At 38.4% G+C, this 144,179-nt stretch overlaps 2 protein-coding genes across 3 annotated transcripts; one reads left to right on the top strand and one right to left on the bottom strand.

Annotated features, from left to right (window-relative positions):
• Positions 1-9,777: 9,777 nt before the first annotated feature.
• On the top strand, positions 9,778-12,183 carry LOC149811977 (tubulin alpha chain). The gene is made up of 4 exons (XM_089993404.1): positions 9,778-9,870; positions 10,298-10,532; positions 10,642-11,012; positions 11,122-12,183. Exons 1-4 carry the CDS (start codon positions 9,778-9,780, stop codon positions 11,773-11,775), a joined length of 1,353 nt encoding a protein of 450 aa, XP_089849530.1. The 3' UTR covers positions 11,776-12,183.
• Positions 12,184-25,571: 13,388 nt separating this feature from the next.
• On the bottom strand, positions 25,572-124,321 carry LOC149811976 (Cyclophilin-like peptidyl-prolyl cis-trans isomerase family protein). 2 transcript variants are annotated; one of them, XM_089992556.1, is made up of 8 exons: positions 124,130-124,321; positions 101,222-101,335; positions 100,981-101,129; positions 64,139-64,211; positions 63,978-64,067; positions 63,822-63,861; positions 26,076-26,164; positions 25,572-25,980 (listed from the first exon to the last, which is right to left on the bottom strand). In XM_089992556.1, the coding sequence occupies exons 1-8, from the start codon at positions 124,238-124,240 to the stop codon at positions 25,960-25,962; spliced, it is 687 nt and encodes a 228-aa protein (XP_089848682.1). In that variant the 5' UTR covers positions 124,241-124,321; the 3' UTR covers positions 25,572-25,959. The 2 variants fall into 2 exon arrangements, with proteins under 2 accessions (XP_089848682.1, XP_089848681.1); XM_089992555.1 differs by lacking the exon at positions 124,130-124,321 and adding an exon at positions 103,036-103,185.
• Between the last annotated feature and the right edge of the window lie 19,858 nt (positions 124,322-144,179).

The raw sequence follows: 144,179 nt of genomic DNA, 5'->3' as shown, positions 1-144,179 counted from the left end.
CTATTTGGACTCTTCATAATCCGAATCCAAAGTTAAATCTTAAATCTCAACTTGGATCCTGATTTCCAAGTATGAATCCAACTTCCCCTTTGGATCTCAGACCTTAGATCCACATTTTATTTTGGATCTCAGACTTAGATCCAAATTCACCTTAGGATCCAGAACCCAATTCTACTTTGGATCTCAGACTTCATATCCAAAGCTATTTTAGGATCCAGAACCCAATTCTACTTTGGATCTCAGACTTCAGATCCAAATCCACCTTAGGATTCAGATTCTCATTCTACCATTGGATCTCAGATTCATATCCAAATTCCAATTCTTAGGGTCCAGAAACCAATTCTACATTGGATCTCAGACTTTAGATCCAAATCTATTCTAGGATCCAGAACCCAATCCTACATTGGATCTCAGACTTCAGATCCAATTCCATCTTGGGATCCAGAGTCCAACCTTATCTTGGATCTCAGATTTCGGATCCAAATATCATCTTGGATTCCAAATCTTGAATCTGATTCCATTCAAAATTCCAAAATCCAAATTTCACTTTAAATTCCAATTCTTAAAACCAATTCCATTTCATTTCAGATTTCAGATCAAGTTCCCATTTCAGATACTAAATCCAAAAATCAAATCAAAACTCTATTCAGAATCCAGAACTTGGATTCGGATTTCATCTTAAAAATCCAACTTTCAAATCAATTCTATTTCTCAAATTTTATTCAAAATTTCTATCTTTCCTTCTGATTCAATTCCATTTTCATTTCTATTCTGATTCAAAGTCCATTTATGACTTTGAAAATTCTTTTCTTCTTCTTTTATCTCAAAACTTCAAAACCATTTTCCAAATTCCAGATTCATTTTTTCCAAGCTCCTGATCATTCTAAAAACTTAGAACTTTAATCTTAAGTTCTAAGTTAGAAAACATTTCTTCACTTTATCAGATCCATCTCAGATTCACTTGGAAATTCTTCAAAATATTTTCAAAAGAGCATACATCTTTGCATTTGCACAAGCATGATTCGTTGTGCATTTAGACTTAGGATAAAAACTTAGATAAATTCTTTGCAAAACAAAAGGCATAGATTCGACCCTTGGTTCGATTACCCCTGGTAAAGGTGCCAGGAACGGTCGAACCTCGTACCGACGAGCGGATCCCGTCTCCCAGTTTTCCCGCAAATATTTCAAAAACGGAGGCGAGTTATTTCAAATATTTTTAAAATTAAGGTCAAGTGAGACCCGCAAAAGAGTTCCTCTTCTCTTCTCTTCTTTCTCCTCTCTTCTCTCTTTTCTTTCCGTTCTTTTATCTTTTCTCCCCTCAAAAAGGAGGACATAGAGGTAGGAAAGGAAAAGAGAAGGAAGAGAGAGAATATTACGAGAGGAAAAATTTTGCGATGATCACAGGCCTCATTAATTGGGTTGGGTCTGAATCCCTATATCATTTTAAATGAGACCCTTGGGTCTTGGATCCAAATAGAATATATATACTCTTTCAAATACATACATATACTTACACACATATTTATATATATCCATTGATTTTCACTTTAAAGTGGATTGGGTCCATTCAATAGATCCAATCCAATTACGAGATCCTTAGTAAGGATTCACAACTAGTTATATATATATATATATATATATATATATATATATATATATATATATATTATTTTTATATTTTAGTATGGTTAGAATTGGTCTGTATATGTAGATCCAATTCTATATATATATATATATTATTTCTATATTTTTGTATGTTTAGAATTGGTCAGTCTATATAGATCAAATTCTAGACTCGATATGTTTAGCAATTTGGATCTTTTTTAGATCGAACTTGTTTTGTGATTAGATTCACCTAATTGATCCAAATCTAAGTCTTAAGGTTTGAGTAAATCGGATACTCTCTTGAGATTCAACTTGAAACTATTCTGAACTTGGATCGGGTCCATCGAATGGATCCGAGTCATTATTATGGTGTTTTTACAAATCCGGATTCATTCTATAGATTCAAACTCATTTAACTAGGGGTTCCGGTGGATCCAAGGGTTCTCAAATGCATGAATTGAACTGGGTGTCGATCGTGGTAGATTCCCTAATGAGATCCAAATCCAAAGGTGTTTAAAAAGCAATAACTTGATAAACATCCAAAAGTTCATCATTCATTAATAGTCAATGAATCTCTCATAAAAATACTGAAAATAATCCCTTATCATTTTTGAAAACCTCAAAAAAATTATGGACTTTACACCAGAAGTAAGAGCCACCCATTGATGCTCTGGTCACTTATAACCTGGACCAGATTCCAACCCAAGACCCGGCGAGGACCCACCTTTTGTTTTTTTGCATGAATTAAGGTGAGGTCTGGCAAAATTTATGCTATAAACATAGATTTGCGAGAGAACCCAAATCTGGACATTCGCAACCCTAGATGTCTAGATCTGGTACTCTTTCTTCAACATGTGAGAACCAAGGACGGGGTCTAGAGATCCAGGATCCAGCTGGATATAAGCCAATTCCACCTTTGTCGGGTAACATCCTTATTTTCTAGAAAAGTTGCAGTTCATAACCAAGAATTTGGTTGAACGTTTGTGGGTCTGAACAGGTATGTGACTACCTCATAATGGGACATACATAAAATCGGAACTTATGTAACAAATATCTGCAAAAAAAAAATTCCAAAATATCACAATTTTATCACAATATTTTTATAAGCATATATAATTGAAAAAATATCACATTTTCAAACCTTCGTCTATTCTGAAAATATTGGGATATTAACTTGATAAAAAACACTTTCTAAATTTTCTTTTATTTTTGTATATTTTTATTTTTATTTGATTTTAATACATTTTACATATTTTATTTTTATATTTGCTGATATTTATTCAAGGTTTGTCTAAAAAATTAATTTATCCTAAGGTTTTCTCTTGCTAAGAAAGTCCAGATATTGGGATTTGTGAGACTGATGGGAGATCAAATGGATCCTTTGTCGTCGAATATTAGTATGGGGTAGGAAGACCTCAAACTCAGCCAAGGCCCACTAACTACTAACCATGCTACCCTTTAGAAATCATTGAAAAGACATTCATGACTGAGTCTGGATCTCAGGATCCAGACCCAATTCATCTTGTTTATTAAAACACATGCTCATTAATGGCATGTAATTTTAGTATATTATGTAATGGATATTTTTGTACCCTAATTATTGTACCTGTGCATATTTAATGAGAAGCAAAACCGCAGACCCTTATTGGGTTTTCTCTGCAGCCATTAAAGCCTCTCTCTCGTCGTTTTCTCACATGGTATCAAAGCTGAGATCCCCTCTACAACGTCTTCTTCCAAGGTATTCCTTTTCTAATTCTTCTTGAATCTATTGAATCTCTCAGCCAAAGTATTATGTAGAATATTTCTTTCCAGTTAACGTATTCTATTTTCCTATTTCTAAAATCTGCATCTAATCTCTCTCTTTTCATTTAATCGTCACCCACCATTAATCGTCATCCTTCTCAATCTAAAATTTGCACTTTCTAAAATCTGCATCTCACGTCTGTTTGTATTTTCTTTTTCTTCTCACACTGTTTGACGTGATTCCATACGGTCACGCAAGAGCAAATCCTTTGCGTGATTTCATAAGTTGTTCCTCATTTTCTTCAGAAAAGTAATGACAAATTCTTATCTGGGTAAAATATTAGATTCCTTTTCTTTAGATTCTAGAATAATGTTACATCCAAAAATTAGATTCAGCTCTTTGCATTTTTTTGGAAAGGAAAAACATGTTACATTCAAATAATGTGTTTATGTTTTGCATTTCATTGACTGATCTTTATTCAGATCAGTTTACTACATAACTTCGTTTTTTGTCTCAGGTCTGCTGTAAAAAAAAAAGGCAGTCGAGTCTCGAGTTCTCTGAAATTACGTATTGGTTTTGACTTTTATTTTTGAGTTTTATTTCTGACTTCTTTTGTTCCACTCCAGTATTGCTTCTAATTCTATCTTGCTTCCGCCTTCAATCACCTATGAATTCTTTTTCTCCTTCTTAATATGTCCTTTCTTTCAACTTTCTTAGCCAACTTGTATCGGAAAAACTGAACAACTTCAATTTTCTTACCTGAAAAAGACAAATCATCTCATTCATAAGAAGTCAAGATCTTTCTAGACACCTAGATGGCTCTATTTCTGTTCCTCCAGAGTTCATATCACAAGATGACAAGACTGGGGAGGTTGACGCTTCCATTACCTTTGTCAGAAATCCAAAATATATATCATGGATGAAGTGAGACTAGGCTTTGGTTGCCTACATCACTTCCACCCTGTCACAGGAGGTGCTTGTGGCAATCTTCGATGACTGCACAGCTATGCAGTTATGGCATCGTCTTGTTCAGACGTATTCTTAAGTTTCTCAGGCTAGCATTTTATTTTTAAAGAAAGAATTTCAAATACTAAGAAAGAACTCCATGTCTGTCATAGAGTACTTAAACAAAATAAAAACCATCACAGATTAATTGGCCATTGTGGGTTGCGCGGTCAGTGACAAAGATATGGTGCAACAAACCTTGAGAGGGTTGGGACCCGATTATCATATGATGGTTACTTCCTTGCTGTGTTTGTCAGACTTACCTGTATTTGAAGATCTTCGTGCTAAGCTCATACAGTATGAGATGACTTTAAAAGGATTCTCTGAAGGTAATCACAATCCCATTGGAGCCCATGACATTCTTGCCACAGGAGTCACCTATGGTCGAGGATATGGCAGGTATGAATCTCGAGAAAGAGGAGATCAAGAGAGGAATGGAAAAGGAGCTCATGGAATATTACCTACTCCCAGTATGCCTCCTAATCTGCAAAGGCAAAGGACAATACCTACCTGCTTTCTCTACAACAAAAGAGGACACATAAAGGCAAATTGTTGGTTTAACCCGCAAAATAGAGGAAAGCAATTGGAGACAAGAAAGGGAACATATACATTGAAAAATAGTGGAGAAGTCAAAGAACTGCTATTATCTGCTTTGGCTGAATTAAATATCAAACAGAATGATCAAGGCACTTAGTATGTTGATTCTGGTGCAACCACTCATGTCACTGGTGATGTTGGTAAGCTCCTAAAACTTGTTTCTTATGTTGGTAAAAATAGTATAGTCACTAGAGATGGGTCTCACCACCATATTTCGCACATTGGAAATTCTGTAATTCCTATGTCCAACTCTTCTCTTGCTCTTTCAAATGTCATCTGTGCTCCTAATATCAAGAAAAATATTGTTTTTGTCGGTAAGCTTGTAGATGACATTAATGCTTCAGTTGAGTTTACTCCTTCCTCTGTTTGTGTTAAGGACCTTCACACGAGGGAAACGTTCACTGAAAGAAAATGACAATAGAATATGTATGTGTTCCAAGAGAATCCTTCCTCTCATGTTCAGTCTGTTGATTCAACATTGAAGCTCACATCATCATCCTCAGTTCCTCCTGACAGTGTTTTTAATCTTTCTGAATGTATTGAGCTGAATCTTTGGCATGGTCGTCTGGGTCATTGTAGTAGTCATTTTATTGATAAACTTGTTTCAAGTAGTCTTATTCCCAAGTTCAGTCTAAATCTAGACAATAAAAAATATTCTAGTTGTCTTCAGTGTAAGAGTCATGTTCTTCCTTTTTATTCCATTAATAAAAGAGCTTTAAGACCATTTGCGATTATATGTTTTGATGTTTGGGGTTCGACTCCAGTTTCTTCCATATCCGGCACTAGATATTATCTCATCTTTGTTGATAGCTATTCTCGATATACATGGATCTTCTTTATGAAAAGTAAATATGAAACCTTTAAGTTATTTCAGAACTTTCATTCCTTTGTTCAAAATCAATTCTCTGAGAATATCATTTGTTTCCAATATGATGGAAGGGGTGATTTCAAATGACTTTATTAGTTTCCTCCAAACAAATAAGATAAGTAGGCAGGTGTCTTGCCCTCATACACCTCAACAGAATGGGATTGTTGAACAAAAGCAGTCATATTGTCGAGAGTGCAATGAGCATGATGCATGATAGTAATCTTCCAGTTACCTTATGGACAGAAGTCTTTTATATAACAGTCTATGCCATAAATCGATTGCCCATGAACATCTTGGAGAACAAATCACCCTATTTCTCTTTGCATGGTATGCATCCAAATTATCATGTTTTGCGTGTATTCGGGTGTATATGTTATGTTCATGTTGACAGTTCAATGCGGCGTAAGTTTCATGATAAGGCCTTAAAGTGCAGATTCGTTGGGTACGCTGATGATTACAAAGGCTACAGATGTTATGATCCCGTAAGCAAGCGCATCAAAATATCCAGAAATATTGTGTTTGATGAATCAAATTTTGGTCATAATGCTATCACTCCTTAAATTAAAGTTTATCGCCCTTGGTTGAACTCAAATATCTTTTTTAATATTGATTATGTTTGTTCCTCTAAATGACATCAAAGAGATAAGGGAAGCATATCTACTGTTGAGCAAAGAACTTAGGAAAGTGTGGTTTCTGAGTCACTCCCGGCCACAGAAAGGTATAAAGGCATTGTTTACTCTCGACGTGAGAAGGAGATACCCCTCAGCTCTAATCAGGAGCAAAATTATCCTTCTGTTTTCATTCAATCACCTGTTCATAGAAGGTCTACCCAATCTTGACATCCAATTGATAGGTGGGTTAGTTATGAGAATTTTACTATGGATTTTCAACTCTTCTTAGCCTCTTTGGGCAAGAAAGATCAACCCACAACTTTTTATCAAGCAATAAATTCTAGGAGATGGATTGTAGCTATGAATGAAAAAATGGAGGCTCTTCATGAATGTGGCACTTGGGATATTGTTCCCAAACCACGCGATCGAAATGTGGTTGGGTCAAAGTGGGTGTATAAGATAAAGTATAAGGCAAATGGTACTATCGAGCGATACAAGGCTAGGCTGGTTGCTAGAGGCTTCACACAGGAGCAAGGACAAGACTATGATGAGACTTTCAGTCCGATCATGAAAATGGGCACTATCTGCATCATATTATCATTCGTTGTTCAGCACCAGTGGACTCTTAACCAACTGGATGTGAAAAATGTATTTTTACATGGAACTCTAAAGGAGGAAGTATACATGGAGCAACCCATTGGGTATGCAGAAGGAAACTCTAAAGAATATGTGTGCAGGTTAAAGAGAGTTATATATGGTCTGAAGTAAGCATCTTGATCTTGGTTTGACAATTTTTTGCTTGAAGTAGAAAAATATGGCTTTATTCGGTCTCTTCTTGACCATTCTCTTTTCATATTCAAATGCAAAGATGTAGTTACCCTGTTATTGATATATGTTGATGACATTATCATTACAGGTAACTCTAGTGAACATATTGAACAAGTTAAAGAACTTCTTAATCATAGATTCTAGATGAAGGATCTTGGTAAACTGCGATACTTTCTTAGAGTAGAAGTTGACATGACTACTGAAGGTATGGCACTTACTCAACATAAGTATACCATTGATGTTCTCAACAAGGCATGTATAACTGATTGCAAGTCTCTAAGCACACCCAGTGTACTTCATCAGAAACTCAGTTCTCAAGATGGAGATTTGTATGAGGACCCTACAGGATATCGTAGGATCGTAGGAATGCTTCAATATCTTACCTTCACTCAGCCTGATATTGTTTATTCTGTCAATCAGGTATCTCAATTCATGCATGAACCACATATTGGGCATATGGAAGTTGTTAAACGCATTCTTCGATATTTGAAGGAAACTATTAGAGATGGTCTTCTGTACAGAAAGAGTATGCATGGCCATCACATGCATGAACGTCTTACTTACACAGATACAGATTGGGCAAGAGATCCAAATGAGTGTAGGTCAATTTCAGGACACTGTATTTTTATTGGCCTAAATCTTGTCTCCTGGAGCAGTAGGAAACAAAAGGCCATAGCCAAGTCGAGCACAGAAGCTGAATATCGATCAATGGTAGCGGCTACAGCTGAAGTAACATGGATCAGACATCTGTTGACGGAAGTAGGAGAATCGATTTCTAAAAGTGTTCTCTTGTGTGACAATCAAAGTGCTAATCTCATCTACCACAGTCGTGCCAAGCATATTGAAATTGATCAACATTCTATAAGACAAAAGGTCAAAGAAAAGGAAATTGAACCAGAATACGTTCGGACTGCTGATCAAGTTCCTGACTTGTTTACAAAAGGACTTATCAAGGATAGATTTTGGATGTTAAAAGGCAAGTTGTTCATGGTTCAAAACCATGTACAACTTGAGGGAGGGTGAAAAAGCGTCATTCATGATTGGGTCTGGATCTCAGGATCCAGACCCAATTCATCTTATTTATTAAAACACATACTCATTAATGACATGTAATTTTAGTATATTATGTAATGGGTATTTTCGTACACTAATTATTGTACCTGTGTATATTTAATGAGAAGCAAAATCGCAGACCCGTATTGGGTTTTCTCTGCAACCATCAGAGCCTCTCTCTCCTCTCTCGTTGCTTTCTCACAATCATTGTCATAAAATATTGATAATATGTAATTTTGAAAATGTAGCCATTTTATCATGATATTTACACAATATTAAAACTTCCAAATTTGATGTTTCAGTAATTCCTCTATAAATTCACGTTTTCTATTTTTTGAATATTTGTTTGTGCTGAAATTTAATCAAAATTTCTCCCACAAGCAATTCTTTTTTTTTGTTGGTTTATTGCATGATTTTCCTTCACCTTGAAAAATCTTGAGAACCAGACTTGTGACAATGTCAAAAAACGATGCTATAAATCATGACAGCCTGATCATCAAATTAACCAAACGGCTAGGTTCCCTTTGCGGTAGAGACGCCAAGCGGGTGGAGTTTTAGCTCGGGCCTGCTCCATATCCAATCCATATACTTGGATTTGAGTAATGCATATATCCAGATCCAGATTGGATTTGCAGAATATGATAGGTCTAGTCTGATCCAGGTTGCTGGGACAAGCATGACCCAACCCATATCCAACCGTTCACGTCCTTCCTCTATGGATGCAATGATCTTTGATATGAATCCAACACATTATTCTATGATATGATTCATATGAATCTTAAATTAAGGCTTCAGTGTGTAATCAAGTCAGATTTAGATTCATTTATTATTATTATTATTATTATTTGGATTCAATAGGATTTGAAGTGCAATTTCTCTTAGGACTTTTCTAAATTTAGATTCAAGTATCAGATTTGAATTGCAATCATTTTCATTTTCCTGGGGTCCAGTATTACTGTATGGAGTTTGTTTCCTGGATAAAATTTACCTCATTGGATCTTATTCAATCTAGATCCATATTCAGATCGATTGCCTTACAAACCTAATCTGGATTTGAAATCGGACTACCCATGATCCAACCCGTACCCGGTCTGTTTGGCGTCTTTTGCAGCGTGTGGCTGTTCAAATTTCAAAAAGAACAAAAAACAAAACCCTAAACGGGCAGTCGCCGTCACTGCACCCCGTAACGATTCAAAATTCAAAAAAAGCAGAGCTTTTATTGGCAAGAGGGAAATGACCGTTGCCATCTAACCGCTAGATCCCACATCCCTCTTTATAATAAGAAGTCTCCGCCCTTACCATTGTAGCAATCTTTCTCCGTTTTCTTTGTTTCGCGTAGGCGTCTTTGCATACGTCTCCGTGATAACCTCTCTCTCTCTCTCTCTCTCTTTCTCTCTCTCTCTCTCTCTCTCTCTCTCTCTCTCTCTCTCTCTTTCTCTCTCTCTCATCTTTGAAAAGGAGAAAAAATGAGGGAGTGCATCTCGATCCACATTGGTCAGGCTGGTATTCAGGTCGGCAATGCCTGTTGGGAACTCTACTGCCTTGAACATGGCATTCAGGTGAGCTTTCTCTCACTCTCTGCGTGATGTTGCCTACGGTGTCAGTCCAAAGTCATAAAACTCTGAGGCTAGGACCTTCACCCCCAGGGCATACGCAGGATGTCGGTGTGTGTTGATGGTTGTGACAATCTTGAAGTGTTTTTTGTGCCATTGTCGCTTGCTATTGATACACGGAGAAGCCACCCCCAAGATCAGAGACCTACCCTGGCTTTGCCTGCAGTACTTAAAGCCTTGTCCTAGCAGTGTAAAACTCTGTGGGCTTTACCCTTGCCCCAGGGAGTCACCACGCTTCAGCTTGGGCATGGGAGTCGTCACTCCCATGGAATTGAACCTAGACTGCCAAACCCCTTTGGAGATGGTTTGCTCTGTAGGTTAGTCCTTAGATTGTGATTTTTGGGTATCTCTTAATTTTCTTCATCTGCTTTAGCCTGATGGTCAAATGCCGAGCGACAAAACCGTTGGTGGTGGTGATGATGCTTTCAACACCTTCTTCAGCGAGACTGGAGCCGGAAAACATGTTCCCCGTGCTGTCTTCGTGGACCTCGAACCAACCGTGATAGACGAGGTCCGCACCGGGACTTACCGCCAGTTGTTTCATCCTGAGCAACTGATCAGTGGCAAGGAGGATGCCGCAAACAATTTCGCAAGAGGCCACTATACAAGTACATCACATTAGACCCTCCTCTCCCCTGTTTTTTCCTTCATTCCATGGTGTTCATAATTATGAACCATTCTAGTGTTTACATTTTTGCGGTTTTCTGGTATAATCAGTTGGGAAAGAGATCGTTGATTTGTGCTTGGATCGAATCCGAAAGCTGGCAGACAATTGCACAGGCCTTCAGGGGTTCCTTGTTTTCCATGCTGTTGGTGGTGGCACTGGTTCAGGTCTAGGGTCCCTGCTGCTTGAAAGGCTGTCGGTCGACTACGGCAAGAAATCAAAGCTGGGGTTCACGGTTTATCCTTCCCCCCAAGTATCAACCTCTGTCGTTGAGCCTTACAACAGTGTCCTCTCAACACATTCGCTTCTTGAGCACACTGATGTTGCTGTTCTTCTTGATAACGAGGCCATTTACGACATCTGTAGGCGATCTCTGGACATTGAGAGACCCACTTACACCAATCTCAACAGACTTGTTTCACAGGTATAGATAGGTCTTCAGTCCTTCAATTGCAATACAGTACTAATCTTCTGCTCATAGCATTGAATGCTTCCATGCTAACATGAAAACAACTCTCCGTTTGTTCTTTTAGGTGATTTCTTCATTGACGGCATCATTGCGGTTCGATGGAGCACTGAACGTGGATGTAACAGAATTCCAGACCAATCTGGTACCATACCCGAGAATTCATTTCATGCTTTCTTCATATGCCCCTGTGATCTCGGCAGAGAAGGCATACCATGAACAGTTGTCGGTGGCCGAGATCACGAACAGCGCATTCGAGCCATCGTCCATGATGGCGAAATGCGATCCCCGGCATGGAAAGTACATGGCATGCTGCTTGATGTACAGAGGAGATGTGGTTCCCAAAGATGTCAATGCTGCTGTGGCCACCATCAAGACCAAAAGAACCATCCAATTCGTCGACTGGTGCCCGACGGGATTCAAATGTGGGATCAACTACCAACCACCAACCGTGGTTCCCGGAGGTGACTTGGCTAAAGTGCAGAGGGCAGTCTGTATGATTTCAAACTCTACCAGTGTTGCTGAGGTATTCTCGAGGATCGATCACAAATTTGATCTCATGTATGCCAAGAGAGCTTTCGTCCACTGGTATGTCGGGGAGGGTATGGAGGAAGGAGAGTTTTCAGAAGCTCGTGAGGACTTGGCAGCACTTGAGAAGGATTATGAGGAGGTTGGGGCAGAGTCTGCAGAAGGAGAAGAGGATGAGGGGGATGAATACTGATAGAGTGAAAAAGGGGCTAAATGAGAGGGTGAGGTTGGAGCTTTCGTTTAATAGGTTAGTTAGTGTGGTAGTCTTCTAGGTTCTCTTTTTAGTATATTTGGTAGTTGGTAGCGAGTTTATATCTCTAGTCCGAGCTTATTGTTGCCTCCTTTTGTATGCTTTCTCCATAAATGAGAAAACCAATAGTCTCATTGGTGTTCTTGAATGGGAAAAATTCTGCCTTAGTATATTATTAGGTTAGTTAGTGTGGTAGTCTTCTAGGTTCTCTTTTAGTATATTTGATAGTTAGTATATTTTATAGCTTATTGTTGCCTCCTTTGTAGTGTGGTAGTCTTCAATTAGGGTGGTTCACAAGTAGTCTTCTTATTGTTTCCACCTTTAAGCTATAAAATACCCTCTCTCTCTCTCTCTCTCTCCATATTGTGCTTCAATTAGGTTGGTTCACAAGTAGCCACGATTACGGTAAACTAACATTTCACAGCGATGTTCGGTTCTTCTGTATCTCTGCTACCACCATGCCCGAGTTCCACCAGATGTACACTAGGGCTGAGAAACGAGAGGAGCCCATGGTCCGATGACTAATGTATTTGGTTCATAAAAGACGTCAAAGAGGAAGCAAAGATTACTAACAACTTGTAAGATAGGCTCAAAAGTCAGAGAGGAACAACAGATGTTTGGTTTGGGCACATATGGCATGTTGAATAGATATAGTTTACATCAATGTTGCCAGTATCGATGTCTGCCCTGAATCGTTTGGCCACCAATTCAGTTGTATCGGCCCCCGATACGCCACTCAAGCCAATCATTCAGATTGGCCCAAAAATAATAAAAAATGATTATCAATCATAACGTCTGTAAACCATTAAAATAATTTTAAAATATTAGTAGCCGATTCAATGGACGGCAAGCAATGTGGCTTAAATTTGAATTCTTGCTTCAGCTTTAAACGCGGGCCAGTTCAGGCTCAGCGACCATAGGATTGCCTATTTGGTTGAAAAAGAATTAATATAACCTGGACCATAGGATTTAACCTGGATGACTAATGGATTCAGGAAACTAGATTTTTTAAATATGAAAAATGATTAGTAAGGATAATTTGACTCTATCTAAAAACCTATAATTTTGGATACTTTTTTTATGTCCAAAAACACTATCTGAGCATCATCAACACCTTTTTAAATATGTGTTTGTGTTTCCAAATTTTTGGTGAACTGAAACCACAAAAATCACAAATATTATAGGTTTTTGGGCATATCTTTCATGAAATCACATAAACTTCACTCACCACTAAATTTGTAAATATCATACTTTTTTGCATATACTTGTAGAAATCACATAAATTTTTCTTAAAAACTTATTACTAAATTCACAAATATCCTTTTTTGCATATACTTCAAGTAATCACATAAATTTATCTACAAAACTCCACTTACCACCACTACAATCGCGAATATCATACTTATTTGCATAAATATGACAAATTTTTATAAAATATTTTCGTGAATCATATATAAAATCCATTGCCATCCTGATTATTTTTGCATAATCTAGGATTTTTTTTGTCTTTTGTCGTTAACCAGAACTACTTTCATTCTGTTTCAGCAACTATTTTTCAGTAAATTATTTTTGACAACTATTATATAATTGAGGCAAAAGATGCTGAAAATAGCTTGAAAAAAGGGTTATTAGCAAAACAGAAATTGAGTTTCATGTTTCTGCCTAATAGCATCGTTGTACATCAAGTCAAATACCATAATCAATTACGATCATATTAAGTTTAAACACGTGTAGAGTAATTATTCGTTGTCTTATTGAGGAATATCATTCACAGGATCTTAGAGCAAGTGTCGTAGCCAAAGCACTTTCCAAAAAATTTAACCTTCAACTTAATAAAAGAAAAAAATGAAGATATTAATAAATAAGTAATAAATTTGATGTCTAACTTCATATATGGTCCCCGTGGAAACTTCTTTTATTTCATGACTTTCTCTCACAGAACACATTGTTGATTGCCTGCGAGAGTAATTAAGATATGCAACATAAATCGAGTTCAAGATAAGCACATATCATATTGGTGTAAACTTAAATAGTATGCAATGTTGTTCAATGCATAGTTTGTTCCTCAAAAGGTTACAACACATTTTGGTTCTTCAAGAAAGAACAAACTCTTTTCGTATTAGGACATTCAAGCATTTGTTAAATTAGTTTCTCTTAATTTGGTAGAAAAATATGAGAACTGTACACTTTAAAACTCATCGAAAAATAAAAGGTAAGGTAAATGGTATTTGTTTGTTCATTTTCTACTATCTTGATTATGATTCTGAATAAGTTTTTTTATGAATCTACTATACAATTGTCATATATGATATGTTCATGTTGTTGGGCGATACCCTGTGAAAACAATTGGACAGGGAGCGTACCTGGATTCGCCATTGATCGTGTAGGTGATTCGGCGTTCTCCTCAGCCAGTCAACACCCACAATGAGCCCAGGCCTTATGTCGACGGTGAGTAGGCCTGTTCTGCTTAAGCTTGAATGCAGAAGTGAATTTGGGCATGATATGGCTATGAACTCTCATCAACTTCGTAGCCCCTAACCCCATATATAGAGGAATTTGGGCAGTTACGTGAATGTGGTCACATTCACGTAACTCCCACCCACTATCTCCATTAACCAGCCACTTATGTGACCCACTAATAGGGTGTCAAACCGGGTCAGACTGCGGGTTGGACCCGTAACCCATAATGTCCAACATTCTCCCACTTGACCTAATGATACCAAAAGTGTACTAAATCGAGGTGTATACCGTTATCTCGATTTAATTCTTCATGTGGGTTCACATGCCACCCTTTATCACAAGGATGAATCGTATGAGTCAAGGATATGAACACCCCTTTATGAAATGTCATATTTCCTTGTACTACATTACAATTCACCTTCAGTGCTTAGGCATGTAAAGAAATTACCTTTATGAATAGGTTGGTCTCTCACCTATTCTTGGTCCTTTAATATTGTTATTCTGCTATTCTCTCTAACCCATATGAGAAATCATTTATGCAAAATCAACAATAACTCAAAACCTTAGAGAATCAAAACATAAACACAAATGTGATTACATAATGTATTGTCATACATTAGAAGGAATAAAAAAGACTCATCCCCTTTACATGTTGGGAATACAATCCCGGTGCTAGCCCTTTAGTAAGGGGATCCGCAGTCATTTCCTTCGTCCCAATTGTATCAATACATACTAGATGATTCTCAGTCCTTTCTTTAACAACAAAATATTTTAACTCCATGTGTCGACACGATGTTGAGCTCTTGTTGTTATTTGAAAAGGACACGGCTGCTTCATTATCACAAAAGATCTTTAGTGGTCTCTCAATAGAGTCCACTATACCAAGACCCATAATGAAGTTCCTTATCCAAATGGCCTGTGACAAAGTCTCGTATAGAGCAATAAATTCCGCCTCCATGGTATGAGCAGCAGTGGTAGACTGCTTTTCGCTTCTCCATGAGACATCACCACCTGCTAGAAGGAAAATGTATCCAGTAGTGAATTTTCTACTGTCAATACATCCTCCTAAGTCCGCATCAGAGAATCCAACGACCTCTAGATGGTCAGCTTTCCTGTAGGTCAACATATAGTCTTTTGTTCCTTGTAAATAGCGCATGACCTTTTTCGCTGCCTTCCAGTGCGCAATGCCTGGATTTGACTGATATCTACCAAGGTCGAGTGCAGGTCTGCGCGTACTGTAAACTCCCAACTGCCGAAGCATATGGAACAACATCCATCTGAGCCTTCGCAATATCATCCTGAGGACAGTCCTTCAAACTCAATTTATCCCCTTTCACTATAAGTGCCGAACTAGGAGAACAATTCTCCATCCCATATCTTTTAAGAACCTTAAGGATATAGGATTTCTGAGATAGGCCAAGGACACCCTTAGTTCTGTTACAACGGATCTCGATTCCAAGGACATAAGTGGCCTCACCCATGTCTTTCATATCGAAATGAGAGGAAAGAAAGTCTTTTGTTTCATGTAAAAGACTCAAATCATTAGTTGCAAGAAGAATATCGTCAACATATAAAACCAAAATTATGAACTTACTCCCACTAGTCTTAATGTAAATACACTGATCAACAATGTTTTCAGTGAATCCAAAGTTCATTATTACCTGATTGAACTTCTTATACCACTGGCGGGAGGCCTGTTTAAGTCCATAAATTGACTTATTCAATTTGCAAACTAAGTTATTTGAGTCATCTATACTGAAACCAGGAGGTTGTTGCATGTATACCTCCTCATCCAGATCTCCATTCAGGAAGGCGGTTTTCACATCCATCTGATGCAACTCTAAATCAAAATGAGCTACGAGGGCCATGATTATCTTAATGAATCTTTAGTTGAGACAGGAGAAAAAGTCTCATTATAATCAATGCCCTCTATCTGTGTGAAACCTTTTGCAACAACCTTGTACCTTTCCACATGACCTTTAGAGTCTGTTTTGGTTTTGTAAACCCATTTACAACCAACAAGTCTAACTCCATCAGGTCTAGGTACAAGATCCCATACTTGGTTCTTTGCCATAGAGTCAAGCTCTTCTTTCATGGCATTGATCCAATGTGTTGATCTTTCACTTTCAATGGCTTCTGCAAATGTGAAGGGATCTTCATCAATGTCTATGAAATCATTTGACTCTTGTAAATACACCACATAGTCCGGATGGATAGCAGATTTCTTAATTCTGATGGACCTCCATACAGGTCCTACAGGTGGTTCAAAATGAGCCTCTGTATCCTGTTGTTGTTGTATATCCTCATCAACAACCGGATCTAGTTGGGATTGATGTTCATTGACTGAACTTTCTCTTACATTACTCGAAGGAACAATGATAGAGAAAGTCGGGTCATTATCCTTAGCAGGTGAGAAACCTGAATCCTGCATTTCCTCAAAATTAATATTTTGAGATGCATCTATCCCAACAGAACCATTTTCAAGAAATCTTGCTTTATCTGTTTCCACTATCTGTGGTGTATGAGATAGACAATAAAACCTAAAGCCTTTCGATATTTCTGGATAACCAATGAAGAAACCACTAGTTGTCCTAGGATCAAAAGCTTTTATATGTGGGTTATACAATTTAGCTTCTGCTGGGCATCCCCATATGTACATATATGACAAAGAAGGTTTTCTACCTGTCCATAACTCGTAAGGAGTCTTTTGAACAGCCTTCGTAGGAACCTTATTCAAAATATGCACTGCAGTCCTAAGAGCTTCACCCCACAAGGTTAAAGGAAGGTTTGAGTGATTCAACATCGCTCGAACCATTTCTTTAAGCGTACGGTTTCTCCTCTCAGCTACACCATTATGATAAGCACTACCGGGCATGGTATACTAAGGTACAATGCTTTCCTCTTTTAGAAACCGCGCTAATGGACCTTCCTTTTGTCCGTGAAACAACCATAATATTCGCCACCTCTATCTGACCTGACAACCTTAATAACTTCACCGATTTGTTTCTCTACTTCTTTCTTGAAGTCCTTAAAAACCTGAAAGACTTCTGATTTTTCAGATAATAAGTAGAGATACATATACCGTGAGTAATCGTCTATAAAGGTGACAAAATACTTTTCACCCGTATAACACGGTGAAAAAGGGTCGCAGACATCCGTATGCACTATTTCTAACTTTCCATTGCTGCGTTTGACATCTTTCTTGTATGTGTTAGACTGCTTAGCCTTTATGCAGTCAACACATGACCCTATATTCGTAAAATCAAGGTATCCAAGGATTCCCTCTTTTACGAGTCTTTGGACTCTCTCTTTCGAGATATGTCCTAACCTCCGATGCCAAAGCAAATAGGATTGATCATCCTTTAGACCACGTTTATTGCCAATCATTGTGTTCTCAATGGAGTGAGATTCCTGAATTTGGAGTTTGGTTCTTAATCGATACAAACCATCACACATATATGCAGAACCTATATTCATTGAATTTTTTATAATAATAAGTTCAGATTTTTCAAATTTAAACACAAAATCAAACTTATCAAGTTTTGAAATTGAAATTAGGCTCCGACTATAAGATGAAACATAAAATGTATCGACCAAATCCAATATGAATCCCGACTCCAACACAATTCTGCAGGTCCCAACGCTCTTGGCATGCGAACGCATCTTATTTCCTGAGAAGATGCTTCTTTCATGCTCCGTTGGTTCCCTTTTGTTCAGAAATGCCTGCAAAGAGTTGACAATGTGCACCGTGGCACCAGAATCAATCCACCAACTATGCAATGGAACATGAATTAGATTGCACTCATGAGAAACGAATGACTTATTACCTTTATTTTCAAGCCATTTCTTGAACTTCAAACAGTCCACCTTCTTATGCCCTTTCTTTTTGCAGAAGAAACACTTTATAGAAGGGCCACCAAACTGGGATTTGGCTTTCGCCTGAGAGTTTGAACTCTCCCCAGTGGCTCTCTTCTGATTCTTCTTTTTGAAGGAGCTTTTCTTTGGCCTCGACCTCTGTTTATCCTTATGAGAGGCCATATGTGCACTTGGCACCCTCTCACCCTTCAACCTCTCCTCTTCCTCGACACACTTATCAAGAGGTCATTAAAAGACCACTCATCATTATGTGTGTTGTAGGAGATTTTAAAGGGTCCATACTCAGTAGGTAATGAGGTTAAGATTAGATGGACTAAAAACGAGTCAGAGATGGCGAACTTCATGTCATTCAGTTGAGTCACAATATTCCTCATTTCCAAAATGTGTTGTCGGATGTGACTGTCACCAACATATTTCATAGACACTAATTTGGACATGAGGACACTGGCCCTTGCCTTATTAGAAGTGACAAACTGAGCCTCAATGGCTCCCAGAAATTCCTTCACAGTCCTACAGTGAGGAATTGCGCCTCGAATGTTCTTAGCCACCCGAGATTGCAAAAGCAACAGGCTAAGTTTGTTCGAGCGCTCCCACTTCTCAGAGACAGCCTTCTGATCAGTTGTACTCTGCTCTGTAAGAGTGGGAGGTTCGTCAATTCTAAGGGCCAGATCTAAATCCATATAACCCAAAGTGAATAACACAATTTCTTTCCAATCAGAAAAATTCGACCTATCTAAGATAGGGATACTACTAGAACCGTCGATATGGAAGGAACCTGATAAATCAAAGGAACGAAAAATGGAAAGATGTTACTATTATTGCTCAAACGAGACTTGTGTTGAAAAGGTAAAAGTGAGACCCTTTATTTTCACCTTTTCTGAGACAAGCATAGTTGAGCCATTATCGTTTCACTTTGGTGAAAACGATAATACTCATAATTGCTCCGTCTCTTCAATTCCCAAAGAATTGACTTCAGTTGGTGAAACTAGTAGATCATGAATCCAGAGGCAATTCAGCACTGTACCTTTGAGTACGAACATGTTTCATGGGCTGAAATGCACATCTACTATCACACCCTATGTAAATTTGGAACACAACGACCTACCTTTGGGTAGAATCGATGTTTTATAAATTCACACACAATCATAATTACGAATTTTAATACGGTCCAAAGAATCTTTAATTAACACGACTCAGATCACTTTGGTGATTACATGAATCGGTTAATCAAAATCTTTTACCAAAAAATTTATTCGTATTATGGAGCACACCCATGCACACATTTTAATGCATGTATATTCATGACATAATGCATAAACTAATTGTCATAAATTTAGTCATAATTCATGCTTAAAATCATCATGCATAACTTAACCAACGCTAAATACATGAATTAATATGCATAAGTCATGCATTATTCAAAATAAATACTTTATAAAGCATGAAAAATAACAAAAGCATGCTTATATGGGTAAAACCCAGGGTCCACATGTAGGAACCGGTCTAAAAACACTCCGAACCGGTCTGAAACCGCCCCGAACCGGTTTTGAACCTTATAAACCAATACATAATATGAACAAAAGTTCATAAAACCCTATAACCGTATGCCAAAATCCCTGTATTTCTTTATATTTATGAAAACAGGATATCAGCATCCCGGAACCGGTAAAAAACTGGAAAGAACCGGTCAAAAACGGCTCCGAACCGGTTCCGGAAGGGGTTGGATCAGGTTCCTGATCCGATTCAGTCTCAATAGTGTTTGGATCCTGTTTTTATGGATCCAACCCAGTTTTAAATAGGATCCGGGTATGACCCGGTCCTACATGGACCCGGGTATGAACCGGTCCTACATGGATCCGGGTATGACCCGGTCCTACATGAATCCAGGTATGACCCAGTCCAAACCGGATACCGGGTTCTACCCGGTACAACATGGACCCGAGTATGACCCGGTCCAACATGGATCCGGGTATGACCCAGTCCTACATGAATCCGGGTATGACTCGATCCAAACCGGATACCGGGTTCTACCCGGTACAACATGGACCCGGGTATGACCCGGTCCAACATGGATCCGGGTATGACCCGGTCCTACATGAATCCGGGTATGACCCGGTCCAAACCGGATACCGGGTTCTACCCAGTACAACATGGACCCGGGTATGACCCGGTCCAACATGGATTCGGGTATGACCCGGTCCAAACCGGATACCGGGTACGACCCGGATTAAACCAGACCCCGGGTACGACCCGATCCCTTATGGACCCGGGGTCGACCCGGTTCTTAATGGGTCTGGATCGGACCCGATCCAAAATGGATCTGGACCGGACCCGATCAAAATGGAGACCCGATCCTTTTCGGATCAGACCCAGACCCGGTCCCATTATGGGTCCGGGTCAGATCCAAAAAATAATAGCATGCCCGATCTATTTCGGGTTTGGATCGGGCCTGATATCGGGTCTTCACACGGGACCCGATCCGGTCCCCAGATTGAAATTAAACAGAAACCTGATGGGTTTCTGTTTGAAATTTCAGGGAAACCGAAAAGGGTTTCCGCCCTTTTCGGTTCCACGGCGACCCACATCGCCGTAACGGTGACTGACGCCGGACCCCGGCGACCTACGTCACCCCACGGTGACGCCGGTCCGGCGACAGCCCCAGGCCCCGACTTCAAAAGTTCCAGACAGCGGTAGCCATATCTGGATGCCCTAAAATCCGCCGGCGTCATCCCAGCGGTGCCAGCAAGGTCACCGGCGACTGACGGCGCCCTACGACGACGTCCTACTGCCGGCACCGGCTGGAATCGCCGGCAGACACCCCAGCGACGGCATCTTTATGGCGGCCTGAAGGAACTCCGAGCAGAGAAAAAAGGTTTTTTTTTTAAACCCCAAACGCCAGCCATCCGACGTTTAACTCCGGCAACACCTCCGCCGTATGCCGACCACCCTGCAACCCGATGGTGCAGGGGATTTCTGGTGACTGCTCCGGCGATACTCCCGGCGACGGCAAAACTGGCCACAGGTATAAAAACTTACATTTTTTTTATGAGTTTTGCCTGAAAACGGGAAAGTAATGTCGCCCTTTTTCCGGTGACATTTGCCGGTGATGACTGTCGCCTCATAGCGACAGTCTTCGGCTAATCGGTGGTTGTCGCCCCACGGCGACTCCACCGACACCAAAATGTCGTTACAGCCTACACGGCCACGCACAGCGAAAATGCGTGGCACAGTGGGCCCATAACCCATTGTTGGGCGACACCCCTGTGAAAACAATTGGACAGGGAGCGTACCTGGATTCGCCATTGATCGTGTAGGTGATTCGGCGTTCTCCTCAGCCGGTCGACGCCCACAATGAGCCCAGGCCTTATGTCGACGGTGAGCAGGACCCTGTTCTGCTTAAGCTTGAATGCAGAAGTGAATTTGGGCAGGATATGGCTATGAACTCTCATCAACTTCGTAGCCCCTAACCCCATATATAATGGAGGAATTTGGGCAGTTACGTGAATGTGGTTTCTCCACATTCACGTAACTCCCACCCACTATCTCCATTAACCAGCCACTTACGTGACCCACTAATAGGGTGTCAAACTGGGTCAGACTGCGGGTTGGACCCGTAACCCATAATGCCCAACACATGTTAGATTCAAATGAGTCTATATACAAATGTAACAAATAAACAAATTAATATGCAAAACTAACACTTACATCACTGACCAACGAAGTGTCTACGAAGAAATCATGCATGGGCAACTCTGCTTCACGTCTATGTGATTGTCATCAACTTATTTTTATGGCCAATTTAAATTAAATATAAACATGTAGTATCATCAATTATATACACACATAACTTATTTCATTATATGTCTTACCATAATTGGATCCTTGTTTCGGGTTGGGGGGTTTTGTCTCCTTACTGCTGCCATGTTTCTCTTTAGGTGACATATCGTGAAAGGCCAAAGATACACATAGAAGACATAAGACATTATGGCATTTCTTTAAAAAACTCTCAATAAATACATAAAAGTAAATAATTCTTAACAAACATATTTGCATGGAATCTCACTCACTTGCCACTCTTCACATGAACATTGCATCTTCCCAAGATCAACACTGTAACCATGAGATCGGTCGCAAGCCTCGTACATATGTCAATGATAATGTACGAAAATCACACATAGTTGTGCATCACTATTGAACTATCAACATTGTGTTATTCTGGTAAGCACAATATTCACTTTTGTTTAATGGCAGAATCAAACGTTGCTTTTTTTATTTAACAACTGAATCAAACAATGTTTCTTTTTTTTTTCAAATAAAATATTTTTTGCAATATTTTTGGTAAGCAGAGTGTTCTATTCTTTTTTAAATGCTTTTTAAAACACAAGTAGTTTATTGATTTTTTTGCAATGCTTGATCAATATTTCACGTCTTGTTATTATAAAAATTTTGAATATATTTATTAATACAATATGACCAATAAGAAAAAGACAACGAAGGGTATCATCTTCTATTGTTGTAATACAACAAAAGCCAACGAAGGGAACATTTAATCATTGATTAGTTTAATATTGTTACTATTCATTTAAATTGAATTTATTACTATACATGTATACATTCAATGATTGATTAGTTTAATGTTGTTACTATTTATTAAAATTAACTGATTTCAGTAAAATTAATTTGGATTGCAGGATTCTAAGCCAATTGATTCAGAAGAGCCAATATCTTGTATGCACAGGTTCTACTAGAACCAAGCATACCAATGGTTTTTAACACTATCGGAGAAAGCAAAGGAATTGTTGGATTAAATGCATTTTCATAAATTCTTGAAGATCATACCATGAAACATCAATTACTCCGTCATAGAGGTCGTTAAATTTTAAAATCTGACAACCAACACATTCCAATTTAGAGATCTTAAGATGACTATCATGTTGGAGGATGTGACACGAATCACCAGACCGAAATGCCATGAGAGGCCAGTTAGTAGATAGCGGTGTTGAAGGTAATAAGATCAATTTTTCATATCTTAGGAGCTACTATGACTCCAGCAAGTTGAGAAAGATAAGGCAAAACTACCATGTTGGAGAGAAGAGTGGTAGTAGGGTGGACAAGATGGTGAGAACATTCTTGCTATACTTTTTTGGCTTAAATCACATCAATCAATACGCATGGAGAGCAACCAAACTTGCACACCTATATGCAAGTTTGAGTAGCACGAGGAGCATGTCGAGATGTTTGTGTTTTTTAAAGTATTTATTTTTTCATTGTACCTAAACTTTTGATTTATAGTTATTTTTATACTTACGTATTGTGTTTTGATATATATTGTGTATCAATCCTTGTTAATCACTGTTATGCAGGTTTAGATATGGAAGCACATATCTATTGAAAACCAGCAGATACATGATATTGCCTATGAATTTTCATGTGCCACAACATAGAGTCGGTCATACAACAAAGAGGGTTGTGATCGAAGATTGGTGGATCCTCACATGTCAAATGCTTTACATCACTTCGTAGGATGACTAGAACAAACATAAGTATTGTTGTTGATATTTTGTATTTTTTTAGTAAATGCATGTCTATAAGCCTAACTATAAAAAAAATATAGGTAAACCGGCGCCCCTATGAAGGTGTGTTGGAGGAGAAGAATGCCAATGTAGTTGTAGGAGCAAAAGACATCGCAAGAAAAGATATTTGGTTGCACAACATGAATAAAGTTGAACCCCAAATAATCAGTGTTCGACAGTTTGGGTTTGTTCAACAACCAACCAATTGTCCTCACACAACAAATTTCTATCGCATACTACAAAGGATTACTCAATGATTCCTCTCTGAACTTAAAGATTGACGCAAAGGCAGTAAAGACATTGACTTTTCGTCAATTGCACATGCCACCAATAATGATTTTGTAGTCGCCTAATAGGTTGCATGTTTTTCAACGATAAAGAGGGCATTTTAACTAGCGAAAAGAGTTGGAGAAAAGCACAAAAAAATCATAAGTGAATCGGAGAGAGTAGATTCTTACACTTGAAGAAATCTGTAAGGATGAAGAATATGATACATAAGAAGATATGATACGTACTCAAGCTGGCCTTCTAGAGAAAGCAAATAAGGTCATCAAGGAGCTACGATCGCAACAACCACAACATCCTCAACTGTACAAATTCATTTGATTGTTTTTTGTATGTAATGTCATTTGAATGTTTTCTATGAATAAATTTTATAAAGTCATTTGAATGCCATTTATTTGTATATAATGTCATTAATTGAATGTTTCTATAAATAAATTTTTATATAGTCTTGAATGCCATTATATGATTTGAATGTTTAAACTGAAAGCACAGTTAAATGATTTTTATATAATGGCATTATTTATATGTTTTGAAATCATTAAAATATTTACATGATTTAAATGTTTATTGGATTGCATTCACTGATATTTGAGTTATATGCAAAACTCTATTTAAAAATCTAAAACCATTAAAATCGTAAATACTTCATAAATTCGCTTTAAACATATGTCCACTTAAACTGAAACCACTAAAATTACATATATCATACTTTTTTGCATATAATTTATAATTTCACATAAACATATTTACAATAATCCTACTAATTTGCAAAAATCCGATTGTTTCACAAAAAAAACTTATTGGTCTGTTAAAACAACTAAAATTGCAAACACCGAATTCATTTGCAAAACAAAGAGATTTTTGCAAACCAATAGGATTGTCGCAAACATATTTATGCAAAATCATGAATTATATGCAAAAATGCAATTTTAATGGTTTTAGTTGAAATAAAGTTTCATAAATATATTTATGCAAAATATTAACGTATATGTGAAAACGTTGAATATTTATGATTTTGATTTCATCAAAAATTCGCAAATAAATTTATACAAGTTCAGATGAAAAAAAAACCTACGATTTTGGATTTAAGTGAGAGTTTGACGTAACCGATGGGCAATACAATTTTATCGCAATAAGGCCTCAATTCATAGTTGTGAAGGATAAAAAAGTCCTAACAATGTCGTATATATGCGATTTTTGACATTGAAAGAATATAAAAAACTGTAAGAATTTTAAGAAATTGGGTCAAATTAGCCATATATACAATCATTTTTCATTTTAAATAAGCATATATTTCATTTGCTTCTCTTTTAATGATTGGTTTAGTTTTTCAGAATGACTAGTCTTTTTTATTCTCATGGTCGGATGCCTCATCCTCTGGTGAGAAAGTTACACCTTGGTTATATATTTGATCTTGTTACAATGAAGGGTACAATTCTCGCTTACTTGGGAAAGTTTTAAGTTAACATAATTTGGAAGTTTCACCAATTCATGTCATCAATAAGAAGGAACATAAATGAAAGACGAGATTGATCAGAAGAGATGTTGTTCTTTGCCACAAAGGCAATGCCTTAGATATTATTGCCAGAACTAAAAAACAGGTAAAATGAGGCTTTGTTGCTGTCCATCCTTCAACCTAGCCTGGATGCTGTCCCCAGTGGAATTCATCCAATAAATCCTTTCATCTCTATGGACCCAATGTAGGCACCCCTTGACTTTTAGGAGGAACATGACAGGGAATGTGGTGATAATTTTGACAAAAGAATGGCTAATTTTGACAATAGAGGATCGTATGATTACTTAAACAATTTGTGTTATGTTTTCAGTTCAATCATCTCCATTTCATTTCCAACTTTGAGAAACCAACTACAAATGCGTGTATACATCTGAAACATAGGGCTTATCACCACCAAGTTGCAGCATGATTGCTGAATCATGGAAGGCATTTCATTCTCTGCAGCAAAAGGATACAAATGTTACTTCTGGTGTCAATTTGTTGGGAAAGGTATGAGAAGAATAAAGAAAGCTAAGACATGTTCAAATATGGACCTGTCGTTCAATCTCTATGATCGACTCGGATAGCTTTCTCTTTAGTTTGGACCTCTCTTGCTCACAGTCTAGGCTTGATTTGTTGGTGTCTACCACATCAGTTTAACGGAATGAGTAGAAAGATAGACATAAGCTGATTTTTGGCAATAACGAATAAAACTAGAAAAGCTATATAGACACAACATAATGCCATAAACACACCAACAATTCAAAACTAGGACAACATCGTTTAGATTGGAGTAAGCATTATTAGCATTGAGAAATAATGAAGTAACTAATTTTTGGCAACAGATTTATAAAACTAGGAAAAGCTATACAGAAACAGAAACATAATGCCGTAAACAGATCTACATCTACAATCCAAAACTAGGACCACATGGACAAAGAAAAGTAGAGTAAATATGCACGCATATACATGCCCACACCACACTCATGCAACAAGCAACCAGAAATCAATAAAAACATGTAAGCTAGTTGCAGTCTTATAAAGGCCCTTGTCACATCTTTTTAGGGGAATAACCACTAATAGCTATGTTGTTAGTTGTCCCTAGGAGCTACAACTACATTTGTCTTAGCTTCACAGCAATACAACTGTGTGTGTGTGTGTGTGTCACAACAGAAATGGGTCAAAGAAAGTTTTGGCACAAGTGGAGTAAAGAGGTCCAGCCAGAACCTAATGATGGACATGCTCTTGCAGTGGTGTATGGGGGTGTCTGAATCACATGAATTCTCAGACGGATCTCCGCATAGGCCCACCCATAGATCCAAGGAATTCAAATTTCAAACACAATAGCTCAGATACCTCTTTTTTAAGAAGTCAGATGATTTTATAAAGGGAGATATGAGGTACACTTTTCTGACCCCCTCGCACTTGGATGAGAGATCCCTGGCTATCACATATGATTCAAGCAAATCAAATGGCCCTTAGCGGGTTCAACCCCAGTAAGGTAAAACACCATCCACAGCAGCCATCTCACCCTATTTACAAGAGAAAAGCTGCATAATTTAAGTGGTTACTAACGTGTGGAGGAATGATACTGATTGCCATCAATGCTGAGAAATAGAAGGGAAAAAAAAGAAAGATATGGTGGTTCAGTTCCCTCCCTACTGACCTGGCTTTCCATCCAAAGCAAGAAATGAATGATTTTTTTTATCCAGTCATCATCCGTCTCTCTCAATCATCCCTAATAGATCTTCCCCGTTAGTGAAAGGCTTCTCTATGGACTTGGGAAGTGCATCTGCTCATTTGAAACTCGTTTTTCTCTTTCCCCAACCCAAGAGAAATCGGACTTCGGCATCTTCCCAGACCTACTGACACACCCAATTACGGTTTTTCTAGTTCATGGAGTGGATCAATCCTCCCTTAATCTTAATAGTTGTGTGCTTTCTACTTAGAGAAAGCAAAGATGGTTTCAGCGGGAAACAAAGCCCATCCCAAGAATTAAGGTGGGTTGTTGCCTTCAGCAAGTTCTATTCTCAACCGAATCCCACATAAAAAAGCTCGACATTACTCCATACTAGGTATGGAATAGCAAATGTTGTTCAGACTTCAGACAATTAATGACAATAACTATTAGTATCATCATAATCATGATCATTATCACTGATATTCTCCATTGAAACTCAGGATAGAAAAAGCTTCCTTGTATATTTTTGTACCTTCAAATGCCCAACTCCCAAGAAATATACAAATCATGACATATGATTGACATTTTTACTTGAGACTCTAGTAGCTGGCCAAAAGACAGCTGATACCCTTGCCAACCTTAAAGTCTATGAGCTAGACTTACAGAACACATCTACTATGTTTGATCAGTCAAGAAGGTCTGAGAGATTGTATTATTAAGTATCCGTTCTTTGGTATAAAACCCAGACAATTGTTACAGATCTATGCAATGAATCTTTCTACCATGCTAAATTTTTTGACAGACTTTTTGAAAGGAAAAATTACAGGAGTCTAGCTTGATGGAAGCTGTGGTGTAAAATATTAGGAGCCAAAGTGTGAGATGGTGGACAATGACTAAAAAGAATAATACTGGAAGCAGGAAAATAGATAATTGGAGCTGGAATTTGACAAAAGCCAAAACAGAGAGAACAGGAAAAAAGTAAAAAACAATGAAAGCAAATGATTTTTAGTCCAAGTAATTAAAGAATGTAGGTAAAATGCTTTATTGTTTAATGTAAAAAGATACTTCAGGGGGCGTTTGATTCGCTGACAGACCTGGAAAAGGATACCATGTCCTATTCTGTTCGTGTGTCCTTGTCCAAGGCTGGACTGTTAAGGAAAGTGTTGAAAACGTGAACAAGGAAACCATGGACAAGGTCAATCTCCAAAAGATGGAGCTGGAATTGAGGGGGTGTGATAAGGAAGGTGGTGTCAATGGTTGTGCTCAGAAAGGCAACAGGGTGGAGCTGGAGCTCGGACTTGAAGAGGCATGATAAGGAAGGTGTTGACAATGTATATGAGATGATGGAAAGGAAAGCTCATCAAGGCAACAATGCTCCAAGGCAATCTCTCCAAGGTGGCACGTTGAAGATGGCAAGTCATAAGAATGAGGAATCTCAGCACAAAATAGAAAATGTAAGCCTACCTTGTGAGAAAATTCTATTCCTGAGCCTCCCAATCTTGTAAAGGCTGGCAATCTGGTCTCACCTACCCTAACAAGAGTCTCATCAAATTGTAAAGATTCTTGTATATATGATGTATGTAGCTAACTCACCAAAAAACGTGTGAGTTAAGAGAGGTTAAGAAAAAAGAAAAGAAAATAGATGACTCCTTTTGTCGCGGATGTAGGCATCATTGGCCGAACCACAAAAAATCATGTTTGGTGTTTGGTTGTGTGTGAGCTTTCTTCATTTTCAAATTCTTTCATGGTATCAAAGCGGGCACAATCTCCATAGTTGTCGTCCTCCTGGGAGTGCTCTTGACGTGTGTTCATGGCTGGTTCAAATTCATCTTCAGCATCAAGCATGTCTTCAAGCCTTACGTTGTTCCCCGATCCTCTTGTGCAATGAAACACTTTCTCAAGTCTTGTATTGGTCAAATTGAATCGCACCAGCTATCTTCTATGGCGTTCACAGATAGAATCGGTAATGTATAGACAAGACTTAATTAAATATGTTGATGGCTCCTTCCTCCAAATCAGTTAATTATGCAAGGTGAGCAGGCTTCTTCCAATCCAGAGTTTTTTTATGTAAAAAATAATCGATCCATTGACTCTCAGTTGGATAAAGACTACTCTCTCTGAGCCTGTGCTTGGACAAATAATAAGGTTCTCTACTGCTCGTGATACTTGTCTTGCTCTGGAGAGTTCTTATTCGTCCAAATCGAAACTAAGAATTCTCCAATTGAAAAGAGAACTCCAAAATGTTAAGAAAGATGACAAATCTATGATTAATTATCTCAATCATGTTAAATTTATTGCTGATTCACTAAGGGATATTAGTGAGGAAGTTAAGGATGGGGATCTTGTCTTGGTCTCCCCGCCGAATATGAGAGTTTCATCACCATCGTTTCTGCCTTTCAAGACAAATTACCGATGTTTGTTGAAATGTTTGACATGCTTCTCACTCAAGAGAAGAGACCGAAACTGTTCATGCCAAAGCAACATCATCAAATTGAATCCTCTTTAACCACCTTCTTTTATCAAAGAGATCGAGCTCACAAAAACAACTTTTGAGGCTGTGGAGGAAGAGGACATGGCCTTGGGAGAAATTTTCAAAACAATTATGAAGCTCAGAAATCAGGATTCAACTAAGCTTCCAACTCAAATCAAGATGGGGATGTGGTGTGTCAATTTTGTGGGTGCAAAAACCACATTGCTCAATGCTATGATATACTTAAGGCCTTTGCTGTTATGGCCTTAAACTCTTCTCAAGATAATGTTTGGTACCCAGCTACTGGAGTAACAAATCATGACTTTCAATGATCAAGGTATGGTTGATAAGAAAGAATACCAAAGAAATGACTCCATTACTGTTAGGAATGGTGCAAGTTTACCTATCACTAACACCGGTAATGTAATCCTCAACTCCAACTAAAACTCTTTTCTTTTAAAGAATGTCCTACAGGTTCCCAACATTAAGAAAAACTTATTATTTGCAGCCAATGTTACCCATGATAACAATTGTATTTTTGAGTTCTCCTCTCATAGATTAACTGTGAAAGATATGCAGAAAGAAACCATTCTCAAAAGAGGATCAAGTAGGGACGGTTTATACGTATAGGCAAGAGCTTCTCAGAATAATGACAGAATGGAAAAAGAGGTTTAGGCCATCCTAGAAAAAAGGTGTTTGAGACACTTGAGAAAAACAATATTTTATGTTTTGAAAAGAAACCAGTTATCAAATTTTTGCTCTACATGCATGATTGCTAAGATGCATAAATTACCTTTTGATCATGCTAAATTTCATGCTTCTCATCCTCTTGAATTTATTCATGCTTATTTATGGGGACCTTCTCCTTGTTTATCTAAAGAAGGTTTTAGATATTATTTTAGCTTGGTTGATGACTATTCAAGATTTTCTTGGAATTTTCCCTTGACCAAAAAATCTGAAACTCAAAGATAGTTTAAAATTTTTAAAGGCATAGTGGAAAAACAACTTGGAGATGAGATTAAATTTTTTTATAGTGATGGTGGTGGTGAATTTTTAAGTACAAGTTTTTCTCAATTTTTGATGAAAAATGGCATTAAGAGATGATTGTCATGCCCACATATACAGCAGAAAAACAGAGTTATTGAAAGAAAGCATCAACATGCGGTTGAGGCAGGTATGAGCTTAATGACATATGCTTCCATGAAAACTAGTTTTTGGGTTGATGCTTTTCGTATGGCCATTCATATTATCAACAGATTGCCAAGTGTCAATTTAAACAACAAATCCCCATTTGAGTTGATTTTCAAAAGACCGCCTCATGATTATTTTAAAGTTTTTGGGTGCATGTGCTACACTCATCTCATTCCTTTCAATCAGACAAAGTTGTCCCCCAAGTCTAGGCCATGCGTTTTTATTGGATATGGGTCCTGTCATAAAGGATTTATTTGCTATGATCCCATATCAAAAAGAGTTTTTATCTCCCAGCATATTATCTTTGAAGAACATAATTTTTTGTATGCCGGAACCAAAGAACCCACTACTTCCATAGAGGTGAATGAGTGGCTTCATAATCAAAACCTCAAAAACAATGTCTCATGTTCTAAACTTGTCTAAGATCCATCAATCCCAACCTGTTTTTGTCTATCGTCAAGTGTATGAATCTGAAAATCAGATCCAAAACCGTCCCAATCAGGTTGAACCTTGCTTTGAAACATAATCCCATAATCATCCTATTGAACCTGAGTTAAATGTTGAATCCAAGCCTGCTGAACCCATCAGTCCAACCGATTCCCATGAAGCTCCTACTAATCCTGAATTGGATGTTCAAAACTCCAATGATGGTATGAACATTGTAGTCGACCTCACCTCCCAGTTTTCTGTTCGAACTCATCATATGATCACTTGATCACAGGACGACACACGCAAACTTAAAACCTTTGTTGCTAGTCTTTATCCTATTCTTGAAACCAGTGAATTAACCCAAGAAGAGAAAGAACCTTGTAACCTTAAACAAGCTCTTCAAGATCCCAAATGGGTTCAAGCCATGAGAGATGAAATGGATGCACTTCATAGAAACCATACCTGGGTTTTGGTTCCCCCAAGTAATCATCATAACATTGTTGGATGCAAATAGATATATCGTGTGAAACAACATGCTGATGGTAGCATTGCCCGTTACAAGGCCATACTTGTGGTCAAAGTATATAGTCAACAAGAGGGATTAGACTACTTTGAAACCTTTAGCCCTGCGATCAAGCCTACCACTATTAGAACTGTTTTGTCTATTGCTTCAAATCAGGGTTGAAAATTTTGCAACTGGATGTAAATAATGCCTTTCTGCACGAGTTTTTGAAAGAGGTCTACGTGACTCAACTTCCTAGATTTGAAAATAAGGAGTTTCCAAATCATATATGTAAACTTACTAAAGCCCTTTATGAGCTAAAGCAAGATCCTCGGGCTTGGTTCGAAAGGCTTCATAATTATCTGATTGGTTTTGGTTTTGTTGAATCTAAAGTTGATTCATCTATATTTACCAAATGATCTTAAGTAACTTATGTATGTTATTGTGTATTAGGATGACAACATTGTTATCGGGAGCTCTCAAAGGCAAGTCCAAATTCTTATAGATAATTTTGGATGTGAGTTTTCCATAAAAGATCTTGGGGAGTTGCATTTCCTCTTGACAATTGAAGTTCATAAGATTGCAAACGATCTCCTGATGTCCCAAAGGAAATATATTTATGATCTTTTGACTAAAACACAAATGACAGAGTCCAAACCTATGGCCATCCTTGCTGCTCCTAGTGTGACTTTGTCTAAATTCAGTGGAGAACCCATGCTTAATGCTACTCAATATCGTAGTGTAGTTGGAGCACTTCAATATGTTACTCTAACTATGCCTGATGTTGCATTCTCTATTAATAAGGCATTTCAACCCATGACCACTGAAATCATGTAAAGAGAATTTTGTGATACTTAAAGGGACGATTGACTTTGGCCTTAAAATTGTTAAATCTAGTTCGTTGGAACTGACTGTCTTTTTTTATGCATAAGCAACATACTGTGGCCAAATCTAGTACCAAAGTGAAATACAAGGCTTTGGCAAGAGCCGTATCTAAGATAATGTGGTTGAAAAATCTCTTGAATTGGGTATCAATCATATTGCTATTCATACACTATGGTGCAATGATCTTGGAGTTACCTACTTGTTGCTAATCCTGTTTTTCATGCGAGGACAAAACACATTGAAATTGATTATCACTTTATTTGAGAAAAAAGTTGCCAAACAAGAAATCAATGTGAAGTTCCTTCCCTCTGAAGATCAACCTGCAAATATTTTTACTAAAGCTCTTGCAGGGCCTAGGTTCTACAAATTGAGAGACAAGCTCAATCTTCAAGGCTGGTGATTGGCTTGAGGGGAATGTGTTAAGGAAAGTGTTGAAAACGTGGACAAGGAAAAGGAAACATGGACAAGATCAATCTCCAAAAGGTGGAGCTGGACATGAGGGGGTGTGATAAGGAAGGTGTTGTCAAGGGTTGTGCTCAGAAAGGCAACAGGGTGGAGCTGGAGCTGGAGCTGGACTTGAGGAGGCATGATAAGGAAGGTGTTGACAATGGATATGAGATTATGGAAAGGAAGGCTCATCAAGGCAACGTGGTAGAAGGCAACAGTGCTTAAAGGCAATCTCTCCAAGGTGGCACGTTGAAGATGACAAGTCATAAGAATGAGGAATCTCAGCACAAAATAGAAAATGTAGTCAACCTACCTTGTGAGAGAAAATTCTATTCTTGTGCCTCCCAATCTTGTAAAGGCTGGCAATCTGGTCTCACCTACCTTAACAAAAGTCTCATCAAATTGTAAAGACTCTTGTATATATGATGTATGCAGCCAACTCACCAGAAGATGTGTGAGTAAAGAGAGGTTAAGAAAAAGAAAAGAAAAGAGAGGACTCCTTTTGTCGTGGACTATGTCACAAGGATTCGGCTAGCAGGGTGCCGCACCCACGTCGACGCGATGCGGGTGCGGTCAACCTGACCCTGGGTGCGGTCAACGCACCCACGGTCATTTTGGTCAAATTTTCGGACTTAAAAAAAAATTGCCAAGAAATTTGTTTTGCCCTATATGTCACAGGGATTCTCCAACTAGGTGCCGCACCCGCACCCGATGCGGTCAACCTGACCCTGGGTGCAATCAACGCACCCAGGGTCATTTATGTCCAACTTTTGGACTTTATATATATATATATATATATATATATATATATATATATATATATATATATATATATATATATATAATTTTTTATATTTTTGCCGCACCCAGGTTTTTTGAAAGTGCCGCACCCCCGCACCCGCACCCGCGTGACATAGGTCGTGGATGTAGGCATCATTTGCCGAACCACGTAAAATCGTGTTTGGTGCTTGGTTGTGTGTGTGAGTTTTCTTCATTTTGTAAGATATCTGTTAAAAGAGAAAAAAGAAATATTGTTTCAGTTTGGGTAGCAGTATGTAATTAGTGAAAAATAGATGGATTCTTTTTGTAACCTATTATTAACTAATTTCTTTAAGAAGGGATTAGGGCCTAATGCAGAATAATGATTTTCTTCCTCTCTCTCTCTCTCTCTCTCTCTCTCTCTCTCTCTCTCTCTCTCTCTCTCTCTCTTTCTGTTTTTTCAGAAACCCCAGCCGACTTCAACATGGTATCAGAGCCACTCATCCTGGGTGACTAACATCGCCGACAACGACGTTGCTGCAACCGCCGCCTTAGGACGTCGTTGCGCGAAGACGTCTCTGCAGTCGCCACCGCAATCACCTCTGTGTGCAGGTGCCGACGTTGCCTCGACAGTCATCGTTGTTGTTGCAACTGTGACGCTGACGCAACTGCTGTGAAAGTCATTGTTGTTGTCGCGTCTGTGCAAGGGTTGGTGCTTCTGGTGTCGTTGTCGCCGCTGCTACTGCTGGGGCCGCCGCTGCGTCTGCCGTGACTGAACCATCTTGTGGAAGACAAATCTGGGTTTCAGATCTGTGTCGAGATCACCATCGAAGTCTGAATGCAACAGGTCGACGGGTGATGCAGCCAGGTCTGAATATGGTTGAAGTTGAAATTGATGTAGCAGGTTTGCAACCTCCAACATGATGCAGTCGTGATGATCGTGGAGTGCGGAGTGCGGAGTGTGGATCGTGGAGAAGACCAGATCGAGTGGAGATCTGATGCTGAGAAGTTGTGAAATCAGATCTGTTTTTTTTTGTGTCAGACGCTGATCTGGAATCAGATCTGACGTCAGATCTGGTTGTGGATTTATCGTGGTGGGGGCCTGGCCAATATCAGATCTGACGAGTCCCTAAGTCAGATCTGACGTGATTTCCTGTTTCTTCGTGTCGCAGATCAGATCTGGACTGATCAGATCTAGGTCAAGTCTGGTGGTTGTTTGAGCCTAAGTCAAGATGTCTAAAGATGGTGATAAAAAAAGGGAGCTGATTGGAGAATATAAAGCCTTTACGAATCCTTTTTCGTATGGGTCCTCTGTCAAGCTAGATGACTCTAACTATACGAGGTGGTCTCAGACTTTTATGATGTTCGTTTTTTGTCATCGAAAAAAACATATTCTTTTAGATCCGAAACCACCCGATAAATCTGGGAAATACAGCACATGGGATGAAGATAACGATATCGTTATGTCGTGGATGATGAACAACGTATTGCCTCATATCGCTGATGGACTTATTTTTACTACACCACTGCTAAAGAGATGTAGGGCAACCTTCGAGATACGTACTCTCAAGAGACCAATGTAAGTCGCATCTTACAAGTCGAGCAGAAGATTTATCAACTGCAACAAGGAGATCAGACGCTGACCCAATATTATGCTTCTGTCAAATCTATATTTAAAAGACTGAATGCACACAGGCCTCTATGTTGTACCACGCAGAAGTTCCATCAGGAGCAAACCATGGTTGCAAGATTCCTAACTGGACTATCATCTGAATTTGCGGTTGCCAAGGTTCAAATGTTGACAGGATCAGATGTCCCAACTCTTGCCGAAGCCTACAACCGCCTGAGTAGACTGGCTATCACTCTTCCACAAACTCATTCTGATTCTCAAACATTGGCGCTTGTAGTCATCCCAGTTCGGGGAAGAGGAAATTTCCTAAATACGCATGGCAGAGGTACAGGAGGAAGAGGTAGATTTTAGTGTACCTACTGTGGCAAATTGGGACATCTTGAGGACAGGTGTTGGGATAAAAATGGTAGACCCCCCACTTCTAGTCAGACATCAAATGTGTCCAAGGCTTAAATTGCAAAGCTTGACATGGAGATTCCCACTGGCTCCTGCAATGACTCGGACACTCTTAGTCGTGCAGATTACGAAGAATTGATGTCTCACCGTCCTTCTAGTTCGAACGCAGCTACTCCCATTGCTGATGTTGCTTACTCAGCAGGTGAAGGATTGAATCACCAAGGTAGTAGATGGATTATTGATTTGGTGCCTCTAGACCCCATGTGTGATCATCACAAGGTTGTCCTTGCCGATGGGAGTTCATCTCCCATTATGGGACAAGGAAATGTTTTCATCTCTCTGACAGATGTGCTTCATGCTCCTTCCTTTCCTCAAAATTTATTGTCAGTTAGTCGTATTGCAAAAGAGCTCAATTGTAGAGTGATTTTTTATCCTTTGTGTTGTATGTTTCAGGATTTGCTGACGGTTAAGTCACAGGGACTCGGCAAAACAGGTGCCGCACCCGCGTCGACGCGACGCGATGCAGGTGCGTGTGCGGCACCGGGTGCGGTCAACACGACCCTGGGTGCGGTCAACGCACCCAGGGTCATTTTTGTCCACTGTTTTGGCGTTAAAAAAAAAATCCCCGATGAAAAGGAGGATTAGGGCAAATAAAAAAAATTGCCCTAATCTCTCCTCTCCTCCTGAGCTCGAGCTCTCTCCTATCGACGCCCCATCTCCGCCTCCCAGGCTCCTCCTTTCGGCTCCTCCTCTCCTTTCGCAGGTAAGTATCCTCTCTCACTCTCTTCTTGGGTCGGCAGGGGAGGGGCCGAGCACCCCCTTCCCTTCTCACTCTCTTGTTGGGTCGACAGGGAAGGGGCCATGTAAAACCCACGTAAAAAAAAATATCGGACCCGAGCCGGATCGGGTCAGGACCCGATCCGAGCCCGTTATCGGCAGGGTTTTAAAACCCGACACAGAGGGAGGATTTGTTTAAACAAATCCTCTCCCCTGTGTGCCGCAGCTCACCCGCGTCGCTCCACCCCCTCGGCAGATAAGGGAAACCCTTGAGGGTTTCCCTGAATTTCGCCCCCCCCCCCCCCCCCACGAGCTCTTTAAACGCATCACAGGAGGGCAGAGGGGGCATGCCTCCCTCTCGAGCCTCCTTCTCCTCGCACTGACGCCCCTGTGAACCGCGTCGCCACCTCCGTCTCTCATCTCTCCCCCTCTGCATCTCTTCTCTCCCCGACATCCATCTCTCTCTCGTTGCCGACGCCGACGCCGACGTTGGCGAGCTCCTCTCTGTCGAGGCAGCCCGACGACTTCCCTCCTCTTCGGCAGCCCCAGGTAAGCCCTCCCACCTCTTCTCTTCCTCCCATTTTGTTTTTTTTCCTCTTCTTCTACCTTCTCCTCTCCCGACAGCCGTAGGCAGGGGCCAAAGTCCCCTGCGACTCTCTCTCTCTGCTTACCTTCCGGCAGGGGCCATCGGCCCCTGCCCCTCTTCTTTTAAAAGCCAGCAGGGGCCGATGGCCCCTGCCATTTTCTCTCTCAAGCCCGACAGGGGCCTTTGGCCCCTGCCCCCCTCCTTTTTTTAAAGACCAGTAGGGGCCGATGGCCCCTGCCCTTTTTCTCCATGAACGACAGGGACCATTGGCCCTTGCCTCCTCTTTTGGAAGCCGCAGGGGGCCTTTGCCCCTGCGCTCCCCTCTCTCTGCTCATTTTTTCGGCAAGGGCCATCGGCCCCTGCCTCCCTTTTCGGAAACCCAGCAGGGGCCGATGGCCCCTGCCCTTCTTTAAACATCCGGCAGGGGCCGATGGCCCCTGCACTTGTTTCCTTTGGCGGCATGGGTCATTGGACCCTACCCCGTTCTGTTTCAAGTCGGCAGGGACCGTTGATCCCCCTGCCTTGTTTTGCAGAGAAGTCGAAACCCCAATCCTTTATTGCCGTTTTCCCTATTCATTTAAATGCATACTAATAATGTACCTTTGCAGCTTACGCAACAGGCCCCGTTCGTGCTCCGCGGCCCGACCCTCGTATTATCCTCACGCATAGGCGTACGCAGCTACACAATATTCTGAGGTAGGGTAAAGTCGCATAAAGGGCAATAAATGAACCTATTTAAGTTAAAATAATTAAGATGCCCATGCTAGATATGCTCAGAGTTATATTGCTTCTGCATTTCGCATTATCTTGTTTGTATGTTCATGGGTCGAGGTACAATTTCATTCTTCGATCATTATTTTGCATAGTTGTTTATGAGTTTGAGGTGTGGTTTCGTACTTCTTGAAATACATATGCCCTTGTTTGCTTGCATACATTTTTGCCTGCACGTTTCTTTTGAGTGAGGTACCACTTCGTGTCTCGTGTATTACTTATGACCTTATGTGTTTGCCTATCTAAGTGGTCAAGGTATGGTTTTGGTACCTCGTGTGTTACTTATTTGCTTTTCGCTCGATGTGCGGCATTGCAAGTCGAGAGTTGTTTATTGTCATGTTATAATCTGCATATGCTCACACTTATGGTAAATATGTACTTACATAAATGTAGTCTTGTGCCTAACCTGATTTCAGTTGTTTTCAAAACACTAGAAGTTGCGCTTGTGCGCTATAGTTCTTTTAAAGAGGATTTTCTTCTGCAAACCCAGTGCTCTTCAAAATGCACAACTTTTGCAAAGATAAGTTTTAAGTCTTGTCGGATTGCGAAGTCACATTTGGGCCCTCCCAGGTCCACACACTTGGGAGAAATATTTTATAACCCAGATTCGAGTTGCGACCCAATTCGAATAACCCCGATCAGGGGCATGAGCCTATGAATGAGTGGGGTTCTGTTGAAGGACCCATTCTTCATTTATCAATCTAGTGTCGCATGTCGATACTAAGATAAATTTTGGATGCAAGATTGATAGTGTTGTGCCTTGTGTGAATGACTTAATGTGGCATTGTGGCTTTTAAGGATGAATCGTGTCAAATGAGCACTCCTATATTCTTTGGATCGTTATGAAGTTGTGTGTTGGGTGTTCCTTTTGAGAAGCCTACGCACCTCCCTTTTTCAGTGTTGCGTACTTTTAGACATGCACGACATGTTAAGTACTTTGTTGATCGGACAAGAGATCCGAGACGACCTTGTATCATGAAATATGCAAAATATTATTGAAATGAATTCAAGACTTATCTTGTCAAATTGTGTCGTGTTACTTCTTATGCAGATAATATCTGTTGGGGTTTCTTTGGTGAAACCATATCCCTTTTATCGTAGTCGTACTTTTGACAAGTACGTCCGTACTTTTTGACAAGTATGTCTTCTTACGTTGCGATGATTGGATGAGTAGGTTGTGGCAACCTTGATGAGTGCAAATAACAAAATGCTGAGATCACCTAAAGAAGTGATGATTTCCGCCTTCACCGGCAAGATACTCGAGTTGGGTCAAAAGACCAGAGTATGTAGAATGGGTCTTCAGTTAACTACCCCTGATGTACTCATTCGAACCGCTGACTCCTGTCAGGAGAGAGGACGGCAAGGTACAAAAACTTCGATGGACAAACCATTAATGGCAGTTACGAGCAAAAGACTCGGCTTCCCCAATCATCGGAGTTAGGGGAAAGGGACTACCATAATTATCCTAAGTGGTAGCTCTCCATGTTCGGGATGCATCCATTGTTTATTCTCTCTTGGTCACTGACTGTCCCCTTAGGTGTGGACTCAGTCAGCTATCCGGGTTATCTTAAAATACATAGCATAATAAACCCTCGGATCAGTCTAGGCTGTTTCTAGAGTCGTGCCTTGTGCGTACCCACTTGGCCAGTTAATATCGAAACATAATTTAAATCTGATCACACAATTTGTTGAGTTATGCACGTATGAAAGCTATAGCATGCAACGGGTTTCAATACTTATGAAATTGTGTGTGTGGTTAATGTAGCATCGTATTTTGCTTGCTTATGCAGTGCTTTGCTTATAATAATTAGCCTACTTGAGCCAGTGAAATGCTTGTAATAGTTTTAGTATTTTACTCACGATAGTTACTTCATGAATCTGTTGAAATTAAATTGCTATAAAATTGTCTGTCTACTTGACATATTAAATTATTCTGCTTAATTATGTTTGTTGAGAATAGGTGGTTTTAAGTTAAGTCTTTTTATATTTTCTTTTTATATTAGAGGCTATTTGAAATTATTTTGTCATAAAGGGCTTAGATGTAATTAGTCTTTTTAGCCTCTCTCTATTTAACATAGAGAGAAGCCCTAATGAAGGTATGAAGTGTTTTCTCTGTGCAGCCGTCTCTCCCTCTCACTCACTCTCTCTCTTCTATCTTTCCCTCTCTCTCTCTCTACCTAGGGTTTGGTGCTTCTTTCAATATGGTATCAGAGCCACGTGCGATCTTGGGTGCCTGAACTCCAATCTCAGTTTCCTTCAAGCAATATCAGCATCTGCATAAAACCTCTTGGTGGATATCACTCCTCTGCTGATCAACGATCAGCGCCTCTTGGTGAAGATCAGATCTGGCGACAGATTTGTAGTCAGACCTAGTCACGACAATGAAGATCTGACTGGAGGTCATGACTCACATCTGAAGCCAGATCTGGAAGGTGGATGAAGACCCAATGGTCGAGGGTGCCAGAACTCGTCGTGTACAGGGTGAAGATCTGAAAAAAGGGGGGAGGAATCAGATCTTACTCAGATTTGGGTATGTTTGTTGTGATCAAGGAAGACTTGTTGTCATGGTTGAAGTCGCCAGCTGCTACCCATCAAGTGGAGATCGGGTCTGCTGAAGATTGACGTGGAAGTTGACTGTGGCGGGTGGATCGTGGTTTTCTGCCCTGATTTTCTGCTGTGATGCCGTGATCCCCTGCCGTGAGTCCTTGTTGTGTTTATCTCTGCCGTGATGATGTAATTTCCTGCACTGTATTGTTGCCGAGTTCGTTTATTGTCGTGGTTTCTGTGAGTATATGGCTGGGAGTATCGTGGTTCATGCACTGTATTGTTGCCGAGTTCTTTGAAGGCTTATGTTTCTGCGTGCTCAAGTTATCGCTAGTTGTGAATCTGGATGGTAAGTTTATCTCAGATTCTATTCTGTTGTTAGATTTCAGAAGATGAATATTAGCAGTCGTGTTCCCTGCTGTGTCGTGATCTGTTTGGCTGGAAAGTGTGTGATGTGAAAGCAGCATGTTAACTTATTGCAGAATTTTTTTTTAAGCAGCAGGCGTGATTCCCTGCAGTGTGGGAAAATTATTTTGTTTGTGGGAATTGGTTTTTGTCGAGGGATTCTATGTTGAGTTCTGCTACTGGTTGTCTTAGTGGCTGATGCGCGATGATAACACACGCTATTCCTTGTGTTACTTGAAGCCTGTCCAGATTTTATCTCTGGTGTGGAAAACTGTGTAGTCGCGAAAAACTGATGTGTGATAGTCTGAAAACCAGACACATCTTTATCGTGTTGGATGTGTGATCTTGATTTGCAACCAATAGCCATCCGCGGTTGAGGTGGAAGGTGTTGGTCAAGTTTCTTTAAATTTGTTTTAAGTTTGGATCTGAATAGTAGCAAGTCGCTTTTCTCAGATTTCATTGGTGAAATCAAAACTTGATATAGTCGGGTTCGTAGTTGATTGTGGGTGTGCGCGTGTGGTTGCTCCTTGATTTGGTGAATCTAGCCAATTAGTTTATATTATGGCTCCAGTGGTTAAATCAGATGCAGATTCCTCCAAGGATTATGTAACTTTTAGCAGGGCCGAATATGACGAGCTCCTTGCTTTACGATCATCCACTTCGAAGTCTTCTGTTGCGGAGGTTGTGTGCTCGGCAGGTGATGGCCTATCTGGTCAAGGTGATAGGTGGATCATTGATTCTGGAGCCTCTGGTCACTTGTGCGGAAATTCGAGTAATTTTTGGGGTTTAAAACCTGTGACTGGTCAAAAAGGGGTACTTCTTGCTGATGGTAGTTCTTCCCTAATTGTAGGGCAGGGAAGCATGTCTATTACTCCTCCTCTTCAATTGTCGCATGTTCTTCATGCTCCTTCGTTTCCACAGAATTTACTATCTGTCAGTCGAATGACAAAAGATTTGAATTGTAGAGTGATTTTTTATCCTATGGGGTGCACCTTTCAGGACTTGTTGACGGGGAGAAAGATCGGTGGCGGCTATGAGGAAGGTGGTCTGTATTACCTACTCCAACCAGAAGTTTCGGCCTATTCAGCTGGTACATCATCCTCAAGTCATCTATTGTGGCATCATCGTTTGGGTCACCTTCCAGTGACAAAACTTCGTCGTGTCATTCCTCATATACCTCCCTCAGTTTCTTTTCAGTGTGAAACATGTCAATTGGGAAAACATTGTCGAAGCTCTTTCCCTACTAGTCAGAGTCCGTCAAGTCAAGGATTGTTTGATCTTCTTCATGTCGATGTGTGGGGTCCGAGTAGGATTCCGAATAGGTCTCAGTGTCGTTATTATCTAGTTATTGTTGATGACTTCTCAAGGTTATCGTGGGTGTTCCTGTTAAAAGATCGGTCTCAAGGTCCTGTCATTCTTAAATCTTTAATTGCCGAGATAAAAACTCAATTTGATGTATGTGTTAAAATTGTTCGCACTGATAATGCTCTTGAGTTCAAATCCAAAGACTTACTTCAATTCTATTCGGGTAATGGGATTCAACCTCAATTTACATGCCCCAATACCTCCCAGCAAAATGGAGTGGCTGAGAGGAAACATAGACAAATCCTTAATGTTTCTCGGTGCCTTATGATTCAATCCAATATGCCTACTTCATACTGGGGCGATGCAGTTCTGACAGCTGGTTTTCTGATAAATCGCATGCCGTAAAGCTATGTAGAAGACCGGATCCCTATTCAAATTCTCCATCCAGAGGCTCCTCTCTTCCCTATCCCTCCTAAAGTTTTTGTATGTGTGTGTTTTGTGCATAAGCTGGGTCCGGATCGAGACAAACTTGCTGCGCAGTCTATTAAATGTGTTTTCCTTGGGTATCCTAAGAACCAAAAAGGATATCGTTGCTACGACCCTATATCTCATAAAGAGTATGTTAGTGCGGACGTTACCTTCTTTGAGTCTATCCCTTATTTTTCAAGTACTACTCCCAGACTACAGGAGAGCCTTGGTGATATCCTTCCTTTGCCGATTCCTCCCTTTCCGTTAGAGTCGCTTCCTCCTCAGTCCTTGGTTCCAGTGTCAGGTGCGTCTCGCTTCCAAAACCCTCCCATAGTATACATGCACAGGGTGCCTCCATGCCGCCATCACCTCCTTCTCCTCAGGTAAGTAATTCTGAGCAAAATGTTGCCCCTACATCTGATGTTGATCTTCCCATTGCTCTGTGCAAGGGAAAGAGACAGTGCACTCTTTACCCCATCACGCAATTTGTATCAGAAGCTAATCTTGGGGCATCTATGAAGAATTTTATTTCTGCTCTGTCTGCCTCTTCTGTTCCGCTTCATCACAGTCAAGCTCTAGTCGACTCCAACTGGATGCAGGCTATGCGTGATGAGATGGATGCCTTATGGTCTCGAGACACTTGGGACTTGGTTGATCCTCCCACAGATGCAGATATTGTAGGCTGCAAATGGGTATATAGCATTAAGTATAACTCGGATGGGTCGATTGAACGGTACAAAGCCCGGTTGGTTGCAAAAGGCTACACTCAGACTTATGGGGTTGACTTTTTTGAAACTTTCTCCCCAGTTGCTCGTCTTGGCACTATTCGTCTTGTTCTTTCTGTTGTTGTGCATCATGGATGGCCCTTGTTTCAGTTGGATGTCAAGAATGCCTTTTTGTATAGAGATTTGCATGAAACTGTCTACATGCAACAACCTCCAGGGTTCGAGGTTCAGGGGGAGTGTCAGAAGGTGTGCAAGTTGAAGAAGGCTATTTATGGCCTGAAGCAGAGTCCGCGGGCATGGTTTCACAAATTATTTGAGGTAATGTCGAGCTTTGGATTTGTCAGGTCAGCTTCAGATCATTCTTTGTTTATCAAGAAAACCAGTACTGGAATTGTTGTTATGGTGGTATACGTCGATGACATCATATTAACAGGAAGCAGTGCCCAAGATATTTCTGCAACAAAAGATCATCTTCAGAAGCACTTTGTTACTAAAGATCTTGGTCACCTTCGATATTTTCTGGGTATCGAGGTTGCAAGAAACAAAGAGGGCTTAGTGTTGTCTCAAAGAAAGTATGTGTTGGACTTATTAAAAGAGACTGGAATGCTAGGAGCTAAGCCAGCTAATATTCCAATGGATCCCAAAACTCACATGTTCGATGAGAAATCTGACTATGTGGATAGTGCCAGCTTTAGATCCTTGGTGGGTAAGCTGCTATATGTGACTGTTACTAGACCTGACATTTCATTAGCCGTGAGTAAAATCAGTCAGTTCATGGACAAACCCACAAAAGTTCACTGGGATGCAGCTATGATAGTTCTTCGGTATTTAAAGTCATCTCCTGGTAAAGGTCTGTTGTTTAAACGAAATCCATCGTTGGATGTGGTTGCCTACACTGACGCAGATTACGCAGGATCTGTCGAAGATAGGAAGTCAACATCTGGATTTTGTGTGTTTGTGGGAGGAAATCTTGTTACCTGGAGGAGTAAGAAACAAACCGTTGTAGCCAGGTCGAGTGCTGAATCTGAATACCGGGCAATGGCCCAGACAGCAGCTGAGATTATGTGGGTAAAATCAGTCTTGACCGAGCTTCAGGAGAAAGTATCCCTGCCTATGTTGATGATGTGTGACAATAGGGCTGCTACATATATTGCCAACAACCCAGTGTTTCATGAAAGGACTAAACATATTGAAGTTGACTGTCACTATGTTCGTGACCTGGTTCAAGCTGGGTTTATCTGCACCGATCATGTATCTTCCGAAGATCAAGTAGCGGATGTTTTTACCAAAGCTCTGGCGAGACCTAATTTCTCTAAATGTTGTGACAAGCTGAGCATGATTGATATCTATGCTCTAGCTTGAGGGGGAGTGTTGAGAATAGGTGGTTTTAAGTTAAGTCTTTTTATATTATCTTTTTATATTAGAGGCTATTTGAAATTATTTTGTCATAAAGGGCTTAGATGTAATTAGTCTTTTTAGACTCTCTCTATTTAACATAGAGAGAAGCCCTAATGAAGGTACAAAGTGTTTTCTCTGTGCAGCCATCTCTCCCTCTCACTCTCTCTCTCTCTTCTATCTTTCCCTCTATCTCTCTCTCTACCTAGGGTTTGGTGCTTCTTTCAATAATGTTCAATATTGTCCTGTCTGTGCACCTACCAGTTTTTAGTAGATTTGATCCATTTTATGGGCAGGTAATGGATAGGTAATACAGTCTGCGATGGCACGATGGCGTGATGAGATCAAGATAGAGCTCTTTCCCTGACGTTTCGGTCCTGAGGACATGTTGGTAAATTTGGTATAAAGTGTATTTCAAAATTTCTCTTTTTATTAAACCTTGAGTTACTAAAACTTTTTAGTAAACTTCTTCTTGGTTTCAACAAACAAATTCTCAATCATTGAAATTGCATTTTAAAACCATTTGATTTCAATAGTTGTGCGGAATTCGGTAAAGGAAAGTTTACGTTGTAATGCGCTCAAGGTCCATCGACTTGTTGTTTTAAAAAATATCATTTTTCCGCTGATGTACTATTTAGACTCTGATAGTTGTATGATTTCAAAGCTTTCTAAACTATTCTAAAAGTTACAAGTCCTGGATTTTTGGGGCGTTACAGGCCAAGCCCCCACCCCTCTGGCTCTCTTTTTGGGTCGGCAGGGGAGGGACCGAGCCCCTCCCCCCTCTGGCTCTCTTTTTAGGTCGACAGAGGAGGGGCCAAGCCCCTCTCCCCTCTGGCTCTCTTTTTGGGTCGACAGGGGAGGGGTCGAGCCCCTCCCCCCTCTGGCTCTCTTTTTAGGTCGACAGGGGAGGGGTCGAGCCCCTCCCCCCTCTGGCTCTCTTTTTAGGTCGACAGGGGAGGGGTCGATCCCCTCCCCACTCTGGCTCTCTTTTTGGGTCGGCAGGGGAGGGGTTGACCCCCCCCCCTGCTCCCTCTGTTTTCGGCAGGGGAGGGGCCAAGCCCCCCCTCTCACTCTCTTGTTGGGACGACAGGGGAGGGGTTATGCACCCCCTGCTCCCTCTTTTTTCAATAGGGAAGGGGTTGAGCCCCTCCCTGTTTTTGGCAGGGGAGGCGCCGAGCCCCCACCCTACTCCCTTTGATTTCAGGGGAGGGGCCGAGCCCCCCTCGCTCTCTTGTTTTGTTGGCATGGGAGGGGCTGAGCCCCCCCTTCTCCCTGTGTTTTCGACAGAGGGAGGGGGTCGAGTATAATTGATTTGAAAAATTTAATGTATTTTTTTTTTCAGGATAAAAATAATGGATAAAGGGAAAGGACTTGCGTCATCCTCATCCCAACATATGAATTCTGTTGCTAGTTTTGCTGATAGCTGTAGTGGGATTGATGATGTGGGGTCACTATGGGTACATGTAGATAAACTTGCAAAAACTGGAGAAAGAGGTGGTAGAAACAAGAGATTTCGATGCAAGCTTTACGAAAGAGATTTTGTTGGGTCTTACACAAGAGTGAAGGCTCATTTGTTGAAGATACCAGGACATGGCATTTCAGCTTGCAGAAAAGTTGACGATGCAATGCGAAGACAATACAAGAAAATACAAGAAGAATATGAGAAGAGAAAGGCAATGGCCGATTCTTCTGCCGTCAGTGTGCCATATGCAAGCCACCAAGAAGATGCTGAAAAAAAAAAGAAAAGTCAATGTAGGAGGTAGAGGAACGATACAAGCAACATTTAATACATATGGAAGAGAAAAATTGGATAGAAAAGTTGGGAGGTATTTTTATTCTGGTTCACACCCATTTAATGCGGCTAGAAATCCTTATTGGAAGGATTTAGTAATATCCTTGGCAAATTGTAATTTGAGTGGTTATGTGCCTCCAAGTTCAGAAAAAATATGAACCATACTTCTTGCAGAAGAGAGAGCAAATGTGGAGAGGTTGCTAGAGATTAAAAAATATTCATGGGAGCAAAATGGAGTTTCTATTGTGTCCGATGGATGGACAGATATTCAAAGGCGTCTATTAATCAATTTCATTGCTTGTTCGCTTAGTGACCCAATATTCTTGAAAGCAGTTGATGCATCTAGGGAATATAAAAATGCAGAGTATTTGAAGAGATTGTTTATAAAAGTGATAAAAGAAGTGGGTGATCAGAAAGTGGTACAAATCATTACAGACAACACTCCAGTTTGTAAAAGTGCAGCGTTGAATTTGGAAAGTGAGTACCCTCATATTTTTTGGACTCCCTGTGTAACACACAGCTTAAATCTAGCCCCAAAGAGCATCTGCAACCCCAAAAAAGAAGAAAATTCACAAGCATATGCTTTATGTTCATGGATTGAAGATTTAGAAAGAAATGTCAAAAACATTAGGAATTTTGTTGTTAATCACCATCGTGCTAATGCTATATTTAATAGGCATTCTGATTTGAAATTGTTGAAGGACGTTGAAATACGTTTTGCGACCATCATTGTGATGATGAAGAGGATTAAAAGAGTGAAGAATGCTTTGATTAACATGGTGACTTATGAAAATTGGACATTCTATCGTGCTGATGATGATATCAAGGCTCAAGAAATTAAAAAAATCCATTCTTGATGATGAGTTTTGGGACAGAGTGGTAAACTTCCTTCAATTTACGCAACCTATTTGGGAAATGTTAAGAGAAGTTAATAAGGATGAACCCATACTTCACAGAGTTTATGAAATGTGGGATAATATGATTGAAAAAATACAAGCTATAGTTTTCGACCATGAAGAAAAAAATCCTGCATTGGATGACTCAGATTTTTTTAATCATATTTATTCAATTTTAGTCAGAAGATAGGATAAGAGTAACACCCCTTTGCATTGCATGACACATTCTCTTAATCCAAAATATTATGCAAATAAGTGGCGGGCTGGTGGTATTGGTCGTGTCCCTCCAAATTTAGACCCAGAGCTATCAAGACATAAAAATATGTTTATGATAAGACTTTTTCCAGAAGCATATCTTCTACATCAAGTCACACAAGAGTTTGGTAAATTTTCATCTTCGAGATTAAATGGACCGGCATTATTCACGAGAGAAGAAGATAATATAGATCCTATCACATGGTGGTCAACATTTGAATCAGAAACACCTCTTCTCCAACGTCTTGCATTAAGATTGCTATCACAGCCTGCTAGTTCATCTTGTTGTGAAAGAAATTGGAGCATATATTTTCAAATCCACAACATGAAGAAAAACAAACTCACCGGTAAACGTGCAGAGGATTTAGTATATATTCATTCAAATCTCCGATTACTTTCGCGAAGCAATGATGAATACAGGTACTAATTTGCTCTCTTAGTTATTTGATTATTTCTTAGTTTTCATTTAAATATACTTGTATTGTATTTATTATTTTCAAATTAGGTTTGTAACGCAGACAAGGAACATCCAAATTTTGGGATGTAAACCCAGAAGAGTGTGACTTCGAGGGAGAACATGATTTCAACATAACTATGATATTTCGATTTCGTATGTGTGGTTCAGCCTGCACAGGAAAGTAAAGAGAGAGAGAAAGAGAGGAGATGCACAATCGGCTGGGGCGACACTCGTTTTTGCTCGACCTCCAAACCCTAACCTTTATAAAATAAAACAAGTATACAACGAGCCTTGTAATATTAGAGATATTACAAGGATGTCATTAATGAAGTTATATTGAGCATGTGTTTCATTTAACATGCCATGCGTATGGATCTGGATCCAGATCCGTATCCAGATCCGTACGCAAACTATATTTTAACACCCTCCCTCAAGTTGTACGTGATTTTGGAGCATGTACAACTTGTTCTTCAATAGCCAAAATTGACGTCTTGTTAACCCCTTGGTAAATAGGTCTGCCACTTGATCTTTTGTTCGAACATGACGTAGTTCTATCTCCTTCATCTCGACTTTCTACCATATGAAATGTTGATCAATCTCAATGTGCTTCGTTCTGCTATGCTGGATAGGATTACATGCAATGTTTATTGCGCTTTGATTGTCACATAGAAGAAATAATCGAATAATTGTCTCCCCAAGATCACTCAATAAGTGCCTAATCCATGTGGCTTCTGTCGTGCCTGCAGCCATCGATCTGTATTCAGCCTCTGTACTCGATCGTGCCACTGCCTTTTGTTTTCTGCTGCTCCAGGACACTAAATTGTGTCCAATATATACACAATATCCAGAGACAGATCATCTCTCATCTGGATCCCCTGCCCAATCTGCGTCTGTATAAGTGATGAGTTCATGTCCTCTATGCAGATTATCGTTCTTGCGATAAACAAGTCTGTCTCCTATAGTTCCTTTTAAATAGCGTAGAATGCGCTTCACAGCTTCCATATGACTCTCTATTGGAGCATGCATAAACTGGGATACCTGATTGACAGCATAAACTATATCAGGTCTGGTGAAGGTCAAGTACTGTAACATCCCCACGAGACTTCTATACGTTGTAGGGTTGACACAAAGATGACCATCTTCAAAGCTCAGCCTTTGATGTAATACACTAGGAGTACTGACTGGTTTGCAATTCGTCATCCCGGCTCTTTCCAGAAGGTCAAGAGTGTATTTTTGTTGCATGAGTGTCAATGTGTCTTGTTGTCTATCAACTTCCACACCAAGAAAGTACCTCAACTCCCCTAAATCTTTCATCTTGAAAGTTTTCATTAAAAACTGCTTCACGTCTTGCACATGATTATCTGAACTCCCAGTGATCACAATGTCATCAACATATATAAGAAGTATAACAATGTCTGCCTTTTGGTAAATAAAGAGTGAGTGATCCAGAGGGCATCTTCTAAAACCATAACTCTGAATTTGCATAGAGAAACTTTCAAACCAGGAACGAGACGCCTGTTTCAACCCATACAGAGATTTCCTTAGTTTGCACACCCAGGCAGTAGGATCCTTCTCGGCATAACCAGGAGGTTGCTCCATATACACTTCTTCCTTTAAAGTTTCATGCAAAAATGCATTTTTAACATCCATCTGGCTAAGGCTCCAACCTCGATCGACTGCTAGGGATATGATGACACGAATAATACCCATTTTGACTACCGGACTAAAAGTTTCATCGTAGTCTTCACCATATTGTTGTGTGAATCCTCGAGCAACAAGTTGTGCCTTATATCTGTCAATGCTTCCTTCAGGCTTATACTTTGTTTTATAAACCCATTTGGAGCCAACTACATTCTTTCCTTCTGGCCGATGGACTATTTTCCAAGTCTGGCATTCATGAAGAGCTTTCATTTCTTCATTCATAGCTTCAGTCCAATGACGGGATTGAAGAGCTTGATTAAAACAAGTGGGTTCATCCTGTTTTGTGAGCTGAGACATAAACAACTGGAAATCAAGGGAGAAGGTCTCATAACTCACCCATCGTTGAATAGGATGCTTAATGCGTGACGACCTTTGAGCCGGATCATTGGCGATGCTTTCCACATTCCTCGGCTCTGTATTTTTGTCCCGTCTAGTGTATATCTGCCCAGAGAAGTGTTCTACTGGGGGTGGTTCAACTGGAGACTCAACTGGAGATAATTCAACATGCATCTGTGAGTCATTCAACTCCCTACTCAAGCCAAAGGAAGGACAATTTGTCTGACATGTTTCTCTTATATCAGCAAAAAGATCTGCGCTCATCCATGGATCATATACTTCTGATTCTCGAGATGGCAACGTTGCAAAGTCATTGACCTGAAAATTTCGTTCGTCAAAAACATTTCTGGAGGTCCTAATACGTTTTGTAGTAGGATCATAGCATCGATAACCTTTGTATTCATCTGCATACCCAACAAATCTGCACTTGACAGCCTTGTCCTGAAACTTATTTCGCAGAGATGAATCAACATGTACATAACATACACAACCAAAAACACGCAGCTCATTGTAAGAGGGATGTTGCCCGAATAAAGTATAATAGGGAGATTTCTGATCCAAAAGTGCCATAGGAAGACGATTTATGATATGAACAGATGTGTGAAAAACTTCTGTCTAGAGGCTAACGGGCACATTGCTATCATGTAACATGCTCATCGCGCTCTCTACAATATGCATGTGTTTCCTCTCTGCAACCCCATTTTGTTGAGGAGTATGAGGGCAAGAAACCTGTCGACTTATTCCTTTATCCCGAAGAAAGGCAATAAACTCGTTCGATGAATACTATCCTCCACCATCACATTGTAAATGCACAATATCACAAGCAAACTTTGTTTTGACCATCGAATGGAATTCTCGAAATATTTGAAAAACTTCATGCTTGTGTTTTAAGAAATATATCCAAGTATAACGGGAATAAGAATCAATAAAGATAACATAGTAACGACTGCCACAAAGAGAAGGAATAGGTGTGGGTCCCCAAACATCAGAACAAATAATCTCAAATGGCTTTGAAGCTCTTTTATTTATAATATGAAAAGGAAGAACATGACTTTTGCAGAGTTCGCATAAAGAACATTTATTATTATTATCAAAAAATGAACATAAACTAGACTCTAGAAGGAGACCATCATATACAAGATTTTCAACGAAACCCCGACTACAATGTCCCAAACGATTATGCCAAATATCTGACTTATTACAATGAGATGAATTAAAAACTTCCAATGAAGGGAAAAACAAAGACTCTGAAGGTGAAGACACTGAAAAATGCTTGGACGACTTCAACTGGAGAACTGGGACTGAAGACGAAGACATTGAAGGAATCTCCTTTAAGACGTACATGTTTCCTTGTCGCTCCCCCTTAGTGAACGTCTCCTTCGTTCGTAGATCCTTAACATAAACAGAAGAGGGAGTAAATTCGACGAAAGAATTTATATCGTCAACAAGTTTAGCTACAGAAACAATGTTCTTTTTAATATTAGGAGCAAGGACATTGGACAAGTGAAGTGAGGACTTTGACATAGGGATATGTGCACTGCCAGTATGACTAATGAAGTGATAAGTTCCATCTCCCGTAACTATACTACCTTTTTCAAAATAAGGCAATAAGTGAGATAACTTACCCGCATTACCCGTAACATGTGTGGTGGCACCTGAATCAACATACCATTCGCCTTGTTCATTTTGCTTGATCGTCAACTGTGACAATGCTGATAACAAAAGTTGTTGCACATCTGTGGATGGCCCTTTTGTGTCCACAGTAGTAGCTGATTTATTCTCAAATTTGTTTATTTTTCCTCTATTCTGTAGATTAAACCAACAATCAGCTTTCACATGTCCTCTTTTGTTACATAAGAAACAAGTGGGCACTCTCCTCTGATTCCCTGTATTAAAAACCCCTGAAATATTAGGTGTAGGCAAGATACCATGTCCTCCCTGCCCAAAACGTCTGCGGCCTCTGCCTTCTTGATGCCCTCCATTCCCTCGTCCAAAACCTACGGAAGTGTCCATGGCCAAAACTGAATAAGGACGAGCTGATTCATTTCCTTCTGCCCTTTGTTTCATAATCATCTCATGCTGAAGAAGTTTCGCTTGAAGGTCGTCAAAACTAGGCAATTGCGGAAGGCATGATAAAGCCGTGGTAAGCATGTCAAAATCAGGACCCAATCCATTGAGAAGTTGAACTTTATCTTTATCTGCAATAGCACTTCCAATAACCGCCAATTGATCAGTAATACTCTTCAAGCGGCCTATGTATTTCATGACTGTCATGGAGCCTTTCTTCAAACTTTGAAATTCATTTTTTAAGTACATAACTCGGGCTTCTGATATCTGAGAATATGTCTGAGACAGCTTACTCCACAGAGCCGCCGCAGTGCAATCATCTGAAAGAGTAACCAACACTTCTTGAGAGAGTGTTGAAATAATATAAGCAACCAAAAACTAATCCCGCTTCCTCCAAGTTGTATACTCTGGATTCTTAATAAAAATGGTAATTGTGTCACCCTTCTCATCCTCGGTTTCCTACAAAATAAGTCATGATGGTATAGGAACTAAACCATCCAGATGTTCATTAAGATCCTGACTCCGTATAAAAGGAAGGATTTGCCTCTTCCAAGTCAAAAAATTAGAATGAGTAAGTTTTTCTGTAACGAGCTGACTCAAGAAATTTGTAGAGGGACTGGATGACGATGAGTAATCCATATCAATGGGACAATGAATAAGCAAACAAAACGAATGGAAAGAAACAAACAGGTTTGAGATCACTTAATCAATCAGGAGAACTTCAACAAGACATGTACATGTGCTACCGATATCTCGAAATAACCCTTTTCTTTTCTTTTCTTTTCTTTTCTTTTCTTTTCTTTTCTTTTCTTTTCTTTTTTGCAGTTCAGAATCGAGATTGTAAACAGTTACAATCTGCCTGTAGGCATTGCACAAGGGACACTAAAATAGCAATAAAGGAAAATTTTCTGGAATCAAAGAATTTCTGGAATCAAAGAATGAATGAAACTGACAGACGTTAAAAGTTCTGGAAATCAAAGAATGAATAAAAAAAAATTCTGGAATCAAAGATGTTAAAGAGTGGAAATCAAAGAGATTGTTTTCTAGGGGACACACATTGAGATTGGAATCAGTCGTTGATGAACGAGAATAAAAAATGAGTAGCAGGTTTGGAATCAGTCGTTGATGAACGAGAATAAAAAATGAGTAGCAGACGAAGGGATTGATATCACGTTAAGAATCGAGAACTAGCAGAAAAAAAATGGTGACTACAACCAAAAAATGAATCAAACAGGCTGCAATCAGTCGTTTATGGCTGCAGTCAGAGAGAAGAATAAAAAGGGGAAAAGATGAGTTGCATAGAAAGATTGGGAGAGGAGAATATAAAAAAAAAACTTGTGATCTCGCTGAACACGCTTCTAATAGAATTCTGCAACCCCAAGCTTTGATACCATAGGAGATTTCGATTTCGTATGTGTGGTTCAACCTGCACAGGAAAGTAGAGAGAGAGAGAGAGGAGATGCACAATCGGCTGGGGCGGCAATCGTTTTTGCTTGACCTCCAAACCCTAACCTTTATAAAATAAAACAAGTATACAACGAGCCTTGTAATATCAGAGATATTACAAGGATGCCATTAATGAAGTTGTATTGAGCATTTGTTTCATTTAACATGTCATACGTATGGATTTAGATCCAGATCCATACGCAAACTATATTTTAACTGTAGAATGAGATGGGGTTGTACAGCCACCTGTGAGTGTAGAGAGAGAGAGAGAGAGACGGTTGCACAATAGAACTCGTTAATTGAGATTAGGGCTTCTCTCTATATTAAATAGAGAGAGGCAAAACGGAAAAATTACATCTAAGTCCTTATGAAAATAATATTTCAGAAAACCTCTAATATATGAGAACTTAACCAAAAACCACTTATTCTCAACACTCCCCCCCTCAAGCTGGAGCATAGATATCTATCATGCTCAGCTTGTCACAACATCTGGAGAAATTTGGCCTAGCAAGAGGCTTTGTAAACATATCTGCAACTTGGTCTTCAGACTTTAGGTATTTTGTAGTGATATGACCAGCTTGAATCATATCTCTTACATAGTGGCAATCAACCTCAATGTGCTTTGTTCTCTCATGAAAGACAGGATTGTTTGCTATATATGTTGCCGCTTTGTTATCGCGCATCATGGTCATTGGAGAGGAAACCTTCACCTAGAGATCATTAAGAACAGTGCGAACCCATATCAATTCAGCAGCTGTTTGGGCCATAGCCCGATATTCTGATTCTGCACTCGACCTGGAAACCACATTTTGTTTCTTACTTCTCCATGAGATCAAGTTGTCTCCCAAAAACACACAGAATCCTGTGGTAGACTTTCTATCTACTACAGATCCAGCATAGTCAGCATCAGAATAGGCTACTATCTCCAGAGTTCCACCTTTCCTGAACAGTAACCCCTTTCCAGGAGAGGATTTTAGATATCTGAGAATCATTATGGTTGCATTCCAGTGTACCTCAGTTGGTTTGTCCATGAACTGGCTAACTTTGCTTACTGCTAAAGCAATATCTGGTCTGGTCACAGTTACATATAATAACTTCCCTACTAGGGAGCGATAGCTTTTGCTATCAACAGGTTTTGACCCTTCTTCAAACAACTGAACTTTATGGTCCATGGGAATATTTGGTGGTTTAGCTCCCAACATGCCCGTTTCCTTTAATAAGTCAAGAACATACTTCCGCTGAGACAAAACCATCCCTTCATGGCTTCTAGCAACTTCTATACCCAGAAAATACCTGAGTGAACCAAGGTCTTTTGTAACAAAGTGTTTTTGAAGATGAGCCTTTGTGGCTTCAATAGCTTTCACATCATCTCCTGTAAGAATGATGCCATCCACATATACCACCATAACAACTATGTCAGAGCTAGTTTTCTTTATAAAAAGTGTATGATCTGCTGTCGATCTATTAAAGCCAAAGCTTGACATCACTTCAAACAACTTTTGAAACCATGCACGAGGACTTTGTTTCAAGCCATAAATCGCCTTTCTCAATCTGCACACCTTCTGACACTCCCCCTCAACCTCAAAACCTGGAGGTTGTTGCATGTAAACGGTCTCAGATAGATCCCCATAAAGAAATGCATTTTTCACATCTAATTGACACAAGCTCCAACCATGCTGAACAGCTACTGAGAGAACAAGACGGATGGTACCCATCCGTGCCACAGGAGAAAAAATTTCAAAGAAGTCAATTCCATATGTCTGAGTATACCCTTTCGCGACTAATCTGGCCTTGTACCTGTCAATAGAACCATCAGATTTGTACTTTATTGTATATACCCATTTACATCCAACAATGTCAGCATCTGCTGGAGAATCAACTAGATCCCAGGTATGCTGAGAGACCAAAGCTGTCATTTCTTCTTGCATAGCCAGCTTCCAGCGATTATCGAGTGCTGCCTGGTGATAGTTCAGAGGAATGGTTTCAACAGACAAGGCTGAAATAAACGACTTCATTTGATGTCCAATTCTGGCATGGGAGACATAATGAGATATGGGATATAAGGTGCATTGTCTTGTCCCCTTTCGTAGAGCAATAGGTCTGCTATCATCATCCTGAAGATCACTATTGTCAGTAGAACTTACCTCAGGAGAAGAAGAAGATGAAGGCTCTTGCGGACATGGAGCTCTACGCACATATACCAATGGCGGATTATTAAATCTGGAAGAGGATAAAGTTTGGTTCGGTAAGGAGGGCACATATTCCAAAGGAAAAGGAGGGATAGGTAATGGAAAAGATTCAGCTGGATCAACCTGCAGCGGGGAACCGGAACTAGAGTAATATGGAGAAGATTCCAAGAAAGATACATCTGCACTGACATACTCTCGGCGAGAAATAGGATCATAACATCGATAGCCCTTTTGATTTTTTGGATAATCGATAAATATGCATTTTGTAGCTTGAGCGGCTAATTTATCACGGTCAGGGCCAAGTTTGTGTACAAAACAAACACATCCAAATATTTTTGGTGAGAAAGAAAAAAGTGGGGCATCAGGTTTTAGGATATGTAATGGAATTTGATCACCCACAGAAGACGAAGGCATGCGGTTGATCAGATAGCAAGCAGTGGTAATCGCATCACCCCAGTATAAGGCAGGAACATTTGATTGAATCATAATGGTCCTGGCAACATCAAGGAGGTGTCGATGTTTTCGCTCAGCCACCCCATTTTGTTGAGATGAATAGGCACATGAAGTTTGGGGTTGGATGCCATGATCTTGGTAAAATTGTAACAGGCCTTTTGATTTAAACTCGAGAACATTATCAGTGCGAACAATCTTGACAATAGATTCAAACTGAGTTTTTAATTCAAGAATTAGGGATTTGATAAGACTTGGAACTTCAGATCGTTCTTTTATTAAAAATACCCATGATAACTTAGAGAAATCATCAACAATAACAAGATAATAACGACACTGAGTCCTAGTAGGAATCTTACTAGGACCCCATACATCTGCATGAAGAAGTTCAAAAACTTTATTACTAGACTGACTCTGACTCGAAGGGAACGAGCTTCGATGATGCTTGCCCAACTGACATGCTTCACACTGAAATGATGTGGTGGAAGGAATCTGAGGAAAGACCGACCGAAGCTTTGACAATAAAGGATGACCAAGACGACGATGCCACTGAACAGGACTGAATGAATGTTCCACTGCAGCATGAACAGAACCCATTGGATGATGTAGGTAGTAAAGTCCATTTTTTTCATAGCCTCCACCAATCTTCTTCCCCGTCAGCAAATCCTGAAAATGACAACCCATTGGATCAAATATTACTCTACAGTTTTGTTCTTTTATAAGACAACTAACAGAAAGTAAACTTTGAGGAAAGTTTGGAGCATGAAGAGCATTTTCAACTGTAATGAGGAGGATATAGAAATATTTCCCTGACCAACAACCGGGGAGGAGCTCCCATCGGCTAATGAGACTCCAAGTTGAGCCTTAATGACCTTTAGATCTGAGAAAACACGTGAATTTCCACACAAATGTCTGGATGCACCAGAGTCAATAACCCACTTACTATCATTCGGATGGAGATGATTTCCGGTTGAAAAGGCAACCCCAGCTATAGGAGTGGGGGAACTCAAAGGTCGAAGAGCAATCAACTCATCATATTCCGCACGACTAAGGGTGATACTACTTTCATTTGCAGTGATAGTCTCTGGTGCATTTGTTGCCTCAATAGTAGTAACATTTGCTTTAGGGTTATATGACTTTGATGAAGAAGAGATTGGCCGACCATGCTTATCCCAACAACGATCTTCTAAATGTCCAGATTTTCCACAGAATGTACATTGAAGCTTTCCTCTGCCTCCCATACCACATCCACGTCCCCATCCTCTGATATTCTGAATATTTCCGCGCCCATAACTAGATGGGACAACAAGAGCAGATGACTGAGTCACAGGCTGAGATTGTGGCAGAGAGATCGCAAGTCTACTCAGACGATTGTAAGCATCAACAAGAGTGGGAACATCTGAACCAGTCAACATTTGAACTTTTGCAACAGAGAAATCTGAAGAAAGACCTGTAAGAAAACGAGCAATCATGGTTTGTTCTTGATGATCCTTTTGCTTCGAGCAACAAAGAGGCCTGTGAGCATTAAGTCTTTCAAACGCAGCTTTGACAGAGGCATAGTACTGGGCGAAGGTCTGATCTCCCTGTTGCAAGTTATATATTTCCTGTTCAACTTGCAGGATACGACTCACATTTGTTTCTTGTGAGTATGTATCACGAAGATTGTCCCACATTAGTTTGGCTGTATTATAGTAGATCAATCCATCGGCAATATGGGGTTCGACACTATTCATGATCCATGACATAACTATGTCATTATCTTCATCCCAAGTGACATATTTTCCCAATTTCTCAGTGGGTTCGCCTTCCAACAAAATATGTTTTCGACGATGTCCAGATACCGACATCATAAAAGTTCTGGACCACCTGGCATAGTTGGTTTCATTCAACCTTACAGAAGAGCCATATGAGAAGGGGTTGGCAAAAGCCTTATACTCCCCAATATGTTCCAGTTTGGAATCACATTTCGAATTTTCAGCCATACTGAAAAAAAAAACAGATTACCTCACTTGAACAGCAAGTGTTCAAGAGGAATTTTTTTCTCTAACTCAGCAGGAAACCACACCTGCTGTTTCCACAGCAAACAACAGCCCACACACGAAATAAAATTCAGTCCAGCAGGAAATCACACCTGCTACTTTCCACGACACAGAAACTTAAGCTACCATGTTTCCAAAAAAAAAACTCGACACAGCAGCCACATTCTGAAATAAACCAATCCACTGAAACAACTAAATTTCAGTTGATGTTGATAGCACAGAAATCACGAACATTGAAAGGCCCAAACACATCACGATAAATGAGAGACTGCAGTTGCAAACCAAAGTATTCACTACACTTGTTGTTCTCCAACATATAATGCACGACATCCAGTAAGTATCACAAGTAATCAGCATAGAAAAGGAAGTTCCATTCACAGCAGCACAGAAAAGGAAGTTGCATTCACGGCAGAATTCTGATAACACGCAATCAGCATAGGCAAGAACTCAGCAATCACGACAACACAGAAAAAATAATTTTTGCTGCTCCCAAACAGCAGGCACACACCTCGACAAGAACTCAGCACTCACGGCAACACAGAAAAAAAAATCTGTAACAGCAGGAACACACCTCGACAACTCACGAACAAAAAAAATCACGTCATAGTAGAAACCAGTCTCGGCAACACTCGGTTGCAGTGGATCTTCTCCTTAGATCTGACGACAGATCTGGGTAACATCCCAGATCTGTGATCAGATCTTCCCCAGTCAACCCCACCGAACCTGATTTTAAAAAGTCGTAGGGTTGTTGCTCCTCGTTGATGAAAAAAAATCAATCCCTGTTGATGAAAATCACGCTCCCACGATCGAAGGCTTTGATACCATGTAGAATGAGATGGGGTTGTACAGCCACCTGTGAGTGTAGAGAGAGAGAGAGACGGTTGCACAATAGAACTCGTTAATTGAGATTAGGGCTTCTCTCTATATTAAATAGAGAGAGGCAAAACAGAAAAATTACATCTAAGTCCTTATGAAAATAATATTTCAGAAAACCTCTAATATATGAGAACTTAACCAAAAACCACCTATTCTCAACATTAACAATAACAAACATGGATTTAGCTGAGCCCAGTATTCCTTCTAATGATGCATTTGATGATGAAGAAGAAAATTATTAACATCCATTACTTTATCAGGATATACTTTGGTATGTAATTTAGTTCTTTTATACTTTACTTATTTGATTGATATTTAGGTCGATTTATGTAATTGCTTTACTTATTTGATTGATAATTTGATATTTAGGTTGATATATTGCATGCATGATGAATCATATTATGACAATGTTAATTGTTAAATGTTAAACTGTTAAAACTTCAAAATTATATATATATATAATTTTTTTTTACATTTTTGCCCCTACTGTACCCCCGCACCCGGGTTTTTTGGAAGTGCCGCATCCCCGCACTCGCACCCGCACCCGCACCCATGTGACATAGGCTGACGGAAAAGAGGATTGGTGGAGGCTATGAAGAATGAGGTGTCTAGTATCTTCATCAACCACTGGAGTCGTGCATACCGTGTCTGAGTCATCCACCAGTTCTTATCAATGGCACCTTCGTCTTGGTCATGTGTCGTTGCCAAAACTTTGTAGAATTCTTTCTCAAATTTCACCTTCTACTTCGTTCCAGTGTGAAGCCTGTCAGCTGGGTAAACACCACAGGAGTTCGTTTCCTTCAAGTCAAAGTCCATCGAGTCAAAGATTATTTGAGCTTCTTCACTTTGATGTGTGGGGACCTAGTAGAGTTTCCAGTAGGCCCCAGTGTCGTTATTATTTAGTCATTGTCGATGATTTTTTCAGATTATCATGGGTATTTTTAATAAAAGACAGATCGGAAGTTCCTTCTATCCTTGTCCCTCATTATTTAAATAAAAACTCAGTTTGATTCTCTTGTCAAGATCATTCGCACTGACAATGCTCTCGAGTTTAAAACCAATGAGTTACTACTGTTTTATAAGAATCGTGGCATTCAACCTCAAACTACTTGTGATCATACCTCCCAACAAAATGGGGTAGCTGAAAGGAAGCATAGACACCTTCTAGATGTTGCTCGCAGCCTTATGCTACAATCATGTATGCCTCCTTCATATTGGGGAAATGTCATTCTTACAGCTTGCTACCTTATCAATCGCATGCCGTCATCCTCATTGGGAGAACAAATTTCTGTGAAACTCTTGTATCCCAATGCACCTCTTTTCTCGATCTCTCCCAAGGTGTTTGGGTGTGTTTGTTTTTTTCATAAACTAGGGCCTCATCGAGACAAACTATCGGCTCAATCCATAAAGTGTATCTTTGTGGGCTATCCAAGAAATCAAAAAGGGTACCGGTGTTACGATCCCATCGCTCGTAGAGAGTATGTCAGTGCAGATGTATCTTTCTTTGAGTCCATTCCTTTTTTTTCAAGTACTGCCTCCAGATTACTATGTGATCAGGGTGATGCTATGCCATTACCTATTCCCCCCTCTTCCTTTGGAGTCAATTCCTACAAGTTTTCCTACCTCTCACACTCAATCACGGTATCATGATCCTCCTCTGGTATACTCTCATAGATCTCCTCTGGAATCAGAACCTACACTACCTTTTTTCCTCAGAAGTAAGTCCTTCAGCCACGACTGAAGCTTCTATTGTGGATGATAATTTGCCAATCGCTATCAGGAAAGGTAAAAGGCAATGCACCTTACATCCCATTTCTAAGTTTGTTACAGATGCGAGACTTGGGAGTCACATGAAAAGTTCATCATAGCTCTATATGTTGAATCTCTACCACTGAATCACCATCAGGCAGTCTTAGACTCCAAATGGAAAGTTGTTATGCAAGATGAGATGGATGCCTTAGTTTCACGGAATACCTGGGAGTTGGTTACTCCACCCGTTGATGTAGATATTGTCGGGTGTAAGTGGGTCTACACCATTAAGTACAATTCGGATGGCACAATTGAACGGTACAAAGCCAGGTTGGTGGCAAAAGGGTACACAGAGACGTATGGGATAGACTTCTTTGAAACCTTTTCTCCTGTGGCACGCCTTGGCACTATTCGGCTGGTCATATCAGTGGCTATCCATAATGGATGGAGCTTATGCCAGTCGGATGTGAAGAACGCATTTTTGTATGGTGATTTGTCTGAGACTGTGTATATGCAGCAACCTCCGGGGTTCGAGGTTCAAGGGGAGTATTACTAGGTGTGTAAGTTAAAGAAAGCGATATATGGTCTAAAGCAAAGTCCACGTGCGTGGTTTCAGAAGTTGTTTGAGAGTGTATCCGCATTTGGTTTTAACAGGTCGGCATCAAACCACTCATTGTTTGTTAAGAAAACTCCCACGGGAGTTGTGGTTATGGTTGTGTACGTAGATGATATTATACTCACAGAAAGCAATAAAAAGGATATCTCAGATACCAAAGCTCATCTACAGAAGCACTTCGTTACCAAAGATCTTGGTCCTCTTAGATACTTCTTGGGTATAGAGGTGGCTCGAAACCGTGAAGGGTTAGTTCTATCATAGAGGAAGTATGTAATTGATTTGTTACGGGAAACAGGAATGTTAGGAGCCAAACCTGTCAACATTCCAATGGATCCTAAACTTCACATGTTTGAAGAAGCAAAACCTGTTAACAGTAGAAGTTTCAAGTCTCTGGTTGGTAAACTCTTGTATGTTGCAGTGACAAGACCAGATATTTCCCTAGCTGTAAGCAAGATTAGCCAGTTCATGGATAAACCAAACCAAGTACATTGGCAGGCAGCAATGATGATTCTCAGGTACTTAAGTCTTCTCCAGGTAAAGGACTACTATACAAATCAAGCTCCTCTCATGATATAGTTGCCTATTCGGATGTTGACTATGCAGGAGACATCATTGATAGAAAGTCCACTACGGGGTTTTGTGTGTTTATAGGCGAAAATTTAATAAGCTGGAGAAGTAAAAAACAAACCGTAGTAGCCCGATCGAGTGTCGAGTCAGAATATAGAGTCATGGCTCAAACTGCAGCCGAAATGATATGGGTTAAATCAGTTCTCAGAGATCTACATGTACAGACCTCAACGTCGATGGTGATGAGATGTGATAACAGAGCAACCACCTATATTGCAAATAATCCAGTGTTTCATGAGAGGACGAAACACATTGAAGTTGATTGTCACTACATAAGAGATCTAGTACAGACAGGACAAATCTCTACTTGTCATGTTGCTTCAGAGGATCAAGTTGCTGATGTGTTTACTAAACCTCTTGCTAGTGTGGGCTTTCTTAGATGTTGTGACAAGCTGAGCATGATAGATATATATGCTCTAGCTTGAGGGGGAGTGTTAAAAGAGAAAAAGGAAATATTGTTTCAGCTTGGGTAGCAGTATATAATTAGTGAAAAATAGATGGATTCTTTTTGTAACCTATTATTAACTAATTCCTTTAAGAAGGGATTAGGGCCTAATGCATAATAATGATTTTCTTCCTCTCTCTCTCTCTCTCTCTCTCTCTCTCTCTCTCTCTCTCTCTCTTTTTCTATTTTTCCAGAAACCCCAGCCGACTTCAACAATATCCATTTAGAAACTTAGCTAGCTAAGGATGATTTTGTCCCTAGTTTGGTGGTTTTATAAGATTAATAAACGCGGTATTTGAATAAATTGAACATGGATAACCAAGAATTAGATGAGAGTGACCGGGTTTAAGTGGATGGACTTGATTGTAGTTTGGTTTTTGACCACTTTCACTGTATTTTAGTAGTAAATTTTCTTCCTAAGAAAAGGAACTTTTTAGAATTTCTGGAAAAAGATGTTCCTAAATGGAAATTTCTCTAGAAAATTTCCAAACTGACAGTCATACATCAATCCAAAGACATATTACAATGAGAAAATAAATAGTTAGTGATGAACTTTTTAGAATTTCTGAAAAAAAAGGTTCCTAAATGGAAATTTCCAAACTGACAGTCATACATCGATCCAAAGACATATTACAATGAGAAAATAAATAGATAGTGAGGATTCCAAGTGTAGTTACCTAAATGAAAATTTCTCCATAAAAATATGCCTAACATACACACCAACCTAAAGACATGGTACAATAAGATGACAGTGGAACGACCCTAATTTACAGGCATGATGCATATGCCTAACAAACTTTGCTGATAATTGAACAAGTTCCAAAGGATATAGCCCAAATGTAGTTTTATATCTTTCAGCCTAGATTAAAATAGTACTCAATATAAAAACTTCTATCAAATTTTTTTGTGAAAATGTTTGTTCCCCAAAAAGAAGCATGGGCATATGCAGTTATATATGCGCCCAAAAAGGAAATGATTAAAGTTTGCACTCACCATAGTAGTAGGTGGATAAAATGCTGATGCGCTCCAGTGGCTGAAATTAAAAGCAAGACTAGATTTAATATTTGTATTGTATATTTCTAAATGATTATGTGATATAAAGTGGAGAGCAAAGAACTGCTAGAAATTTACATGATAGGAAAATCATACCATCACAAAAATCCCTTCACGACGAGTAGGTAGTTCTTCAAGCTTTTTTAACGTGTCATCTCCTTTTGTTATTTTCCCAAATATTGCATACTGGTGTAAGAAAAAAGAGTTGAGACAACCATGTGGAAGAAGTAGGAAGACCTATGCAGATTCAACATTACCTGACCATCAAGGTGAGGTGCATCACCAAGAAGAATTGAAAATGAAGATGATGCACTATCCGGATCAGCATGCCTTGAAGAAGAAAGATCGTATATAAGAACCTATATTCCATATAAAACTCAAAAAAAAATTATTAGAACTGAAGAAATGAAGTCCTCTGTTTTCAGCAGGAGACTACACGAAAATTCATGTTGTCTAAAACAGTTTACAAAAACAATTAGTTATCTCATGAATCTTTTTGTATTGCAGCAACTAAATAGTTTTTTCAGCTGCAAATCCTTGTTTGAGAAGATACCATGAAGCCTTGGTCAAAAAATCATAGTAACCAGACTTTCAAATCTTTTTTAAAAGTGATATGACATGATCTGTCCATCTTTCTGCCAAGCATATCCAGCTCTGATCCTGTATGGTACCTAAATATGAAACTGCGGGGTTCCTCTAACAGGGTAATTGAAGAAAAATAATCAATGGATGATCAAACTGGATCTTGACTTTCCCCCCTCACAACAGTCCATTTTCATTTGGTTCAAAACCACAAATTTCCTTAACGTCATGTTTGGATGAAAAGTACAAAAAAATGGTTTTCAGGAAACCTAGTGAAAGGAAAAAACTGGAGTAATGCTTGGTCTCAAAAAATCTTGAAAACCTGGTTTTACTGTTCAGATGACAAGTAGTAACAAGCAATGGACCTGTTTTTAGTTACTGCTGTTTTTGTAATTTTTAACTTATCACATTTACTTTTTGAGTAATCATAATATGTTTTTTATGCAATTGAACATACTCCCTCTCTCTGTCACACACACACACACACACACACACACACACGGAGACATTTATTACTTATATACAAGTAGAAAATAATCAATTAAAACCATTCATGCTACATAATCAATATAGTAGTTTGATGGGTTAATGATGTGCAGACATACATTGGAAATGTCACATGATCATACTAGAATATCGGTTCAAGGACTACAAAGAAATTAAGATTAATGAATAAAGCTATACACTACAAAGAATGAGCACGAAGAGCCCATAGCGGATTTTCGAGAGCCCATTGAAGTGGATGAGTTACAGAGGCATACCACCATGAAGCCAACCAGAAAACCATCCAATATGCATTTTCTCACCATCACCATTTGTTATAAACGTGATCTCGTCTTTTGAGAATAATTTGGTGGTGTATATTCCTAGGATGGTTCACTTAAAATCAATTAGGGAAATGCAACCAAGATGCCTATAATTGTAATTCAAATGCCATATAGAGAAGATCTAGATGCATTTGCAACTTGAGCCTGCATCAGTGCCACCCTAACTTTTAACAAGGCTTGAGAGTGACCTTATGTTCCTCATGTAAGCACAGAAAGGAATAACCCCTTATCAATTGTATTTGTACGACTGCGATCCATAACCAAATATCGAGAAAGCTTGATTCCTATTCGCTTCCCTTTCGCTTCGTACTCGAATCTTAAGTCGCTTCCCTCTTTGTTTCCCCTTCGATTCCGGTTCACTTCTCTTCTCACTTTCGAGACGATTCCCAATTCGCTTCCAAGTTGTTTCACACTTCCCGCTTCATAAAATTTTAGAAGTGACTCGCTTCCCGCTTCCTGAATCGCTTCTCTCTCCCGTGCTCTGAACTCACCCAAAAGCTACCTTATCCAAACTATCTCAAGCGTGACTAGAGTCATAGCTTTATATTCTGATTCTGTTGTAGAATGTAGATAAGGCAACTCTCTATTGTTTCTTGCTTTTTCATGAGATTAGTGAGCTCCCCCAAAAAATACAGAATTCAGTGATAAATAAACGGTCTCGAATACAGCCTCTAAAACCAACATCAAAATAAGCTCTTAAAACTGTAGCAATTGATGATGAAAAAAATATGCCATAATGCATAGTATCTCTCACATATCTAATAATCCTGAGTATTGTGGCCAAATAAACTGACATGGGGGCACTCATAAAATGACTAATAGCATGAATTTCATAAGTAATGTCTGGTATGGATATAGTAAAGTAGATGAGATTCCCAACTAACTGTTTATACACTACAGGATCCTCTAGCTCCACACCATTTGAGGCCCTCAACTTTAGAATTGCTTCCATAGGAGAGCTAACCTTCTTTGAGTCATCTGCCAACCTTGCCTTTACTACTAAATTCGTTGCATACATGTGTTGGAACAAATGCAATAGGATTCGTGAGTATGCTATTTCTAATCCAAGAAATTATTTTAGATGTTTCAGATCTTTCATCTCAAACATGTTGGCTAACTTCTTGGTATCCTCAACTCTTTTCAAATCATGTCATGTACATAAAGGAGTAATATGCACTTCCCATGAACAGAGGAAGACACAAATAAGGTAGGATTATGGTAGCTCTGCTCAAAACCAAGAGATTTCACAACTGAACTAAACTTCTCAAACCAGACTCTTGGTGCATGTTTGAGTCCATATAGTGTTGTGTAATCTGCAGACTCTACCCTCATGATCTGAGTATCCTTGTGGCAGTTCTATATAAACTTCCTCTTTTAGATCTCCGTTTAAGAAGATATTCTTGACATTCAACTGCCACATGCTCTATTGCCATACTGCAACTACGACAAGTAGAGTTCGCAAAGTCATATGAGCTACTGAAGCAAAAGTCTCAGCAAAATCAATTTCAAACTGCCGACTATAGCCTTTGGCTACTAATCTTGCTTTGTACCTTTTAATTGAACCATCTGCCTTAGTTTTTACCAAGGTTGCCAAACTAGGAAGCGAAAGCAGGAAACGATACGGGAAGCGGAAGCGAGAAGCGAAGCTTTTAAAATTTATGGGAAGCGGGAAGCGAAGTATCAATTTAAAAGCAAAATATTAAAAAAAATGAAGCAATATGGTAATTAAATAGGAATCGAACAAGAAACAAATAAAAACTAAAATAAAATTGATGATTCTTATATTTCATGATTTTTCAGTAAAAGAGTTAAATTTTTGTTAAAATCTAACAATGATGGTTACTAATTTAAAAAAAGTATATGGAAAGTAAGTGAAAGTATGAGAGAAAATACATGAAAAACATGAAAAAAAAAACGGAGAAAAGCATATAGGAAGCATAGACCATGTGTATGGGAAGCATAGAAGAAGCATGGGGGAATCGAGATTCCCATGAAGTTTCGGAAGCGAGGAGTATCGCGCTTCCGAAGCGAGTTTCCGGGAAGCGAGCTTCCCACCTACCTAAGAAGCTTCCGGTAACTCTGGTTTTTACCTTATAAATTCACTTGCTTCCAACAATATTCTTTTCAGGTGGAGGCTTTACCGATTCCCATGCATGCATCCTCTCAAGTGCATTTATTTTATCGACCATAGCTCTTTGTCATTCCTCTTTTCCAACTGCTTTTACATAAGATACATGCTCAATATAGGAATAAATCAATGCTAGAAATACATGATGTTTAGAAGTGAAAGACTCATAGGATACAAAATGATGATGAATTGGGATTCAATTACTTCTACGTACCTAAGGAAGAGAAGAAGATGAGGAGGCCGACTTAGATGAAGACTCTAAATTTGAATGACTATCAGTTGACAATGGAATAGGATCAAGATTGGCCACTTCACCCCCCACTTGATTTGCTTCCACTTGATCCAAGAAGGGAATCTCAATAACATTTTCATGTCTTTTCGCATAAGTTTGCCCAAACCCTACACCTCTTAACTGAACCTTCTCTTCCTGAATCTATGCCTTCTCATTTATACCCTCGCTCTCACCAAAAGGAACCAAAAAGGGTAAATCTGACACATCTCTTGCCTTTTCACCAATATGATTGAAGTAAAGCATATCCTCAAGAAAAACAACATTTCTAAAAATCCAAACTCTTCTTCCAATAGAATCATAACATTTGCAACCTTTTTTACCATTAGCAAAGTCAAGAAAGCAACATTTAATAATTCGAGGGGATAACTTATCTCTATACCTATCAGGTAAAAGTACAAAGCATGTACAGCCAAATACTTTCATCATATCATAATTTGAAACTTTTTCATACAACTTTTGAAATGGAGATATAACTTTAAGAACACTCAATGGCATACTGTTTATCTGATAAATAGTCAACTGAACTTTATCTGCCCAATAAGCTTTAGGTATTCCACCTCTAAAAAGTAGAGCTCTTGTAGTCTCAAAAATATGTCTATTTTTCCTTTCAGTCACTCCATTTTACTCAGGTCTGTAGAGACACAACTTTTTATTAGAATATGGATTGGGTATGGATCCAATAGAAGATCCATATCCCATAGCCATTCACCTGTTTTATATGTTTTATACTCTAACGTAATATGTATTACTAATGCAGGGCATTTTCGTCCATGTACAAAGTATTGTAACCCTATTAATTTTAATGATGGATTATTGTAGCCATTAAGAAAATAGAGAGGCTGCTGATTCCCAAAAGAAGGCTTTGTTCTCCCTCTTACTCCTTTCTTGGTTTCTTCAACAAAACACGTCAACCCATTGGCAGTTTTATCATGGTATAAGAGCAACGGCATTTCTGGGCGTAAAAAGATCTTCCTCAGGGACGTGAAAAGCCGAGTTCTCCTCCTCATCATCAGGCCAAGTGAATCAGGTCACGTTTCGTTATTTTTGTCCTTTCGTTTCTCTCTTCTTCTTCCTGTTTCACGCGACCTCTCCTGGTCACGTGAATCTGGTCACGCCTCCTTCCTCATCTATATTTGCTTGCTCTCTTCTTCTTCCTGTTTCACGCGACCTCTTCTGGTCATGTGAATCGGGTCACGCCTCCTCCTTCCTCATCTATCTTCGCTTTCTCAAGGTTCACTATTCGTCTCAGAGATCTGAATGCATTCAGATCTGTTGTGCATCTTCCACAGATCTGAAATAACATCCAGATCAGCCGTCGTTTTCCTCTCATTTATTTTTTAAATCCTGTCGTGACATTTTCTGTTTTTTCTTTTTAAGACCTAAACAAAAAAAAACGAAAAGGTTTTATGTCTCTGCGTCTTTTATGATATTAGTCCACCATATGATATCAGTCCATCAGAAAGGTTTTATGTCCCTGCGTCTTTTATGATATCAGTTCACTCCATCAGAAAGGTTTTATGTCCTTGCGTCTTTTATGATATCAGTCCACCATCTCCATAGATTTCCCTGCGTCTTTTATGATATCAGTCCACCATCTCCATAGATTTCTGTTTTTCTTCGAACTGAGTCCTACAACCACTAGCCGATTTCTGTTTTTCTCCTCCAGCCGACTGTGACGTTCATTGTTCTTAACTCTTTTCAACTTCAAATAAAAAAAAAAGAAATTTTTCAAGGTCTGCAAATGGATACTTCAGCCAACTCCAGTATTTCTTCCAATTTCCTAGGGCAGCTAGTTTCTGAAAAACTAAATACAAACAACTATTTGACTTGGAAAAGGCATATTACTTCTTTCATTCAAAGTCAAGATCTTTCAGGTCACTTGCATGACTCCACTCCAACGCCTCCAGAATTTATCACACAAGAAGAAAAAGAGGACGGAGGATTGCCAAACATCATTCGCAACCCTGCATTTGTTGCTTGGATTAAGCACGATCAGGCCCTCGTCGCATACATCACTTCCACATTGTCACAAGAAGTATTAATTTCTATTCTTGATGATTGCACAGCTAAAGTATTGTGGGAGACTCTAGCTCAGACCTACTCTCAGATATCAGAGGCTAAGGTGTTATTTCTCAAGCGCGAATTTTAACTTTTAAAAAAATGGGCAATGACCATTATTGAATTTTTAAATCAAGTCAAAAACATCACAGATCAATTAGCAATTATTGGTTATCCAGTGTCAAATAAAGAAAAAGTGCAGCAGACACTGAATGCCTTAGGATCAGAGTATCATGTTCTTATCACTTCTTTATTGTGCTTGCCTACGTTGCCCAATTTTGAGGATTTATGTGCTAAGTTGTTCCAATACGAGATGTCTTTGAAAAGCATGTATGATGCTTCAGCACGGCAATCATCTACGCATGATGTTCTTGCCACAGAGATGACTACTAATCGTGCACGAGGAGGGTGCGGCAAAGGTAGGAGAGCACAAATTCAGGGTGGACGTGGGTTGCTACCTACACCAAATTTCACTGTCAGCCTTTCAAAGAATGTTCTTACATGCTACCAGTACAACAAACGTGGTCACATCAAAGCCAACTGCTGGTTCAACCCCCAAAATCGTAACAGAATGCAAAACCATAGAAACATTGCTACATCAGGAACTGCAGGTACCTTTCGGGTCAGTGATGATGCTAAGGATCTTCTCTTGTCTGCCATGACCAACTTGAACTTAAAACAGAATGATGATGGAATATGGTATGTAGACTTTGGGGCAGCAGCTCATGTCACTGGCAATGCAGGTAAGTTCTCTACATGAAACCCATATTTTGGTAAATCTAATATTGTAACTAGAGATGGGACTCACCACCCTATTTCAAACGTAGGCAATGTACTCTTCTTTGTCTGAATCTTCATCCATTCTTTTATCTAATGTTGTTCATACACCAAATATAAAGAAAAACATTGTCTCTGTTTCTAAGCTTGTTGACTCTACCAATTCATCTATGGAATTTACACCTACTTCTGTCTTTGTCAAGGATCTTCAAACGAAGAAGACATTCGCTAAAGGAGAGCGACGTGGGAACATGTATATCTTCACTGAAGATCCAGCCTCCAGTGTCCTGAAGCCAAAGTCCGATCATGTCTCTAAAAGCATCCTAAGTATATCCAAATGTAATAAGTCAGATCTTTGGCATTCCCATCTTGGTCATTGTAGTCGAGCCTTTATTAAAAAATTAGTGTCCAATGGTTTTCTTTCAGAGTTTGTTTCATCTTCATTACTGAAGGACAAAATGTGTCCCAGTTGTCAGGTCTGCAAAAGTCATGTACTTACTTTTCATCAAATAAATAAGAGAGCTTCCATGCCTTGTTCTGATGTTTGAGGCCCAGCCCCCAATCCTTCCTCTTCAGGAAGTAAATACTATGTATCTTTTATTGACAATTTCTCTTGTTTTACCTGGATATTCTTCATGAAACATAAATCAGAAGTTTATCTTATTTTTCATCACTTTCATGCCTACGTTAAAACTCAATTCTCCCAAAATATTCAAAGTCTCCAATGTGACGGAGGTGGTGAGTATTCCTCTAAAGAATTTTTAGATTTCCTCCAAGATAATGGGATACATCGTAGAGTTTTTTGCCTGTACACTCCACAAAAAAATGGAATTGCCGAACGTAAGCCAGACATATTGTGGAAAGTGCAATGAGTATGATGCATGGTTGTAACTTGCCTATTAATCTTTGGACAGAAGCTTTTCATACTGCTACTCATGTGATAAATCGTCTTCTTATGCATATTCTTGAGAATCAGTCTCCCTATTATGTTCTCTTTGGTGTACATCCTAATTATGAAGAGTTACGAGTCTTTGGATGCACATGTTATGTACACATCGATAAATCCATGAGAACTAAATTTCAGAACAAAACCTCTATATGCCAATTTGTAGGTTATGCGGATGAACACAAGGGTTACAAGTGCTATGATCCTGCCAATAAAAAGATTGAAATCCCCAGAAATGTTGTTTTTGATGAAAATAGTTTTTTGAGAAATAAAGCAGACCACAATCGTGAACATACCGATGTTGTTGCTAATTGGTATGATCCATGGCTCAGTGTTGAACTTATTTCACATGCTGCAGAACATACTACTTTGGTTCCTGAAAGCATACATGGTGAGACGATTTCAGATGAGGCATCACAAACAGAATGTCTGAGATACAAAGGAAATGTTTACACCAGAAGACCCAGAGAGCAAACTAATCTACCTGTTGAAGAACACATGGCATTGTCTGATAACAGAGAGGCACCAAAAAGATCAGGCAGGATAAGGCACCCTATTGAAAAATGGGTTAGTTATGACAACTTTTCTATGAATTTTGAGATTTTTCTATCCCAGATTGAAAAACATGATGAACCTCTTGGTTTTCATCAAGCTATCCAATTCAACAAATGGATTGAAGCGATGAATGAGGAAATCGAGGCACTTCATGAGTGTCAAACATGGGAAATAGTTGGCCGCCCTCCAGATAAAAATGTTGTTGGTTCCAAATGGGTTTATAAAATTAAATATAAACCGGATGGTAGCATTGAACGGTACAAGGCGCGTCTTGTAGCCAAGGGTTTCACTCAAGAGTATGGTCAGGATTATGATGAGACATTCAGCCCAGTGGTAAAAATGAGAACTATTCGCATTATACTTGGCTTGGCGATTAAACATGGCTGGATCCTTAGTCAGCTTGATGTTAAGAATGCATTCCTTCATGGGGACTTAAAGGAAGAGGTCTACATGGAGCAGCCTCAAGGTTATGCAGAGGGAGACCCAAAAGAATATGTGTGCAAATTAATCAGAGCTTTGTATGGATTGAAGCAAGCTTCTAGGTCATGGTTTGAAAGTTTTTCCTTAGAAATCCAGAAACATGGTTTCTTTCGTTCCCAACTTGACCATTCTCTGTTTATATATAGGGACGGTACCACTATGGTTTTCTTACTCATATATGTTGATATCGTGATCACTGGTAATGCTCCAGACCATATTCAACGAATTAAAGTTTTATTAAGTATAGGGTTCAAAATGAAAGATCTTGGGGAACTGAGATATTTTCTTGGTGTAGAGGTGGACAGACAGGATGAAAAAATGTCATTAACTCAACACAAATACACTCTTGATCTTCTGGCCAAAGCAAGAATGGCAGATTGCAAACCTCTGCCTACAACCAGTGTTGTCAATCAAAAGCTCAGTATTTGTGATGGTGAGTTATATCCTGATGCAAGCAAGTACCGCAGTTTAGTGGGCATGTTACAGTACCTTACTTTTACTAGACCAGACATTGTATATTCTGTTAATCAAGTATGTCAGTTCATGCATGAACCGAAGACTAGTCACATGGATGCCGTCAAACATATTCTTCGTTATTTAAAAGGCATTGTGGGCGATGGACTCACATATATACAATCTTCATGGGGAACACCAAAACATGACATATTGGCCTATACAGATGCCGACTGGGCAGAGGATCCAGATGAGAGGAGGTTTGTTTAAGGATACTTGTTTTTATTGGGAGAAACTTTGTCTCATGGAGTAGCAAAAAACAGAAGGTTGTGGCAAGATCTAGTACAGAGGCAGAATATAGATCTATGGCAGCTGCCACAGCAGAAGTGACCTGGATCAGGCACCTACTTACAGAGATGGGAGAGAATATCTCAAGTTCGATACTTATGTGTGATAATAGAAGTGTTATACAAATTGTGTTCAATCCTATTCATCACAATCGGACTAGGCATATTAAGATTGACCAACATTTCTTCAGACAAAAGATAGCAGACAAAGAGATTGAGCAGGTTTATGTGTCTTCAGAAGACCAAGTTGCTGATATGTTCACAAAAGGTCTCACAAGTAACCGTTTCTGGTATCTGAAGAAGAAGTTGCACATGGTTCACTCCCATGCACAACTTGAGGGAGGGTATTAGAATATGGATTGGGTATGAATCCAATAGAAGATCCATATCCCATAGCCATTCACCTATTTTATATGTTTTATACTCTAAAGTAATATGTATTACTAATGAAGGGCATTTTCATCCATGTACAAAGTATTGTAACCCTATTAATTTTAGTGATGGATTACTGCAGCCATTAAGAAAATAGAGAGGCTGACGATTCCCAAAAGAAGGCTATGTTCTCCCTCCTTACTCCTTTCTTGGTTTCTTCAACAAAACACGTCAACCCATTGGCAGTCTTATCACTTTTGATGATTTGTTCCCTTCTCCTGCAAGAACTTTTCAAGATATATTCACCACCAGTCACTTCAAAGTTTCTTAATCTTAGCTACAAAACTGTTTTTCAATCATAACACAAAAGTTCTTAAAGATCTCAAAAAGTTTACTTCTATATTTCATAAAATATAACTAGGTGAATTTTGTACAATCATCTATGAAAGTAACAAAATATGATCATCCACCCTTTGACAAGACCACTGAAAGACCCCACACATCAGAGTATACAAGATAAAAAGAACTCAAACTCCCTATCACTAGACCTAAATAGTAAGACATGTCCCTTTGCCAACCTACAACTCTCGCAATCTCTAACATGACTAGACACTACTAGCTGAGACCCACTAATACTTCCAAACGACAACTTTTGTAACCTAAAACTGGATATACGACTCAGTCTCTAGTGCCACAAAAAAGACTCATCTATGACTTAGATAACTTAAGATAGCCCCATGCTTCATTGGCCTCTTGAAATTTAGATAAATTCACTGCTATTCTCTGCTCCACCGAACCCAAGATTCATGCCCTTACCTTAGCATTGTTTACTACCCATTCTTCCATCAATTTGACATGACCAGGATCAATATGTTAAGATATGCATATATGTATGTGTATAAATATATATAATGTATATATGTATTATATATATTCATTGATTGGGGGTATTTTTGTCTTTTCACAGTTTTGTAATTGGTTGTGCCCATTAGGGGCACACCAGTCTTTTTATTTATTTTTGTACAAACTAGGTAACGTTGAAGGCATTGTGGTAATCCACACAGAGTCATTGGGACCTCCCCAACGACTGCAATATGGTAATCATCACATAGAGTTGTTGGGACCTCCCCAACGGCTCTATTTCTAGCGGTTGGAGAGTATCCCAATGGCTCTATCACCTCTTTGTCGTGTATAAATAGGAGTATTCTCCCTCTTGTAAGGTCAATGCTTTCTCAAGCATTTTGTTATATAAAATTCCTATATTTTTAAGTGTGTTCTTGGCCCTTAGTGCATGCGTTTTTTTGTTGACCCATAAGTGGTCTTGAAGCTCTTTGATATTGTTTCCTTTAGTAAACCGGGGCAGGGGAGGGGGACAAGGTCTCCACCCTTGTCCTGTCTCAAAATTTTGCCCTCTTTCCCCGTCTCAAAATAGCTATTCCCATCCCCGTCTCCGTCCTCGTCCCCATCCCCATCCCCATCTCAAAAGAACTTTATTCCTATTTTAAGAGGATTAAGAAGAACATAAGGAGAGAAAGGGTTTAGGGTTAGGAATATATGTATATATATAAGGATTTTATAATATATAAGGGTATATTAATAATTTCAATAATGGGGGACGGGAACAGGGCAGAGGCAAGAGTAAGTTCATCCACGCCTTCATCACCATACAGGTTTTGATTTTCACCTTCATCCACAGTCCATTCCCCGTTTTATGTCCTTCATCCCTAGTCCAAACGGGATGGGTTAAGACGAATCCTCGTTTTTCCCCGGTCCACTACCATCCCTAGTGTTCTTGTAAGCCCATAAGAGGCATTCTCTTGTATTCTCTTCCTCATTTTATTACATGGTATTAGAGTTATCAATTAAGAAACTTGTTTGTGTGGACGTGAGAGCATGGATTGTGGGCTCGTAGCATCCAAAGAGTACTTCGCTTATGCTCTATCTTCTCTTCTTCCATTCTTTTTTTTCTCTCTCTATCTCTTCTTTGTAAAAATAGAGGATGATAGAGAGGTTGTCATCTCCATTCCCCTGAGTCTCAATGATACAAACTATGTGACGTGGGCATCCATAATAAAGAATAAAATATGGGAAAAAGGTCTATGGAGCTTGGTTGATGGCACCGAAAGAGAGCCTAAGCTTATTCTTACCAAGATAAAAAATGACAAGGAAATAGCTCTCCAAGGAGAAGAAATGTCTAAAGTTGTTGCTTAATACGAAAGAAGATGAAAAGAATGGAAGATGGGTCATTCAAAGATTATTGGATGGCTCATCAATAATGTTGACATCAAGAAGTGCCCAAGTTTGGCAAAATTTGATTTTGCTAGAGATGCATGAAAGTATCTTAAGGATATGTATTGTCTAAAGGACATAGCTCATGCATGTAATGTGCAAAATAAAGCTAGAACTATGACCCAAGGAGAAATTAGCATTAGAAAATACTATAATGCTTTTCTTTTATTTGGGATGAATCGACTCTTTTAAATCTTAAGTGGCATTGCCCTCAAGATGTAAAACTTTGTGAAAATCCGATCAAAATGAAGCATTTCTACCAATTTGTTAATAGGGTTAGACTCAAATTTGAAGGGACTAAATGGGCCCTTCTTCATAGAGGAAGTGTTTCTTCCATAGTTGAAACACTAAAAGACCCAACTATGAATGAGAATAGATTGAAGAAATCCTCTTCTATCAAAGATGAATAATCAGTACTTGCTATGTCAAGGCTCGAAAATCACACGGCCTTCCAAGCCTCCTCACTTTGAGAGAAACTCCAATGACTATGAGAGAAGCTCAAATGATCACTATGAATACAAGAAGAGTGATAAATTAATACGCCACTTTTGCAATGAGCTAGGTTACATCAAGCCATTTTGTCCAAAGAGGAGAAGAGAAGATAGAAGAGATGAAAAGAAAGTGGCCTTTGTACGACCATCTTTTGAAAGGAATGGTGTAGATGAAAGCTCCAAGAGCGTTGATTCAATGTCACTAGCACAACTCATGGAAGCACTACAACCTATGTTAAAAAATCAAGCATCTTCTCTCTTCGGTAAGGCTGTATCCACATGAATTGATCCCAGTAAGACTTCTTGGATTCTTGATTTCGGTGATTCTTTCCATATGTCTCCAGATGAGTCCATACTATCCGAATGCCATATTAACCCAAATGATTTTAATGTTTCAATCATCAACGAGACTTCTTTAAAAATCATAAGCTTTGAAAATTTGCATAAACATCAAACCTTTTATGTACCAAATGTTAGAATATCTTCAAAATTGAATTTAAATCTTTTATCCATTTGTCAAATTGCGGACCATAGATGCAAGATTTTCTTCTTATGTAACGGTTGTTTGGTATACGAACTCCAGTCTGAGAAGCCGATTAGGCGAGGCCATAGAAGTGAAGATCTCTATGTTAAGAAGAATCTTGAATTATCAAAACATGCTTTTTATAATTTTGTAAAAAAGAAAGATATAGAAAATTGGCATAAAAGATTAGGACATCCTAGTACGCCAAAATTACGTATGTTTTCATTTGTTGCAAATTATAAAGAAAATGATTTAGTTTGTGAAGATTGTATTATTGGTAAAATGCAATCCGCGCAATTTGGACTGTCATTTTATATCTAAAAAACCATTTCAGTTCGTGCATTCGGATGTATGGGGACCGGCTCCAGTTGTGTCCAAAAGAGTATCATACTATGTTATTTTTGTGGATGATTATAGTCGATATACATGGATTTATTTTCTAAAGTACAAATATGAAGTATTTGATTATTTTCAAAAGTCAATTTAAAGCCATTAAAAGTTTTAGATATGATTCTGGAAGAAATTTTTTATTAAATGATTTAAAATTTTATCTTGATCTATATGGAATTATCCATAAAAAATCTCGTCCTTATATTCCTGAACAAAATAGACGAGCGGAAAGGAAACATAGATATATTGTTGAGACCACTAGGACGCTTCTTATATCAAAAAATGTCCCTAAAAACTTTTGGGTTGAAGTTGCTCTTACAATGGTTTATTTGATTAATAGAATGCCTTCAAACACTATTGAAAAGTTTTCTCCTATTGAAAAACTATTTAAAACTCCTGATTATAAAAGATTAAGAGTTTCCAGTTGTAAATGCTTTGTCCTTACTAACAAAAGTGACAAACTTTTCACTAAAGTTATTATTTGTGTTTTCTTGGGATATGCCGAAAGTAAAAAAGGGTATAGATGTTATGAAGCTAAAAAGGACAAACTATATGTTTTAAGCAATGTCGAGTTACTTGAAAATGAAAATGGATTTGATAAAGATAAATCCAAATAACATTACAAGTATTCTTTCTTTTTATCTTGTTAATGAGCATGATAAAGTTGTTAATTATAATAATGTTCATGAAAACAATAATGATGTGTATGAGAGTGACAATGAGGACACTCATGATGCACATGAGAATGAAAGTGAGTCTTAAAGACATAGACCAGAAACATAATGAAGTATAAACTTATATTAGACGTACCGAAAATCCTCATTCTCCATGTGCCTTAGAAAGATATTCTCAAAATCAAGACATAAATTCATCTAGTATTCAAAAATCCATAAGGATTTCCAAAGCCCTTAGTAGATTTGTATCCTACGACTCCTTTGAACCTAAGTATAGAACATGTCTCATGGCCATACACTCATATGTAGAACCATCTTCTTACAATGATGCTAAGAATCACCAATAATGGATTAGAGCCATGAACGATGAATTGGAGGATTTAGAAAAGACAAAAACTTCAGAAATTCAAATATTACCTAAATGAAAGAAACCATAGGGTGTAGATGAGTTTATAAAATAAAACCAAAAGTGATGGGACATTAGAGAGATATAAAGCTAGGCTTGTAGCTAAAGGATTTAAAAAGTACGAAGTAGACTATGATGAAACATTTGCTCCTTTTACTTGAATAACTACTACTAGAACCCTCGTTTCTATAGCTTCAATTAAAAAATGACTCATTTTTCAAATGAACATTAAAAATGTCTTTTTGAATGAAAATCTTAATGAAAATTTTTATATGGAATCTCCTCCAAGATTAGGGTTGGCACATGAAAAAGTACTTCATTTGCGGAAGGCTATGTATGGTCTAAAACAAGCCCCTAAGGCTTGGTATGATCGATTTAGTAATGCGATGACAACTTGGTTTTAAGCATTATTTATTAAGTCTTCTAATGCAGGTACGATGATATTACTTTTCTATGTAGATGACATGATTATCACAGGAGGATGAACAAAGAGTTAGTAATATCAAAGATGTTCTCAAAGCTAACTTTGATATGACAGATCTTGGTTTTTTACGTTATATTCTTGGAATTGAAGTGACACTCACTTCATAGTTATTATTTGTCATAGACTAAGTATTCAGCAAAAATCATAGAACGATCAGGACTTTATGAAGAAAAACGAGTTGATACTCCAAAGGTCATCAATGTTAAGATAAGGAAGGATGATGAAGAACCTCTAAAAGATCCAACTCCATACAGATATTTGATTAAAGCTTTAACTTATCTCTCTATTACTTGCGATGATATTGCTCATGTCATGCTATTCACTCTGTTAATCAATTCTAGCATGCTCCTACTCCAATACATATGAGTGTTGTAATGAGGACTATTAGATACATGCAAAATACTATTTAGTTATGGTTTATTTTTGTTATCCTCTTTCCTGTTAGAAGTTATTGCATATTCAAACCATGATTGGATAGGAGATGTGAATGGTCGTCGCTTAACTACGGGTTTTTTGTGTTTTTGAAGATGATTCTTTGATTATGTGAAAATGCAAGAAACAACAAAATGTTGAAAGAACTCCTAAAAGAATCAAGGAATCGGTGTGAGAGAGAGAGAGAGGGGAGAGAGAGAGAAGAGAGAACTCGATATTTGGGAATCGGCTGCCACTTTTTTTCTTAGCAGCTGCAGTAATGCTACATTACTCTTAATAGGGTTACAATAACCTTACAAGGACAAAAATACCCCTCATTAGTAACACATGTTACATTAGAATACAAAGGAAACAAAACACGTGATTGGATATGGATCATTTATCGGATCCATATCCAATCCATACTCCATATTCTAATACCCTCCCTCAAGTTGTGCATGGGGTTGAACCATGTGCAACTTGTTCTTCAGATACCAGAAGCGGTGACTTGTGATTGTAAATATATCGGCAACTTGGTCTTCTGAAGGCACATAAACTGGTTTAATCTCTTTGTCGGCTATCTTTTGTCTGATAAAGTGTTGATTAATCTCAATATGCTTAGTCCGACTGTGATGAATAGGATTGAATGCAATTTGTATAGCACTTCTATTATCACACATAAGTGTTGAGTTTGAGATATCCTCTCCCATCTCTGTAAGTAGATGCCTAATCCAAGTCACTTCTGCTGTGGCAGTTTCCATAGATCTATACTCTGCCTATGTGCTAGATCTTGCCACAACCTTCTATTTTCTGCTACTCCATGAGACAAGATTTCTCCCAATGAAAACACAGTATCCTGAAAGAGACCTCCTCTCATCAGGATCCCCTGCCCAGTCTGAATCTGTATAGGCCAGTATGTCATGTTTTGGTGTCTTCCATGAAGATTGAATATATGTGAGTCCATCACCCACTGTTCCTTTTAGGTAGCGAAGGATGTGTTTGACAGCATCCATGTGACCAGTCTTTGGTTCATGCATAAATTGAGATACTTGATTAATAGAATATACAATGTCTGGTCTAGTAAAGGTAAGGTATTGTAGCATACCCACTAAACTGTGATACTTGACTGCATCAGGATATAACTCACCATCACAAATATTGAGCCTCTGGTTGACAACACTGGGTGTGGGTAGAGGTTTACAATCTGTCATTCCTGCTTTAGCCAGAAGATCAAGAGTATATTTATGTTGAGTTAATGACATTTTTTTATCTTGTATGTCTACCTCTACACCAAGAAAATATCTCAGCTCCCCAAGGTCTTTCATTTTGAATCGCATACTCAGCAAAACTTTAATTCGTTGAATGTGGTCTGGAGCATTACCAGTGATAACAATATCATCAACATATATGAGTAAGAAAACCATAGTGGTACCGTCCCTATATATAAACAGAGAATGGTCAAGTTGGGAACGAAACAAACCATGTTTCTGGATTTCTAAGGAAAAACTTTCAAACCATGACCTAGAAGCTTGCTTCAATCCATACAAAGCTCTGATTAATTTGCACACATATTCTTTTGGGTCTCCCTCTGCATAACCTTGAGGCTGCTCCATGTAGACCTCTTCCTTTAAGTCCCCATGAAGGAATGCATTCTTAACATCAAGCTGACTAAGGATCCAGCCATGTTTAATCGCCAAGCCAAGTATAATGCGAATAGTTCTCATTTTTACCACTGGGCTGAATGTCTCATCATAATCCTGACCATACTCTTGAGTGAAACCCTTGGCTACAAGACGCGCCTTGTACCGTTCAATGCTACCATCCGGTTTATATTTAATTTTATAAACCCATTTGGAACCAACAACATTTTTATCTGGAGGGCGGCCAACTATTTCCCATGTTTGACACTCATGAAGTGCCTCGATTTCCTCATTCATCGCTTCAATCCATTTGTTGAATTGGATAGCTTGATAAAAACCAAGAGGTTCATCATGTTTTTCAATCTGGGATAGAAAAATCTGAAAATCCATAGAAAAGTTGTCATAACTAACCCATTTTTCAATAGGGTGCCTTATCCTGCCTGATCTTTTTTGTGCCTCTCTGTTATCAGACAATGCCATGTGTTCTTCAGCAGGTACATTAGTTTGCTCTCTAGGTCTTCTGGTGTAAACATTTCCTTTGTAACTCAGACATTCTGTTTGTGATGCCTTATCTGAAATCGTCTCACCATGTATGCTTTCAGGAACCAAAGTAGTATGTTCTGCAGCATGTGAAATAAGTTCAACACTGAGCCATGGATCATACCAATTAGCAACAACATCGGTATGTTCACGATTGTGGTCTGCTTTATTTCCCAAAAAACTATTTTCATCAAAAACAACATTTCTGGGGATTTCAATCTTTTTATTGGCAAGATCATAGCACTTGTAACCCTTGTGTTCATCCGCATAACCTACAAATTGGCATATAGAGGCTTTGTCCTGAAATTTAGTCTTCATGGATTTGTCAATATGTACATAACATATGCATCCAAAAACTCGTAACTCATTATAATCGGGATGTGCACCAAAGAGAACATAATAGGGAGATTGATTTTTAAGAATAGGCATAGGAAGACGGTTTATCACATAAGTGGCAGTGTGAAAAGCTTCAGTCCAAAGTGCAATGGGTAAATTACTCTCATGCATCATACTCATTGCACTTTCCACAATATATCTGTGTTTACGTTCAGCAATTCCATTTTGTTGTGGAGTGTACGGGCAAGAAACTCTTCGATGCATCCCATTATCTTGGAGAAAATCTAAAAATTCTTTGGAGGAATACTCACCACCTCCATCACATTGGAGAATTTAGATATTTTGAGAGAATTCATTTTTAACATAGGCATGAAAATGACGGAAAATGGAAAAAACTTTTGATTTATGTTTCATAAAGAATATCCAGGTAAAACGAGAGAAACTGTCAATAAAAGATACATAATATTTACTTCCAGAAGAGGAGGGATTAGGGGCTGAGCCCCAAACATCTGAACATATTATCTCAAAAGGCATGGAAGCTCTTTTATTTATTTGATGAAAAGGGAGTACATGACTTTTGCAGACCTGACAACTGGGACATATTTTATCCTTCAATGAAGGTGAAACAGACTCCAAAAGAAAACCATTGGACACTAACTTTTCAATAAAGACTTGACTACAATGACCAAGATGAGAATGCCAAAGATCAGACTTATTACATTTGGATGTACTTAGGACGCTTTTAGAGACGAGATCAGACTTGGGCTTCAGGACACTGAAGTATGGATCTTCATTAAAGACATACATGTCTCCACGTCGCTCTCCTTTAGCGAACATCTCCTTCGTTTGAAGATCCTTGACAAAGACAGAAGTAGGAATAAATTCCACAGAAGAATTGGTAGAATCAACAAGTTTAGAAACAGATACAATATTTTTCTTTATGTTCGGTGCATGAACAACATCAGATAAAGGGATAGATGACTCAGACAAAGGAATGAGGACATTGCCTATGTTTGAAATAGGGTGGTGAGTCCCATCTCCAGTTACAATATTAGATTTACCAAAATAGGGAGTCAAATTAGAGAACTTACCTGCATTGCAGGTGACATGGGTTGCTGCTCCAGAGTCAACATACCATATTCCATCATCATTCTGCTTCAGATTCAAGTTGGCCATAGCAGATAGTAGAAGATCCTTAGCATCATCACTGACCCGAAATGTACATGTAGTTCCTGATATACCAACATTTCTATTGTTTTGCATTCTATTCTGATTTTGTGGGTTGAACCAGCAGTTGGCCTTGATATGACCTTGTTTGTTACACTAATAGCATGTGGGAACATTCTTTGAAAAAATGACATTGGAAGTTGGTGTAGGTAGTAACCCGCGTCCACCCTGGATTGGATTTCCCTTGCCTCTGCCATGTCCTCCTCGTGCACGATCAGCTATCACCGCTGTGGCAAGGACCTCATGCGTAGATGATTGTCCTGTTGAAGCTTCAGACATGCTTTTCAATGTCATCTCATACTGAAAAAGTTTGGCGTGTAATTCCTCAAAAGAAAGCAATGTAGGCAAGCATAATAAGGATGTAACAAAAACATGATATTCTAAGACCAGGGCATTCAGTGTTTGTTGCACCTTTTCTTTATCTGAGACTGGACATCCAACCATGGCTAATTGATCTGTGATGCTTTTGACTTGATTTAAGAATTCAACAATGTTCATTCCACCCTTTCTTAACATCTGAAATTCGCGTTTAAGAAACAACACTTTAGCCTCCGATATTTGAGAATAGGTCTGAGCTAAAGCACCCCACAAAACTTTAGATGTGCAATCATCAGGAATGGAAATCAAGACTTCTTGTGACAACGTGGAAGTAATGTATGCGACGAGTGCCTGATCACGCTTCATCCAGGTAACAAATGCAGGGTTGCGAATAGTATTCGGCAATCCTCCATGCTCTTTGGCTTCGGTGGTGATAAATTCTGGAGGCATTGGAGTCGACCCATCTAAGTGGCCTGAAAGATCTTGACTCCGAATAAAAGGGGCAATCTGCCTTTTCCAAGTCAAGTAGTTGTTGGTAGTTAACTTTTCTGAAACTAACTGCCACAGGAAACTGGAAGAGAGACTTGAATTACCCAAAGAATCCATTGATAGACTGTTTGACAGCGGAAAGAAACTGGTGGCTGGGACAAAAAATAAAGGACTGACAAAGAATTAAAACAAAGACAAAATAAGTAGGTGTGGCAGACAAATTTGAGGGTTGAAAAGAACTGATAGTAGATCTGAAAATATTTTCAAATCTGCGACAGACAGATTTGAGGGCTGAAAAGAATTGATAGTAGATCTGAAAATAAGTAGGTAGACAAATTGATTACTAAAGGTTGTGACAAAAAACATAATAGCAGATCTGAAGGGATTTCAGATCTGCGAGGAATAGAAGAAAGACAGAATAATAAATCTGAAGTTATTTCAGATTTATTTCAGCAGAAACACGATAATAATTTCAGCTCTGTCGCAACTTTCAGATTTGCGACAAAGAGAGAAAGACACGATAACAAATCTGTAGCTATTTCAGCAGGAAAATAGGGCACCTTTTACAGCAGAAAAGGAGATCTGTTGTTCACGCAGATCAGACACGTGACGCAGAGGAGGTGGGGCAGCTTCAGCTATTTCAGCAGGAAAATGGGGCACCTTTTACAGCAGAAAAAGAGCTCTGCTGTACCTTTTTGCAGATGGGGCACCTTTTACCAGGGGCAGCTTTTTCAGCAGGAAACTGCAGCGAGAAAATGGGGCACCTTTTACAGCAGAAAAAGAGCTCTGTTGTACCTTTTTGCAGATGGGGCACCTTTTACCAGGGGCAGCTTTTTCAGCAGGAAACTGTTGTTCACGCAGAGAAGACTGGGGTACCTTTTTGCAGTAGGACCAGATGAAGTGTTTTTGCAGTAGCTTTTGTTGTTCATGTAACCTGGGACCTGTTGCTCTGATACCATGAAAGAACTCCTAAAAGAATCAAGGAATCGGTGTGAGAGAGAGAGAGGGGAGAGAGAGAGAGAAGAGAGAACTCGATATTTGGGAATCGGCTGCCACTTTTTTTTCTTAGTAGCTGCAGTAATGCTACATTACTCTTAATAGGGTTACAATAACCTTACAAGGACAAAAATGTCCCTCATTAGTAACACATGTTACATTAGAATACAAAGGAAACAAAACATGTGATTGGATATGGATCATTTATCGGATCCATATCCAATCCATACTCCATATTCTAATAAATGTGTCCTTGTCTTTATAAAAGTAGAGTACCGAGCTATAGTAACCACTACTTCTGAGTTGGTATGGTTGAAACAATTATTAGCAAACTTGGGAGTTCACATAGCAGAACCCTCAAAATTATGTTGTGACAATAAAAATGCAGTTTACATTGCAGGCAACCACACATTTTATGAGTGAACCAAATACATTGCCATTATGTTAGAGAAGAATTCTTAAAGAAGATCATTACATTGACATATGTTCTATCCGAGTAACAATTGGCGGACTTCTTCACTAAAGCACTTTCATCACCAAGATTTCAATTCTTTCTTAACAAAGTCTCAGTTCTGACACCGTGAGTTTGAGGGAGGGTATATATATAATGTATATATGTATTATATATTCATTGTAATAGGTAAATACCCATTAGGGGTAGTTTTGTAATAGGTTGTGCCCATTAGTGGCACAACAGTCTTTTTATTTGTTTTTTGTACAAACTAGGTTTTCAGTTTAATGTTGAGGGCATTATGGTAATCCACACAGAGTCGTTGGGACCTCCCCAACGACTATTTCTAGCATTGAGGAGTGTCCCAATGGCTCTATCCCCTCTTTGTTGTGCATAAATAGGGATATTCCCTCTCTTGTAATGTCAATGCTTTCTCAAGCATTTTGTTATATAAAATTCCTATAATTTTAAGTGTGTTCTGGCCCTTAAGTGGCCTATGTGCATGTGTTTTTGTGTTGAACCCATAAGTAGTCTTGAAGCTCTTTGATATTGTGTTCTTGTAAGGCTATAAGAGGCATTCTCTTGCATTCTCCCCATTTCATTACACAGTGGTTTTTGGCTTAGCTTTAGAACCATCTAGATAGCTTCCAAGGCTTTTCCTAACTGGTGACTACACCATAAAATCACCCAATAGGCATAGTTTATCTCGTCAAGTTTTACGATAAACAAGCTGAATACTGTCTCCCTTCTCCATATCAACACCAAACCACAATCACAAGCTGTGCAGGAACACCAAACAACAAAAACAACGCCAAATATGTGAGAAGAAAGCAAAGCGTCGACACAAAGCAACTATCATAGTTTACAAATGTCGATCGCAAGAGGAAAAGCATATCACGAACACACAAGATTAAGTAATTTTGACGAACACACAATCATGCTCCAAAATTTGCATATAGTACTCAACCAAAGTCAGTTGCTAACAGGCACAACACAAATCAGCCAAACATGCCAAAACATGAAATTTGATATCCTTTATATAAACAAATATAGTTACCAACGCCTAAGGACACACCAAATGCATGAAATAACTCTCCAAAAACACCAAATCTCTCACCCAACTGACTTCCAACACATTCTACAGTAAAAAACTACCCACACGAATCAAACCCAACCTATCCAAACCCACCAATCAGATCAAAATTGGCCAACAATGCAATTCAGGTCACTGTTCACGCTCTTTTCAGAAATTCAAAGAAAATTCATATAAAATTAAATATTGCACCGATGACTACGATTTTTTATTTACTGATCTTCTAAAATCAAGGATCTAGCAAATGGTAGTCTCACGATCGGTGATGACGTTAGCACTTTCCAGCGTGCCCCTGACACCGAACCTCGAGCACACTGAATGAAGCTTTCTATTTCTCCAAAACACAGCTCTCAATCCCCTCTTTGATCTTGGTATGGCTCTAATACCATATACAAGATTCAAAGATGCATTAGGGTTTAACAAAGAGAGACATAAAAGAGAGAGAAGTATAGAGTATCTTCTTGGAAAGAAAGCAAGATGCAACAATATAGGGGGACGTCCCCTCTTCCGACACTACAAGACAAACACTGTTGACTCTAACATAATGATACAAGGACAAGAATACCCCTGATAAAAATAAAATATAAAAATAGGTACAAAGAGGGGCAGCACACATGTAGTAATATAGTATTGTACACAACTCTAAACAGAGCAGAGATGCATAAAGTGACTCCCAGTTTTTTGGTTAATCATCTTACCTCATGATAGGAAAGGATATGAATGCTTTGAACCTCACCGAGGACATGGCATTGGATAGAAATGATTGGAGGAGAAGGATTCATGTGGAAGACCCAGAATGATTTTCTTTTTTGGTTCATATCGCCGACCCCAATTGTTTTGGGATGAAGGCGTAGTTGTTGTTGTTTGTTGTATCTTACCTCATGACTTTGGAGTTTGGATCACTGAATGTCAACATTGATAACAGAAAGATGAAAACAACAATTTTACAAAAAGTTTGAACAAAATCAGAAAGAAACAAGAAGAAACTCTTCACGTCCCTGCAATGTTCTCTTCAAATGCTAGTCCATTGATGTTTGGATTATGAGTTCCATTAGCCCAGATATTCCTATCTGATTTCTATATCTCTGTTTCTTCTAGTAAATGCAACTTCTCACAATCCCCCCACTTTCTATGTACCACCAGAAGTGACCTTCCAGGCCAACATCTTATCCTGCATTGATTCATCTGAAGCTACATGACATCTGGGGCCAGTTTCAACAACCTATGACTGACTATAAGTATAAAAATATAACCCCACTGTTTGGACCACTTTATAAATTGCTCCTTGCCATTTATGCTCGTTTTAAATAGCAAGTTTTGGTGTTTGCATCATTTGCTTTTATTTTTTTTAAAGACATTTTATAATTTTCACCCTTTCTTTTAAATAAGGGGGATGTCAGAAAATGAGGGAGATACTACCAGCGCCTGCTGCAATCAAAAGAAGAAAAGGTAGAGGAGAAAATGAAATTGCTTTGGAGAAATCGTCCTCTCACTGCATGACGTGAATCAATGTTATTAAGTAAAAGGAGTGCCCTAATATGCTTTACAGGAATACCCTTATATCTAATGGGTATTTACAACATGGTATACATTTAAGATATAGTATAACAATGGATCCAAAACCAGATAAAATATCCATCTATGACTTTAATAATTATTTACACACGTGCGGGATCTAATAGCCGCCCTCAAGTTGTGCATGGTGCTGGACCATGGACAACTTGCTTTTCAAAAACCAGAACCGACATTTCATGAGACCTTTAGTAAGCAAATCTATAATTTGATCTTCTGTTCGGACATAATGGGGCTCAATTTCTCCATCTTCAATCTTTTGTCGAATGAAATGTTGATCAATTTCAATGTGCTTGGTGTTGCCATGATGTATGGGATTTAGGAAAATCTGAATGGCGCTTTGATTGTCACATAAAAGCATACAATTAGAAATCAGCTCTTGTAGCTCTGTCAACATATGCCTAATCCATGATACCTCTGTTGTAGCAGCAGCCATTGCCCTGTATTCAGCCTCTACACTAGACCGAGCCACTGCCTTCGGCTGCTCCAAGAGACAAGATTAGGTCCAATAAAGACACAATGCCCCACAATACCCTGAAACTGACTTTCTATCATCTGGATCCCCTGCCCAGTCTGCATTTGTATAAACACAAATCTCATGGAAGGGCTTATGATAGTGACTTTTGGAATATAAGAGCCTATCCCCAATAGTGCCCTTTAGATATCTTAATATTCGTTTTACTGCTTCCATATGCCCCGTTCTCGGCTCATGCATGAATTGAGAGACTTGATTAACTGAATACGTGATATCAGGTCTAATGAAAGTCATGTATTGTAACATTTCCACTAGACTCTGATACTTTGTTGGATCATGATACAACTCTCCATCCTGCGTACTTAATTTTTGATTAAGCACACTCAGGGTGGCTAAGGGTTTACAGTCCTTCATCCCAGCCTTTTCCAACAAATCCATCGTGTATTTGTGTTAAGTCAAGGCAGCCCCTCCCCTCCCCTCCCCTCCCCTCATTTATCCACTTTTACTCCAAGGAAATATCGAAGGTCCCCAAGATCCTTCATTTTGAATCTCTGACTCAAGAGATCTTTAATTTGCTGAATATGACCTGCACTGCTCCCTGTAATGACTATATCATCAACATATATCAGCAAAAATGTAGTAATTCCCATACCTTGAAAGATAAAAAGGGAATGGTCCAACTGAGATCGATGGAAGCCATGATTTTGAATCTCTAAAGAGAAGCTTTCAAACCAAGACCGAGATGCTTGTTTCATGCCATAGAGAGTTCTCTCCAATTTGCAAACAGTCTTTAGGATTTCCCTCAGTATATCCTGGCGGTTGCTCCATGTAAACTTCTTTCTTTAAGTGTCCATGAAGAAAGGCTTTCTTTACGTCTAATTGACTCATCTCTCATCCATGATGGACAGCCAATGATAGCATAATACGAATCATTCTCATCTTCACAACTGGACTAAAAGTCTCATCATAGTCCTGCCCAAACTCTTGTGTGAATCCCTTTACTACAAGGCGCGCTTTGTATCGTTTCACACTCTCATCTGGTTTGTATTTGATTTTGTATACCCATCGAGACCCGACAACATTCTTATCTAAAGGTCTAGGAACTATCGTCCAAGTCTGACATTGATACAATGCCTTCATTTCTTCATTCATGGCTTGAATCCATTTTTTAGAGTTGATAGCTCGATGAAAATTGATAAGCTCACATTCCTTCTCAATTTGAGATAAAAATAATTGAAAATCCAAAGTAAAGTTCTCATAGCTAACCCATCTCTCGATGGGATGACAAACTCTTACTGACCATCTGACAGATGGTGCTTCTGCGATGGGATTGATTGGGTCAGAGTCGGCTGAAAGAGAAGAAGAAAGACCTTGTCCTGTATCTTTAGAGAAAAACGTGTCTCTTTCTCCTCTTGTATAAACATGACCAGTAAACTTATTGACATTTTTGGAAGTCTGATTTTCTGCATCAAGATGTTGCGGTGGCTCCTGTACACAAGAGTGAGAGTTTTCACCGCCAACTCCAGAAAAAATACTCATGCCGAGCCACGGATCATAGAAGAGTGTGTTGGTCTCAGGCTTAGTAAAAGCATCTTGTTCATTTCCAAAATCATTTTCATCAAAAACAATGTTTCTGGAGACTTTAATTCGTCTACTGGCAGGATATAGCCCTTGTAATCATCCGCATATCCAACAAACATGTACTTTGTTGCTTTGGCCTGAAACTTATTACGCAAAGAGGCATCAATATGAACATAGCATACACAACAAAATGCCCATAGATCATCATAGATAGGATGTTTTCCAAATAAAACAAAATGTGGAGATTTGATGTCCAAAACAGTCATGAGAAAACAGTTTATAATATGAACAGCTGAATGAAAAGCTTCATTCCATAGACCCATTGGGAGACGACTTCCATGTATCATGCTCATAGCACTTTCAATAATATGGCGATGCTTTCTTTCTGCAATGCCATTTTGCTGAGGCGTATGTGGGCAAGATACTCTACGCTTAATTCCATTATCTTGGAGATAGTTGACAAAGTCCCGAGAGGAATATTCTTCTGCACCATCACATTGAAAATGTAAAATATTACAAGAGAAATGATTTCTAACAAAACTATGAAAACGACAGAAAATATGAAAGACTTCATATTTATTTTCCATGAAATATATCCATGTGAAACGCGAGAAATTATCAATGAAAATATCATAATATCGACTGCCAGAACGAGAGGATTCAAGAGCAGGTCCCCACACATCGGAACAAACAATTTCTAAAGGCCTTGAAGCTCTTTCATTTATTGAATAAAAGGGAAGAACATGACTCTTACATAATTGACAACTTGAACATTTTTTATTATCCGACTTGGAATTTAAAACAAACTCAGGAAGAAGACCATTAGACACAAGCCTTTCAACAAATACCTGACTACAATGACCAAGGCGTGAATGCCAAAGATTTGGCTTATTACATTCATCCAAACTCAAGACACAAACACTTTGAGACGATGTAAACTGAGAAGGATGATTCAAGGCTGAACGAACATGAGTAAAAGGATCCTCTTGGAAGACGTACATGTTTTCACGTCGCTCTCCCTTAGCGAACGCCTCCTTCGTTTGTAGGTCCTTAACATAAACAAAAGATGGAGTGAATTCAACAAAAAATTTGTATAGTCAACAAGTTTGGAAACTGAGACAATATTTTTCTTGATATTTGGAGCATGTAGGACATTAGAAAGTTAAAGACTTGAAGAACTAGATAGAGGAACAGTAACATTTCCAACATGAGTGATAGGATGATGAGATCTATCTCCAGTAACAATGCTACTTTTATCAAAATAAGGAGTCAATGCAGAGAACTGACCCACATTACTTGTGACATGTGTGGCTGCTCCTGAATCGATGTACCATATTCCTTGATCGTCACGCTTCAAATCAAGCTCCGATAGAGTAGCCAAAAGGAGTTCCTTAACATCTCCACCTAGTTTAGACGAATTCTCCTTCCGTAGTGTCGAACTCTCTCCCCTGAAACTTTCCTTTATTTTGGGGATTGTGCCAATAGTTTGCTTTTATGTGTCCATGCTTGTTGCATAGGTAGTAGGTAGGAATATTCTTGGCACTGAAGACCAATGCAACATTTGGAGTTGGCAGCAACCCACGACCACCCAGACTAGCTAACATAATAAAGAAGTTGATAATATATGGAATTCTGGCCCCAGCCCATTCAATGTTTGTCTAACTTTGTCCTTATCTTCCACTTCATACCCAACGACCGTCAATTGATCAGTGATATTCTTGACCTGATTCAGATATTCAATGATTGACATAGATCCCTTCGTAATTAGCTGAAACTCACGTTGAAGGAAGGATATTTTAGCCTCTGATATCTGAAAATATGTCTTCAATAATTTATCCCATACTATGAAACTTTGGGAGAGGGTGATTGAGTATAGGTTGAGGAAGGTTGTCATGATATCGGAGAATCAATTTGGTTTTATGCCTGGAAGATCAACTATGGAAGCTATACATCTGCTTAGACAACTCATTGAGAGATATAGAGAGAGGAACAAAGATTTGCATATGGTTTTTATTGATTTGGAGAAGGCATACGATAGAGTACCTAGGGATGTTCTCTGGTAAACAATGATGAAGAAAGGTGTTTCTCTCAAGTACATTAGTATAATTAAAGATATGTACGAAGGAGTAGTAACCAATGTTCGCACTTGTGGAGGGGTGACAACCAATTTTCCTATAACGGTTGGGTTACATCAAGGATATGAATTAAGCCCTTTCCTATTTGCTATAGTGATGGATGAACTTACGAGATCAATTCAAGAAAATGTGTCGTGGTGTATGTTGTTTGTTGATGATATTGTTTTCATTGATGAGTCTAGAGTTGGGGTTAATGCTAAGTTAGAATTATGGAGATAGACATTGGAAGCAAGAGGTTTTAAGTTGAGTAAGAGTGAGACAGAATATATGGAATGTCGGTTTAGTAAGCAACGAAGTAGTAATGGGAGTGTAGTGAAGCTTGGTGAGCAAGAAATACCGGTGGATTATTGTTTCAAATATTTGGGATCTATCATTCAAAAGTATGGAGAAATTGATGGAGATGTAAATCATAGGATAAAGGTTGGGTGGATGAAATGAAAAAATGCAACTAGAGTGTTATGCGATCGTAGAATGCCATTGCGGTTGAAGGGAAAGTTTTATAGGACAACAATTAGCCCGCTTTAATATATGGTACGGAATGTTGGGCTGCCAAGAGACATCATATTCAAAAAATGAGTGTAGCTAAGATGCATATGCTTAGATGGATGTGTGGAAATACAATAAAAGATAAGATTTGAAACAAGGAGATACGTAAGAAGGTAGGCGTTGCATCGATTGAAAATAAGATGAGAGGGAATCGTTTACGGTGGTTTGAACATATTCGGCGAAGGCCTAATGATGCTCCAGTTAAAAGGATGGAGAAATGGAAAAATATATTAGTTAAAAGAGGTCGGGGTAGGCTTAAGAAGACTTGGATGGAGATGATAGGAAAGGATATGAATGCATTGAACCTCACCGAGGACATGGCATTGGATAGAAATGATTGGAGGAGAAGGATTCATGTGGAAGACCCAGAATGATTTTCTTTTTTGGTTCATATCGCCGACCCCAATTGTTTTGGGATGAAGGCGTAGTTGTTGTTGTTGTTGTTGTAATTTATCCCATAAATATTTCGTTGAACATTCATCAGGAATAACAACCAACACCTCTTGAGAGAGAGTAGAGGTAATATATGCAACGACTGCTTGGTCGCACTTCATCCACGCCTCATACTTAGGATTTGGCACTGACCCTGCAGTGACAGCTCTATTTTCGCCCTTAATTTCCTGTGCAACATACTCTGGTGGGGCTAGGATTGATCCATTCAAGTGTCCAGAGACACGTTGACTCTTAATGAAAGGTAGAATTTGTCTTCTCCCGGTCAAGAAGTTGGAAGTGGTAAGTTTTTCAGAAACGAGTTGACCAAGAAAATTAGAGGAAAGACAGTTTTGAGAGAAAGAATCCATGATTGACAAAAGGGGAAAAATAAAGTAAAGAAAAATCAACCAAAGGAGGCAGGTTGTATGTATAGTTCTATGCAGTTCCTGTTCTCAAGAGACTTTAACTTTCCCTCACGATATCAATACCTTTTTTTTTTGAATAAAATATCAAATCTGATTTGTATAAGCAAATTCAGACCATAGGGCTGCAATAGGATTCAAAATGAGAGGCACACACAGCAAATGCAATATGGCGTGAAAGAATGCAATATGGCGTGGAAGACAGTTTATGATGTTGTCGACTTGCAGCAATAACAATAAAAGAATGCATAAGGGGAACAGACGCAGGAAGAAAAGAGTGTAAATCAAAAAGAGATAAGAACACAGATCTGAATATGATTTGATTTGATTATAATGTAATAAAACAAACAATCTTATCAGTAGCAGGTTAAAGAGAAAGGAAAACGTTGATCAATATGCAGACTTCAGAAGGATTCCAGATCTGATCAATTAAATATTCTCCCCTTTTTTTTTGACGTCAGACGCAGAAAGAAAGAAAGACGAAATGTGCGGTAGAAATGATGATGCCAGCAAAACAAGAAGAGCAGATGAAGTAGAAACAGATTTCCAATATGAGATTAGGGACAAAAAAGGAGATTTGAGATTTGAGATAGAGAAAAGAAAACTGAAGAAGACTTGGAAGACGAAAGTCTCTGGGACACCTTCTGGAATAAAATCAGTCCTTGGGATCAGATCTGCTCTGATACCATGTCAGAAAATGAGGGAGATACCACCAGCGCCTGTTGTAATCAGAAAAAAGAAAAAGTAGAGGAGAAAATGAAACTGCTTTAGAGAAATCGTCCTCTCACTGCAGGACGTGAATCAATGTTATTAAATAAAAGGAGTGCCCTAATATGCTTTACAGGAATACCCTTATATATATGTTAAGACTAGTCGACTATTAGTTATTTTCAAGTGTTTTATCTTTAAAGTTATTTATTTATTCTTAAAAGATGGTTCTTAAGAATTTTACAAATAATGAGGGACCTTCTTGTAATTTGTTTTTTAGGCTAAACCTCTATTTAAACAAGAGGTGTTTAGCCCTAATTAAGTTACGATTTTTCCCTCTCAGCTGCTCTCTCTTTCTCTCTCTCTCGGTTCCTGTGCAGTATTGGATTTCTCCACATGGTATCAAAGCAGAAGCTCGTGGGAGCGTGAACCCGAGTTCGATCTGCGCCAAAAAAAAAAGGTGTGTGCTCTACCTCCTTTAATTTGGGTGGCATAGATCTGATAACAAATCTATTGTCTGACAAGAGTCAAGACATAGATCTGTAATCAGATCCATAGAGCTCGGCAATATCTCTGTCATCTGGATTATGTATCGTCAATCGTGATGCGCAAAAACTGTGATTTTATCAACTGGACTTGGATTCAGTCGTGAATCTGAAGAAAATCCTATATTGTTAATCCTGGATCTGGATGAGAAAAGAAATTTCTGTTATTCTGTTGGAACCTTTCGATCGATCTGGGGTTGCCGTGAATGGAGTATCGCATGTTTCAATTTTTTTTATGTCGTGAATCTTGTACCGTGAGCAGTCTTCATCGGAACTGTGTTGCCGTAAATGGAGTATCGCATGTTTCAATGTTTTATCTGTCGTGAATCTTGTACCGTGAGCAATCTTCATCGGAACTGTGCTTCTAACAGAGTTGTGATTAAATACACAGAATTTTTGGTCGTGGTCAAAGATGACGTGGAGGTTTTTTTCGGTTGCTCCTGTAGAGGTGGTTGGAATGGTTCAGATCTGATCTCAGATCTGATGTAGTGTTTCTTCAAAATATTGTGGGGTGTCGTAGCTTATGCAATGTGTCGAACTTACTGTGGGTTCATAACATATTCAGATTCAATCTGATAAGTTTTTTTAAAAATTTTTTGTCGTACATTGCAGCAGTGTTATCATTTCCTGCATAAGCTTCCTTCATTATGGCTGAAGCTCCGAAGGTTGATTCTAAGACTAAATCTATTGGGGAATATAAGGCTTTTGCAAATCCTTTTTCTTATGGGTCTTCGGTGAAATTAAATGAAACTAACTATGTCAGGTGGTCCAGAACCTTTATAATGTCGATATCTGGACATCGTAGAAAGCATATTTTGCTGAAAATTGAACCGAGTGATAAAGTGAGAAAATATGTTACTTGGGATGAAGATAATGACATTGTTATGTCATGGATCATGAACAGTGTTGAACCTCATATTGCAGATGGTCTAATCTATTATAATACAGCTAAACAGATGTGGGATAATCTTCGAAATACTCTCAAGAAACAAATGTGAGCCGTATTCTGCAAGTTGAATAAGAAATATATAATTTGCAGCAGGGAGATCAGACATTGGCCCAGTACTATGCATCTGTTAAAGCTGCCTTTGAAAGGCTTAATGCTCATAGGCCTCTGTGTTGTTCAAAGCAAAAGGATCAACAAGAACAGACTATGGTTGCTCGGTTCCTCACAAGGCTATCTTCCGAATTCTCGGTTGCTAAAGTCCAAATGTTAACTGGATTCGATGTACCTACTCTAGCTGATGCATACAATCGCTTGAGCAGACTTGTTTTTTCTCTCCCACAATCTCATCTTATATCCCAGACATCTGCCTTAGTTGTTCCTTCTGGTTATGGTCGTGGAAATACTCTGAACATTAGAGGACGTGGTCGTGGAAGAGGTGTCGGAGGTAGAGGTAAACTTCAATGCACATTTTGTGGAAAATCAGGGCACTTAGAAGACCGTTGCTGGGATAAACATGGACGGCCTGCCTTTCCTGCATCGAGGCCTAATGTTCCAAAAGCTAATGTTACAAAACTAGAGGCAGCAAATACAAATGAAGCCTCTTCTCCCTGTGACTGCATTTCCCTTAGTCGTGTTGAATATGAAGAACTGGTAGCTCATCGTCCTTCAAGCTCCTCTTCTCCTGTAGAGGGTGTGGCCTATGCAACAGGGAACCATCTTCATCTCAATGATAGTAATTGGATTATTGACTCAAGTGCATCCAGACATCTGTGTGGAAATTCTCATTATTTTTCAGATCTAAAGGATATTACTGCTCATCGGGGAGTCTCATTAGCAGATGGGAGCTCTTCTCCGGTGGTTGGTCAGAGAAATGTTTCTATATCTTCTTCCTTGCAGTTGAAAAATGTTCTTCATGCTCTTTTATTTCCTCAAAGTTTACTTTCAGTGAGTTGTCTTACAAAAGAACTAAATTGTAGAGTGATATTTGATCTTGTTGGTTGTCATTTTCAGGATTTGCTGACGGGGAAGAAGATTGGTGGAGGCTTTGAAGAAAATAGAGTCTACTACTTACATCATCCAGTAGGAAACAATTTTGCTGCACAAAACTATTCCTCGAGTCTTGTTAAGTGGCATCGTCGTCTTGGTCATCCTTCATTGTCAAAGCTTCGTCATGTCATTCCTCAAATTCCGTCTACCACTTCATTTCAGTGTGAAGCATGTCAGTTGGGCAAGCATCATCGGAGTTCGTTCCCTTCTAGTCAAAGTCAGTCTAGTCATAAGGTCTTTAAGCTTCTTTATGCGGATGTATGGGGTCCTAGTAAGATTCTTACTAGGACTCAGTGTCGATATTATCTTGTTATTGTTGATGATTTTTCTAAGTTGTCTTAGGTGTTCCTAATAAAAGAAAGATTTGAAGTTCCTAGTATTATTAAGTCATTGATTCTTGAAATAAAAACTCAGTTTGAATCTGTTGTTAAAACTATCCGCACTGATAATGCGCTTGAGTTCAAAACAAAAGCCTTGTTGCAATTTTATCAAGACCATGGCATTCAACCTCAAACCTCTTGTGACTATACTTCCCAACAAAATGGGGTGGCTGAGCGAAAACACAGGCATCTTCTTGATGTAGCACGTACCCTTATGATTCAATCCAATGTTCCTGCTTCCTATTGGGGTGATGCTGTTATCACAGCCTGTTATTTGATCAACCGTATGCCTTCATCATCAGTAGAAGATAAAATTCCTTTGCACATCCTGAATCCCAATGCTCCTCTTTTCTCTTTCTCGCCCAAAGTTTTTGGGTGTATTTGCTTTGTGCATAAACTTGGACCTGACCGTGATAAATTAGTTGTTCAAGCAATTAAATGTATTTTTATAGGTTATCCAAAAAACCAAAAGGGCTATCGATGTTATGACCCTATTTCTCATCGAGAGTATGTCAGTGCGGATGTATCTTTCCTGGAGTCTGTTCCATATTATTCTCATACTGGATCTCATATGCAAGTTGATCTAAATGACTCCTTTCTCCTTCTTGTTCCTCCTTTCCCTTTGGAATCTGTACCTCCATTACCGGGTTCCACTCTACCTTCCTCACGGTTTCACAATCCCCCATTGGTATATGTGCGTAGAGTTCCACCTCCTCCTGAGCCCTCTCCTTCTTCTTCTCCTGAGGTAAGTGTTCCTGATAACAATGATCTTCTTGATGATAACAGGCCAATAGCTCTACGTAAGGGGACGCGACAATGTACCTTATATCCTATATCTCATTTTATGTTCGATGCTAGAATTGGAAGTCAGATGAAAGCTTTTATTTTTGCCTTATCTGCTGAAATTATTCCTTTGAACTATCAACAGGCAGAGCTTGATAGTAGATGGAAGCAAGCAATGCAAGAGGAAATGGATGCCTTATTGTCTCAACAGACGTGGGCCTGGTTGATCCCCCAGTGGATGCAGACATTGTTGGATGTAAATGGATATATACCATTAAGTACCACTGAAATGGTTCTATTGAAAGATACAAGGTCAGATTAGTAGCAAAAGGTCATATGGTTCTATTGAAAGATACAAGGCCAGATTAGTAGCAAAAGGTTATACTCAGACATATGGTGTTGATTTCTTTAAAACTTTCTCTCCTGTCGCACGAATGGGTACCATCCGTCTAGTTCTCTCTGTAGTTGTTCACCATGGATGGTGTCTGTGTCAACTAGATGTGAAAAATGTATTTCTATATGGGGATTTGTCAGAAATGGTATACATGCAGCAACCTCCTGGGTTCGAGGTTGAGGGGGAGTTTCAGAAGGTGTGCAGGTTAAAAAAGGCGATATATGGTCTGAAACAAAGTCCTCGTGCATGGTTTCAAAAGTTGTTTGACGTGATGTCAAAGTTTGGCTTTAAGCAGTCAGCGTCAGACCACACATTATTTATCATGAAAACTAACTCAGGTCTAGTTGTTATGGTGGTATATGTGGATGACATCATCCTTACAGGAGATGATATGAACGATATTGCAGCTACAAAGGCTCATTTTCAAAAGCATTTTATTAGAAAAGATCTTGGTCATCTTAGATATTTTCTGGGTATAGAAGTTGCCAGAAGCAATGAAGGCTTGGTTCTGTCTCTACGTAAGTATGTTCTTAATTTATTAAAAGAGACAGGAATATTGGGAGTCAAACCAACAAATATTCTCATGGATCACAAAGTTCAGTTGTTGGAAGAAGGGTCAAAACCTGTGGATAGCAAAAGTTATCGCTCATTAGTAGGGAAGCTACTATATGTGACTGTGACTAGACCAGATATTGCTTTAGAAGTAAGCAAGATTAGCCAATTTATGAAAAATCCGAATGAAGTACACTGGAATGCTACAATGATGATTCTCAGGTACTTAAAATCTTCCACTGGAAAAGGGTTATTATTCAAGAAAGGGGGAACCCTGGAGATAGTTGCCCACTCTGATGCTGATTATGCTGGATCTGTTAAGGATAGAAAATCTACCACTGGATTCTGTGTGTTTATGGGAGGTAATTTAATTTCATGGAGAAGTAAGAAACAAGCCGTGGTTGCTAGGTCGTGTGTCGAATCAGAATATAGGGCTATGGCCCAAACAGCAGCTGAATTGATGTGGGTTCGAAATGTATTAAATGATCTTCAAGTGAAGGTCTCATCTCCTATGGTGATGATGTGTGACAACAAGGCAGCTATGTATATAGCAAATAATCTTGTGTTTCATGAGAGAACAAAACATATTGAAGTTAACTGCCACTATGTAAGAGATATGGTTCAAGCTGGTCATATCTCTACCAAGCATCTGAACTGGGAGGATCAAGTTGCAGATATGTTTACAAAGCCTCTTGCTAGGCCAGTTTCTCAAAATGTTGCAGCAAGCTGAGCATGATCGATATCTATGCTCCAGCTTGAGGGAGAGTGTTAAGACTAGTCGACTATTAGTTATTTTCAAGTGTTTTATCTTTAAAGTTATTTATTTATTCTTAAAAGATGGTTCTTTAGAATTTTACAAATAATGAGAGACCTTGTAATTTGTTTTTTAGGCTAAACCTCTATTTAAACAAGAGGTGTTTAGCCCTAATTAAGTTACGATTTTTCCCTCTCAGCTGCTCTCTCTTTCTCTCTCTCTCTCGGTTCCTGTGCAGTATTGGATTTCTCCACAATATCTAATGGGTATTTACAACATGGTATACATTTAAGATAAGTATAACAATGGATCCAAAACCAGATCCAATAATCATCTATGACTTTAATAATTAAATACACACGTGTGTGCTCTAATAGGGGAGACCTATTTTTATTGTTTATAAGTACTTATTTTTTTTCATTCCATCCTCATCATCACTACTACCATCATCACCACCACTATTTCACTGTAACCACCACCAATATTTTGAAGAGAGGATCCTGCCATAAATGTACGAGAGAGTGGTGTGGCCTTTTGGTAGTCATCCAAATATTTGCTTTTACAAGAGGTTAGGCACTTTTAACAAAAAAAATAACATTGGCAATTTAGAAAATTAAGGTGGAAAAGAGAGATAGAGAGAGTGGTTTTGGGTATATGAAAGTTTCCTAATTTGCTACGTAACTTTTAGCCGTATAAAAAATTAGAAAATTGCCATGTAACACACCATTTTTTTGAGAAAAAATTCATAAATGCCCAAGAAATTTATAATTCCATTATGAGAACTCATGATGAGGATGGCCTCCACTACCCAAGCTTCTGCTATTACAAGATTTAAGATAAGTCAAGATATGAACTTAAATTTGAATAGTACAATATCATGAGCTTATGATAACAAATCCTTTTGTTCTAATTTTGCATTTTGTATTCAAAGGAAAGTATTTATTCAACTACCGCTACCATGGAGATATTACAACACTCGGCATCACTTTTATGTCTTTAGTCCAACAAAGAAGAACGAGAACACACACACATCAGTATACTATACAAATGGCAGTTTTATTACACGTTGAAACTGAAGCCTGATTAGAGTCAGCATAGAATTTCTTAAACAGCTAAATGCAGTGAACAATTGGTCATCTACTTACTTGGCAGCATTGAAGACATTAAATAATGGAACACATTGCCTGCAATTTTGGTAAGGCAAAAAAATTTGTTTTCACAGACAACTCATGCCACATAAATGACAATTTACCTCCCCATAGAAAGGACACCTCTTACATGCTTGACATCACTAAATTCTCCAACAATAGTTTTCACAGCCTCTTCCCTCTGTTCTTCATTCAACGGAGCTGTTCTGCCACCGATAACATCAGCCACTTGAGCTACAAAACCCTTATCGACCTGCATTTGAATTTATGCTTCCACCAGCAATATATAACAGAATAAAACAAAAATATAATTCACTGCAAAAGAAATTGCCGCAAGAATCTTACCCGGAAAAAGTGATTTGTGTTAAAGCATCCTAAGCGAACAAGTTCAAATATGTGCTTGACAGTTCTAGGAGCAACTTGAGGGAAAAACGCAAATTCAACATCCCCATAGTTTGTCTACATCACAAATATGTCAGTATGAAAAGACTTTATAGATAAACATAAAACAATAACAGCTGCAAGGACCAAGACATAACTTCACAGAAAATATCAAAAGAGAAAACAAGGATTGCTGAGAATAGTTTGAGAAGAGCTGTTGTGACCAAGATGACACATAACAACAATATTGTCTTGATGATTCACACACCATAGTCAGATATCACCGTCGTATTTTGAAAAAATATCATCTATACAGATCTTTTTATTGAGAATGTTTTAAAAGGTAAAATATCATGATATTTTCAAAATTAATATATTGAGATATTATCACAATATTATCATGATATTATCATGGTAATATCATGATATTTTCAGTCACTTTCACTTTCATATTTATTTTCTACATTTAAAATATGTATTTTCTTCTTTCTTTTATATTTTTTATATTTTGTATAACTTCTATTTATATGTCTACGAAATCTTTATTATCTAAACATGTTCTTTCTTACTTATTTCTGTTATTTTTTATATTTTAAAGATTTTCTTGGTGCCAAGATTTTCCTAAGTTTTTTCTGAGATTTATCAATGCAACCTATATTATCATGAGATTTGGCTTGCCGAGACCAATATTTGTGACTATAACACACACACACAGCAGCAGCAGCAGCAGCCACAAATATTGCCAATATTTTGAAACATTTTGAAAATATCATGATATTCATGAGATATTAGTGGAAAATATTGCAATATATTTAAGATATCAGCTCTAAAATAGATATCACAATGTTTTTGAAAATATCCTAAATTCTCTTTTGCTAGGCCCATAGTTGAAAAACCTACGTTCTTGCAATTATGAGGTTCAAGGTTGTAGGTAGCATAACATTACCCGTATTGGTCGGGCCCAAAGTTAGATAAGTACTGTATTGTAACGTAAAAAATCATAATTTTTTAATAAAATATTTCTAATCATTCCAAAAAAGCAAGAAAAATAAAAACATAGCAAAAAATTTAAAATAAATCATAACACACAAAACAATGATGAATTGCACAAAAGACAACCACAAAATCACATATGAAGCATTTACGTCTCCATGAGCTGCATAAGACATCATCAAACATCAATCAATATAGATAATATTGCATGCATATCGCACAAGAACAATGCAAAATATTAAATATCTTGCAATTAAGAACATGTCATAAGACTCATACTTTCATATTACATAAACAAAAACAAAATAACCACGTTTATGAACACTTAAGTGTTAAATAACCAAATTTTTTGAAAATATAGCTTCAATCATCATCATCATCATCATCATCATTATCTTCTTCTCCTGATGTTATGCTAGGATTGTAGGATCAGAAGTATGAAGCACATCTTCATCATACACGTCCTCCCAGAGCTGCATATACCCCATTTCTTCCTCATCTCTTTTTATTTTCTTTTCTCTCTCAGACCAATGAGTAATTGATGGCATTGTCATTTCACGACATCTAACAAATCCCTTGACATGTAGGAGGCAACATTGTGATGTGTCCTGGTTAAATGATGCTTCAATTGAAAGATATCATCCGAAACAATATGATGACAATAGTTACACTCTATTTTCAATCGGTTTTCACCCATTACTTGAGTGACCCATTGTCATGCCGGATCATTTGATGCCATCTTCCTAAAAAAAATTAACGGAAAGCAAAGAATTCAGATTTGTTACCTTAGCCCACTTCCTTGAATGAAAAAATGATAAAAATGCACTCTTGAGTGAGAAATCCGCAAAACCCTTCTCCCTTGCACACGAATCGACCCCCAAATCTCTATTGCATGCCTTAGGGAGCATGAGTTCTCCTCAGAGTTGTCAGTCGAAGAAGCGGGAGCAGGAAGCGATACGGGAAGCGGGAAGCAAGACACTTCTAAAATTTTAGGAAGCGGGGGACGACTTAGGAGCGAACCGGGAAGCATCTCGAAAGCGACCTAAGAAGCGAAGAAGAAAGTGACATAGGATTTGAATGAGAAGCGAAATGGAAGCGAATAAGAATCGAAAGGGAAGCGAAAATGTAATTATATATTTTTATTTTATCACATACATTTTAAACACTTCTTCTTTCTTTATCTTTTGCCAAAAGAAAAATCTAGTCTTACTTTTTATGTTATATTTCATATTTCTTCAAATTTAAAGTGAAATTTCCCAAGATTATTCACAAACTTATAATGTCCAGAGACTAATATAAGTGACTATGCTTTAAACAAAGGAAAAGAACAAACCTACTTGTAGAAAGTTGGCTTGTGTGAGTTTGTGACTAATGTAGGAAAAAGAAAAGAGAAAAAAACATTCTACTGCTAACCACACGCAAAAGGCAAGATCATGATTGCAACAACTATACATCATCATCAAGTTGTATTTTCGCAATATCATGAGTCCGCTTTCTTCTGTGTACATAGATTATTCACATTATTATGTGATTGTATTCTTCTAAAGGTGAAATTGATGATCAAAGAGCACGTAATCAGATGGAATCAAAGATGAGCAATGTCACAAATTCAAGAAAGATCAGTGCAAGACTTGTTTTATTGATGGTGATGAAAAAGCTTTCTAGAAACCCCAATACTTATTCCAGCATATTCAGTCTTATTTGGGCATTGATCTCCTTCAAGTAGGTTAAATATTAGTTTTTCGATGAACAAGGAAAAATCAGGCATCAAGAAGCTAACCTTCTGATATTTCTCTACTTTGAAGACTAGTGAATCTACTGACATGAAAAATAGAAATTTTATCCCATATACTGATTTCAGGTAAGCATAATTGCAGGTTAGATGTAGCAATGCCAAAGCATAATCAGACCAAGGCCTTGGTATGGCCATGTTCAGCCTAGGTGAGTTGCTGGGCAAGTTCATGAGCATAAGATCCATCTCAGTTCAATCATTATTTGAGAGCATGTGCTGGCAAGTTTTTTTATGGCATCTCAGCCCAAGGTAGCAGCATGTGGGGAACGAATGACAGCTGCAGCCATGGCAACAAGATTCCTCGTAGGACCAGCTGTGATGGCAATCTCCTCCACAGTTGTGGGGTTGAGAAAATCATTATTAAAGATTGCTATTGTACAGGTGAGTGATGAGTTGTGGAGCCTGATTCAGAGTTTTTGCCCTTGCAGTTAAGGGGGTCTGGGGGCTCCACCCCAGCGCGGGTCCCGCTGCGCGTTCAAAGAGCGGGGATCCAGGGGGCCCGCCCCTGGCGGGGGGTTATAGGGGGCAGTGCCCCCCAGAAGAAATTTTTTCTGATTGTGACAGATTTTGCCACAATAGTAGCCTTGCCAATTGATAAAGCTACTGCAGGATCAACACATTTGATCCATTTTATCATCATCCACTTCACAAAGCAAGTATAAATGTAATAACCACAAATTTTTATGGGTAAATTTGCATAAATTATGTGATTTGGGCCTGGGATCCACGTTGCGGATCCGGGACCCATAAAGGGGTCTTTACATATATATTTATCTCGTATAAACTTATATGTACTTATATAAGTGCAAAAAAATTTATTTAAGCGAATTATTCAAGTGATAGCTATGTGTATAATGCATAAATGGGCTTGGGATCCACATTCCGGATCCAAGACCCATTTAGGATCCTTATGGATATAGGTAAAATACCCTATATATACGTTTAAATATATATAAAAATATATATTATACGAGTATTTTTAGGGGATCCACGATTGGATCCAATTCGTGGATCCATATCCAGTGGGAGGCGTGGGTCCAGAGTCGCGGCCGGGTTTGGATCCCGAGTCGCAGGTCGCAGACCCGGACCCGGCCCTCTCGTGAGAAAAAAAAAGGGAACCCTTAGACCCGGGTCGGACCCGACTCGGATCCGTAACCCGATTGGGTTTTTTTTTTTTTTTAAAAACCCGATATCGGGCTGTAGCCTTTAAAAGAAGGGGAAAGGCAAGAATCGTGCCTGGGGCACGATTCCTGCTGTTACCAGAAGGGAGGAAGGGGGTCGATTACGGCAGGCGTAACCGAAACCCCGCGCCTCTCGGCAAGAGGGGGGTTTCGGCGATAAAAAGGAAGTGGAAGAGGGGGTCTCACTCTCTTCCCTCGTCTCTCTCTTTCTCTCTCCCTCTCTCTCGTGTGGGCGTGCAACGGAGAGGTGAAGGTCGCCGGAAGACTGCAGCCACCACAGGCTACGGCAGCCCCCCTTCTCCTGTCCTTTCCCTTGCATGCGACAACCACGACACCGGAGCAGTCGAGGCCGGTGGAATAGCTCGCCTTCTCACGATAGCCGTAACCCTCAAACGTGGATTCTTGAGGTACGGGTTCTCTTTTGCTTCAATCAAGAATGGGAGCATAGGTCTGTATCCCATGCGATAGTTTGGTAGGGATTAATGTTGGGAATGTGAGTTGTGTTGCCAATATATTCTGAAAGGAGGTGAAGGAATCATAGTCATCCATGCGTTTGGGTTTTTCCTCTTGCATGTAAAAGGGATGCCTTAATGTGTTGGTTTGTTTTTCATTGATACCTATCTGAGTGAGCTTTTGCACGACCTATGTTTCCGGTTCTGATGTCCAATTGAATGAGCCTCTGTTTATTAACTGGCGTATGTATTATGTTTTCTGGTGAATTCCATCTAGATAAATCTCTGCATGTTTAATAGTCATTCGATGTTGCTTTAAAATCTTTGTAGTCTTAATAAGTATTGGAATAGGCTTAACGCTTGCTATATACCGAAGTCTAGAAATTTTATGGACAAATTTCTGAAAGTACATATTCATTCATTGTGTTATGTTTTGAGGTTTATGAACTCTGTGGGAAACAACTAAGATAAATTGCAGACATGCTGAATGGTACACTCTTGTGATCTGATATACGTTTTGAGGCCGAGAAATATAATGAAATCTTAGATTGGTCCTTTTCAATTTGCACTGGTATATATATATTTGTTGAAAAACACAAAGAGAAAGTTTGTTAAATACCAATCGTTTTGGGTTGCTCTCAGTGACCAGTAGTAACAACTCTCGGTATGTAGAACTCTTATGTGCTTACTGAAATAGGTCTGTCAACATACTGATTCTGGTATATATATATACACACACGCGGATCAGCATGTATATGTATATGTATTCAGGGTTGCAGTTAAAGTTTTATGAAGTTTTTGATGTGTTGATTCCTTGACTAACGATCCTGATTTTTTTTGCATACATTGCCTATGTGCTGATACTTGAAAATGGTTTACCCTGTGTTTAGTATGCTTATGCGTTGCTTATGTTGTTAATATGGAGTTAGTGCATTGACTGTCATGCTTTAAAATCTGGTTATAGTTTCATGTGTGGAAAATTGCTTTCTCCAATCTGATTAAAATTATTTTGTTAATAGTTCTAAAAATCTGATTTCATTAATTATGGTTTTGGGAAGCAGGTTGAGGGCCTAATGTTTGGTATGCCATAACAATCTGATTTCCGACATGTAAAAGAAATTTGGTTGGAAAAATCAAATTGGAAACTAAAATTTTAGTTGCCAATAACTCTGTTCTCCATTAGGGAGTGTTAAAGTTGATAAGTCTTGGACAATCACTCAATCTGCAAGAAATAGATGTTGAATGTAATAACTATAATAGTTTGTGTATAAAACTAGACCTCTACATGATAAAGAATGAAATCTTTTCCTACGCCTCTACTAGTCATAAATATGTTGAATTAAAGTACTACGGCAAGGTTGCATCTTCTGCATGGGTGTACATTGAATTTATGCGGTTGGCAAGTACACCGTAGCATGGTTGTTCATTTGTTCATTTGAGAAGATTCGTAAATAGAAGCATGAAATTGGCGTGATTATATAATCATATGCATATGAGGATTTGTTTATTTCACAACTCAAAAGTTTGCATACATGAATGTGCATTGAAAAAGGCGGGTAAAAAATAATGCATAGAGGCATGTGATTGATGAGTTTTGGTTGTGAATGCATTGATGGTCAATTGGATCATCAGGGGCTGGGTGAGCCTCGAGAACCAGTTGTTCTCTGTTTTAGTTATTTTGATGCATTGTAACAAATCAAATGTGATATTATTGTTTTACAGCATTGTTCTATGTTGTCACGGGCTGTGGTCCCGTGAAAAGCTTAGCATGCTAATTTGCAAGCTTATGTTATTAATTCGGCATGTAAATTTGCAAATGTAAAAGAGATGAATTAATAACCAGATAAAATAAAGTAAAGAACAGTGTCATTCATTTTTCTCCTTGATGTCTCTGCTTTAGCGTGGGAATCTTGGATGTTGCGGTTTGGGGGAAATCGTGAGGATACAAAAACTCTGTGTGCGTGTTGTTGCCCCTGAACCCGATATTGAGGTTCTTCTCCTGGTCACGGTTTTAGGGAGAGTCCGTCACTTTTCCTGGGGGTGGTGTGTTTTGACACAGTTGTTGTTGTTTTGGTATACCAATAAAGTGGCGTCAGTGGATGCTGTTTTCCATGGTGTCCCCGACTTTGGATGTTGTTTTCCAAGGTTCCAATGGATGGTGTTGTTTCCTGATATCGGTCGAGGGCTAAGTTTGGAACCCGGTAATAAAATACAAATTGTGTGTGAAACTACCCCGGGAACCCTACTTGACCTCGGGGTTTGTACCCGTTTGGTGTATCCGCGGGCAATGGAAATTAAAAAATAAGAACTTAAAAGTTTTGTGCATTTAATAGGACATGCACATGGAAAGAGGGAAGCTTAAAGGAAAAATAATAAAGGGTTCATGCATTGCACATAAATTATGTGCATTCTTGCTATGCATTAGATCATGCATGTTTATCTATTCCCTTTGTTGTTATATGTTGATCATTGCATGATGTTGATCTCTTTTGCATTTAATTGCCTTATTGATTAAATTTCGATCAATGTTACTTCTTTCGTGTTCCCTCGTGCTTAATGTTTAATTTATTTCTGCATGGATGGTTCATTGTCTTATGAATTGCTTATAACAGTATTCCTCAAAAATATTACATGGATCTTATTTATGTTCTTTTTCTTATTTGATTCATTAAGGAAACATATACGCAGAATTCTTCGGATTTCTAACCCTCTATTTTTATTGGTTTTTCCCAGACACAGGGGATCAGTGAAGTCGACTTGCTTCTGAAGGGATACGAGGGTCACATTTGCTTCAGACTGCTTCATTTACGAACAGAGTGACTCTATTTTTTCTTCTTTTAGTTCTTTTACTTTCTGCAGTTGTTACTTCACTTTTGAGTTGTGTAGGAGACTCTTATTGGTTCATTAATAAAAGAGTTTTAGTTGGTTCTTATGGATGATGATTACAACTTCGTTTGTGGTGGTTGGGCTATCCAATGAAAATTGGAACTGTGAGGACCCCAGATCTCTGGGAAGTTTTCCGCTTTGAAAAATAAATAAATAAATAAATAATATTCCGCATTTTTAAAGGGTATGGATTGGGGTCGTTACAATAAACATTCACGTCCATGAACACAAATAGAAGCATGTGCAAAGTCTGCAGATACACATTGCCATATGTCTGATTACCTACTTATGCACATATGTGAGAGAGAGAGGGTGAGAGAAGAGATAGAGAGAGAGAGTGTACCTGAAAGGATTCATCGCCGAAATTTTTTGAGGTCGCCAAAACTCGAAGGTCGCCGAAAACTCGAGAGAGAGAGAGAGAGGGAGGAGTCGGATGATAGGTGAAAAAACAAAACCCTAAGCCCCTTTCGGTTTTATTTTTCACGGGTTTTATAAAATACCCATTTTACCCTTAGTAAGAAACAGATTCACGTGTTAAAAAAAATTTAAAGGGTGTTGAGAATAGGTGGTTTTAAGTAAAGTTATTTTACATTAAGATGCTATTTGTAATTTAGTTTTTTATAATGGGGCTTTATTGTAATTATGTCTTTAAGCCTCTCTCTATTTAACATAGAGAGAGGCCCTAATATCAAATTAAGTTCTGAGGTTTTCTGTGCAGACGCCTCTCTCTCTCTCTCTCTCTCTCTCTCTCTCTCTCTCTCTCTCTCTCTCTCTCTCTCTCTCTCTCTCTCTCTAGGACTCGGTTCAGTTTCTACATGGTATCAGAGCTTCGCCGATCGTGGGAGCGTGATCGACTGTGACGTGGGAGCGTGATCGAGTGTGATCAAAGCTCGGCGTGGGAGCGTGATCGACTGTTACGTGGGAGTGTGATCGAGTCTGATCAAGGCTCGATCGATCGTGGAGGCCATCTTGATCGTGATCAAACTCCGATCCAATGAGTAAAAGAAATCAATAGAGAGATCAGGTCAGCGATGTAAATTTTTTTTTAGATCTGATGACAGATCTGGTCATGCTGTGGGTTCGTGGATGCTTGTTGTGGGTTCGTAGCTTCTTGTTTTATTGTTTCGTGACTAACTACTGCCTCGGTGGTAGTTCCTGTCGTCAGTCTCGTGACTACCTGTTGAGAGTTTGATTGTTGTTGGTATAGTGTGCATTGAACATGTCGTGTGAAATATTGATATCGTTGTTGTTGGGAGTGTGATTGCTGTTGGTGATTCTACATATGGTTGGAGCCCTGTTTTGTTTATCTTGATATCGTTGCTGTGGGGAGATTGATTGTTGTTGGTACAATTTCCACTGAAAAGGTCGTGACTTCCTGCTTATTTTGGGTAGCAATCCAACACGTAGTGGTGTTGCTCGTGAAGAAAAAAAATGAATGACTTAGTGTCGAACTGTATATGTCTGGGGAGCTGCCCCTGTTATGAAAAAAAATTACTGCTGCATATGCAGAAGTCATGTTAGTCGTGATTCACTGGCGTGCTGAATCATTTTTCTGTTTGTGGGCTGCTGCTCACTACTGTCGTGGGGGTTTTTTTGTTGTTCGTGAGTGAACAACTGCTGATTGGAATATCAGTTGGTGTGTGAGTGTAACACACGGTTTTTCCCTGTTTAGTTTGGAGATTGTCCAGTTTTTTTTTAACCAGAAGTATGGCTGAAACTTCAAAATGTGATTCAAAATTGGAACATATTGGAGAATATAAGGCATTTGCCAATCCATTTTCGTACGGTTCGTCTGTAAGGTTAAATGAAACTAACTATGCCAGGTGGTCCAGAACATTTATGATGTCGGTATCTGGACATCGTAGAAAACATATCTTGTTGGAAGATGAACCCACTGAAAAGGTGGGAAAATATGTTACCTGGGATGAAGATAATGACATAGTTATGTCATGGATTATGAATAGTGTCAAACCCCATATTGCAGATGGTTTAATTTATTATAATACAGCCAAACAGATATGGGACAATCTTCGAGATACATACTCACAAGAGACTAATGTGAGTCGTATCCTACAAGTCGAACAGGAAATATACAATTTACAGCAGGGAGATCAAACCTTGGCCCAGTACTATGCCTCCGTAAAAGCTGCGTTTGAAAGACTTAATGCTCACAGACCTCTCTGTTGTTCGAAACAAAAAGATCATCAAGAACAAACTATGGTTGTTAGGTTTCTTACAGGTTTATCTTCAGAATTTTCTGTTGCAAAAGTCCAAATGTTGATTGGTTCGGATGTACCTACTCTTGCTGAGGCATATAACCGTCTAAGCAGACTTGCGATATCTCTTCCACATTCTCAGCCTGTGACTCAGTCATCTGCCTTAGTTGTCTCGTCTGGTTATGGACGTGGAAATCTTCAGAACATCAGAGGACGAGGTCGCGGACGAGGTGTGGGAGGCAGAGGAAAGCTTCAATGTACATTCTGTGGAAAATCTGGACATTTAGAAGATCGTTGCTGGGATAAGCATGGCCGACCAACCTCCTCTTCATCAAAGTCATATGCTCCTAGAGCTAATACTACTTCTCTCGAGGCAACAAAGGCACAAGAAAATATCTCTGCAAGTGACAGTAGTATAACCCTCAGTCGTGCTGAATATGATGAGCTGATAGCTCTTCGTCCTTTGAGTTCTACCTCTCCTGTTGCTGGTGTTGCCTATTCAACCGGAAATCTTCTTCATTCGACTGACAGTAAGTGGATTATTGATTCTGGTGCATCCAGACATTTGTGTGGAAATTCACTTATTTTTTTAAGATCTAAAGGATATTAAGGCTCAGCTTGGAGTCTCATTAGCCGATGGGAGTACCTCCTCGGTTGTTGGTCAGGGAAATATTTCTATATCCTCCTCATTTCAGTTGAAAAATGCTCTTCATGCTCCAAAATTTCCTCAAAGTTTACTTTCTGTTAGTTGTCTTGTAAAAGAACAAAACTGTAGAGTAATATTTGATCCAATGGGTTGTCATTTTCAGGATTTGCTGACGGGGAAGAAGATTGGTAGAGGCTATGAAGAAAATGGAATCTACTACTTACATCATCCAATGGGTATTGTTCATGCTGCAGTGGAACATTCATTTAGTCCTGTTCAGTGGCATCGTCGTCTTGGTCATCCTTCATTGTCAAAGCTTCGTTCGGTCTTTCCTCAGATTCCCTCCACCACATCATTTCAGTGTGAAGCATGTCAGCTGGGCAAGCATCATCGAAGTTCGTTTCCTTCGAGTCAGAGTCAGTCTAGTAATAAAGTCTTTGAACTTCTTCATGCAGATGTATGGGGTCCTAGTAAGATTCCTACTAGGACTCAGTGTCGATATTATTTAGTTATTTTTGATGATTTCTCTAAGTTATCATGGGTGTTTTTAATAAAGGAACGATCTGATGTTCCAAATATTATCAAATCTTTAATTCTTGAAATAAAAACTCAGTTTGAATCTAGTGTCAAGATTGTTCGCACTGATAATGCTCTCGAGTTTAAATCAAAAAGTCTGTTACAATTTTACCAAGATAGTGGCATCCAACCCCAAACTTCCTGTGCCTATTCATCTCAACAAAATGGGTTGGCTGAGCGAAAACATCGTCACCTACTTGATGTTGCCAGGACCATTATGATCCAATCAAATGTTCCTGCATTATACTGGGGAGATGCAATTACAATTGCTTGCTATCTGATCAACTGCATGCCTTCCTCTTCTGTGGGTGATCAAATTCCAATTCATATCCTAAAACCAAATACCCCTCTCTTCTCCCTCTCGCCCAAAGTGTTTGGATGTGTTTGTTTTGTACACAAACTTGGCCCTGACCGTGATAAATTAGTTGCTCAAGCTACAAAATGCATATTTATAGGTTACCCCAAAAATCAAAAGGGATATCGATGTTATGATCCTACTTCTCGCCGAGAGTATGTCAGTGCGGATGTATCTTTCTTGGAATCCACTCCATATTACTCTAATACCGGTTCCCCGCTACAGGTTGATCCAGCTGAGTCTTGTCCATTACCTATACCTCCTTTTCCCTTGGAATCCGTTCCCTCATTCCCGAACCACACTTCATCCTCTTCCAGATTTCATAATCCTCCATTGGTATATGTGCGTAGAGATCCACCTCCGCAAGTGCCTTCATCTTCTTCTTCCCCTGAGGTAAGTTCTACTGACAATAATGATCTTCAGGATGATGATAACAGGCCGATTGCTCTACGAAAGGGGACACGACAATGTACTTTATATCCCATGTCTCATTTTGTCTCCGAAGCCAGAATTGGAAATCAGATGAAATCTTTTATTTCAGCTTTATCTGCTGAAGTTATTCCTCTGAACTATCAGCAGGCAGAGCTTGATACTCGCTGGAAGATGGCTATGCAAGAAGAAATGGATGCCTTAATATCTCAGCATACTTGGGATCTAGTTGATTCCCCAGCAGATGCTGACATTGTTGGATGTAAATGGGTATATACGATAAAGTACAAATCTGATGGTTCAATTGAACGGTACAAGGCCAGATTAGTAGCCAAAGGGTATACTCAGACATATGGTATTGATTTCTTTGAAACTTTTTCTCCTGTTGCACGAATGGGTACCATTCGTCCTGTTCTCTCAGTAGCTGTGCAGCATGGTTGGAGCCTGTACCAATTAGATGTGAAAAATGCATTTCTATATGGGGACCTATCTGAAACTGTTTACATGCAACAACCTCCAGGATTCGAGGTTGAGGGGGAGTGTCAGAAGGTGTGTAGATTGAAAAAGGCAATTTATGGCTTGAAACAAAGTCCTCGTCCATGGTTTCAGAAGTTGTTTGAAGTGATGTCAGGTTTTGGCTTTAATAGGTCAACAGCAAATCATACACTATTCATAAAGAAAACTAGCTCTGGCATAGTTGTTATGGTGGTATATGTGGATGACATCATTCTTACAGGTGATGATGTGAAAGCTATTGAAGCCACAAAGGCTCATCTTCAAAAACACTTTGTTACAAAAGATCTTGGTTCACTCAGGTATTTTCTGGGTATAGAAGTGGCCAGGAGCAGTGAAGGGATGGTTTTGTCTCAACAGAAGTATGTTCTTGACTTATTAAAGGAAACATGAATGTTGGGAGCTAAACCAGCAAATATTCCCATGGACCATAAAGTTCAGTTGTTTGAAGAAGGGTCAAAACTGGTTGATAGCAAAAGTTATCGCTCCCTAGTTGGGAAACTACTGTATGTAACTGTGACCAGGCCGGATATTGCTTTAGCAGTAAGTAAAGTCAGTCAGTTTATGGACAAACCAACTGAGGTACACTGGAATGCAGCTATTATGATTCTCAGATATCTAAAATCTTCTCCTGGAAAGGGGTTATTGTTCAAGAAAGGTGGAACTCTGGATATAGTGGCCTATTCTAATGCTGACTATGCAGGATCTGTAGTAGATAGAAAATCTACCACAGGATTTTGTGTGTTCCTGGGAGACAACTTGATCTCTTGGAGAAGTAAGAAGCAAAATGTGGTTTCTAAGTCGAGTGCAGAATCGGAATATCGGGCTATGGCCCAAACAGCTGCTGAATTGATGTGGGTTTGTACTGTTCTTCTTGATCTCCAGGTGAAGGTTTCCTCTCCCATGACCATGATGTGCGATAACAAAGCTGCAACATATATAGCGAACAATCCTGTATTTCATGAGAGAACAAAGCACATTGAGGTTGATTGCCACTATGTAAGGGATATGGTTCAAGCGGGTCATATCACTACCCAATATCTAAAGTCGGAAGACCAAGTTGCAGATATGTTCACAAAACCTCTTGCCAGACCAAATTTTTCAAAATGTTGTGACAAGCTGAGCATGATTGATATCTATGCTCCAGCTTGAGGGGGAGTGTTGAGAATAGGTAATTTTAAGTAAAGTTATTTTACATTAAGATGCTATTTGTAATTTAGTTTTTTTATAATGGGGCTTTATTGTAATTATGTCTTTAAGCCTCTCTCTATTTAACATAGAGAGAGGCCCTAATATCGAATTAAGTTCTGAGGTTTTCTGTGCAGCCGCCTCTCTCTCTCTCTCTCTCTCTCTCTCTCTCTCTCTCTCTCTCTCTCTCTCTCTTCTCTCTCTAGGACTCGGTTCAGTTTCTACAAAGGGCAAATTTGTCTTTTCAAATTAAGTATCTGAAACGCGTCCCCCTTTAAAGGGGTACGCGTCTTCTTTTATCGGGATACGCCTCCCCCTTTAAAGGGGTACGCATCTTCTTTTATCGGGATATGCATCACCCTTTAAAGGGAAACGCGTACCCCTTTAATAGGAAGTGTGTCTCCTTTAAAGGGAAGCGCGTCCCCCTTTAAAGGGGTGTGTGTCCCCCTTTAAAGGGGGACGCGCTTCCTCAATTGAATATACGCTTCCCCACGTGTTTCGAAAGTGCCGCGTTTCACGCTTCCGAAACGCATCTCGGGGAAGCGTGCTTCCCCTATACCATAGGTGTTTTCGGTAACTCTGGTTCTCCTCTAAAAGCCTCTACACAAATGAGAGAATCGGTCCTAGGAAGGTCTTTAAAATCCAAAATAAAAAAAATCGTGTTTTGGCTCTTTTAAAGTGTGCCAAACACGTATCGTACGATACAGTATGATACATCCGATACAAATATGAGTGTGTATCATATCGAGTTAGGCCATAGTTACGTATTGTATCGTACGATACTTACAACATTGATGAGGTTCATTCAAATATGGAATCCAACCTTGAAAATACATCCCACTTTTTTTTTACTACCCAAAAGCTTCGATATATCTAGAAATCAAGAAATATCTACCAAAGATACTATTATCCAAAGAACAATTAACCAATCAGGATTTATAAATTATTGTAGATCGTTCATTGGTGGAATAGAAGAAATTGGGAGAAGAATGATCAACCAGGAATGACTGGGAAAATAGAAAAATTGGAAGGAGAAAAAACTTGAGTATATTTTTTCCTGTTTTTATTTATCTTATTTTTAAAAACATTTCTATCTGTTTTCATAAAATATACCCTAAAACCTATGTCACATGGGTGCGGGTGCGGGTGCGGGTGCGGGTGCGGGTGCGACACGGGTGCGGCGCAATTTCAAAAATTTTGGACACGAGGACTCGGCTATATATATATTAAAAAAAAATTTAAAAAATATATATATATAAGACTCGGTCAAAGTTGTGCCCATTAGGGGACAGGTGATGAGTTGTGAAGGCATTCTGTACACTTTCTTCATACAAGAATAATTCACTTTTGGGCACTTTCTTCATACACTGTAATAATTCACTTTCTTCGTACAGGAAAAAACCACAAAAACTTGAGGTGTGCCCATTTTGTACTTAAAACTTGAAAGTGTACAGGTTTTTTAGTTGTGATGGGTTTTTTTTTCTTACAGCTGTAGCCCAGAAAATTTTTAAAAAAAAATTCAAAAAAAAAAATTCCAAAAAATGGACCAAAATGACCCTGGGTGCGTTGACCACACCCAGGGTCGGGTTGACCGAGTCCGAGCCGCACCCGTGTCCGCACCCGTGTCGGTGCGTGTCGACGCGGGTGCGGCGACCTTGGAGCCGAGTCCGTGTGACATAGCCTAAAACCATGATGTGTTTGAATAAAGCATCTAAGTGTCAAGAACACATAAACTAAAAAAAACACTAGATCACATACTTACATATTAAATAAAGAGATTTATAAAAGCACACACATGCATAAATATTATTTCAAAAGATAATATAAGCCTCAAGAAAACATTTTAATAAATTAGCACAAATATGAATGCAATTTAAATCTAACAATAATTTTGAAAAGAAAAACATTTTAAAGATTTCAACAAATAACCCCCATATACCCAAGAGAATTAAAAAATCTCAATCATTTGATAATTAACACTCATAAAAACAAAGGGGATTTCAAAGAAGTTTTAAGAAATAACAAATAATTTTTCAAATAAAGGAAAAATGGGTGTTTTTCTCATGCATAATACATGAGATAGAAAACACAAGTAAAAATAACTAAAAGATTCAAGATACATACCGAGTCAAGATCTCCCTTGAATCCAAGACATATGTCGATCATTATTTCTTCACGAGGCACAAATCCAAACCAAAGAATCCCAAAAACCCAGAGAGGCAAAATACCAAGAAAATTTTCTTGGCTCTAATATCATGTAACGAGATAAGTAGAAAGCAAAAGTACAATGTGCACAAGCATAAATATAAATCCACTAAGGGAAAATACAAAGGCACTATGGCACAACATAAGCACAAAGTGCTGGCTACAAAGAGTCTAAATGTGCAGAAGCACAAGTCCTCAAAGGGACAACAAACAATCCAATTAATGGCAAATACATAAGATTACAAGAAACACTAGTGAACATATGCAAAAGAACACAATAAACATAAAATAACAATCTTTTATTGATGTAGAATGCTTAGGAAAAGCATTAGAAACAAATGGGAGGATTTACCCTTTTATATAGGCTACATGGGTCACCATATAGTCGTTCAGATACTCCAATGGCTATAAATATAGCCGTTGGGAAGATCCCAATGACTATATGGGACTTTGTCCAATATGCCCTCATACAAGAGGGAAAATACAAAAAAAATATAAAAAACTGCACAGACAAAACTGCCCCTAATGGGCAGTACTTGTAACGCCCCAAAAATCCAGGACTTGTAACTTTTAGAATAGTTTAGAAAGCTTTGAAATCATACGATTATCAGAGTTTAAATAGTACTTCAGCGGAAAATGATATTTTTAAAACCACAAGTCAATGGACCTTGAGCGCATTACAGCATAAACTTTCCTTTGTCGAATTCCGCACAACTATTGAAATCAAATGGTTTCGAAATGTAGTTTCAATAATTGAGAATTTGTTCATGGGATTTCACAACTCATTATATTTGTTGAAACCAAAAAGAAGTTTATTAAAACAGTTTTAGTAACTCAAGGTTTAATTAAAAGAGAATTTTTGAAATACACTTCATACTAAATTTACCAACATGTCCTCAGGAGCAAAACGTAAGGGAAAGAGCTCTGTCTTGATCTCATCACGCCATCGTGCCATCGCAGATTGTATTACCTATCCATCATCTGCCCATAAAATGGGTCAATTTCACTAAAAACTGGTAGGTGCACAGACAGGACAATATAGAACATAATTGAGCAGAATAATTTAATATGTCAAGTAGACAGGCAATTAAATATCAATTTGCTTTCAGCAGAGTCATGGAGCAAACTATCATGAGCACGATGCTGAAATTATTACAAGCATTTTACTGACACAAGTAGGCTAACTATTACAAGCAAAAAACTGCATAAGAAATGTAACTAGCAAAATACAATGCTTCATCAACCACACACACAATTCCATAAGTATTGAACCTGTTGTACACTATAACTATCATACACGCATAACTCAACAAATTGGGTGATCGGATTTAAATTATGTTTCGATATTAACTGGCCAAGTGGGTACGCACAAGGCATGACTCTAGAAACAGCCTAGACTGATCCGGGGGTTTATTATGCTATGTATTTTATGATAACCCGGATAGCTCACTGAGTCCGCACTTAAGGGGACGGTCGGTGACCAAGAGAGAAGTCCCCAAAACAGCATAAACAATGGATGCATCCTGCACATGGAGGGCTACCACCTAGGATAATTATGGTAGTCCTCTTCCCCTAACTCCAATGACTGAGAAAGCCGAGTCTTTTGCTCGTAACTGCCATTAATGGCTTGTCCATCGAAGTTTTTGTACCTTCTCATTCTCTCTCCAGACAGGAGTCAGCGGTTCGAATGAGTATATCAGGGTTAATTAACTGAAGACCCATTCTACATACTCTGGTCTTTCGACCAAACTCGAGTATCTTGTCGGTGAAGGCAGAATCATCACCTATTTAGGTGATCTTAGCATTTTTCTATTTGCACTCATCGAGGTTGCCACAACCTACTCACCCAATCATCGCAACGTAAGAAGACGTATTTGTCAAAAAATATGGTTGTACTTGTCAAAAGTACGACTACGATGAAAGGGATATGGTTTCACCAAAGAAACCCCAACATATATTATCTGCATAAGAAGTAACACAACACAGTTTGGCAAGATAAGTCTTGAATTCATTTCAACAATATTTTGCATATTTCATGATACAAGGTCGTCTCGGATCTCTCATCCGATCAACAAAGTACTTAACATGTCATGCATGTCTAAAAGTACGCTACACTGAAAAAAGGGAGGTGTGTAGGCTTCTCAAAAGGAACACCCAACACACAACTTCATAACGATCCAAGGAATATAGGAGTGCTCATTTGGCATGATTCATCCTTAAAAGCCGCAATGCCACATTTAGTCATTCACACAAGGCACATCACTATCAATCTTGCATCCAAAATTTATCTTAATATCGACATGATTCGCACGACACGCGACACTAGGTTTAATAAATGAAGAATGGGTCCTTCAACAGAACCTCACTCGATCATAGGCTCCTGCCCCCAATCGGGGTTATTCAAATTGAGCCGCAACTTGAATCGAGGTTATAAAACATTTCTCCCAAGTGTGTGGACTTGGGAGGGCCCAAATGTAACTTCGCAATCCTGCGAGGCTTAAAACTTAACTTTGCAAAAGCTGTGCAATTTGAAGAGCACTGGGTTCGCAGAGGAAAACCCACTTTTAAAGAACTGCAATGCACAAGCACAACTTCTAGTGTTTTGAAAACAAGTGAAATCAGGATAGGCACAAGGCTACATTTATACATTTATGTAAGCACATATTTACCATAAATGTGAGCATATGCAGGTTATAACATGACAACAAGCAACTCTCGCCTTGCGATGCCGGACATCGAGGGAAAAGCACATAAGTAATACACGAGGTACCAAAACCATATCTTGGCCACTTAGATAGGCAAACACATAAGGTCATAAGTAATACATGAGACACGAAGTCGTACCTCACTCAAAGGAAACTTGCAGGCAAAAATGTATGCAAGCAAACAAGGGCATATGTATTTCAAGAAGTACGAAACCCCACCTCAAACTCATAAACAACTACGCAAAATAATAATCAAAGAATAAAATTGTACCTCGACCCATGAGCATGCAAACAAGAAAATACGTAATGCAGAAGCAATATCTCTAAGCATGTCTAGCATGGGCAACTTAATTATTTCAACTTAATTAGGTTCATCTATTGCCCTTTTGTGCGACTTTACCTTACCTTGGAGGTTACACCTGACTCCGAGTGTAAGCAATCAATGTCTCGATTGTGGGGTGTGAGCGAGATCCGTTGCGTGAGCTGCAAAAGGCAAAAAGTGAGCATCATGCTTAACATTTTAAAAAGAAGAAAGGGGGTTGAGACCCCAAATAGGGCAAGGGCTACGTCCCTGTCTGCCAATAAATAGAGGAATAGAAGAAGGGGCAAAGGTGGGACTCGCTTCTTGCTTGCAGGAACTGCAGAGGCACATACATAGCCCCTGCCCGACAACAAAAAGGTAAAGGCGGGGGGGGGAACCCTTGCTGGACCAACGAATCAACAAGGGCAAGGCCCCTGCCTGACGACAATACAGGGAGGCAGGGCTCTTCCCCTGCCTACCGGAAATGTGAGCTAGGGCACCCCCCCCCCATTGGAAAACTAGTGGGCAAGGGCAAAGCCCCTGCCTGAGCAAAACGAGGGTAGGCAAAAAGGCAGGAGGGGGTGACAAGAGTGTCACCCCTGCCTGCCGACCGGAAAGAGGACGGCGACAAGGCATCACCCCTACCGGCTGGTCTGAAAAGGAAGGGGAAGGGAATGAGCAGGGATAGTCCCTGCCCGTCAGGCCGAGCCCCTCCTTGGCTCACAAAAGGAGGATCGAGGCTCGGTCTATCAGGCCAAGCTCAGCCCCAAGCTCGCAATAGGAAGGTCGAGGGTGGGCTCAGTCGGTCAGGCTGAGCCCGGCCCCCAACTCGCCACAAGAAGAAGAGTAGAAAAAAAAGGGGGGTGGAAGAGACAGCAGGGAGGTCGTTGACCCCCTGCGGGCCTTCCGATTAAAACCAGGGGAACCAAGGGAGGGCTCGGTATAGCCGGCCCTGTGCCGGCTTCGGCGAGTTGCGCAGGGCCGAGGGTGAGAACCCAAGGAAAAGGAGAAGGGGTCGGGGGGTGCAAGGAGATCAGCGACGTCGCCGAATAGATCCAAGAGAGAGGGGAGCAAAGCGAGGGAACGAGAGAGGGGGAGAGATCGGTTTACCTGAGGGTCGTCGAGAAGGCAACGATAACAGTGATGAACGAGAGGGGATGTCACCGGTGGCCTGCCAGAGAAGGAACCAACACGTGATGGGGGGTTGCCGGAAATCGCAACGAGAGAGAGATGAGGGTTGCGAGGTTGGGACGCCGGCGAAAGGGCTCGGGTTGGCTGCGGCGAGCTCTGACAGGAACCCACCACTTGGGAGAGGATCGACGGTGATGGTGGCAGTGGCGGCGGTGATCGGATCAGAGGGGAGGAGGCGTCGGCGGTGTTGTCGTGTGCAGGGCACGAGGGGGGGGGGGGGGGGGGCTCGAGAGGGAGGTGCGATCGGGATTGTTGGCGCGGCTGTCGCCCGTAGGGAACGAGAAGGGGGGGCGGTGCATCGATCCTCTCCTCCCGCAACGCTCTTAAAGAGCTCGGGGAGGGGCGAGATCCGGGGAAACCCTCAAGGGGTTTCCTTATCCTGCCGAGGGGGTGGAGCGACGCAGGTGAGGTGCGGCGCACAGGAGAGGGTTTTGCCCTCACCCTATGTCGGGTTTTAAAACCCCAACGAGGGCGGGCCTGGGTCGGGTCCCGACCCGACCTGGGTCCGATAAAAAAAAAATTTGTTTTTTTTTTACGTGGGTTTTACAGTACTTATTTCATAAGTGAAAATGACCAAAAAGCCCCTATATGGGCAAAACCTATTACAATAATAAAACAGTTACAAAAATATATAATACATACATATACACTTATATATATAAAAATATATATGAATCAATACATTTTAACACCCACAAGGCCAAAATGTGTTACCAATTAAATGTGGTTTCACCAATCTTGAATTTTAAAGGCGATTGGGAGGTTCAGCTTTGATATGGCTTATTTCTTCTTCATAAATAGACAATAGCCCATTTTCTCAGTGTCATAGCCTAAAGAACATAATTTACAGGTCTTGTTTCTCCTCTGAAAGATATTGAACGAGAGATTCATGATATAAAACATTATAGAAGAAAAAACTGTAACCAAATTCACCTCTCCACCTGAATACGTAAAGGGATTGAAGACTATGGCATCTAAACCATAGAAATCAAGAAGGTCACTGTTATGTACTACAAAGAAAACACATTTTTTTTAAAAACTCTTGTCTACCATTTATTTGTTTCTAATAATCAAGACACTCCAACTACAAAGGAACCAGTCTATCACACATACAATCCAGAAGGGCAATGAAAATTCAGGTTATCAATCCAGAAGGGCTTTCAAAGAACACCCACATAAAAAACGGCCATGGAAATTCCGGGGGAAGAGGAAGGAGGGGTGGGATGATGATGGTCGTGTGGGTGGTTACCTCTTGGCGAGAGAGCTCAGCCTTTCAAGAGGCCTTCCTCTCCCTCTCCTTGATTCAGTTTTTTATAAAATGGTCTTTTGTGAAGGCAGAAGAGCCATTTTTACACACTTCTTGCAAATTAGTCCCCACCTTATTCAGTATTTGCAAAATAATCTAATAAAGGCAAAACCGTCAAATTACTTGCCCTAAATGGTTTCAGGCAGAAATGAGGAACGAGTGTTAACCCAAGGACCAATTTGCAAAAAATCCTTAGATTAATTAGACCACATAAGGGTGAACAAGGAGCAAGGTATCTAATTTTAGGATTTTTATCAATTGTTATCATGAGATCAGAAATGAAAACCAAATTTGGACAATTGTCTTTTAAAGCACAAAATTAGTACTTTTACATTTCTTATGATTGTCAAAATTATAGGATCTAATCCTTATTTTTTTCTTTACATTTGTTCTTCTGTGACAAAATTCAAATCATATTAGTAACTAATGACTGATTGAGGGTTACATAAGCAGTTGTGTTTTGTGCAAAGAGAGAATATCGTCATATGAGGTCCATCACATATTTGATTGTTTCCTTTGTAGGGGATCTCTAGGTTGTCCATCTATCAGAAGTCAGACTACAAAAGCTTGGAATGTTCCAAGAAACTGCACTCCTCCAATGCTTATGACAAGGCGATACCACTATTCTCATCTTAGAACCAGTTGTGTAATACTTGGTAATCTAGTCTCCCAACTGGAGCCAGCCAGTGTCCCCCACAAAATCTGAGTGTAGAATGCAATGCAAGTACATTAAATTCCCAATGAAGCACAGGCTATTCATTCAACTATCAATCAACAACTCCTTCATTTTCTATGAGACTAATGCACAAGTTTGACAATGCTATGACAGCATACAAGATCAATGTGATCTATAAGGTTCTATCAGAAAACCAACCATTACAGCAAGGGAGACAGTTCCACATTTACAAATCTTAATCAGCATGTATTCTGAAATCTAATTGACTGATAGCATCCTAATTTTTTGTGCATAAATTCTATTATTTAAGGGATACTTCAGGAACTTTTGATTTATTAAGGACTTGAACGAGATGGAAATTAGGAATTGCTAGAATTTAGGGTCAATTCTGTAAATTTCCTTTAGCCTACTGGTGATCAGGACCTGGAAATCATATTAATACTCGTCCGAAACAATAGGATATCTCTTATGCCAATGATACCATCTTCTTCGATTGAATGGCATTCAAACCAAAGAAAGGGAACTGAATGGAATTGGGATATGGATGGAATATAATGAAATAGAGCCCCTTTGGGGTTCCCTATGAAATGAGGCATGGAACGGAGCCACGGTTTTCCCTAAAAGGCTTATAGATGCAGTATGGCACATAATAAGAGAAATTAACAAATTGATAAATTATCATGGAGGCTCGGGCTTCCTCGAACTAACCCACCATCTACTATTTCCTGGTTTTCCTATTCCCAACCCAAAAATTTTCTAGGATAGGCTGCAGATCCCATCACTGACCCTTTAGTTTGACAACATGGTAATGATCACAGGGACAACAAATATGATGGTGAAAATGCTCAAGTAGCTGTGCCCACCATGCACCTATGCAGTTAAGAAACATTTTTTTTTTAAGATTATGCAGTTAAGAAACAAGAAAAAAGCCCTTACGTTTTCCTCAAGGAACCACCTAATAAAAAAACAAACAGCAAAATTCATAAGAGAATTACTCTATTTACTCAGATCAATCAGTATCCATATCATAATATTATGCAACCAAAACCCCTACAAGAATCAGAAACTTGCAAAACATGACACATGAAAAGAATATGGTGAACTTTAAGGCGCACATATCTCATAATCACATTACAGAACCAAAAGTAATATTTTGATCGGTGCCATTCAAACTGCCCAAAGATAGAAATCCCCACCAAGAGAAAAGAAGGAAAAAAAAACACACAAAGGAATTTTTAGTAAAAAAATTGCAGATACAGACCTGGAAAACCACTCGAATGGAGCCGAGCTCAGGGGGGGTTTCTGACGAGGCATGAATGGTGAAGAAGGAGAAGAAGAACAAGAAGAGGAAAACCATATTCTTATTGACCATGATGGAGATTTCAAGAGAATCGATCGCAGAGGGGAAGACACCACGGCGAGCTATAAGGGGTTTTTTGTAATTATAAAATTAATGAAAGTGCTAATAAAGTTTTCACGCGTTGCATCAATAAAGGGGAGCCGGATCAGGTTATTTCTAAAATGAGTTTAAAACTCAACCTCGTGATCGTTCGTTACATGTTTCCGATGAGTGCCACGTTTTTCTTTTTTCTTTATTTTGACCTTTTTCCTTACCGGTGTCACGCCGTCAACATTTTCAATGTTAAAAAATTAAAAATAAGAAAATAGTGTACGGATCTTAAAAGTCAAGGCACTTTTCGAGGTCTCTCCCACCCTAAGAGGGAACCAGCCAAGTCTCTCTCTCTATGTGCATTCTCCTTTCGTCTCTTTCTCGTTTTTTATGTTTTTGAGGGTTGTCCTCTATTTGATCTCCAAAACTGTTGACAAACTATGTTTTGATGACACATAATATGATATATTGTCATGCTTTAATATAATATAATGATATGCATTCATGAAAAATGTTATATTATGACTGAATATGATTTGTCATGTATTTAACGAGTATTTGATGCAAGGTTATTTCACTTAAAAAGAATGGAGACAACCTGCTCAGGTACAACCTTTGGTGCAATCATACTTTCTGAAGAAAAAACTTGATGGGTCATATATTCTTAAAGATCATCTAAGGAAATCGGCTACTTCAAGATGAAGACTTTTTTTTCTTCTTTAGAGTCATATGTAACAGAACCTTTAGAAGGATGCATAGTGCATATTTCATATTACATGCTTTATCATACAAGCCATCTATTTACAAAAGCTATGTTTCATAAAAGCATACGATATTTCAAAAAGCACCTTTTTGGAAACTAATCATTGTACTTTCTTACAAACATCTATGAAAAAGGTATTTTGACAAGATATAATAGCTCATGATTTCAAAGGCATTAATTGTACCTTCTAACATGCATTTATGAATAAGATAACTTGAAAAAAAATAAAAAAAAACTAATGATTTCAAGTATGAAAGAAAAAGACAAAATGAATTTAAGTCATAATACAAAATCGTATAGCTTGAATTGACAATGTAAGAAAACTAATATTATTATATTGTGTTTGGAAAAGACTTTAGTTACTTTATACAACTCAAGAATGTCGACTTACTTTAAGTCATCATTCTTTCTGTAGACATTAAATACCATCTCAAAAGCATTTAAGAAATGACTATTTGTTTAATAATAAACTCCACACAAGAATGTTGACTTACTTAAAGTCATCATTCTTTCTGAAGACATTAAATAAACACCTCAAAAAGCATTTGAGAAATGACCATTTATAAATAAAGTAATCAACAAAGCATTTATTAAACTTACATACATTTAAGTTAAGAAGTGACGATTTGTAAGAAAAATACTAATATACTGCAAATCATTAAATTGAGTAAAGACAAAACTTCATCATGACTTACAACCCAATGTTCAATGTACTATAAATCATTTATTATGAAAATAGACATTTTACAAATTATATCACATTTAAAATACTACAACGAATAGTGTACCCAAAATATTACACTTATAGAAAGAAGACTTTTCGAAAATACAGTATAGTACACATATCTTTTTACACAAAGTTGTTTTTGAAATTGACTTGACATCTCACATCTCAAAAGGACAATCATTTCAAAAAGGCAATGACTATTTTCTGAGACTATATATACTCTAACAAAATAATATCTCAGAAGAGACATGTGAGCTTACAAAGAGAAAAATTTCTACTCATTATTCGAAAAAGAGAGCCAAGAAAAAGAAAGAGAAAAGAAAGAGAAAAAGTCAAGAATAGCTCTTTGACAATGAGAATCATCTGAGTGAAAATAACAGAATATTCTGAGAATCCTTCATTCGTGCATTCATATCATTCTGAAGGTTCTATAGAAAGTATTGTAACTTTCTGTTATTCATTGTTTTCCTTCTCTGTTGAGAGAAGTAGACCTCTGGAAAAGAGGGTGTTTTCCTTCTCTGTTGAGAGAAGTAGACCTCTTGGAAAGAGAGCGTTTTCCTTCTCTGTTGAGAGAAGTAGACCTCTGTGAAAGAGGGTGTTCCCTTCTCTGTTGAGAGAAGTAGACCTCTGAGGAATAGGGTGTTGTACTATTTATCTGGTAACTCGGATTTTATAGTGAAAGACTCAAGTGTTTTGCTTGGGGACTGGATGTAGGTCAGTGACTTGATCGAACCAGTATAAATCTTGTGTTTTATGTGTTGTGACTTATTGCATTTAAACTTTTATTATCGATCTATCTCATAATTCACTATTCACCCCCTCTAGTAGAATTTCATTTTGTATCAGAGCAGGTTTGTTGGTTTCGACATAACAAGTCTTCCAACACAAATGCCATCAACCTCTTATGCTCATGATATTAAAGGTCAACACGCATCTCGCCCCCCTTTCTTCAATGGCTCCAACTATGGATATTGGAAATGCAGGATAACCATATTTCTAAAGTCTATAGATTTTGCTGTATGGAAATTTGTTGAGCATCCATACACATCCCCATCCTCAGACTATAACTTATGGTCTGATGAAGAAAAGAAAATGGCCAATCTGAATGCAAAAGCTATGAATGCTTTGTATTGTGCCATTGATCAAAATGAATTTAACAGAATATCCATCTGTGAATCTGCTTATGATATTTGGCATTCTCTGGAGGTTATTCATGAAGAAACCAACAAAGTGAAAGAAGCCAAGATCTCATATCTGGTTCGAAAATATGAGTTGTTCAAAATGAACAAAGATGAACCCATCACAGAGATGTTTACAAGATTCACAAACATCACCAACGACCTTAAATCTCTCGAAAAAAACTATTCTCAGACTGATAAGGTAAAGAAAATCTTGAGATCTCTCACAACTGATTGGGAGAAAAAGACTACAACAATTGAAGAAGCTCAAGATTTATCCAAGCTTACACTGGATGACTTAATAGGCAATCTTATGGCCTATGAAGTCCATATGAAGGAAAGAAGGGAAGAGGAACAACCTACAAAGAAAACTCTAGCCTTCCCAGCCCTTTCTGAAAATGAGGACTCAGAAAAAGAATCTGAAATCGCGCTGCTTACTCGAAAATTTCAGCGCTTCATGAGAAAGAACAGGCTGTCAAATAAGCACAAGGAAAAGAAAGATTCTAAGGAAGATTTCATGTGCTATCAATGTAATAAACCAGGTCACATGAGACGTGACTGTCCTCTTCTAAAAAGGAAATCCAAAATCGAGGAACCAAAGAAAAGATTCTTCAAGAAAAAGGCTCTACATGCTCAATGGGTTGATTCAGAACCATCCACAAGTGAAGAGTCAAGTGATGTTGAAGCTGAAACCGCCAACATGTGCTTCATGGCAGAAAGCTCTATAAGTGAATCCCTTGATTTTTCTTTTGAAGAACTTCAAAATGCTTTTCAAGAACTTTTTGAAGAATCAAGAAAAACTATTCTTAAAAACAAAAGTTTGAAATATGAAAATCTAGAACTTCTCCAGAAAAATAAAGAACTCAGTATTGAAATTTTTGAGTTGAAAAAGAAAAATTTTATTATTACTTCTGAAATAAGTTCTACTAATTCCAAGACAAAAATGCTTCAAGTAGAAATTTCAGAATTAAAAAGCAAAACTGAAAACCTTATGAAAACGGTTTTCAAGTTACCAAAGGGAAAGAGAACCTGGATAAACTCCTATCTTCTCAAAAACTCTCTTTTTACAAGAATGGTACTGGTTACTCTCTCATGAATAAACCTTCTTGTATAAATAAAAAGATTGTTTTTGTCAAAGGTTCTGCTGAAGTATTACAACTTCCATACTATGTACTCCTCTAAAATTGTAGACAAATTCAAATCAAAATGGATATGGGTTCCAAAGTCTAACAAAAAGTGACCCGATTGGGTACCACAAAGAATTTTTACTTGATGTTTTGCAGGCTCCAAAGAAGAAGAACAGATGGATACTAGACAGTGGATGTTCAAAATATATGACAGGACATCCGGATCTTTTTGTTGTTCTTCATCATAAAGAAAGAGGAATTGTCACCTTTGGAGATAATAACAAAGGTTTGATAATTGGTATTGGTAATATCGATAAACCTCTTATCAAAGATGTTCTCCTTGTTAAAGGCTTAAAACATAATCTTCTAAGTATAAGTCAAATGTGTGACACAGGTTATAATGTTAGCTTTAAACATAATGTGTGCCTTATAGCAGACACCAACAAAAATATTATTTTAAAAGGAATAAGGAAAAATAATATATATGGATTATACCTAGAAAATATTACTGAACACTGCCTTATAGCTAATAATGACACTCAAAATGTATGGCACATGAGAGTGGGTCATGTCAACTCAAAATACATGTCTAAATTAGCTAAAAACAACTTAGTATGTGGGTTATCTAAAATATCTTTTAAAAAGGACTATTTTTGTGATGCATGTCAATTAGGAAAATTGTCAAAATCATCTTTCAAATCAAAAAATATTATTTCAAGTAAAAGACCTTTGGAGCTTCTCCACTTGGATCTTTTTGGTCCTTCTAGAGTAGCGAGTCTTAATCATAATAAATATGTTTTTGTCATTGTAGATGATTACTCAAGATTTACTTGGGTAATATTTTTGAAAAACCAAAGTGACACGTTTTATGAATTTGAAATTTTATGTAAAAAGTTACAAAATGAAAAATCTTCTACTATTATCAAAATTCGTAGTGACCATGGAGGAGAATTTGACAATGATCTTTTTTGTAAATTTTTGTAACTTGCATGGTATTTCACACAACTTTGCCTTTCCTAGAGCTGCACCTCAAAATGGTGTGGTGGAAAGAAAGAATAGAACCCTTCAGAAATCTTCTAGAACTATGCTCCATCATAATAATCTTGCTAAATATTTTTGGGCATAAGCTGTTAATACTGCATGCTATATATCAAATAGAGTTTTTATCAGGCCCTTATTAAATAAAACTCCTTATGAATTATTCTATGACAGAACTCCAAGGATAGACTACTTTAAAGTCTTTGGGTGCAAATGCTTTATCCTTAACACAAAAGATAGCCTTGATAAATTTGATGTTAAATCTGTTGAAGGCATATTCTTAGGATATTCAAGTCATAGTAAAACATACGGAGTTTTTAATAAGAATTCAAATACTATTGAAGAATCTATGCATGCCAGTTTTTGTGAATCTATTGATCAATCTGTTCATACGCAGACTAACGATGATGATGTTGAAAGTACATATTTTTTCTTACATAACACAACTAATCCTAATGAAGATGATCTTTAAAGAACATTTGCTGAAACCAGAGATCATCCTCAAAAGCATATTTTGGGAGACCTGACCAAGGGGGTTCAAACTAGAGCTCAGCTGGAACGGATTGCAAACATAGTATTCATCTCTCAACTTGAGCCAAAGAAGATTGATGAAGCTATCATTGATGAGTTCTGGATGCTAGCCATGACTGAAGAACTGAATCAATTCAAAAAAAATGATGTATGGGATCTAGTACTAAGACCAAAAGATCATCAAATCATTGAGACAAGATGGATCTTCAGAAATAAGCTGGATAAAACAGTTAATGTTGTTAGAAACAAGGCAAGGCTAGTAGCTCAAGGATACAATCAGGAGAAAGGTATTGACTTCGATGAAACATTTGCTCTTGTTGCTAGACTTGAATCTATCAGAATGTTTTTAGCATATGCAAGCTATATGGATTTTAAACTATATCAAATGGATGTTAAAAGTGCTTTTCTAAATGGTTTTATAAATGAAGAAGTGTATGTAAAACAACCTTCAGGTTTTGAAAATGAACAATTTTCAGATCATGTTTTCAAACTAAAACGTGTTTTATATGGATTAAAACAAGCACCTCGTGCTTGGTATGACAGACTTAAAACCTTTTTATCAAAAACCGGATTTTCTGTAAGCAAAGCAGATTCAACTCTATTTATAAAAATAGTGAATGATCATACCCTAATCGTTCAAATTTATGTGAACGATATCATCTTTGGATCTACTGACAAAAGTCTTTGTGAAGAATTTTCTAAGTCCATGCAGAAAGAATTCGAAATGAGTATGATGGGAGAACTCACCTACTTTCTTGGACTGCATATTAAGCAAACCAAGGATGAAGTCTTCATCAATCAGTCTAAGTATGCTCATGAACTTCTGAAAAGGTTCAACATGAACTCAACTGCTTCAAAGAATACTCCAATGAGCACAACTACTGTATTGAACAAAGATGAAGATGGTAAGACTGTGGATACAAAGTTATACCGAGGTATGATATGATCACTACTTTATTTAACTGCTAGCCGTCCAGATATAATGTTCAGTGTTTGCTTGTGTGATAGATTTCAGTCAAATCTAAAAGAATCACATCTTAAAGCTGTAAAAAGAATAATGAGATATCTAAAAGACACAGTTGATTTTGGGTTATTTTATTCAAAATCATCTACATTTGATTTAATCTCATACAGTGATGCTGACTTCGGTAGAAGTAAATCTGACAGAAAAAGCACAATTGGAACATGTCATATGCTAGGGCACTCACTAGTTTCATGGTTCAGTAAGAAACAAAACTGTGTATCATTATCAACTACTGAAGCTGAATACATAGCATCAAGCCTAGCATGTACACAGGTCATCTGGATGAAACAAACCTTAAAAGATTTTGGTTTAAAATTTGAAAATACAACTATTTTCTGTGACAATACTAGTGCTATAAACTTATCTAAAAATCCTATTTTACATTCTCGAACTAAGCACATTCAAATTAGACATCACTTTTTAAGAGAACAAATCCTAAACAACATAATCAAACTAGAATTTATTCCCACTAATAAACAATTAACAGACATTTTCACTAAACCTTTAAAAAATGAAGACTTTATAAGAATTAGAAGAGAGTTAGGAATCTGTAAATTAAGTGATTTATAAATTTAATCCTTATGACTAATTAGGATATAACAAGATTAGTCTACTCAAGTTCACCTCTACCAAATATTAATACAAACTGTACTTGACAAAATTCATCTTAACCAAAGATTAACAAGTAAGAATGATAAAAACACTTTATGTCAAATCTTGTTTTCATTTACAAATTATTTTTTGTCATAATCGAGTGTTTGTATTTTTTATTATTTTTCATATTCATTCACCACCTTTTTCAAAGTTGAAAAAGAGTCTTTCATATTTCACGTACATCACAAAGTTTTTTTTTTAAAATTAATGCTTTATGTCATCTTTTATATCATATCTCTTAAAGTACAATCTACTTTATGTCGTATCATCTTTCACACTTTTCTATAAAAATCCATATGAAGATTCATTCTCGACAAACATGTCTTTCCTCATATATTTTTTTGTGTTCTTTTTCATTGGTCCTATCTCTCTCTCTCTCTCTCTCTCCTACGAAATTTGAGTCCACTGTTCTGTCATCCCAAAAACCACGGATTTGGCCCCTTGACAAGATTTGAAAACCTCATTCTTTATTCTCTAAAACTATAAACTCCTTCATATCGAGTTTCTCAAAAACTATGTCTTTCAAATAAATATTAATTCTAGACAATCATGACATTATTTTATGTCATTCATCTCATATCAATCATGAATTGTTTTTTGTCTTTTTTGTCCATTCATATCCTACTCGAAAATCCATGTATGACATCACCCTTTCTTTATGTCTACTCTTGCTCCTTCCACACATATCTGTAAAAACTACTTCTTATATAAGTAATCATCACTATTCTCTCATGAATATCTTTTGTCTTCTTCTAAATACATCTCTCACGAATTTAGAATATATCCTCTTTAAGTAAAAATACTTTTTACTTGTTGTTTGTTTTATTAGGCCATTATTCATCTCACATGATAACACTCTTACACACCTTCCTTTCACGATTTTTTCATCTCATCACATCTTCACATGGAAATCTTTAAAATCTATGGATCATAATTCACATCGTGAAACACACCTCTTTGACTCTATTCTTCTATCATATTTTTATCACACTTCACAATTCAATGGACTCTCCTCTATCAAAAATCTCCTTATATAATTTTTTTTTTAAACTATGTTCGTGTCATCTTTCCTAAAATAATATACTCTCATCAACACTATCTTCCAAAGAATGATTTGATTTATCATTCACAAGAGCCCTAAGTTACAACTCATGAGTTCTCACTTTAACTAAAATCTAAATTTCATTCACTTCAAATGTCACTCACTTCCTATCATAATAATTTTCTTCTCTCTATTTAATGAAATGATTCTTTCCTCACCAATTCGTTCAAATACTTCTATCATCCTTCAAGCTATTACTCTCTCCAAGTTCTTATTTCCTTCAAAACTTTCTATTCTCTCAAGATTACTTGAAATGGCATCATCTTCTTCACGATCCTCCGATGTCAACATGATTGAAGCAGCTGAATTGAGATATCCAGATCTCATTCACCACTTTCACTCCATTAACTCTCTGTCAATTCAAACCGGTAAACTAGTTCACCTTGAAGCATTCCCCTCATTCGACCTACAAACCTTTCTTTCAGATTTTGTTCATATTTAAGCATCTTCCCAATCTATGACCATTTATCCTCAACTTATCAAAATTTTCTACACCAACCTTTCAGTCGACCCTGACCGATCATCTATCACTTTCATGGTTCATGGAAAACTCATTTCCTTCGACATTCCTCAATTAGGCCGTATTCTTAACATTTTCTCTTATGGCATTGAACTTCCAAACATAGTTCCCATAGATCCTACTGTGTTTAAGAAGATCCTCCACTCCACTCGTTCAACTCAATTCCCGTAGCATTCGAGCAATTTGAAGCCTCATGCTCTGCTATTGTCACAAATCCTCTCATTTAATGTCATCCCTAAACCGCCATCCAAGGGATTCATTGCTAATGAAATCTCTCTTCTCCTTTATGCGATTTTTTGTAACTTTCCCATAAACTGGTCCAGTGTTATTTTTAATAACCTGATTAATTTTCGTTCCTTCCGCTCTCTCCCATTCGGGTATTTCATCACCCACATTCTTCAATACTTCCAAGTGCCTCTTCAAAATGATGTCATCTTCTACTCCATTCATGCATTTGATGACTCCTACCTCCCTGAGGAAGGATCAACTCAAGACTTCTCTGACGACGAGGGCCATGGTGAAGCAGATCCAACAACAAATTCTGAACTAGACATCTTCTCAGCCATTCTCGACGTGCAGAATACCCAGGATCTCCTTCTGAGGAACCAAGCTTCTCTAAACCAAGCCTTTGAATCCTTAAAGATCGGCCAAGATGCTTTACTTCGGAAGTTTAATCCCACATCTGACTCTGAATGAACTTGTTTATTTTTTGGTTTGTAATTACTCTTTTTATACTCTGATCCCCTCCTTTTTGTCTATGACAAAGGGGGATAAAAACATGTCTCTTATGTTAGAGAAAAATACTCTGATACTTAAAACTTTTATATTTTTTATGCATTTTTATGACATCATTATTATTATACATGTGGCTTTTTGACAAGGGGAGCATATTTTGTCATCATAAAAAAGGGAGAAAATGTTGAGAAACTATGTTTTGATGACACATAATATGATATACTGTCATGCTTTAATATGATATAATGATATGCCTTCATGAAAATGTTATATTATGACTGAATATGATTTTTCATGTATTTAACGAGTATTTGATGCAAGGTTATTTCACTTAAAAAGAATGGAGACAACCTGCTCAGGTACAACCTTTGGTGCAATTATACTTTCTGAAGAAAAAGCTTGATGGGTCATATATTCTTAAAGATCATCTAAGGAAATCGGCTACTTCAAGTTGAAGACTTTTTTTTCTTCTTTAGAGTCATATGTAACAGAACCTTCAGAAGGATGCATAGTGCATATTTCATATTACATGCTTTATCATACAAGCCATCTGTTTACAAAAGCTATGTTTCATAAAAGCATACGATATTTCAAAAAGCACCTTTTTGGAAACTAATCATTGTACTTTCTTACAAACATCTATGAAAAAGGTATTTTGACAAGATATGATAGCTCATGATTTCAAAAGCATTAATTGTACCTTCTAACATGCATTTATGAATAAGATAACTTGAAAAGAAATAAAAAAAACTAATGATTTCAAGTATGAAAGAAAAAGACAATGAATTTAAGTCATAATACAAAATCGTATAGCTTGAATTGACAATGTAAGAAAACTAATATTATTATATTGTGTTTGGAAAAGACTTTAGTTACTTTATACAACTCAAGAATGTCGACTTACTTAAAGTCATCATTCTTTCTGTAGACATTAAATACCACCTCAAAAGCATTTAAGAAATGACTATTTGTTTAATAATAAACTCCACACAAGAATGTTGACTTACTTAAAGTCATCATTCTTTCTGAAGACATTAAATAAACACCTCAAAAAGCATTTGAGAAATGACCATTTATAAATAAAGTAATCAACAAAGCATTTATTAAACTTACATACATTTAAGTTAAGAAGTGACGATTTGTAAAAAAATACTAATATACTACAAATCATTAAATTGAGTAAAGACAAAACTTCATGATGACTTACAACCCAACGTTCAATGTACTATAAATCATTTATTATGAAAATAGACCTTTTACAAATTATATCACATTTAAAATACTACAACGAATAGTGTACCCCAAATACTACACTTATAGAAAGAAGATTTTTCGAAAATACAGTATAGTATATATCTTTTTACACAAAGTTGTTTTTGAAATAACTTGACATCTCACATCTCAAAAGGACAATCATTTCAAAAAGGCAATGACTATTTTCTTGAGACTATATATACTCTAACAAAATAATATCTCAGAAGAGACATGTGAGCTTATAAAGAGAAAAATGTCTACTCATTATTCGAAAAAGAGAGCCAAAAAAAAGAAAGAGAAAAGAAAGAGAAAAGAAAGAGAAAAAGTCAAGAATAACTCTTTGACAAAGAGAATCATCTGAGTGAAAAGAACAGAACATTCTGAGAATCCTTCATTCGTGCATTCATATCATTCTGAAGGTTCTATAGGAAGTATTGTAACTTTCTGTTATTCACTGTTTTCCTTCTCTGTTGAGAGAAGTAGACCTCTGGGAAAGAGGGTGTTTCCCTTCTCTGTTGAGAGAAGTAGACCTCTGAGAAAGAGGGTGTTTTCATTCTCTGTTGAGAGAAGTAGACCTATGGGAAAGAGGGTGTTTTCTTTCTCTGTTGAGAGAAGTAGACCTCTATGAAAGAGGGCGTTCCCTTCTCTGTTGAGAGAAGTAGACCTCTGAGGAAGAGGGTGTTGTACTATTTATCCGGTAACTCGGATTTTATAGTGAAAGGCTCAAGTGTTTTGCTTGGGGACTGGATGTAGGTCAGTGACTTGACCGAACCAGTATAAATCTTGTGTTTTATGTGTTGGGCCTTATTGCATTTAAATTTTTATTATCGATCTATCTCATAATTCACTATTCACCCCCCTCTAGTGGAATTTCAAAAACATTTTGTTGTCCCGTGTGAGAAATCTGGGGGTTGTTTTATGACAGATTTAAAGGTACTCATCTGCTCAGATGCAGTGAAGACAATGAGAGTTTTGTTGGTGCATGTGGCCATGCGTTGCACGTTGTGCTTATCCATGAGTAGGCCTGCTCATGGATAAGCTAAGTCTGTTTTATAAATAACTCTTTTCATTTAAAATTCAAACTCTAAGTTTATCAAAAAGATCGAACTCACCGATATTCTCTCAACTCTCTGCTGAGTTGAGAGAGAAAATTCGAAGGCTATATAAACACGAGACTCAGCCTCTATGAATATATGCGATACAACACACTGTGAAGCCTTTGAAGCAAACCTCCAAGCAGAAAACAATAATCTGCACCTTCTCTTCTTTCTTTTTTCACTCTCTCTGTTGCCGCTCCTTAACGTCTCTGCTGTTGCTACCAGTAAGGACCTTCCGCTGCGCAACCTCAACAATGATATTAGAGCAAAGGTTCGGGATACTCTCCAATATCTGCAACCTTCAACCTGCAAGGAAGAAGCAATCACACAAAAAAGGGCGAAAAAGGTTAGAGCTATTGCTCCCCCTTTGTTTTTAGCCTTCCAGTTTGGTCTCTAGATCAGAGACCTTGCTTCTGTGCCTGCCTCTGAAAACCCCAATCGAGAAAATAGAGATTAGCTTGTTTTATTTATCTCTGAAATTCAAAACTAGAAAAACTGAGTCGTACATGTTCGACTCTGTATATCAAAACAAAAGAGAAAAACAGAGAAACTGCAAAATAGACAAACAACAAAAAGAAAACAAAAGGAAAACATATATAAGAATATATATTTGTTGTCGTCGAAAAGTTATCGGTCGTCTGCCATTTTTTTGGCAGCACCGATCAATTAGAAATAAAAGGCCTCCGGCCTATTTTTTTACTATTGCTCTCTGACTGAATGGAAAATAAAAAACAGAGAATTGAAAAATAAAACAAAAGAAAACAGAGAAAGGGAAAAACCCCAAACCACCATAAAAAACTGGTTTGACCTCAGGTTTGAGCGCAGAGAGAGCCTGCATCAGAAAAAACAAACCAAATAGGAAGACAACCCATCGTTGCCGGCGAACGGCCGAAAACCCCTTTTTCTTTTGATTTATGAGTGCTCCAGCAGTAGAAAGATCGAGAGTCCTCTGTTAGAGGGAGCCAACAACAAGGAGACCAAACCCAACCAGGTAGTTGGGCCATCGTCGTCGGAGGTCGGCTGAAAAAATATTTTTTTGATTGTTTGGTAGCCCCGACAAAAGACCGACGGTGAGTTTTCTGACAAAAGGCGCCTACACCGAGAGGGTCAAACCCAACCACAGAAATAGGTCATCGCCATCAGAAATTGGTTGGAAACCACTGACATCGCCGCTGCAGTCTTCGATCGGTCTGGAGCTCCGACAAAGAAGAGAGAAAAAAACCTGACGCATCTGAGTCGGTTGCGCCTTAAATAGGCCAAGGGGTAAAAAGACCCCTTTGACCCTAAATATTTTACATATTTTGAAAAAAGGGTTAAAATAAAGTATTTTATAACCCGCATACTTTTTAAAACTTATTTGCTAAAAAGGGTTTGCGAGTTTGAAATTTCTAAAAAATAACTGAAAAAGTTACATTTCCCATTTAATACCCGGAATAAATTTCTAATTTAAAAAAAAACTCTTGCTCCTATTAAATTTAAAAATACTCGTTTAAATTTAGTTTAAATAAAATAATAATAATAATAATAATAATATTGTTAAGTCTGGCAAGAATTTTCTTTTGATTATTTTCTTTGTGCTGACTTGCCATAAATTAATTAAATTAAAATTAGTTAGTACAAAATAGTTAGTCGTGTCTGTGCCTCCGAATTAGAGAAAACAGATAAGCTAAATGGGACCAACTTTTCTGTTTGGAAAAGGTGAATTCCCTTAGCTTTAACTCTGAAAGGACTGGAATATGTCTTTAGTATGTCTGTAGAAAAACCGAATGACGAATCATCTCAAGAAGAAGTAATCAAATTCAAAAAAATTTAAAAAGATGATCTGATGGCAAGAACCATCATGCTCACCTACATGGACGGTGATCTAATTAGAGTCTTTGAAGATTATAAAACTGCTAAAGAAATGATGGAGGTCATCGCCACCAAGTATGATACCACATCTGAGGTCCACATTCAACTGTTACTCGAATAATACAACTCATATAGGATGAAAGAAAGTGATAGTGTGGTAAATCACGTAAATAGGATGTTGGTCATAGCTAAAGACCTAGTCATTGCTGAAAATGTAATTCCATATAAAATACAGGTGCCCACCATACTGAATAGCCTCCCACATTCATGGAAAATGATGACCACTGCGGTAAGATTAAATTCAAAGAATTTAAACTTGATTGAGTTGCCCCTGCAATTAGCCATAGAACAAGAACACATGGCTAAGAAGAAGAAGTATGAGTTGATGGTGGTTCAAGACACACCATCTCATAGACAAATACTCATTAAGCAAGCTAACTTTAAAAGGAAGGTAATGACAAGTTCCATAAAGGATAAATTACAGGTTTCAAACCTCAAGGCCACAAAGGCTCACAAGTCAATTGCTTTAAGTATGGCAAGATGGGGCACATCCCGAAGAACTGTAGGATAAAATTTCCCAATAACAGGAGCAACTGGAATGGTGGGAGATACAACAACAATTCAAGCAAAAAGCATGACGGAAAAGAAGTAATCTGTGTTGTATCTGAATGTCACTTTGCGAATGAAGAACTCTCAGGGTGGTGGGTAGACTCTGGAGCTACTCGACATATAGCCAAATCCATCGATGGAGCTGTGGATCTCAAAGAGCCAGAACCAAGCGAGCACAAGGTCTATATGGGCAACAACTTCTATAGTGATGTTCTAGGAGTTGGGTCCTATAGACTCAATGTGGGAGGGACTAGTGTCTTTCTGAAAGATGTACTTTATGTTCCTTCAATGAGGAGAAACCTGGTGTCTGTACCAGCTTTGACTGAGAAAGGTTTTGAGGTCCAGTTTATTCCTGTGAATGTCACTATGGGACAACATGGTAGAATTATGTTTGAGGATAAATTTGACAAAGAACATGAGATGTTTAAATTATCTGGAAAAAAAAATCCTTGTATATTGATCGTGCCTTAGTTATTGATGTGAATGCATGGCATAAACGACTTAAGCATATAAGCTTAAAGAAAATGAAAATTCTGACACAACAAGGACTAATCCCTAACTTCAATGAATCTCACTTTGAAAAATATGAATCTTGTATTTTTGGAAAGATGGCAAAAAAACCCTTTTCACATATTGTTATTTGAGCCACTGAACTATTAGAAATAGTCCATACGAACATTTGTGGACCTTTTAGAGTTCAAACTCATAGTGGCATGTTATATTTTATAACATTTATTGATGATTTTTCGAGATATGGATACTTGTATCTCATCAGAAATAAATAAGAAGCACTTGAGAAATTAAAAGAATACAAAAATGAAGTTGAAAGACAACTTGGTAGAAACATTAAAATTATGAGATCTGATAGAGGTGGTAAATACACCTCAAATGAGTTCAACAATTATTACAAAGATCTTTGTATTAATAGGCAAATAACTGTACCAAGGACACCACAACAAAATAGTGTTGTTGAAAGGTGTAACAGAACTCTCCTGAACATGGTAAGATCCATGTTAGCAGGTGCTCATCTACCCAAAGTTTTTTAGGGTGAAGCTGTAAATACAACTATGTATACATTAAACAAAGTACCTTGTAAGGCTGTCCCAAAGGCTCTATATGAAAGATAGACTGGTATGAAACCAGACTTAAATCATATAAGAAGATGGGTATCTGTAACTCATGTAAAAATCTTAGATCTAACTATGGATAAATTGGATAACAGATCAACTAGATATATCTTTATTGGTTATCCAAAAGGATCAAAAGGCTACAGATTGTATCACCAGAGACTGGGACTGATAGAGGGTAGAGATGTTGAGTTTATGGAAAATCTCAACAATGAATTCGGTGATCCAACTGAGGATCCCTTTGATTTGCTAGATGATCATGATGATCAAAATGAAAAGTTAGGTAATGAACCAACTATAGAACAATTAGGTAATGAACCAGCTGTGGAACAGTCAGGTAATGAACCAACTGATTCTGAACCCTCTATCTCTCAAGGACTAAGTGGTTGTAAAAGATCTAAAGCTCCTCCATCCTACTTGGATGACTACTATGTGTATTTGTGTGAGGAACTCTGTTATTTAGTAGATCTTGATGAATTGACTGACAATCTCTCATATATTGATGCAATTAATTCAAAAGAGGCATCAGAATGAAAAAGAGCTATGGATGAAGAAATTGAATTTATTGAAAAGAACCAAGTCTGGGACTTAACCGATCTTCCTAAGAGAAGAAAACCAGTTGATTGTAAATGAGTTCTTAAGAAAAAATATAAAGCAGATGGATCTATCAATAAATTTAAAGCAAGACTAGTGGCAAAAAGTTTTTTCTCAAAAAGAGGAAATCGATTATACGAAAACCTATTCGTCAGTTGCTAAATTTACATCTATCAGGATAATATTATCCATAGCTGCTTATTATGACCTGGATATATGGCAGATGAATGTAAAGACTGTCTTCTTAAATGGTGACTTAAAAGAAGATATATATATATATATATATATATATATATATATATATATATATATATATATATATATATATATATATATATATATATATATATATATATATATATATATGTCTCAGCCAGAAGGCTATGTGATAAATGATGATAAAGTGTACAAGTTGAAAAAATTATTGTACAGATTGAAGCAATTGCCAAGACAGTGGTATTTGGCTTTTCATAAAACTATAACAAAGATTAGATACAAACCAAAACAGTTAGACCACTGCGTATATGTTTGGAAAAGTGGGAGTCTTTTTTATATCCTATCACTATATGTTGATGACATTTTACCGACTGGGAATGATAATGAAAAGATAGTCAATACAAAGAAATGGTTATATACCAACTTTGAAATGAAAGATATGGGTGAAGCTTCCTATATTCTGGGAATTAAAATTACCCGAAACAGAGATTCAAGGACTCTCTGTTTAAGCCAAGAAAGGTACATTAACTATATTCTTAAAAGATACAAAATGGATGACTCCAAACCTATTGGAACTCCTCTTGCAAAAGGAGTAAACTTAAGCAAAAGCGATTGTTCTGATGAGGGCCAACCAAATCTTGAAATTCCTTACGCTCAGGCCGTTGGAAGCCTAATGTATGTGATGCTATATACAAGACCTGACATAAGGTTCGTTGTAGGTCTTTAGCAGATATCAAAGTAATCTAGGATGACATCACTGGCAAGCCGTAAAGAAAACTTTTCGATATCTAAAAGGTTCTAAAGGCTTGCATCTAAGCTTTCAAGCTAACAATCTTGATTTAATTGGATACTTCGATGCTGACTTTGCAGGGTACAAAGATGACAACAAATCTACGTCTGGCTACATCTTTCTCTTTGGAGGAGGAGTTGTTGCGTGGTCCTGTAAGAAACAGGGTTGTGTGGCTCAGCATACTCAAGAGGTTGAGTATATCGCATGTAATGCAACCGCGACATTTACAGTATGGATCAACAAGTTCATTAAAGATTTAAAGATAGAAATATTATATAAGTCTGTACAGATATACTGTGATAATCAAGCTGCTATTGCTCTAATGAAAAGTGGAGTTGATAGCTCCAAGAGCAAGCATATAATGGTAAAATACCACTATATACATGATATGATTGAAAACAATGAAATAACTGTAGACTACATTTCTACATTGGATATGGTAGCGGATCCCTTAACTAAGAGTATTGCAGAAGACTTGTTTATCAAGCATGTTGCCCGAATGGGATTAAGATATATATGATTACGAAGAAAATCCTTAACGAAAAATTGGTAATCAATTCAAGGAAGCCTACAATAGTGGGAGCAAACCGAGCAATCTCATGTCCAAGTGGGAGATGTTGGTGCATGTGGCCATGCGCTGCACATTGTGCTTATCCATGAGTAGGCCTACTCATGGACAAGCTAAGTCGGTTTTACAAATAACCCTTTTTATTTAAAATTCAAACTCTAAGTTTATCAAAAACATTAGACTCACCAATATTCTTTCAACCGTTTGCTGAGCCGAGAGAGGAAATCCGAAGGCTATATAAACACGGGACTCGACCCCTATAAATATATGTGATACAACACACTGTGAAGCCTTTAAAGCAAACCTCCAAGCATAAAACAATAATCTGCACCTTCTCTTTTTTCTTTCTTCACTCTCTCTCTGCTTTCGCTTCTCAACGTCTTTGTTGCTGCCACAACCGAGGACCTTCCGCTGCGTAACCTCAACAAGTTCTTCTAGAAGCTCTTTGGGGTATATCTCTGACCCTTTCTATGTGTTTCTTTCCATCGATTTTTTTTCTTTTCTCTTGTTATTTTGTTTTGTTTCGGATGGATCTGATGCGTGAATCTTGCCTACATTCCTTCCTATTGCGTTCATATATTCAGAATATGTTGCATTTGATTGTTCTCTAGCATGCTACATGGCCGTCTTGCTTTTGTAACCATTAACACTATGAGGGAACTAGCCAGAGGTTCCTCTATCTCTCTCGCCCGCCATTAACACCAGGAGGGAACCGGCCAGAGGTCCCCTCTCTCTCTATCTCCCACCACTAACACCAAGAGGGAACCAGCCGGAGGTTCTCTCTCTCGTTCATCTTTGTTCTGAGCAGGTATTGGCCAAGTAGCCACTGTCTATTAGCTCTTCACATTGACCGAGTTGCCGAGTACCCATCGATGTACCTCTAAGAGTAGGAGAGGAAAGCGGAAGGTCCAAAACATCCTCTAGGAGTTCCATTTACCTGATTCTTACAAATCCTTCCTGAGTGTAAGTAATTGTTTGAGTCACTTGACTATTTTCTTTTAAATTTCTTTCATCTTTTTGACCGAAAACCATAAAAGATTGTTCAACCATGTTGAGCAACTTGTTCAAATGTCAACAACATTAAATCGACTGCCAGTCCTTGTTGAAGAAGTGACCTGTACTTATTTTCATGGGTCTATCTGCTGGTAGAAACAAAAAACATCCTGAAAAGGACCCATTTTGATGTTTGCAAGAATGAACACAATTGTTGATGAGATCAGAAATGATAAAGAAAGACAAAACAGAGGGGGGTAGGGATGGCAGTGGACTAGAGAAAATGGGCCCACCTCGACTGGGGATGGAGGACATGAAATGGGGATGGAGGCGATTGATCATGCATACTATTTGCATTTTATTAATCATTATTTATGCATGATCTGTGTTAAAATCGCTCTAAAAACCCATTTTTATTGTTAGTTCTGAGAAATCGCATTGAATTAAATCTTATCAGAAAATCATATTTTCAAAGCTTTCCCTACGGTTTTAGTATTTTTATTAGATTTAGATTTTCTTAATGGTAGATTAGTTAGCTTAGGTTTGTATTAGCTAATTTATAATTTTTTAATTAGTTTAGGAAGTTTTCTTTTTAGACAATAAAACAGGTTTTACTAAAGTGGGTCTTTTTGAAAATTATTGAAAATATTAGACTTGTGTTGAAAAATTTGCTTTAACCTAATATTATATTATAAATAAGATACTAAAGCAAAGGAGAGGCGTCTTTTCCCTAGTGGATTGTACGCCTCTCTCTCTTCCCCTTCTCACTACCAGTCGACTCTTCTTCCTCCCTTCTTCTTCTTCTCCTTCTCTCTTCTTTCTCGTCGGCTTCTTCGTCTTCTTTCAGCACAATGGAGTAGCATGACGATCTGATACGGGAGAGACCCCTCTTTTCTCAACCAGTCCAGCCGAATTATTTGGGAAGCGTTCAAACTTGTGGTATAGCCCTTTTCGTGCTCTCAGAAGTGCCCTCAGAAAAGCAAAAGTTCAAGAAAACATACATTACCTCAAGAAGGGACAAGACTACTCGAAGCACTGAAGCATTTTCTTTTCTTTTTAGATTAGGGTTTTATTTTATTTTATTAATTGGGTCTGTAATAAAACCATTTCTTTATTTTGTTTAAGCCCTCTGCGTAGGGTCGTACTATCGTAGTTAATTATTTAATTAATTCTTTTATTTTGGCAATAAAGAGTAGTTAGATTGTGTGTTTGAATACGAAGTATTTTCCGTTCCCTGAGATCGACCCAGGGTGCGAGCCGGTTTTTATATTTTTGGTGTCTCGCTTTCACTGGATTTTCATTAAAAATATTGTTTTAAAAAGAGTTTTCATAAAACTCACACCAAATTTTGGCGCCATTGCCGAGGAACGACGAAATACTAGTATTCACTTTATTGCCTTGTGTTTGTTCTCGTATTTATAGG

This window comes from Nuphar pumila, chromosome 17 (genome assembly GCF_984573655.1).
Source record: "Nuphar pumila chromosome 17, dmNupPumi1.hap1.1, whole genome shotgun sequence".
NCBI classification, from domain to species: Eukaryota; Viridiplantae; Streptophyta; class Magnoliopsida; order Nymphaeales; family Nymphaeaceae; genus Nuphar; species Nuphar pumila.
Note: the sequence above shows the minus strand (reverse complement) of the source record. Positions and strands in the feature narration are given on the sequence as shown.

Bases quoted from the DNA above. Each gene is read 5' to 3' on its own strand.
- LOC149811976 (XM_089992555.1), bottom strand. From the start codon at position 103,158: ATGCTCCCTAAGGCATGCAATAGAGATTTGGGGGTCGATTCGTGTGCA. The intron at 64,212-100,980 runs GTAAATTGTCAT...TTCTTCTTCAAG, and splicing joins GGTGTCCTTTCTATGGGGAG to GCATGCTGATCCGGATAGTG. The intron at 25,981-26,075 runs GTCCATATTTGA...CTTTTGCTGCAG, and splicing joins TCATAGAGATTGAACGACAG to AGAATGAAATGCCTTCCATG.
- LOC149811977 (XM_089993404.1), top strand. From the start codon at position 9,778: ATGAGGGAGTGCATCTCGATCCACATTGGTCAGGCTGGTATTCAGGTC. The intron at 9,871-10,297 runs GTGAGCTTTCTC...CATCTGCTTTAG, and splicing joins GCCTTGAACATGGCATTCAG to CCTGATGGTCAAATGCCGAG. The intron at 10,533-10,641 runs GTACATCACATT...TGGTATAATCAG, and splicing joins CGCAAGAGGCCACTATACAA to TTGGGAAAGAGATCGTTGAT.